The sequence below is a fragment of the Drosophila erecta genome, unplaced genomic scaffold (assembly GCF_003286155.1).
Source record: "Drosophila erecta strain 14021-0224.00,06,07 unplaced genomic scaffold, DereRS2 tig00000000-arrow-pilon, whole genome shotgun sequence".
In the NCBI taxonomy this organism is placed as follows: domain Eukaryota; kingdom Metazoa; phylum Arthropoda; class Insecta; order Diptera; family Drosophilidae; genus Drosophila; species Drosophila erecta.
Genome location: NW_020825194.1, coordinates 10,952,000 through 11,081,403, shown reverse-complemented (window position 1 = coordinate 11,081,403; position 129,404 = coordinate 10,952,000). Strand labels below are relative to the sequence as shown.

The following is a 129,404-nucleotide window of genomic DNA, read 5'->3' as shown; positions in this document are numbered from 1 at the left end:
AAGTGTGGAGGTGATGGTCGATGTGTGCGTGGACGTGGATGGTGGGCGATCTTGATCGGCAGCGCCGCGGGCAGCGTTAGTCGCAGCAGACACGGGTGACGAGCAGCAACGATCGTTTTTGGAGAGCGCGCTAGTGTTTCCCGATCCAAACCGTTCCCAACCGATACGCTACGACCCGATACGCTAGAGCAGAAAGGCCAGCGGAAGATTAAAAGGCGCGCGCACGGATCAGTGAATGCGGTTAAATCGGTTCAATTGCAAACCATCTATCGCACGGGAGGTCCGCCAGTCGAGTCCAAAGTAAACCGACACAATCCCCAAAATCAAAGCATAACAAACCCATTGTAGTGTCATTAAGTGTGTGTAGTTCCCGCTTCCCCAATAAGGTGTGATAAGTGCGTGATAATTTTCGAGCCCACCTAGCCGAGAGCGATCGTTTTGGCCCGAAAATGTGCTAATCAGATCTCAGTCTTGGTTCACGGCATAGGCATCGTAGTCATCGCAGCCCGATGCTGCCCCGCACAACTGGCGCCAATTTGTATACAAATTTCATGCCTTAATTGAAACTCACATTATAGCCAAGTGCGAAAAGTTAACGACTAGCTAACCACCGACAATCTCCAGCAAAGCAGAGCGCAGCTATCCCAGCGAATCCAATCGGAGAAAGTTCCACAGCGGAGTTGGCGAAAAGCAGACTTAGGTGGCGACAATTGCAATTCTGGAGTTCTTCAATCAACTGCCATCGGCCGAAATGGACCCAGGTAGGTGTCAGTCCATACCTCACAAAGTTATAGGCCGCGGAATTGCTTACCACACAACATGGATCGATCTATCGACATCTTTGAGGTGCCGGCGGCATTGGGGTTCTTAAAAAGTTCATTAGCTATTTATCAAAATATTTCGATTGACATAAACAGAAATACAAGGATATGTATTTTGGAGGAAATATTGATCAAATCCTTAAAATCTTATTTAATTTTAGCTTAAAACATAAGGAAACGAGGTGACAAATTCGAATGTAGCACTATATTTATCCTGCAGATTGAATCCCTGACAATTTTTTCCTGTTCACTTAGTCCACTTAAACCCGCCACTCAAGTGTTTTGCCAATAAAGCCCTCTTGTCCGATCCTCCAGCCAAGTCCTTATCCGGATTCCCTAACTGCGAGAGGTAAACACCATCGATCCATGGACAGACTTTTTTTTTTTTGGGCCAAGCCAAGAGGCAGGTGTTTGCTTTTGATTTTCGTTTCAAAAGACTGCCGTCGCTTTGCGCATGATCGACAGCCTCGCGGTAGCCGCGACACTTGTTTGGCTTTCGATGATGTCGCCGACATCCGCACACGTACCCGATCCCAAAACCCAAAATCCCAAATCCCAAACCCATAACCCCAATCCCATCCAAAGCCATGCCCAAACTCCGGAGCCAGGGCTCCTAATTTAACTAATGATCGTTGTAATGTTTGTGCCTTTGTCGTGCGGTCTTCACTTTTGGCTCCAAGTGTCCGTGTCTCTGTTTGTCCATGTGCTTTGGGCCAAAAACAAAGTGCGAGTGCAAGACATCGCCTTATGGCCGAAAACTACGCCATACAAGTGTGTAAAGATTTGACCAGTTGTCGGAGGTTGGATCTATTGACAAACATGTGCGCAATCGAATAATTTGGCATGCGTCGATTTACTTTTACAAATTTCCAATTGCTTAGCTCATCTTTCGAAATAATTCGCAAATGGTTTTTAGTTTCCTTGAGTGGCATACATGTATGACTGGTATGATTGGTATTCTCTTACCCTAACTGCAAGTATTCCCCTTAAGTTTTCAAGTATTTATTTGTTTGGCTAATCCTCTATATTGCAAAGTATCAAAAGGACACACGAATGTATATTTCCACTTGGCCGGGCAGAAAAGAAGTTATAAGTCGGCTAGGAGGTCCCGCACTTTGGTCCATTAATGACTTGCTTTCGATGTTTTGACATTCTGTTTGTACGCCAGCATTGTTTGCTCGGTCGGAGACGTCGAAAAAGATATAGACGCCGATGCAGACCCATGCCCATGCCCATGCCCAAACCGAAACCCATGCCCCAGCCCAGACTCTGGACCAGAGGTGCAGAAATGCGTGACTAACGGCCACCGGTAGCCATCTACTTCGGTAGCTAAACATGAAAAGCCCACCAGACGCGGGCCGCAAGTGCAAGATGTTAAAATCACAGGAGAAGGGGGCAGTAAAACAAAAGGCGCAGACGATGGCCACGAAAGGCAGGCAAACACTTGAGATCCGAGGAGGAAAACGTCGCGTCAATGTGTACACGCCTTAATGGAAGAGTCTATATGGTATGGGAGTAGCTGACCAGGAGCTGCGACTGCGGGAGGATGCGGCGGGTAATGATCAGAAAGCCCGACCAGCAGCTTCCTCCCGTGGATACCGACGATTGCGGTTCGGGTTTGGGAAAACGCTCCACTGCCTCGGCTTGATTGTGTGGCGTCGTTTCCCCTGAGTTCTTTAATTAAATCACATCCCCGTCCACTGATGCGGAACTTTCATTAAGCGCATTGGCAGTCATTTTGGGCATTGCTCGGTTGCTCGATAAGCATTAGTTGCACTCAATAAGTTTTGTTTCTTAATGAAAACCACAAAAACTTTGTGCAACACTTCAATTGGATTATTTAGGATACTCGTTTCATCGAAGAAATGCTATTCTCTTACAAGGATCTACTATTCGTAGTAATAAGTTAGGTTCCCCTTACAGATCATCTCCCCATGGATCCACAACCTCTGACATCTGACAAGTGTACTTCATGTTCTTGGGAGTAAACTCAGCTCATTACCATAAATTTAATGAGTTTCTAATCGTTAGGGGGCACGTGTTTGAGCCAGTTCATTCTGGGATAATGAATGCGATCGCATCAATAAGCGGGCGGCCAACATCTGGTTTTAACCCCTAGCCCCTAACCTCTAGCCCCTAACCCCTTGATGGCCTGTGTCGAGTCCCACGGGGGCGATGGCGACCCAAAACCGGAACTGTCGCAAGCATTCCAACTCCATTTCTCAGTTTCGAATTGGTCGAGTCCTGGGATCAGCGCTGTGAAACTAGCTATTTTCCAGCTAGCTCTGGAAGTACATTAAGGAGCCCTTTGCTATGAAATATTGTGATTTACCTAGGGAAAAAAATCCAAAGTTTGGTTTCGTCATAAGAGAACTCCTATTTCTTAATATTAACCTGGGAGACTCCCTAGCAGTAACTAAATGTTTCATAAAAAGCTAGTTTACTGCTGAAAGATAGAACCAATTTCTTTATAACCTTTAGCTATCTTACGCCAGTGCCAAAATCAGCTACTTTCAGAATGCAGGGCAGGATTGGGGAGTGGGTGAGCTGGCGCACATGTGGTTAGATTTATATGCATCTCGCTGCTGTCAGCGAAGGGCGTTGCACATTGCTCGAGTGCCGGCGAACCCGAACTGCAGCGGAGTTGTCGGTTCTAGTACATTGCCAATGATTGGTCGGATGCGTTGGATCTCTGGGCTATGTGGGGTTGTGGGCTTGTGGGCCTGTGGGACGGGATCGGAACTCTGGCCATGGGTTTTGCATCGACATCGAGCACATTTCGGCTACGCACTCGCATTGTGCGCATTCCTGGTACGCGTAATTGAAGTCGCCGCGGCATCTTTCCTTTGGTTTTTTTCGGCTGGGCCGCACCCCTTTCGAGTTCCTCGAGCTCGCAGCTAGAGCCGTCATATTTGCTAGCCTCCTCCAACTGGCCCCCATTTACCCGGTTTCCAAGGGGGGCGGCATGAATGAGCTAGTGCGTCGCTATGTTGGCGGTGGCTGCTGTGATTTATGGACTCATTAATTTCTGTTGACAGACAATGCTGTTGACGCCGCAGGAATCTATTTAGCTTTATGTACTTCTGATTCCCACTTGCTGGGGCGCCTATCTTATGGGCTTCATTTATAATTCGAGGCGCTTGCACTTGAACTGAAATCGGAAATACGATTGAAGATGGGAAATCTAGATTAAGACACTCCAAAACATCGTTTTAATACCAGTCACGAAGTAATAAGCTAAGCTGGGGAAAGTTTGTACTAAAGAGTTGCATTTCTCCGTCTGGTTGAAAGCAGTTTCGATCGATGTTAAGTAAACATAAGGCGATGCCAATCATGACTCTTTTCCATTGATAACACTTCGATTTGAACTCTGCAGCAGATTAAAAAGGAAAATGGCATTGGCAGCAGATCAAAGTGACAGGCGTAGAGTGGCTTCCTCTTTCTCTTGGCGCGACGATTCTGTGAAATTTACTGATAAATAAATGCGATTGTGCGGCAAATTGTGCAACGCTCCGAATGCAAAATTGTCGACAAGCTCTCTCGTAGTTAGTAAAATACCAAAAAAAAAAAAAAACAAAAATTAAATCTCAACTATTTATAAGTCGATGAGGATCGCAGCAATGTGGGCAACCAACAAAACAGTGAAAATGCGAGCAGTGGAAAAGGGGCGGGCCACATGGCGTATACGCAACGCGTCGGCTGAGCCTCAGCTCAAGTCAACTGAGTTGTTAAATTAATTTTTTCTGCATGCCGAATGCATATAAATTTGTATAGGCTGCAACCAGCGGCGGAATTAAGAAAATAAACATATGAAGGCATCTCCCCATCGCGACGGCGCTCCGTCAATCAACCTGCTGGGTCTTCCGAAGGAGAAGGAATTGCTTGCCAAGACCCAAGATTTATGGGAGCAACACGCAGTCGAAAATGCATTCGCACATATTGTATAGTTATGAGAGGGGAATCCAATTTGCCATGCATCTATACCATCTATACCCTCCCAAAATTACCAGGATACCTCACATCAATTTCAAGGTACTCTTAAAAGCTCGTAACATCCAAGATTCGACTTTTCAGGAAGTGTTCTAGACGGCTAAGCTAATTGTGATTTTCCTGGAACTATACAAAGGAATTTATTTGGTGTGCCAATAAATTGAATTTTTCGCATCAATATGCTAATTTGGGCTTAGAAAATGATAATTCGGTAACAGAAATGTATTTTTTTGTTTAATAGATGGACAAGTGAAGTACAGTAATCTTTACAATTTTACAAAATATATTATGCATACTACAGAGTATCTTAAAGTTGGTTTCAACATTCGACTGCTTATTTGGGGATGTCTCTTGATCAAATCAAACACCAGACCAGAAGGCCCCAAAAAATGTATTGCCCTGAATATCAAAAACATCATTTCATGCCAAATTTATATTCTATTCGGGCCCAACGAACTAAATATAAGTATCCAAATTGGCAGCCATTTTGGTATTTTATTATTTATATTATTTGTTTGCAGTTAATGTTGTGAATATTCAGACAATTACTCAACGTTTTCTGCGATTTAATACAATTTAGTGGACCATTTTCGCAGAACGCATCGCTTAGTGTGAAAACGTGTTAATTGACGGCCTGCTTATTAATTAAAATTAAATTTAAATGGCATTTTTATTTTCAACAAACAAAAGCCGCATAGGCGTGATAAGTATTATTGTCATCATCGAAGCCTGCTAAATTTTCGCCTATGCACTCGAATCCAAAGTTATAAATCATACAATGTATTTTTATGACCGTATAACGAAATGTCTCTTATCAGCTTGAAATGTTTGAATTTGTTAAATTCAATTAGGCAGAAAATAAGTTCATTGCCTCTCGACATTTGACATGTTCCCAGCGTTCAAGTTTCTGAAATAATCACCCAATCGATCGGATGCAGTTGAATCAAAGTATTTTTTATTGCAATATTAGTGGCAACTTATCAAGCAGACAAGGCAAATATATTGTATATATAATTTTCCTTACTGATAAGAACGAATAACGTACATATGTGTATGCTCATACGAGTATGACAGTCTTATAATAAATCCATAGACGCAGCTTGCAACAAAGTATAGAATTGATATTTACTATATATTACAAAATTTTGTTTTCTTTATATTTTTTCGCTTTAGGCTTCGGTTCATATGATTAAATAATTCAAATTTGCTCATTAAATTACCAACGCATTTACATACTTTTTAAATAGTTTTTGATTACCCAGCAGCTATACTGCAACTACATATGTACATACTCGCTATCATTTTTTTCCATCTTTTTCGTTCATTTTGTTTAGCAAAATATTATTTTTAATTAGTTCTAGTTAGTTTACATTCGTTAATTGCTCCTGTAATTGGATTTACGCGCATCAGTGGCTTTTGTGAATACTTTAATGATATTTTAATAAATTATAAAAAACTTAAGCTGCAGTATGTGCAACTTTAATTGCCGTCGGCGAAACTTTGACGAAAGGGCAAGTGTTAAAAAATTTCCAAGAACAAAAACCAGAAATACAAAAATAAGAAAAAAACAACTCCCACAAACATACGGACATTAAAGCCGACATTTCTTTCTGGATTGCGTTTGTAATTTGCTGATCGTTGGCAGAGTTCCAGTTGAAACAGTGATGGCCATTGTATTCGGCAATTTCCCAGAATTTATGAATTATAATTTTGCCGTATAGACAATTTTAATTGAGCCTTTTATGGCATGCTGAAAGCGGGGAGAGGGTCTCAAAAACGGGAGCCGCAACAGGAACAATAAAATCACCGATATCGATAAGTTCAGAAAAGATAGATTTAGTTAAAAATCAATATTCTTCTATGTGCCTTTAAATAGAGATCTTGGCATATTTTGTAAAGTATGTTTAATAACGGTTGTTTTAAATAATAAGCAAGATGGACAGATCCAACATGTATTACTATTGTATGTGTGGTTTTTGGGATCTCGAGGCAGGCGTGATGAACTCAGTAAAAGTGTAGGATTTCAAAGCAAACACAGCCATTTGTAAGCCATTTGTACCGAAACACACAGATACAGAAGCGTCGGCTACCGAATCCGTTTCCCATTTCCGTCGGGGATGCAAAAGGACTACGAGTCCAGAGACGAAAATCCATGGGCAAATATTTACCGATCAGACAAAAGCCGTCTCCGTCTCCATTTCGCTGCAGAGTTTATGATTTTTTAAGCTGTTTGCCCGACCTCTTCACAATTCCATAGCTGTTTGCCTTTCATTAACAGAAGCTGCTCAGATCGGATTGGATTGGCTTGGATCGGCTTGGATCTGCTTGGAGCGGCTTGGAACGGGCCCAGATTGCAGTGTGTTTGCCTTGATTAAGCGCTGACTAGCGGAAAGTCAAGGAGTCGGAGAGCCAGGCAGGATCCTTATTAGAGCTAAAGTAGCCCAGTCAGCTTGATCGACGCCAGCAGCAGGCGTAACTCAAAATTAAACAAACAGAATCTGGCTCTTAGCATTCGAAGGTTCTCCCGTTGGCAAACAAGCAATCCAAACAAACTCGAAACGCGACGGCGACCAGGGTAGCACCTAACACACACTGCTCCTCTGATCGTGACCGACACTGGGCACTCGAACATCCACATACCCTACCCACATACCCATCAACGCGAAGGGTGGACGCATACGTATACACACCTCTACTGCCACACCAGTGGCATGTTTGCACCTTTAATAAGACCAACAGTCAGTGCCGACGCATCGCCCAAGTGGCCACGTAGATGGGTCGACGAAATGTTGCACTTGTAATCCCTCGAAAGGGGGCTCGAAGTTCTGACCAAATTGAATCGGAACTAAAGACCCACGGGGAAATCGTAGGGCTAATTGGTGGAGAGGCTAATAGTTGGGTAGATAAACTTCGAGTCAAGTCGCTACCAATCCTAAAGATTATGCACAGACTTGGCAAACCGTGAGATGATTTTCGAAAATAAAACTGATGTTTGATGTTTTCCCTCGATATGGCTCATAACTGTCGTGTACAACATAGAAAATCAATCAAATTCGCTTTGGACACTGGGCACGTTGCATGTTTGCTCTTGACTCATCTCATCAATGGGATCGCGGGGGAAATCGATGTGCTGCTTTAATAGGAATTACGTGACTAATTTGCATGTGGCGGGAGCATTTTATTCTCGCCGGATGTCGATTGGCTGCCATAAGTCACAAGTGAGAGACTTACTCACATCTTTGAAGATGACTACTCGAGGGCGAACCAAGTCGCAGGACTATCACTGGGATAATTCCCAAATCAGGCAGCTTACCGATAGCAGATTCAATTAATTTTCCAATTTTTCGGTTAGGCGGAGGCTTGATTCTTATCGGTAGCATAGCCCACATATCATAATTGATCTCCAAGTGCTCAACTTTGGCTGCCATTAATCTTTGGTAATTGCCCAAAATTGATGTCATGCGTATTTGAAAAGCCATTAAAACGAAGCAGCTATCTTCAAAAGATCCGAGCAGGAAAATAAGTGGAGAAAACAAGAGCGTCGATCTTTGTCAGCGACAACTAGAAAGTATTTGTTCAGACAAATTTATGGACGCTTAGCGCAAAAGTCAAGCACTTGGAGATAATGTTCTTGAAGGGACCAACAAATTGCAGCCATCATTGGACATTTTTCGAATATTTCCAACGAAGAACGCACAGATTGAGAAAAACTGAACGGGAGAAAACGAACATCTGATCTTATAAGTGATCTTAACACTAAACTTAGTTTAAAGTATATAAGTATCTTTGTTTAATAAGAGGTTACGATTTAGATACCGATTTATTCAGCCCATTTGTATCAATAGTTAAAAAAAACTTTACGGAAGAAGCTCAGACGTGTGGTAGGAGATGCAACTATATTTGTCGCTTCCACGATCTTTGACTCCACTTCATGTCTTCCTGGCTGGCACTGGATATTGTGGCACCGCACACAGACCATCTCGTCGTGTAACTCAATTCGTAAATAATTAACGATCACGAGATTACAAATGTCAAACAGAATGTCAAGTTGGGGAGCTGCTCCTTTCGCCGCCACAAATCTTAAAAGACCGAATGCACAAAAACCACCGACTTGGCGACTTGGCGACTTGGCGACTTGGTGACTTGGCTCCCCAGCCCCCAGACTCGATTCCCAATGCGTGTGGGTCTGTGGCGAGTGCCAGCCGATCTGTTGTGACTTATGTCAAGACAATTGCGTTACAATATTTTGAGGATTCAAAGTGCCTGGGAATGAGAACCGCACAGATTTATGGCTCGCACGGAATGAACGCCTTTATTAGTACAGATGGGTTGCTAACCCAGGGGCAGAGCTATCGTATACCAAATCCCATTTAATAGCTAGTGTTAGAGAGGTGTTATAAGGTGTGCGTGTATGAGGGTTAGTTAATCTATGCCCCAGGGGCAGCTGTGGGTGTGGCAGCTGTGGGAGTGGCAGCAGTGGGTGGAACAGTTACTGCAGGTTGTGACGCCGTTGCAGGTGCCGACGGAGCAGGCATGTCGGGTGCAACTGGGACTTGAGCTCCTGGAGTCGAGCCAGCAGGAGTTGCGGGCGAACCTGGAGTATTTCCTGGATCCGCTGCACCTGGCTGGGGAGTTGCAGTGCTTCCATCCGATGTAGCATTCGGCGCGGCGTTAACTACCACCGTGCAGTTACGACAAATCACTGAAAACGCATCATCAGGTCACTGAGTTCAAGAAGGCATCTCAACTTACAAACATTCTCATTGTCGACATCATCACTTTCACTATCACTGTCATAGATTATATCCTCAAGGAGCGTCCACCAGTCGGTATCCCGTTTCTGAAGCATATAGCTGATGGTATTATCTGTTTAAGGAGTACAAGCTACCTACCGTCTTGACAGAGGTGTTCTCCAATGACCTAGCTTCAGTGCTCAGAAAACTTAACATAAGGCCTAAAAAGCCCACTGCGAATAATATAGCCCTGCTGGCCGACATCCCGACTTCAACTGACTGCAGTGGCTGAGAAAACCTACTTATATATAGAACTTAAAGCCAACATTTTGTAATATCTAGTGGCAATTAGTGTTGAAAAATAGACTTATGCTAATTTATGGTGGGTGTAAAGGGGCTTAGACGTGTACATACGTCATATTTTAAAAAGCTCAAAAAAGTTATTGTACTTCTATGTACCTGAAATATTATATTTTATATATTCATAGCATAACTTCGTACTCACGTCAAAAAATTAGTAGAAACTAAGAGTTCAGCGGAATGTTATTAGATTATCCATAATATAAGTTTGGAGTTCATTTGACTTGCTATAATCAGCACTCCTAACCTTTACTTTTTCAGTAACTAACAGTATTCCCTAGTCGATCTCCAGGCCTATCCCATCTATTACAACCACCTTTAATGAGGGGAGATTCCGTCTATTTCAAACAGTTTTCCGTATTTATGCAGCTGCACGTTCGCTTTGTCTGGGACTCCAAAACGAGACTGAGTGCGAGTACTAGCTATGATCGAACTGCAATTGACAAGTGCGCAAATCCATAACCATAAACTATGTACACGAAATTCGACACTGTTGGGGATCATTAGCCGCAGATCGTTGGGCTTGGGGAGTGGGAAAGTGGGGGGTTGGGTGATTGGGGGATTGGGGGATGATGGGGATGTCGGGCAACAAGTGGGATGGTAATGCGATATCCGAGCAGCGGGAAAACGAGCTTGTAAGTCGCGAAATGCCCTCCTGAATGTAGCACCATCGAGGTCGATATACTCCGTCTCCCGGTTCACTATCGCTCCTTTGTCCGGTTCCTTCCTGATTTCTTGCGATCGCCGGCACGAGTAACCCGGGAGCTCCATTGTGGTTTTTATGGCGCTGTGGTTTTTTGCTCTCTCCAGTACGTGTTGCACTTGGAGTTGCTGTTGTGGAACACGATTCGAAATTAGAAGACGGCGCAGATGTGCAGCAGTGCCTCCAACTGCCCATAACTGTAATGGACCGGACGGCAGTTCCAGACGGGCAGAGTGCTCCAGCGGCAGGTGCCAAGAGACGGAGCAGTCTCCAGATAAGAGGGCTTCCCATTTACCACCATATAATGGCAGGCTGTAATAGTAAAATTGGAGTTCTGCTTTGTTTGCCAGGTCAGTTATGTTTGTCAAGGTGCAATCAGTTTGCCAGACCTCTAAGAGATTACCATAATTTTTGCAAAATGTTTAAACTGATCTACAATCTACATTTGTTGCTTGTTTATTTGCTTTGCTTATTTGCACAATGGGAAACTTCCTCTCTAAAAGTGATTTGATCGAATTTCTGACACAAGCCGAATTACTCCCTTCTCAATTTCTCGGCCAAGTCCATCTCATTTACAATGGTCACCACTGAGAAAGCGAACTTGGCCATCTAAAAGATGGCATTAACAATAGTAATACTTTTTACATTTATTCTGTGGCGTAAAATCTTACCTTAATATTGGTGTTTAGACATATGGGGAAAATTCCGCCCGCAGTGAACAAAATCGACTGCTGCACATTGTGGATGAAGTACAACATCGTGCTTCTATAACGTCGCTCAGCGCCAATCCACTTGGAATGGAACAGTGTGTTGGTCAGGGACTCGCAATCACTGCTCAGCTGCTCACACACATAGCAAAAGGGAAAGGTCTGGGAAAGTATGGCTATGGTGTAGACCCCAGAAACAAAACGCTCCATGACGGTGTTGTAGAACTGCATGGACACCGCTGCCAGACCCAAAAGCAGTCCGACGGACAGCAGCTGGATGAACATCGTGGCTGATATCATGGGCCGTAGGATGTTTCCATATCTAACGAGAACAACAAGGTGTATTATGGCATCTACCTAGCCACGTTCTATGCTTCCTCACTCGACAATCAGCTTGTGATCCTTCACACAGTCCACCAGCTCCGCATAATGCTGATCGTCTCCCTTGTCCACCTCAGTGCGCAGTTTCTTGATCCTTTCGCTCAAGAGCTCCATGTGCATCCGCAATATGACCACATATATGATCGGATATACGTCCAAAATGAGGTTGGCCAGAATAATGCCAGCCATGGTGACCGACTCAATTGCAGTGGCCAGATAGAAATGTTCGTCGGGGTTGACCAGTGGATTATACAAACAGAATGGAGTCTTCCCGATTACCAGAGCTCCCATCAAGGCCATGGATAGGTAGCCGAAGTAGATGCAATGGTAAATCACAACAACGCGGTTGCATAAAGCCGCTGCTCGGTGCACCTGGACCTTCTCCTCCATCTTGGTGCACCGAGTGTCCATAGCGTCCATCATCTTTTGAGCCGTTGAGAATCGCCTCCGCATAAACAACACTATAATGCCCTTCATGATGGAGGCATTGGTGTTGACCGGCACCTGGACATAAGTAAACAGATCCGTGGTCGTGAAGTTCTTGAACTCCTTTATTCCAGTCATTATGAGTCCGTAGGGTATGAAGATGAAGACGAGTACTATGACCACCAGTGTCCAGATGTAGTAAAGCCACCAATATGGCTTCGTTCGTGGCGGCAGCCTCCATCCCATTTGATCTATGGATCTGTTTAGGTAGATCAGCGAGTCTCTGGACCGAAGCAGAGCGCCTTGGACTGGCTCTTGGATGTACTTGAAAATCATATTTTAATGTTTCTCTTGAGACTGGTATTTCACTTGAACTTTGTCACCTGCAGACTGAAGTCAGTACCCTAACAGTTTGCATTTATACGAGTTGTTAGCGAATTAGCCATTCACGAAACATACAATTAAGGTATTAGCGAATGAATTAAAAGTGTAAGAACCTCCTTTATTTGTCTGCAAAATGACACTGTGTTTTATGGGGTGTGTCTACAAATGGAAATGTTTTGCATATTTTAAATAATTTATGATTGTGGCCACCTTGTCTCTTTCACAAGAATGGTTAATTACTTTATTTATGGTATGTGAAAATAGCTTAGACAAACACAGTTCTTTCTGCCGAAACTAAATCATTGGCAGATCCAATCCTGGAAAGCTTAAGAATAGAATGGACCAATGTGCACCTATCCTTAAGTAGTGTTCTATGCGCCAAGGGGAAATCTTTGCGTCATCGCTCAAAGTGCATTTCCGCACGTTCCGGGCATTCAAATTGTGTTTTCCCAGTCACAATCGGGGCACCCACATCCGCAGTTCTGAGAAGCAAATGGTAGCGATTTTCAGCCGAACAAACGGCGGTACCCCGACCCACTCATCTTGGGCTTCCACTCGCCAATCCTCCTCCGCTCCTCCGTTCCTCCGCTCCTCCGCACTTCCAAGTCCCATTCCTAGCCACTCGGCTCACTCATTTGCCACCGAAACTAATTAGACGCAAATGTGCTTTTGTTCGGTTCCCATTCCCAGGCAACCAGGCAACCAGGCGAATGCTCTTTGTTTGCACTCTGTACTGGGAAACGGGAATCGCCTTCGGATGATACTGTTTGCGGCTTATGACAGGAGGAATATACTCTTTATGGGCTTTTTATAGAGTACCCCTTGCGTATGAACAATTTCCGAAAAATGTTTTAAATATTATGTTACTCAGAAAATGGCAAAAATGTATTGATACTTCCTTTGAGTTGGAAAACCTAAACTCGTTAAATAGTAGAGTACTTCAATGTCGATGTCCATTTGCCACTATTCCATGTTATTACCAACTTGACTAATCCGGAACCCGTTTCTCTTTGCAGAGTCGCAGTGTCCGCAGTATGGCGAGGTGAACCAGCTGGGCGGCGTCTTCGTCAACGGACGTCCGCTGCCCAATGCGACCAGGATGCGGATCGTGGAGCTGGCCCGCCTGGGCATCCGACCCTGCGATATATCGCGCCAGCTGCGTGTGAGTCACGGCTGTGTGTCGAAGATCCTGGCCAGGTATCACGAAACGGGCTCCATACTACCCGGAGCGATTGGGGGATCCAAGCCGCGGGTGACCACGCCCAAGGTGGTCAACTACATCAGGGAACTGAAGCAGCGGGATCCCGGCATCTTTGCGTGGGAAATCCGGGACCGTTTGCTCAGCGAGGGCATATGCGACAAAACGAATGTGCCCAGTGTGAGCTCCATCTCGAGGATCCTGCGCAACAAGTTGGGCAGCCTGGGGCACCAGCACACGCCGGGAACGGTGATGGGCAGCGGAAGCAGCAGTGGTGGCGGCAGTGTGTCCAGCAATGGTGGCCAAAACAATGGCACGACTGCCAGCAATAATATCAATCTGGGAAATCTGGGTAATCCCGGCGGTGGACCACACCATCCGCACCACCATCATCACCATCAGACGGCGGCGGCGGCGGCGGCAAATGCCCACCATGTGCACGCCCACGCCCATGCCCACGCCCACCTGTACAACTCCATCTACCAGCCGTACAGTGCTGCGGCGGCCTACAGCATGAAGGCGGTGTCCTGCGGAAGTCCCTCCCCGCCGCAGGGAGCGGGCGGCCAGGGATCAGCGCCCCATCCCCACCAGCTGAGGAGTGTGGCCGCCGCAGCCGCTGCCGCCCACTGGCCCTCCTCCCACTCGGTCAGCGATATCCTGGCCCACCATCAGGCGGTCGCCCTGCGGGCCAGTTGCCAGGTGGGCGTCGGAGTGGGTGGCATGGGCGGCATGGGCAGTACGGTGTCCCCGCTGCCGATGACTCCTTCTCCAGTGGCGGGCACGGCCGGTGGCCAGCCCCTGCTCGACTGCGAGGGCGGGGCAGGACAGCAGTCGCCGTACAACTACTACATGTACTTCCAGAACGGCGGGATGCACCACCACCATCATCACGGCGGAATGATGGCCGCCGGAGCCACGGGCTTATGAGTAGGTGGTGTATAATCAGCGGGTTGGTTGCGGGTTTAGCTACTTTTGATCGCGGTTGTTCAGTCTAGGTTACTCTAGTCTAAGCGCTACTTAAGGGATGGTCTCATCATGGCGCTCACTTACCACTCAAATTTAAAACAAATGCACTAAAAGGGTATGGAATCCCTATTTGCTTATTTGTATCATTTCCCTGGAAAGAAGCTCGCAAATATTAGTGTGTGGTTGGGCGAATCCAAATAGATAAAGTGGTGTAAAACAATGTGTATCATGGGACTTGCTTACTTACACTTCCTATTTATATTTAAAAATCACAGCCAAAATATTTGCTAAAAAGTCTCGAATACCATATTATAAAGGTCTGCCTTAAAGAAACTTTAGAAACCTTTTGTGTGGTAAGTGAGTGTCGTGGAAGTTACGCCCTCAAATGTGAGTTGTGGGCTGTCAGGACTCAGACCTGGTACTGTTCGCATTTCATTACGAATTTCATGTAATCCTGGAGATTTAACTTGGCGTTTTTTTTTTGGTTTCATATTGGATTGTTTGTGTTTTGAGTTTGGGGTGGTCGAAAATAAAGTGTATTGCTTATACAAATTTATTGTAAAATCAAAAGTATTGAGTGGTACTTCAATCGATTTAGATGCATACGCGTTGTATAGGTTCTTGTTCTCATGACTACTATTTGTACAATATGCTCATTAAGTAAACTAGTTGACTAATTTATGCTACGATTACATCAATTACAATTAAACCAAGTGTAACTATCGAATAAAATTGTAGTTTTAAAACAATTTATATAATTACTTGGGGACGGGACTGTTTGATGTGTGAACCAAGAACTGATAAGGGCTCAATTAATAACAATTGCACGCTATAAAAACCAATTAGAGCGGTATCCCGGATCTAAGGACAGCACTCGCTTTCGTCGGGATTCTTCTTGTTCCAGCCGAAGAAGAAGTAACCCAGACCCAATCCCAGAATCACAGCCAGGCAGAGCCAGTAGTTGAAGGTCATGAAGATCAGCATCAGCAGGTAGGAGATGACGATCTGCAGCAGGTTCAGCAGAGACTGGACCATATGCGACGAGGCAAACAGGCGCTGCCAGTAGGTCTGCTCCTTCGGCTCTGCCAGCGGAGTTTCCGAGCAGCATCCTCCGGCTGCCGGCACCTCGTTCTTCCTGCGTTGCTCCGACGCCAGTTGCTCGCTCTCCTTGCGGGCTTCCCGGCGAGCCAGTTGCTGTCGCAGAAACTTGAGGGCCTCGTACAGGAAGGACACCAGGAAGATGGCCAGGGCGGAGAGAACGAACTCCGTCACAGTGGACGCCACCCATCCGCGCCACAAGATCCGCTCGCAGTGTCCGGCGTGGAACTGAAAGGGTAAAAGCGCGGAAGGTTAAAAAAGAATCTCACCAGATTAGCAAGGTGTGCCTGAAATAGCAGACAAGTACCATTTACCTAATACCTTTTTAATACAAAGATGTCATCACCTATGTATAACATTATTTTTAGCCTTGGAAAAGGAAGCTTAAACTTTCTTGTTATACATATATCTTCGGATAAAAAACATTTGTTTATAATTCCCTCACAATGGTATAAAAAATACCCATGAATATTGTGCGACACCCTGTTTGAGCATATTTAATTTTATTTGCTGAGAGCGCATAAAGCGCTAGAGAGCGAATATTTCGAATAATTGGTGTCTGGCACATAGACATACCTATACATACTCGTACTAGGCAGTGACTAGCTAGAGAATTCAAATTCCGAGTAGGGCGAGTTATTTGCTCGCTCTCCGGGCAAATCTCATTCAGCTGAGCTGGATGAGTGACTTTTAAATTACGGCGTTTAGCGCTTTGGTAGGTGATTTCGTTTCAAAATTGTAGACGACAGAAGTTGTGTAACCGCGTACTTACCACCATGATCATTGGGCAGGACTTGGCCGTGCTGGTGCTGTCGTCCGAGCCGTGGTCATGATTGTGATCCATCTTGGGCTGCTTATGGAAACAGATATAGTCAAACAGAAGGCGTGGAAAATCCGACTGGCGATCGGGGAAGCACAGTGATAAGAGCTAGACCTGCTGAGGTGCTGAGAGCAGAGCGTTGACTGCTTGAAACCAGCAGCTCGCGAGTGGTTTTTTAAAGAAAATCGCCCCTAATCCCCCGACGGGGCGATAGGCATGTGCGCTTATCTATGGGCAATGGGAAAGAGCGTTATCACCCAGTAGCGGCGATACCTACGATAGTGGGCCCAGAATAAGAACGCCAGCCCCAGATACAGCTTTGTTAATAAACATAAATGCATACAGAGATCTCAGTGTTACAGGACAAATGAAATGTATCTTCTGGATATCAGTTGCAGATATTTATCTCGAGAGATAAGAGCCTTCATTGATCCTTGGGCTTCTCTTCGGTTTGCAATTTAATTTATGGACTGATGGCAAAGGCTAGACAATCGATTCGTGTGCAGAATTTATTGCAATTCAGATTATCAATCATGGACTAATACAACCCCCTGAAATTGTTGCTGCAATACATGATGTTGAAATTATTCCATTATTTCCTCGGTTCGATCACGGTTTTATGGCTCTAGACGGGTACGTTCATAAGTAAGTACGAGTATATGCCCATATACCGGCACGGGAGCGATAGCAACCGTCGGCCGCCGGATCGCCGGAGGTCTGCCTTAGTCCACTTGGCTTTCCTAGAGTGTTATTTCTTACTGTGCTATTTCTAACTGGGATCGAATGTCGCTGAAATTGATGGTCGTGCGCAAATCTTCTGCGGCCGTGTGCAAAAATTCTACGGACATTCCTGCGCCGTGTGCCAATTTCGAAAAATGGGTGACGTGTGCAAAACATTAACGATATTGCAGAGGGGTAAGTGGTTGGGTTATTAGTTTAGAGCGAAAGCTTTTTGCTAAATCGGTTATGTGGAGAAAACTGTAACTAACTGAAGTTCGTTTTGCTTAAGTTATTGAAAGTGGTAAATTGAAAGCATACATTTCGGGCATTTACTTTTGTGGGTAAATATATAAAAGTATTGCATCTGTAAAACACAACTTAAAAGTTAATAATTTACAAAACTTGAATTTCATGCCACATGCAACTTCATTGATAAAATCTTTGGAATTTCAATTTGAAATTTTAGCGCCAAATGGGGCGGTGCGACCAGATCAAAATCTTTTTTCATCCGTCCGGCAACTCTTTGCTACCTCCACCCGGATGGCATCCCTTTGACATTCCAAACCAAAGTTCCACTAAACATCTTGCCATTTTTTTATTGTGAGTTTACGAATAAATACCAATTAAATACCAATTAATATAGCGTGACTTAATGCTTAAATTATTGCAGCTGCTAGTGCAAGGCAAATCGCAATGTATGCGCTACGACACCTGCGACTCCAGAGCGCACGGCACTTCCGCAGCTCTTATGCAGCGACGGCAACAACAAAACACATGCTTCCCCGGCAACCAGCGCGTGTTCTGATTGGAGATTGGAGCAACTGGGATAAGTCGCAGCCACAGGATGTATACTCCAGGAGTGCGAGTACCTCCACAGAGCCCGAGAAGCTGAAAACGCCGCTGCAGGAACTCGTGTCAGCCGCCAAACCCTACGCTCAACTGATGCGGATCGACCGACCTATTGGCACCTACCTCCTCTTCTGGCCCTGCGCCTGGAGCATAGCGCTCAGCGCGGATGCAGGTTGCTGGCCGGACCTCACCATGCTGGGCCTCTTTGGCACCGGGGCACTGATAATGCGCGGCGCCGGATGCACCATCAACGATCTCTGGGACAAGGACATCGATGCCAAAGTGGAGCGCACGAAATTGCGGCCCTTGGCCTCAGGACAGATCAGCCAGTTCGATGCCATAGTATTCCTCTCGGCGCAGCTTAGTCTGGGTCTCTTGGTGCTGGTCCAGCTCAACTGGCAATCCATATTGTTGGGCGCCAGTTCGCTGGGCCTCGTGATAACCTATCCCCTCATGAAAAGAGTCACCTACTGGCCCCAGCTGGTCCTGGGCATGGCCTTCAACTGGGGCGCCCTGCTGGGATGGTGTGCCACCCAGGGCAGTGTTAATCTGGCCGCCTGCCTCCCGCTCTACCTCTCCGGCGTCTGCTGGACCATTGTCTACGACACGATATACGCCCACCAGGACAAGCTGGATGACCTGCAGATCGGTGTGAAGTCCACGGCTCTGAGATTTGGCGACAACACTAAGGCTTGGCTGTCTGGATTCACGGCAGCCATGCTAACGGGTCTGTCCGCCGCTGGCTGGGCTTGCGATCAAACGGTGCCCTACTACGCGGCCGTTGGAATAGTGGGTGCCCATCTAGTGCAGCAGGTATTCCTTGTTATATAATCATGCAGAAAAGTACTTATTTAAGTCGTTTTGTACTCCAGATCTACTCCCTCAACATTGACAACCCCAGCGACTGCGCCAAAAAATTCCTATCGAACCATCAAGTAGGACTCATTCTCTTCCTCGGTATTGTTCTGGGCACCCTCCTGAAATCAGACGAAACCAAGAAACAACGCCAATCCCCACTGACAACATCGACGACCAGCTCGTACGTTCCAGCGCTGCCGCAAAAGCCAGAAGTTATAAGCTGAGATAAGCCAGACGAGCGGAGATTGTAGTGTTAATTTATGTTTATAGCGCGCTTTTTGATTCGCCAAAACCAAAGTCTCTAGGTATCTGATTAGGTAAAACCTTGTAAATAGGCTTGTGACAATTTTTAGCTCATTTGCAATAGGTCTTAAGGAATATTGCTAAGTGCACACCTCACTTAAACATCAATTAATTTTTAATTGTAAGTGCCCGCCTTGACGTAATAACTTACGTAAATCACCCATCCCCAGAACCCCTAATCCATTCAAAAAACAAACTGGTTTCTGTATTAAATTCTTACGTGTTATTTATTATTATTATACAGATTTTGGTTGTCTATTGAAATTCAAATACTCTTCAAATGTATTTACTTCATTCGTTTGTTGTTACGGCTAGGAAAAGTGCGTTACATAAAAGTAATGATAGAATATTAGTTTAGATCAAGTCAGCCACGTTCATGGGCATCTCGTCGATTTGTGTGGAGTAGTACTGTTCAATGTCGCGCAAAATGCGAATATCGTCAGATTTGACAAAGTTAATGGCAACACCCTTGCGTCCGAAGCGACCAGACCGACCGATGCGATGGATGTACAGCTCACGATTGTTGGGCAAGTCGTAGTTGATGACCAGCGACACCTGCTGCACATCTATGCCTCGAGCCCACACATCGGTGGTGATGAGGACTCGCGACTGGCCGGCTCGGAACTCCTTCATGATCTCGTCACGCTCCTTTTGCGGCATATCGCCGTGCATGGAGCTCACTGTAAAGTTTGCCTCGCGCATCTTCTCCGTCAGCCAGTCCACCTTGCGCTTCGTGTTGCAGAAGATGACGGCCTGAGTAATGGTAAGGGTGTCGTACAGATCGCACAGAGTATCGAATTTCCATTCCTCGCGCTCCACGGCGACAAAGAACTGCTTGATGCCTTCCAGCGTCAATTCGTCACTGTAAGGGAGTGGAATTTATGAATCACAGTGCAGTATTGGGAGCAGCCTAATCCTTACCGCTTGACCAAGATGCGAATGGGATCTGTCATAAATTTGGAGGTCATCTCGAGTATCTCGTGGGGCAAGGTGGCCGAGATGAGCACCACCTGAGTGGCTGGTGGCAAGTAGCGATACACATCGTATATCTGTTCCTTGAACCCCTTGTTAAGCATCTCATCAGCTTCGTCCAGCACTAGCATCTTGATGGCTCTATAAGATACACATTTAATTACAATACTTTTCGATTGGCTATAATGAAACATACCTTGTTCGCAGCACCCGTCGCTTGATCATGTCGAACACTCGTCCGGGAGTGCCGCTCACAATGTGTTGCCCGTAGTCCAGCTTTCGGATGTCCTCGCCCAGGTTGGTGCCACCGATGCACACATGACATTGCACATTCATCATGTCGCCGAGGGCGAGAATGACCTTCTGGATCTGTACTGCCAGTTCGCGGGTGGGCGACAAGCACAGGACCTGCGTCTCCCGCAACGTGGTGTCCAGGCTCTGCAGGATGGAGATGGAGAAGGTGGCGGTCTTGCCCGTGCCTGATTGTGCCTGGGCAATCACATCTCGTCCTTTGACTATTGGCTTAATGCTCCTTTGCTGAATGGCCGAGGGTTTCTCGAAACCTTGAGAGTGCATATTAAGAATGGATTAATTCTAGGCCGGCAATAGGTATACACCCACTCACCGTACGCGTAGATGCCGCGTAGCAGCTCCTCCTTCAGATTCATGGCGTTGAAGGTGGGAATCACCTCCACATCCTCGCTCGTCTCGAACTCCACGTTCGAGAGGTCCTCCGCCTGGGCATTCTTGCGCGCCATGTTTGCTGCCTGTTTGTTTGCGGTTTCGGCTGATTTTAATAAATATTTACTATCTTTTTCGGCTAATTTTTCCAACTTTCACAGAAAAAAATGCGGTTCGCTTGCTAGAGGTGGCCTATCGCTTAAGACTAGTTACCGAGTGCTTAGCCACAATCGATAATTGAGTCGGCGTCGATAGGCTTTGTTATAATATCGGTATATATTTTGCCATATTTTGCAAAGGGGCAGCACTGTTATCGGGCGCGATAATTTAAAGCCTATAAAAGATCGAAAACATCTTCAACATTTATATTATTATTTTAAAAATTATTATTATTAACAAAATATAAACCCATTTATTGCCATAACAAAATAACCAAATCAACTACTTTTTGCCGTGTTGCTTCTCCTTCTTCTGCGCAGGAAGCTCTCCAGTGACTGAAGATCCTTTCGCTTCAGCATCTTAATCCTGGTGACTAGTTTCTGGACAGTTTCGATCCGTTGTTGTGCCTCTCTGGCGGCTTCGCTGGCCTTCTTAGCGCTCTCCCGATTTCGCTCCAGATCTATTTGAGCCTGGGACATGCAGTTATGGAGCTCTTCTACCCGCCTCTTAGCCGCTTCGAGAAGGCTGCGCTTTTCCGCCGCCTCTTTCTGAGCACTGAGGGCCACCCGCCGGATGTTATCGAGATTTCCGCTCATTTCCTGTAACAGACTTTGCATAAAGGCCAAGGATTTGCGCAGCTGGTTGCGGATCCCCTTTGTCGTATTTGACGAGCACGAGCTGGCAGCAATTGCACGTTGGATTTCCTCGATTACCCCCTTCGTTTCGGCCAGACTTTTGGTGAGTTCATCCAGAAGTTGCTTTTTTCCATTAAGTGCCGCCTCCGCAGCCTTAGCCGCCTGCAACGCTCTGTCCGCCAGCATGGCTCGAGCCCTCTGACCTGCCACCTCCGCGGCACCCGGCTGGGCATCCTTGGCGTCCTTCGCATCCTTGGCCGCCTTGCAGGCCACCTGGCTGGCTTTTATGTTCGTCTTACAGGGAATGGAGGCGGGCTTGAAGCGCGGATCGTTCCGCTGGGCCGGATTCGCGGTACTCGTCAGCAGGATGTTCAACAGCAGCAACATCGTAACCAGGGACTCGCAACGCATGGGGAATCTCGCATTTTACAGTAATCTCAAGGCCCATCAGGAAGTCGAAATGTGGAGATTTTTATTGGGATCTGGCAGTTCCACAGTTCAAAGCACTAATTATACCCGTTACTCGTAGACTAAAAGGGTATACTAGTTTCTTCGAAAACAGGCAGAAGGAAGCGTTTCCGACCATATAAAGTATATATATTATATTCTTGATCAGGATCAATAGCCGAGTCGAACTGGTCATGTCCGTCTGTCCGTATGAACGCCTCGATCTCAGGAACTAAAAAAGCTAGAATGTTGAGATTAAGCAGCATGCAGCATCCAGAGATATTGCGTCTATGTCGCACGTTTGCTTCCAAATCCACGCCCACTCTAACGCCCACAAACCGCACAAATCTCTCACGCCCACACCTTTAAAAATGTTTAGGTTTTTTTCATTTTATTACTTTTTTTCCCAATTTCTACCAATTTCCGATTTTCCAGAAATTTCTCGTTTGCATTTCCACTAGCTGAAAAACGGGTATCTGGTAGTCGGGGAACTCGACTATAGCATTCTATCTTGTATAAATGATTAACATTTCTTAAAATATTTGTATTGTAACTAGTGTCTGATTTCGAACCTATATTTTGAAAATATCTCTAAAGAACTCTTCACTGTTTCGAGTTAAGCATGGAGATAGCACCAATCGCATTTCTACTGTTCTTCTTGTTCTCATATCTTTCTGCGGGCCATAAGTTGCCGCAGTCCTCCATTGATACAGCTGGCTTGATTTCAGATCAACGTGGCGATAATAGTCCCTTGTCAAACTCTGGAGGTGGCTCGTGCGGCATTAAGATGGATGGAAAGTCTAGGATGAAGGCCTCCTGTATTGCCCAGAAGGCGGCCAAGGAAGCCAAGGAGGCCTCCGATGCTCAGTTGGAGGCTGGTGAGGCAGCAGCCCGCCAGGTGAAGCAGCAACTGGCCGACAAGGCGCAGGCAGCCGCCAAGGCGGCAGAAGCTGCTCTGGCCGGCAAGCAACAAATTGTAGAGCAACTGGAGTCCGAGGTGCGTGAGGGGGAGCTGGTGGTCCAGGAGGAGAGCGCCTTGTTGCAGACCACCCAAGCCACTTTTGCTGCGGCCGGGCAAGCAGCCAAACAGGCGGCAGATCAGCTGAACACCATCACGCAGGCAGTGAAAAACGCGCAGGAAAATGTTATCAACTCGGAGCAAGTGGCCAGTGGAGCTCAGCAGGAGTTGAGCGAGAAGCAGCAGCTCGTGGTTGCGGCCAAGAAGCGGGTGGAGCTGTTACTGCGCCAGCTGGAGGTGGCCCGTGCGGATTTCAAGAACACCAAAGGTGCCGCCGAGAGGGCAGCCTGTGCTGCCCAGGAGGCCAGACAAAGAGCCACCAGGGAGCGCAGGAAGGCGGAACTGAGGCACTTGCTGCGACTGAAGAGGGGACACACCCACTGAGCTCATAGCTTGTATGTCTTATATTTCATGTTTATGTTGTGCTTTGATAAAGGAGACGTGAAACCGTTTTAGCAGAAAGTATATGAGCTATTATATTTTAAAGGTCATATTGATGACATCAAGTTGATCATAAAGTACGTATGTATTATACGATGCAATTAGGGGTTACGGGGCGTATACTCAACGCAGCCCGGTAAACTTCCGAACACTCCTCCGTGTTCACGCGCGGATTTGCGAGGAAGCGAACAATCATCGGACACCGTGGGTCTTTCGTCACATGCAATCTCTGCCGGAGCGGGCATTTAAAGCGTCTCATGGCAATTAGACGCTCTGCCATAATTGCGGCTACAAATTATCCAATCGAGCAGCCTGGTAGCATTGACCCAGCACCATCATTGTTGGCTGATGGTACATGACCAGCTCACTCGAAGCAAGCCAACTGCCAACGGGTTTGCACTTTCTTTCGGCGACCCGACCAGTTTGTTTATAAATACATGGCGCCTCTGGTGGCCAACTGGCAATCGTCGTCGAGTCTCCACCGGATTTACTAAGCCCACTTGCCGCTCCCAGCCTACAGCTCCCAGCTTCTCCGAGTGCGAAAGTAAAAGCGTTTTTCACCGAACTCGTCCATCCACAATTGGCTCCGCTTGGCGGACGATCCTCCACTCGAGTCATAAGCATTTCATCTCTGGTCCGCACAGGACGTTCGTGTCGGTCAAGTCGAAGTGGAGATCGAGATCGAGAGGTGCGTTGGTGTCAAAACTGAGTGATTTGTGTGTGCCTTGTGTGCTGTCCAGTTTGGCTGGCCTTAAAACTAAACAGGTTCTTCGGTGGAACATATCATTCCGTGACACACTAACGACTTACCGGTCATCCTAGAGCAAAGAAAGTGCCGCGCCATATATTAGCTAATAGGAAAAGCGGCTGTGTAACCGGTTACCCAGTGATTATGCACTCGCAAAAGGTGTCCTTCAGATGTGGAGATATTTTTAAATGCAATCAATCAATCAATTTTGAAAAGTCACAATCAATAATAGGGATATTATTACAACACCTTGGAAGGCAATATGTTAAGTGGGACATTTCATAACAGCTCTAGTTAAGTGGGATGGAAATTTCTAGTGTTTCGAACTCTTTTATGTGTGATACCAACCAGTTAACTAGAGTGAAAAGCATACAATGGAATACAATGAATATCTGAACCTTATCAACAGAAATTTATCCCCATCCGAAACGAAAATTGTTTTCTTTCAGCACTCGAAAGCACCTGGAGCACCGAAACAGGAGTCCAAAAGCTTACGCCTGCGGTGATCGCGAGACTTCCGGTTGTGCGACTTCCTTTCGCCAGCTGCTCCATTGCATAAGCACCTGAGATGCCATCGCTGTTGCACCTTCTGCTCCTGGCGCTGTTTTTGGGTGAGTCGTCGCACATGACTTCCTCATGCAAATGTGGCTAAATTGGGACTTTCCCCTCTGTGATTTAGTGGCCATGCCGACGCAGGGTCGCAAGATTAAGCGGAAGGAGCCAAACTACCACCATCACGTCAATGTGCCGCCTCCACCACCGCCTCCAGCGCCCCATGCACCGGGTCCAGTGCCCCAGCAAACGGCGGTGATCGAGCACGAGGTGCCGCCGTACGCCTACGAGGCCATTAACCACGACGAATTCGAGCCGGCCAAGGTGAAGCTCCCCTACTTCGAAGGCTCCGCCGACTACGTAGTGCACTCTCACAGCGGAGGAGGTGGCTATCTCGCCGACAATGGACTGCGCAGCATAGCGAAGGGCTCAGCGGATCAGGCCCTGTCCGCAGTGGCCAGCCAAAATGCGGCAGGCAAACAGGCATCCTATGTGGCCAAGAGTACTCTGGCTCAGGCGGCAGCTCAGGCAGCCGGCACAGCTGTGGCCGTGCTGAAGGGCAAGGAGGTGCTGCTCCATCGACTGGAGGATCAGAGTGTGGAGGCCCACAAGTCCATGGAGAACGAGCTGACCCAGCTGCAGCAGGCCAAGCGATCCGCCAAGGCAGCCCAATATGCCGCCCAGCAGGCCATTAACCATGTCAGTGTCCTGACTGCCGCACTCAACAATGCGCAATCCGCATCGGAGTTGGCCCAAAAGGCGGCATCCGAGGCGGCTGCCGAGCTGGCCTCCCAAATTGATATGGTGGCCCAGGCCAAGACCAAGCTGGAGCACGCTGAATCGCAGGCCTATGCAGCTCGACTGGACTACGAGGAAACGCGAGATGCGGCGGAGAAGGCTACCTTGTCCGCCCAAGAGGCGCACTTGAATGCCAATGATGCCGCCTTGCATGCCAACGTGGAGCTCGCTGAGAATGTGCATATCCACGACAAGAGCGATCGGCATGTGCGGGAACCACCGCGAAACCACCGACATCAGTAGTGCACTGCCACACGCTAGGCTTTAAGTTCTTATTTATTCGTTTTTCTTAATTAATATTTGCTTGGCTGCAGAGGTACAATAAAGTTTTGTTGACACTAAGCTCTCTCTTCTTGCTTAAATGTTTCGAGAGCAAACAGTGGCGTAATTAGGAAAGCTTGAATGCTCGCCAAAACTCGTTTGAAAATGTTACTTAATGGTAAGATATGCAACATTTGAACAGTTGAATTAGCCGCCAAACTACCGAAAGCAATCATGGGTGTGAGTCCTAGCTAATGCTAGCTTGTGACTGGTTGTGGTAGTATTATTTGGTTACTGGGCCACGGTCACATTGTTGTTTAGGTTTTATAAGAAAAAGCCGGGTGAAATATAAATAAAACTTTTAGCAATGAGTCGCACGGAGCAGACCTTCGACGACCTGAAATCGTACTTCCGCAGTCACAGCAAAATCCGCGAGCAGCGGGCGCACATGTCCAAGGTGAGCACGATGGCCCCGACATCGAAATTCTAAATCCCCAATCCAAAATCCCGCCCACAGGTTCACTCAGTCTGCTGGAACGCCGATGGTCGCCACCTGGCCTCCGGCTCCTTTGACAAGACGGTGGCCGTCTACTCCCTGGAGCGGGATCGTTTCGTCAAGGGCAGCATCTACCGCGGGCACACGGCGTCCGTGGACCAGTTGTGTTGGCATCGCAGCAATCCCGACCAGTTTGCCACCGCCAGCGGAGACAAGACCGTGAGGATCTGGGACATACGGGCCGGGAAGTGCGTATCGGTGACCAACACCAAGGGGGAGAACATCAACATTGCCTGGTCGCCGGACGGCAAGACGATTGCCGTGGGCAACAAGGAGGACCTGATCACCTTCATAGACACGCGCACGAACAAGATCCGCGTGGAGGAGCCCTTCAGCTTCGAAGTCAACGAGATATCGTGGAACAACACCAACGATCTGTTCTTCCTAACCAACGGCCTCGGCTGCATGCACGTCCTCAACTACCCCAGCCTGGAGCACCAGATGACTCTGAAGGCCCATCCCGCCAACTGCATTTGCATTGAGTTCGGACCCACGGGTATGTACTCCCTTACGCTATCCCATCGAACGCATGGCTTGTAATCAGACACATCATTCATTGCCCAGGTAAATACTTTGCCACTGGCTCGGCGGATGCGCAGGTCTCCTTGTGGGATGCCAACGAGCTGGCCTGCCTGCGCATGATCAGCCGCCTGGAGTGGCCCGTCCGCACCATATCCTTCAGCCACGACGAGCGACTGATTGCCTCGGCCAGCGAGGACCTCATCATAGACATTGCCTTCACGGAGACGGGCGAGCGGGTCACCGACATTCAAGTGGACGCCTCCACGTTCACGGTGGCCTGGCATCCAAAGCAGTACCTGCTGGCCTACGCCTGCGATGAGAAGGACAGCGACCGGCGACGTGACGCTGGCAATGTAAAGATATACGGCTTTCCGGAATAAACGTAGTTTAAGGCGCACCTGATAGTAAAACCCCTATTTGCTTTCCAATTATCTTCGCGTGTGACTTTATCGACGAACCACCAATGATGCACTTTGAAGTTAACTGGGTCACGTTGCTGGCCAGCAGCTGGATTATCAATTGCAGTGCTTCGCTGCCGGACGTGCTCGTTGCTGCAATTTCGGTTTTATCATCTCTGGCTCGCTTTTATGGCTTCGCCGGAGCAGCTCAGCTTATGTGGCTTCCTGGCAAGCAGCTGCTCAAGGAGCTGCATCCATCAATCGGCAGCTGAAGGGCCACCTTTGCCGCGGCAAGCACTTGCTTTTATCATGCAAATAACGACAGTGGCGGATGCTAACCCAACGCCGCTTTACGGCAATGGCTTCCTGCTCGAGATGAGCCATTAATCAGCGCCACTGCCGCTTTAGAGGACTTAATTGGCTGCTGTTTCCTAGCTTGTTTGCCCACGATAATGTACACGAATGTGTGTATGAATGGCACCCATTAGCCGGCCGAGCTTGAGAGCCATGAGCTCGAGTTTTTGGCGCTGGCAAGTGCGAGTGGGTGGTGTCGTTGTGGTGGCTCTTACTTTCCAGCGCCGAACTATCGCAAGTGACAAACAAACCGGGCCATTTGTATGCCCTCCAAGTGCATTTGCCGCCAAGTGCACCGCCCTCCACCCCGCCGCCCCCGCAGTTACCCACTCGAAGCCACATCAATATTTGCTTTACTAAAAGTTTTCGATAAATTTCGGTTTTGAGCTGCCAGCTTCCGTTTAAAAAAGGAGGCAGAATCGAGCGGATGCTGCACTCAATAACAAATACAAATCAGAGTTAATTGTTGCTAATGGACTGGAGGCGCATTTTAGCAACGTGACGAGTAAATATCAATAGATAGCACATTCTGTTTTATGCTGAATCAGCAGAAATAGTAACTGAAAACAATGGAATTTCTTAGTAGCTACGGCTTGTAATTCTAATTTGGTTTACCATGATATTTCCAATAAGTTTTCTTATCAGAGCAAGAGCCGCCATTCTACATTCCTTCTACGCCCTTTTACATATACTCTACAGGGCAGTGTAGAACTCTAACAGCCAACTTCCCCTTTTTATTCAGCACAGCTGTAAAGCAAGTGTGCAGAATGTTGGTTACCACAGCGCAGCTTCTCGCATGCGATAAATATGCCATTTCCTTGGCAATGGAATGGAACACTGCTGTTTAGCTTTTCCCCTTCCGACGAACATGTTAATGAAATGTTGAAATAAATGTTATTCTCGACATTCTACATTTATGCAGAAATCGCAAATGGAAGCTGACTTAAAAGTAAAAAACTTCATGCTTCACAAAAAATGATTTATATTTTCATATATATTAACTATTTATATTAACTACAAAAGCTACAGCTATTTGAGATTAGTTGAGATTAAGCATGCAGATGCTAGTGACTGTACTATGTATACCATTATTACATGGCTTCAAAATTATATATTAAGAGAAAGGATTAAGTTGTGAATTCTTTGTTTGCCGCACTCAAATGCAAAAGTGCCGAGTTACAGCAGTTGTACTTCAAACCTCGAAAGATAATAGTCAATTGATCGGAAACGCAAACGAACACAAAAAGTCGAGTGCAAGTCATAAAACTTAGACGAGCAAATACTTTCTGCCCCTCGCACACTTTTCAATTCTGCTGTCACTGTGGACAAACTTTGATGGCGCATCGATGTAGATGCGGATTTTTTCGGGGGAGTGAGAGCCGTATGACTGGAATCTAGGAATTTATGTTGGCTGTCGTCGGGACTTATGCGCTCTCGACTGCTGTTTTCCCCAGAGCGATGTACCGAATTCGAGTGCACGTAAATTGGCCAAAACTTTGTTTTTAGTTGGCTGCAGTTGCAGTTGGTGTGAGCAGATTTCGAATAATTTTCCCCTGGATTTGTATCCATGAAAAAATAACTTATGACTTATTGTTTTTTTTTTCTTTAAAGTTTGTGTCTTAAAAGTTTTTGAGTTGTTGAGTTGAGTTGTTGTTCAAACAAAATATGCTCAACCGATTTGTTTGTAAAATTGGCGCCTTAATTTAAGTTTCTGCAGTGCTGGAAATTACATACAGGACCTTACGTTTCCAAATAGGTTCGAATCAGTGCTACACGTTATTCCAAGCTCGCAACCCTGATTTCTGAACCACGTTATCGATTGTTGTCGATAATATAATTTCAAGCCCCCAAATAGCGCTGCCACTTTTTTGAAGTGACCTGTCATCGATAGTCGATACTCATTTTATATCTGGTAGCTCTGCACTTTAGTCACAATCATAGCATTCTGGATAATTCCCTCAAAAATAAACATCATTTAGTGCGCAAGGAGTAAACAATTATAGGGGAATCCCACGCTCAATAATTTCCATTTTAGATTACCACTGAATCAAGATGTCCGTGCGCCACGACTGGTACCAATCGGAGACAAAGGTGGTTATCACCGTGCTCCTGAAGAACGCCGCCGATAAGAATTTCGCTGTGGAGATTACCCAGAACCGAGTCCACATGACGGCGGATGGCTATGAGTTGGACCTGAAGCTGCTTCATCCCATTGTGGTGGAGCGCTCCTCCTACAAGGCCTTTCCCTCCAAAGTGGAAATCACCCTGGCCAAGGAGACGGGAATTCGCTGGGAGAATCTAGAGGAAAAGGCCATCGTGGCTGCCCCCGTGATGCCCAAGGCTAAGAACTGGGATCAGCTGGTCAGCGAGGAGGAGAAGATCGACGAGAAGGAGGCTAAGGGCGAGACGGCCCTCAACAACCTGTTCAAGAAGATCTATAGCACATCCTCGCCCGAGGTCCAAAAGGCCATGAACAAGTCCTTCTCGGAATCCGGAGGCACCGTGCTCAGCACCAACTGGAGTGAGGTGGGTAAGGAGAAAGTCAGCGTCAAGCCCCCAGATGGAACCGAGTTCCGCGAGTGGGAGAAGTAGGTCAAATATCCGTAGTCCTTGTATTTATAGTCAGCGAGAGAGATTAACAGAGAATAATAACTATAATATATATATTTTGAGCATTGTTAACTTGAATTACCAAGTAAAGTGGATTATCATAAGAAAAACTGTGGCAATAAACGCATTAACATCATTAACAGGTGTATATTTTTAAAAACCGAACTAGGACTTAAAATAAATGAATAAAGAACATCTGAATCACCACATAAAACACTCACCACACAAACACTCTTACGAGCACGTCTCAAAATAAATGTATTTAACATAATATTCAGTTATCAAAAAACTTTGGTGGACATATTGCCGTAACATGTTTAGTTAGCACACTCAACAGAATACGATAATAAAATAAGTACATTATTTGTAACGAATAAATTTTCATCAACGATTTTCAAATCCTTTTTTTCCTCCATTAAAAAAAAAAACAGTAAAGGTTTTGATGATTTTTGTATAGTTCATTATTTTTATCCCACATCTATGAACTAACAACTCTTCAATCCACCCCCGCAAACAGCTGAAATAGTCTCAGCGAAAACAGCTGATCTGCAGACCGGGTAGCAGATACGTGTAAAAATAAACGCACAAATCGGAACGCTATTCCTGAAACTCAAAAATGTACAAGAATCTGGAGGAGCACAACCGGCTGGTTAACAAATACCTGAAGATATTCTTCGTCGTGTCACTTTACTGGTGAGTGCTACAAAGGATCCCCTTCTGTGCGCCGTCTGCAGTTCCATGTCATCCACAGGTGCACCTCGATATTGACGGTGTTCGTGAATAAACACCTGCTGAGCAGCGACACAGTGAACCTGGGAGCCCCGCTCTTTATGTCCTGGTTCCAATGTGTAGTTTCCACGATGATATGTTTCGTGGCCAGCCGTCTTAGCAGGAAGTACCCCTCGGTATTTACGTTTCCCGAGGGTAATCCCCTGGACATCGACACCTTCCGCAAAATCCTGCCTCTATCTGTGCTCTATACCCTGATGATTGGGGCGAACAACCTGTCGCTGTCTTACGTCACAGTGGCCTTTTACTACATCGGGCGCTCCCTGACCACCGTGTTTAGTGTGGTCCTCACCTACGTGATTCTTCGGCAACGAACCAGCTTGAAGTGTCTGCTGTGCTGTGGCGCTATTGTCATTGGATTCTGGCTGGGAGTGGATCAGGAAAGCCTTACGGAGGTCTTCTCCTGGCGGGGAACAATCTTTGGAGTGCTTAGCTCGCTTGCCTTGGCCATGTTTTCTATTCAGACGAAGAAATCATTGGCTTATGTGAACCAAGAAGTGTGGCTGCTTAGCTACTACAATAATCTCTACTCCACGCTGCTCTTCCTTCCCCTGATCATCATCAATGGCGAGTTGGAGAGCATTATCACGTATCCGCACCTTTGGGCTTCTTGGTTCTGGGCCGCGATGACGCTGAGTGGCATTTGTGGCTTTGCCATTGGATTTGTCACAGCGCTGGAAATCAAGGTAACCAAGCAATCCACGTATTTAATGCTTATCTAACCCAATCGATGTTTTAGGTCACATCCGCCTTGACGCACAATATCTCGGGAACAGCCAAGGCCTGCGCTCAAACGGTGATCGCCACCCAGTATTACCATGACGTTCGATCGGCTCTCTGGTGGACCTCCAATGTGGTGGTCCTGGTGGCCAGCGCCGCCTACACCCGCGTCAAGCAGCTGGAGATGATGCGCCAACACCAACAACGCAGCACCGCCACCCAGAAGGCCTGAATGCAATCAAAAGCTGCCAAATTAAAGTAGACTGTTTAGGACTCTAGAAGATGTAAGTTTAAAGTATGCACAAACAATCCATCAACAAAAATACATAGGCTTCTGTATTAACTAATTGGAGGCAACTGCTTCTTGGCGTTCCGTCGGCTCTGTCTGCTTTTTGGTCTCCTCCCGTTTCACCTTCGCCGTGCTCTTGTCCCACATCTCTGGAACGTAGACGAAGGGATCAATCTTCAGCTGCTCACTGCTGGGCGGGCTCTTCAACAGGACTCGTGTGATGAAACGTCCCTCGCGCTTAGGCCTCATAGTGTTGATATCCTGCAGTAGGAACTTGATGTTGTCCTCCAGTTTCTGGGCATCCATGTCCAAAGTACCCACACTGGCGGTGATTAGGCCAAAGTTTTGCTGGTACTCATCCTTGGCTGCACTGTAACTAATGCCGCTGGAGAACTTGACAATCATCTCGGCCAGGTTGGTGCCCAGCGTCTCGCTCTTGGGATTGGGAAACTTGCGTTTCATCAGGCCTCGCAAGGCCACCAGCTCGGCCAGTATATTCGGATGGGCAATGATGTACTGGTAGTCGGAGAGCAGCAGCTCGCCGTTGGTAATGTCCTTGATGAGCTCCACGCCGCCGACTAGCGAGGCGCCAGCTTCTCTAGCCTCCAGGACTTCATTCTGGAAATGAATTTTAAAATGATTTTTGATGATTCTGTAACTAAGGAGCTCCACTCACATTCCCCTTGGTGAAAACAATGATCTTCCGCTCCTCACCGTGGTCAAACTTGTGCGGAATCATGGCCATGCGCTGGAAGTTATCCACAAACCGAGTGATCTTCTCCGCCTGCATGTTGAGTTCAATATCCACATTGAGGGGAGCATTGGGTACATTGTACATGGTGGGATGATGCGTCTCCCGATGGCACTGGACGGCTTCCTGCACAGAGTACACTGGCCAGCGGTAGTACCGCCCCACATAGCAGTCGTCTTTGGGCACCTGTTTCCAAGAGTCATCCACATGTTTGTCCGCCCGTTTCATATTGATTCTAGAGAAGAACGAAGGTTAATCCGTAGTTATTCACTTTGAGTTGATAACCTACTTCTTGTTGCGCTGGTTGTGCGGGATGAATCCAACCTTCTTCACTTCCACCTTGACTTTCTTCTTGCGGGCCTTCTCCCGAGTTCCTTTACGGGCCGCCTCACTCACGGCGGAAAGGTGCAGCAGGCGGAGGGACTCCACCGTGTTCTGGCGTAGGGCCAGTGCCCGCATTGACGACAGAATGGACTGCATTTCTTTCAGAAATATTACTATTTACCGGAATCCAAACCTCTCGCTTTGCATAACCTCGCCGGCCAGAACTGCCAACCCTTCGTTAGTAAACTCCAGTTTACCACACTGTCGCTGATAAAAAGTCTGATCACGAACCGTGGTTGATAACTTGACTAATTGTAATGCTTCAGCAAGCATTTGAATTTAATGTTTCTAACGGGCTTTTCGAAAACTATTTTGAATTACGTTTGAATTACTGGTTTGTACCCGATTTCTACTTCGTAAATGCTACAGTAAAGCGCAATTACATATATTAAAACCCCTTAAACCCCTAGCCTTAGGCCCCTGATTAGGTATATTCTAAGAGACATTTAGAAAACAGCAAAGAGATCATAGCGCTGTCCGTGCTCTCTATAAATAAATCTCAAAATTTTCAACTTTTCCGATGTGTTTAAAAGCGCCGTGCCGCTCAGAATAGCTTCGACCGACGAGCGGAACGGACGTATACGGAATTTTCAAGTCGCGGAAAATCGCGAGTATCCGTGAGAGAGAGTGAGAGCGAGAGATCGATGAAAATTCCGCGGCGGTGCGGACGACCGAGTGTGCATAGGAAAAGTGCAAGTAATAATTTGTTATTGTTTTTCCTTTCAACAAAACACCAAAAATAGACCGACAACCTTGCGCATAAGCCCATTAAACAAAAGAAGCGCAGCCAGGAAGAAAAGTCGAGCGGAGAAAAGAAAAATGTGTGTATTCAATGTGTGGCAACAGTTTCGATATAACGTTCGGAAAGTGGCGAAAGTAATGGGGGCCGCCGACTTCAGATACACATGATCTGCTCGCAGCACCACCCATCCACCCGTTCCATCCTCCCATCCACCCATCCACCCACTGATCCACCGGTCCACGTCCATCCATACATCCATCTTTCCATCTATCCATCCATCCAGCACATTTCTCCGCGAGTGCGTGCACTTTCGCATAAATTGGAAATATTAATTGCGTGTAACCTAAAAGTGGAATAAAGGAAGTGTTGCGCACTTTGCGAGGGGCGATCGAGAAGAGGCCAGCGGAACACTGGGTGTGTGTGTTGTGCCGTAGTCCGATAGCCATGGGGAGGCAAACAAAAGAGTGTCAGCGTTTTAAAAATAGTTTGGTTTGCGGCGTGATTTTATTTGTTCTTCGGCGGCCACTCGACGCACGATGGCATCCAGTTGTTGAGCCAAAATCGTAATCAAGACCCAAAACACAATAACACAGTGCATTCCGCCGGATTGGTTCTCCGTTTCAGTTAAGTGACCACACGCGTGCATATTTTTGGGAAATATTCAAAACTTTCGCACATGTGGGGAAACGTGCTGAAATGGGATTTTCGAAAATATTGTTTACATTTCGCGGATTTAATCGTTACACTTTAGGACTCGTTCGTGTGTGTGTGTTCGGCGGCGGACGTTCCACATTGGTCTTCCTCTTCTATAAACAATCTCCCTCCCGATTTTGATAATTCTCGGATATTCTTGTCTTGTGTGCGTTTTTAGTGGCGTATCGGGCAGAGTAAACAAACAAGTGCCTATTGAGAGATCTCGATATGGAGTGGGACAAGCCACCTCCGCCTCCGCAGCCACCGCCGAAGCCCCGACGCACTCGATCCCGGCATAATGTCCTGCACTACGAGTCCTTGCCCACCGCTCCGCCGGCGATGTGCGGTCGCACGGAAGAGAATATCTTTCAGTTTCCGGCAGTGGCCACCCGTGCCCGCAATCTCTCTGCCTCTCCGAAATTCGAGAGGAGAGAGGCCAAGGATCTGCCCGTCTGCGAACTGGGAAAGCACTCCTGCTCCAAGTGCCAGCCTTATCGGGCGGATCGTGGCACCATTGAACCGCTGAAAACTCGTCTCAACTCCGCAATCGAAACCATGGACGAGCTGACCCGCACCTACGCTTTGCTGGAGGGATTTCTGGAGCACCGACTGGCCACCATCGACGACAACGAGGCGGGAGAACGGGAAGCTGAGCTGGCAGCTGTTGATGATGATGTTCCTTCCACTAGTCAAGCCGCCCATCAGCTCCCACCCACCAAGCCGCCTCGCTCCAACACTAATGACCACCAGTTCGATCTGGAGCGATCCCTCACCTGGCTAGAATCTCTGATGGGCACTGAGGTGGTGCCGCCCTTCAAGCAGGGGAAGTTTAAACGGTACTGATTATCAGCGTATAAATAAATAAAATAAATATGAACAAATGAAAATAAAATACAATTACATTTTGTCAAACAGTATTCGCGAGCGCAGCAAATCCATGATGGAGGAGGACATAAACGTGTTCATGAAGGGCGATCGTCCCAGTCTAAAGTTAAGCTCATCGCGACCATATATCCTGAGACGTCAGAGCACCTACAGCGACAACAAGGCCAAGGTGTCCAAGTGGACCAAGGTCAAGGCCGCCTTCAAGTGGGAGCGGGCCAATGTGCCGCCTTCGGGACCTGGTGCTCCGGAAAACCACGTTTTGATGCCACTCAACCACGAGGTGGAGAGGTTTGTATAGGGGATTGATACTCCCATAGGCGCCATTCTATTGTTTGTTTATTTTTCAGATATCTCAAGGTGCCTATTAGTGCGGCAGCCGGCAGCAGTTCCGCAGATAGCGTCATCAGCTCCTCTTCTGGTCATATTATGAGTGATACGGGTGGGACACCTGGTACCATCAGCTCGGCCAGCTCCATGGATGATCTTGAGGCCTCCACCCGACAGAATTTTCGTAATACTCTTATTATTACTTACTTTACAACTGGTTAGAGTAATGTTAAACCTTTCCAGGTCGTGATTCCTCTAAAAGTGATACCCGCTGCGAATCCCGCGACTCCAACTTTGAGGTGGAGTTACGAAAGTCCGCCACTGACGAACGCCTGGACAATATTAAATCATCAGCACCGCCACTACCAACCAAATCCTCATCCAGCAAGTCATTGCGTAGGTCGAAAGCCTTTTCCGACTTTGAGGTCCTTCCAGAAGATCATGTGGCGGAGATTAAGGCCACCAGCAGCCGTCGTCAAAAGGTGCCACCGAGTCCACTGAATCTCAACCAGGTGAACCAGATGTATAGTGATCTGCCACAACTGCACTCGCCGCTCAAGAGTCCCAAGGATTCGCGCATGCGTCGTGTCCATTCGCCGGGCACCTCCTCCGTGCCCAGCAGTCCTTCCAGGCAATCGGATTTCTTTGGTGAATTTGGTGGGTCAAAGAGGGGGATGGTTTTACTCCACGATCCCTTTATCATTTCAAAACCTCTCTAACCTTATTGTATGTTGCAGAGAGTGAGGAACTGTCCAGTGGTGATTTCTCGGAACCCACTACGCCAAACTGTAAGAATTTCCCACAGAACGCAGATGACGAGATATTTCAACATTATCAACTTCTCGTACTCAAACTAGATTCAGAGTTTAAGGGCAAGCAACTCGAGTTAGAGCGTTCCAGCGCCAGCAACCGCAGTAGGGATCCCCAAAGAAATTGAAAACATATCCAAGAAAGTTCTAACCGATGCCTTACCCTCTATTTTAGGTATCAAACTAGGAAGTGGAGCAGCCGGAGGAGGAGCTGGTAGTGGAAAGCGCAGCAGCGAGGAGCACTCACCCACACAACTGTTGCACAACGAACTCATGTCCACAGCCCAGCTGGAGCAGAATCTAACCCCGCAGTTCAAAAAGAAGCTAAGCAAATGGAGGGCCAAGCAGCAAAATTGCTCCGCAGGATCGATCGGCTCCTCAGAACCCGCAGCAAGTCCGACGGCGAAGAGCCAGAGTGGCGATGTTAAACCCAAGATCGACTGGAACCTGTGGAGCATGGGTCAAGTGAAATTGGAGGGCCAGGGATTGTGCGCTTTGCCCGATCAGAAGGATCTGCCCGAGAAGTTTCAGAAGAAGTTAGGTTGGTTTTTGGCTTGGGTTTTCCTTTCATAGTCATATTTAACAATATGCCTTATCCACAGAGCAATGGAATCGGCTGAAGTGCGCTCCTGGGGGAGGCACTACCTCGGACAATGACTCCCTGAAGCGAGGATCCAAGCACGGTCAGTCTACAAGAAGGGGATCCGATGACGATCGATGGTACAAGCACAAGCCGCACGAGAAAGAGAAGTTTGTAGAAAGCCCTAAATCCTTCTCTTTTGATGACTAATCCTTGAATAATTAAACAGATTGTCCCGCTTAAAGGCCATTGTGGTGCCAGATCATACCAAGAATATTGAGGTTAAGACTTCGGATGGAGAGGTGATGAAGTTCGAGGGCATCTCGAGGAAGTTCACTAGAAAGCTTTACGAGTGGGAAAAAGCTAGAGGAATTGGGCCGGAAGCATCCACATTTGCCCTCCTGCATCCTGGTTACTGCCCCATAGATGTGAGGCGCATCAACAAGGATTGCAATAAAGGTGGGTATGGTACTATCTAATAGATCTGAAGTTAATTCTTCACTTTCTCACAGTGGCCGCTGATCACTCGCCCACGCTCAGCCGCTCACTGTCCCTGGACAGTGTGTCACCCAACTGCAATCTGGCCCAGGCCATCTCCCAGCAGGCTTCATCCCTCTCCCTAAACGACGTCAGCGATCTGAAAGAGGTCGAGGACACCGACGCCCTCACCGATCACGAGTTCAAAAAGTACGACGAGCCGGAGGCTGTGATGGTGGAGGTGGAGGAGCACATCCACGACACCGCCTCTCCACTGGTCACCGCTCACACTCTTGTGGAGCAGCAGACGCCCATATACAAGTACGAGGAGGTGCAGTGTAACGACTATGTGTAGGTGCCATTTCGAATACCCGATCCTCCGTAAACTAATGGCTCCGCATTCCCTCCAGCAATTCGCGTCGCGTCCAGAGCTTCGAGTCGCACACAAATCTCGCCCCCTTGCTGGGAGCACTGAAACGTGCCGACGAGCTGTTTGGCCAACTGAAGAATGCCTCACCCGATCTGCTGGAACACCCGACCATGCGGGACTGCCAGGCCGCATTGCTGAGCATTCGTAGCATTTATCCGTACTACTCAAACAACCTGATGAAGGCGGGCGTGCTCAACGCCATATCCGATGTCCAGAGCGAACTGGGACGACTGACCGAGTTGGTGAGATGCACTGACTACTTGAAACATTACTTATTTATTTACTGTTGCTATAAACTTGTCATTTCAGAGCCAAAAATCGCCTTTGGATGAGGCCTGCTGTCAGGAAACCATGCAAGAGCGCACGCTGGAGTACCTGGAGGAGCTCCACGGACTGTATGAATGCCTGCAGTGCCTTAAGCTAAGCATACGTAAGGATTTCTCTCACTTATGCCACCTCCACCTAACTCTTATTCTAATGTCGTTGTAGAGGGTGGCACCAATCGCTATCCACGCGACATAGTGCCGGATATTAACATCACCAGCGAGGATGGACAGCAGTTGGACTCCAGTTCTGCCTATGCCACCTGCGACAACTCCAGCCGGGATCGATTGGCTCAGGATGACAACAGTGCCAGTGCAGCATCACCGATGGAGCATGAAACGGAAACTAGCACCACAACGGGCACTTTGTGCCGCTCCAGTTTGCCCACCGTGAATGCCAATCCCAGTGCCAATATCGTTAATAATGGTGTAACCAATGCAAATTCCTCCGCTAAGAAAAAACTGCTGCGACTGAGAAAAATGGGTTCCCGGCAGAACAGCAAGACGGAGAGCGACAGCAGTGATGCGGATACCCACTCGGTTTTGGAGACACCGCGGCGATTGCGTCGCAAGAATTTCCGGCTGAAGCAGCGCTCCTTGGATGATGACTTCCGGTTGAGCTCGACGACCAATGAACATGAGGTGACTATTGCCAGGGAAGACATAGTCTACGGTTCACTGAAGGTCAAGCCGGGAGAACTGATCGAGCAGAGTCAATGTGTGGCGCCTGCTCCAGCGCACCTCGTTTCACATGATCCATCTATATCTTCCTCTGTATCCACCACTCCTGCTACTTCAACCACTCCATCTTCAATAGTTACTCCACCCACAAAGCTGGGAGCCTTTATTCCTCCTCCTCTGCCAGAACACAATCGGACGTACAACACTAATGCCAATGTCTTTGTTAAGACCAAACGAAAAATCTTTACTACCATCCCACAACCAAATGCTGCGGAAGGCCTAGCAGTGATAGAGATGGAAGTGGACAGTCCCACGGAGGAGAAATCGGAAAAGGTGGATAAACCAGAGAAATCCAGATGCCCTCTCAAGCCCCTTAGTCTGTATAAGTCCATTAGCTTGGATCGTATAACCCATCAGCCCAGCAAGGAAGAACTCCGGAAATGCCAGAGTAGCGAACACTTCCGGCGGGGAATCCTCTTCATACGTCCACCACTGGCTAGTGATAGCATCGAGAGATTGTCCAAGAAACATCAGGAGCTAAGCAATCCTCCAGTTCCGCCTCGGAAAGCCCATCTTTACAAGAAAAACTCTTTGCACAAGTCACACAGTGCAAATGCCAGCAACAAGATTGAGCACAAGATAGCCAAGACTAGCTCAGGACCCAGTTTCTCCCGGGTGCATCCTCCACCACCGCCACCTATTCCACTAACTCTACCCAATAAACAGGATAACACCCTGCCACGAATCCAGCGAAAACATCCAAATACGCCAACCAAGGCCAAGCAGTTCGAGTTTCCGCCACCACAGATTCTTGCGCCGGAACGTCCAGTCACTCCTCTTTCGGAGAGAGCCATACGCCTGCAGTTGGCCAAGGCGCAGTTCCTTCAAAGTGCTCCAGTTACTCCCCGCCAGGATCCCCAAACTCCAACTAAGGCAACGGAATCTGTGGTGCTCCAAAAGAGCATCAGTGCGGGCAGCATGAGGGGTGGAGGAGGGGGACGTGCTGCTGTCCAGGAGGCGGCACAGCATTATCATGACACATCCACGGATCAGGAGAGCCTGGGCCACTCCAGTGCCTACGATAGTTTGCCCAGAGCTGTGAGCCGGAGTGCCAAGATTTCCAGTAAACTGGGATTCGCCACTCTGACCTCAAAGTTACGAAGGGGCAACAAGAAGCCCAAGAATCCACCTCCTAGTCCTGGAAGCGCTCTATCTGCCCTGTGTCGGCAAACCCTAATGGCCGATGTCATAGCCATACCACAGGCGTTCGGTCCGGAGAAGCCTCCACCAAGTCCCACAGGACGAAATGTTTCAAAGTCGCAGAGCACGCCACAGGCTGCTGGACCTGCGACCATCAATTTCGAAGGGATTCCCAAGTCGCTGAGCGAACAATATGTCCGCCAGCTCAAGGAGAGCGACGTCTAGTCAGACCCCCAGTCTCAAGTCCAGAATCTAGTCATAGGAGCAATCTATCAAGTCGTTGTCCGAGATAATCGCTTGCATTTTGGGGTCAACCCGAATTAATTATGTAGCCGTTGCCACTGAAAAGGGCAACACTTCACATTTTTCAGGTTCTCAGAACTCGTCAATATATGTTTTTTATATTTTAATAAATAGTAATCGTGTGCAGTAAAGGTAAGATACTCAACGAGCCATTTGCGAAACAGAATCAGATTAATCTGTGTAAAATCAAAAATCCAAAACTAATGTGTAGTGACTAAAATCTAAATTTTTTGATTGTCATAAAACGAAGTTTTCAAAAACTTATTTTTATATCTAACCAAATATATTTTAAATATATGTACATTTTAAAAATAGATAAAACGCTGTTCCTTCGGTGCAATAAATTAATTGAAACTACCGATCACCAATTTTAAGATAAGAACGAAAACAAAAGTGGGTGCAATATTGGCAGTGGAATTTAATGGTAGCTAGAAGTCACCTTCATAATAATATACTATGCTAGTTCCATAAATGAAGCTGTTGTTTAAAAGCTCACTCTTATAGATTATTATATTATAAATCACACACTTTTTTGTATATCCATGAGCACTTTTAATCACAAACTTTCAATAATTTCAACAATAATCGTTAATCACAACGATCAGTTTATTCTTATCTGTGCTTTATTGTGTCGATTATCAGAACGTAACTTATCTATCAATGGGTTGAAATTCCAAAAGCTTATCTGTGATCCTCATAGTCGTCCAACTCCAGGTAGTCCGTATCATCATCATCGTCGTCCACGACGTTCTCATGAGGTATTTCAGGAGGATCAGCGCCAGTGTTCCAGTAGCGATCCTCTTCGGGGTGTGTGAATTCAAAGTCGGGCTTATCCGGATTCACGTAGGTTATGCAAGTGGTCAGGTTCTGGACCGTTTCCAACATTTGGGGTATGCTGTTGACGAATACCACTCCACACTCCGCAGAGTGGACGGCCTCTTCCGGCAACTGGTCATTGATTTTTCCGTAGACATCGATTCCGACAGCGATAATGTCGTGTACCCGGCGGATAGCACTGAGGGCGTTTACTGTACCCGACAGAATTTTGCCCACGGTGGTCTGCTTGGCGGCGATCTTCTTGTAAATCTTCACAAGACTGCTGACATTGCGTTTAATCTCCTTCACAGCGGCCACTGTTTCATTCTGAATGCGCATTACCAAGGCCATGGTGCGGGAGTAGCAATCGACGCCATCGTTAATGGCCTGCAGACCTATCTGGAATTCTGGAACCAGCGAGTAACTGCAGTAGGCGGCTTGACTTCCACGTCCCCAGTAGTTCCACATGTATCCCAATCCGGCGATGGCTGCGGTCACAATCTTTGGTTTGTTCAGCTTCAGCAGATTCGTCTCCAATTGGATGGCCCTCTCCACCAAGTCGTCTATCCCGAACTGTGCCTCGTCAATCACATCCTGAATAATCTCCCTGAGGTCCTCAAATTCTGCCCTCTGATCCGGACTAAAGTCGGGACTGGGTTTTCCCATGATCTCGTCAACAGTGGGCAATTTTGTGTCATACACCACTCGAGGTTTGTCATCCAAGTAAATGGAGAACTTGTCGCGAAAGTCTTCAAATGCCCGTAGATAGTTGCTATCCAGTTCAGGTTCCTCCGTGGGATTCTGATCACTTCCATCGCCACTCTGGACCCTCAAGCTATACAGATAGTTGTACTGCGCCTGGAACTCTAGGTACAATGGACGCAGAGCAGCCACTTCCTCGCCAGACAACTGCAAGTCCACCTGCTGCTTCTGCAGCAGATTCTCCAGTTCCTGGTGGGCTTCACCAAAGGCGAAGAGCAGCACACAGGCCAGCAGAAGCAATGCTTTTCCAACCATTTTGCCCGGTCAACGATTTCAGTGCAACTGAGGAGGGATTTTGGCCAGCCTCATTATCGAAGAAGTATGGCTCGTAAAACACTATCGCAGATACCACACTTGGTTATTCTTAAGTGCCGCAGGTTGATTACGGTGCGATAATCCGTCTTATCGCCAATATTACGCTATATATAAACCACCACCACGGGGCAATGTTTTTGGATGGTAAATTTAAATTTTGTTATAGCTTTTTATGAATGATCAATCAAAAGGGAGCGGTGCAGATTAGCTTTGCTTTGACTGAAAGTGAGTGCTACCATCAGGTACAATTTTAACTTATGTGGACTACTTCTAGGTTGAAACACTGCAATACGAGTATAGACGACCACCACAGCTTATATTGCATTTCAATTTATTACATTCTGTCTAGTTCATCGCACACAACTCAATCTGCGCAAAGACCTCATCGAACTCCATCTTCAGATGATGGTAGAAAAGACAACTTGGTGTGTCCAGGTCTTCCAAGGACATCTCTAGCAGAATTGCATCGCACAGCTCCAGACTGCTGATCATCCGCTGATTAATCCTCCCGATTCCAGCGACAGTGCACAATAAAACTCCGGCGTGATTGAAAACAGTCTGCTTTAGCTGCCAGATTCTGCAGGTGCTCGACAACTCAGTGATCTCCTGCGAAGCCTTACTCAGGAAATTAGCTTCCAGCACGATCTCCTCCTGAAAATGATCCTTGATGTGGTCCAGGGAATTCCGGCAGACGCTGTACTTGTCCAGCAGCTCCCGATTGAAGTGTGCCACCTGGAGCTCATATTTCTTTGAGCATGCCCGCCACTCTTCGCTGTACTGAATTCCAAGGAACATCTCCAAGCGTCCACTGACCACCTGCAGATGGCCATCCAGTGTATCTATAGTTTCTTGAAGATACTCCAACTTCAGATCGATCGCCTGTTGGGTGCTGTTCCAGATGCTGGCAGCACTGGAGCTTTGGCTGGCAATAAGCTGTTTTGTAGACTCATAGAGTGGTCCATTTTGTCCCCAAATTCTTTGGAAGTGGCCATGCACCTGTAAGATCTTTGCTGTAATATTACTTTTTACACTTATATCACACATATTAATGATTTTGCTTACACAAAGAAGCGCCTGAAGTAAAAGCAATGACAACCGTATTGTTGCCATCTTGGAACTATATCAAATTGATCCCAGAAAAATTCATGATACCATAAATGAACATTACTTGTATTTATAGTTCGTCAAAGGCTACCTCAGCTATGAAGGCTAAGAACTAAAGAAAAAGAGGCTAAGAAAAGGAAAAAGGAAAAGGCTAAGGAAAAGAGTGTTAACATAAATAAAATACGTAATAAATTATATATACTCATTGTTTTTAAAAAATATTGGACTCCTGAAAAACTTTCTGCGTAAGTAACTCACTACACACAAGTCTTTTATGATATATATGAAACCTTAGGGTATTCAATTTCCGAACAAAGCTGAAAATAAGTTCTAAATTAGACAAATGGCCCCTTTGTGTCCAATGTCTTTATAGCGAAGACTCTTATCGCAAGATGGCTATGTAACGAGTATATATTGTAGGTTAGTCATCAACCTCAGGTTACTTCTGCAACCTTGCACTGTTAAAATGGCCCCTAATACTAAAAAAACAAAAGAATAAATGAGTGGAAAATATACCGTTATCATCCAAATAGAATATTTTTAATAGTTTCATAGTCTACCAAGTCACATTCATGTACGAAAACATCATCTCCATTCATCAACTTAATGCTAAAGTTGTGTTTTCTGTGCTGATTCTTATGAGACATTCCCTTATCGTGACACTCTGTGGATCTTTTGACTATATATATCAAGTCAAGTGGTGGGCCAGCCGCACTAGAGAAATTTAACAGAAACATGATGAGTCAAACCCTTGGAGTTCTTGCGCTGCTTTTGCTGACTTTGGCAGTGAGTACAGTGATAAGTAGTTCATAGTACCTATCAAACACATATCACCTCTTCTTTTCAGGACTGCCAAGAAATCCGTTATGAAAGCACGATGGAGACAGAAACTACAAACTATGGACCCGTTTCCATGGTGGTGGACAATCTGGCGGAGATTGCCGTAAATGTCAGCGACAGCACCACCATTCAGTTGGAGGAGAAAATAAATCGCACTCGTCAAAATATTGCCGGCAACATTGAGGTCCTAACCGCCAATGCTATGGCCCAACTGAGTGATGTGATCTATGAGACCAATCAGTTAGTGGTGTCCAATCCCGATTGCAACCCAGCCTGGAGCCTGGATGAGCTCAACGAAAATGTGACCCATCAGCTCGCTGGGTGTACGGACGACTTGGGAAGTCTTCTGGAAGACTTCCGTCTGGAGGGTCAACTGGCTTTGGCCAGAGTTCAGGAATTTGTCCAGCAGATTGCCCAGTTGCCGGCCAAGTGTCAGATGTTGGGGGCTTCCCCGCTAAATCCACTAGCTCCAGCGGGCGGAAGTGTCTGCTTCATCAACGCGATGGCGGAAATCAATCTGGGGATGGCCCAATCCATGCACAATGCATCCCTACTCCTGGTGCAGTCCCACCAGACTGCCGAGGATCAAGTGGAGCTGGCTCAGCAGTGCAGTGCCATGGTGGTGCAGCAGATCGGCGACTATCTGCGCGAGGAGCAGGATCAGTGCCGGCAAAGTTAGTGGACCCTTCCTGTGAGCAATAGTCCTAAGAGAGAGAGAGAGATAGCTCAGGCAAATACAGCCAATGGCAAATTTATGCACCCGCAAGATGACAGGGGCCGAGGACTCGCCACATCCTGTTCACTTATTGCTTATGCATGACATTTATTTGACAAGTTTTTGATTGATTTTACAGCTGCTGCAGCCGATCTGGTGCAGCTATCTGCATATTCGCAGGGACAGTGAAGCCTTTCTAAATCCAACGTCTTTTGAAAGTGTATAAATAAATTACTGCTATGCTTGGACTAAAAATAAAAACAATTTTAAATTCATATGTTTTCATAAAACTCTCAAAGGCGTTTTTCAAACAAAGCATATTACGAGTTTTAAACATAATTATTATAGTAAAATCCTGTATTACTTAAAATCGAGCTCTCACATCAGATTGATTCGCCTTAGAGAAGTTGCCCTGTAATTGCTTATATGTATGTATGTATGTATGTATATTGGGCAACTTTGTGGCTAATCGCAAGTTCACTTTTCAAAGTCGCATGCATACTAATTGGCCATTGTTTGGCTGAACTGACCAATTGCCCAATGGACTTGCCCACGACACGTGGCAGCCACACGATATAATATATAGTAGCATACGGATCCGATCCAAATGGGCGACAGCTGGCCCTAGAAAGAGATAGAGCGGAGATCGAGATCGAGATCGGCCAGTTACTTTCCTCTTCCTCTCGCTTCCGCAGTAAGCCAAATTATTTTGACCTGCCCTCTGCACACTGCACGAAAATTCGAAGCGAGTATCTGTGCATCCGTGAGATACAACAAGGCATAGCATCACAGATCTCCCTCCTTGTTCGCGGTGCGTCAACGAAATGTCTACTTTTGATTTCGGCTCTTGCCGCAATTTCACTGAGTCTGAATTTTATCTTATCTTATTTTTACTGCTTGTAACAGTTGTTGCCCTGTTGATGATCGCCTTGGTATTGTAGCTGCACAAATTCCGCCTACTCCAACATCTGTTCAGCTCCTCCAGACATCTGATGGATTTTGGTGACGTAGAGCGCGCGACTCTTGTAATAGACAAGAAACCGAAACCGAGTTAGAAATCTGGTGAGCAGCGGTACTCATTGTGGAAATGCACTACACAGATAAGTATGTGAAGTCTAACGATAAGGTCGCATAATATTTATGATAGCAGTCATATACGTGTATAACTATTATTAAATTATAAGCTGAAATGCGTTTTACTATACATGTTAATGTTAACACATGTCATGCATTATAAAATGAAATCATACGATGAGCTTAAAATGCTTCGGTTTTTAATTTAGTTTTCACATTTATTGGGAAATATAGTTATAATAAATATATCTAGTATTAGTCTATTATAGTCATTCCCAAACGAGCAGTGACAAAAGACCTTAGGGCGTTGAGGGCTACCTCTTGCATATGCCGGTTTTTTAATATTAGTTTTGCGACCTCCTGAGCCCGGACTTTTCTAACTTCGGATATAGCCCTGATCACGTGCTGATGCAGTTCTCGACGCTGCCTTTCCGTCAAATCATTCAAAATGACCTCGCTCAGAGGCTTAAAGTTTCCTGTAAAAAAAATACTGATTAGAATGGGGTTCAGCATGCTTTGCTGGAGACACCTGCCCTCCGTAACTCCGTAGGCGGCGAGACCACCGATGGCCCCGCCCAGTGCCAGTCCACGTGGACCCAGCAGTAATCCACCGATAAGCGCAGCCCCAGCGCAAATTGCAGCTCCCTTGCCGGTCTCTGTGAAGGTCAGCCGGATATTTTCATCGTCAGCCAGTATAGCCAGGGCACTGAGTATCTCTTGGATGGCTGAATCAATATTTCCAATATATATATATATTTCCTTTATACAGTTGTACTCCTTTCCAGCTGAGGATCTTTCTAGCAACTGAATGCGCGCATTTATAACATTTCACTGATTACATATCGTTCTCAGTTTTGCTTTGAGTGTAAATTCCCCACTGTGGAAGAGACTTACCCGATAGAAAACAATCCATCGAAATCATATTCAATCTATCGTTACTATCTATCGTTTCGCATATAAAGATTGAAAGCTTTTATAAAATTACCCCATATCAGAAAAATGCGGTGGTAGAGGTGGTCTATCGCTTAAGACTAGTTACCGAGTGCTTAGCCACAATCGCTAATTGAGTCGGCGTCGATAGGGCCTTTGTTATAATATCGGTATATATTTTGCCATATTTTGCAAAGGGGCAGCACTGTTATCGGGACCGATAATTAAAAGTCTATAAAAGATCGAAAACATCTTCAACATTTATATTATTATTTTAAAAATTATTATTATTAACAAAATATAAACCCATTTATTGCCATAACAAAATAACCAAATCAACTACTTTTTGCCGTGTTGCTTCTCCTTCTTCTGCGCAGGAAGCTCTCCAGTGACTGAAGATCCTTTCGCTTCAGCATCTTAATCCTGGTGACTAGTTTCTGCACAGTTTCGATCCGTTGTTGTGCCTGTCTGGCAGCTTCGCTGGCCAGACTTTTGGTGAGTTTATCCAGAAGTTGCTTTTTTCCATTAAGTGCCGCCTCCGCAGCCTTGATCTTGATCAGGATCAATAGCCGAGTCGATCTGGTCATGTCTGTCTTCTAAATATACTTCATACTTCTAAATGTTTTTTGCGCAATTCTCTAAAAATCAGCATTCAACTTTGGAAATCTATTTTTTTTTTAATTTTTTTGAAATTTTCTGATGTATGATGCTGTAAAAATTCAAAAAAATTAAAAAACGTCCTAAGGCCGAGTTTCTACACTCCATAACTCAACTTATCTAATCGGATTTTGAAGTGGCATACCTCTAAATGTTTCTGGAGCAATTCTCTAAAAATCTGCATTCAAATTTAAAAATTTATTTTTTTTAATTTTTTGTCAATTTTTCTGATGTATGATGTTGTAAAAATTAAAAAATGTCCCAAGGCTGAAGTTCTAAACTCCATAACTCAACTTATCTTAATCGGATTTTGAAGTGGCATACCTCTAAATGTTTCTGGCGCCATTCTCTAAACATCTGCATTCAAATTAAAAAATTTATTTTTTTTAATTATTTTTGTCATTTTTCTGATGTATGATGTTGAAGAAATTCAAAAAAATGAAGAAATGCCCCAAGGCTGAAGTTCTAAGCTCCATAACTCAACTTATCCTAATCGGATTGTGAAGTGGCATACCTCTAAATGTTTCTGGCGCAATTCTCTAAACATCTGCATTCAAATTAAAAAATTAATTTTTTTTAATTATTTTTGTCATTTTTCTGATGTATGATGTTGAAGAAATTCAAAAAAATGAAGAAATGCCCCAAGGCTGAAGTTCTAAGCTCCATAACTCAACTTATCCTAATCGGATTTTGAAGTGGCATACCTCTAAATGTTTCTGGTGCAATTCTCTAAACATCTGCATTCAAATTTAAAAATTTATTTTTTTTAATTATTTTTGTCATTTTTCTGATGTATGATGTTGAAGAAATTAAAAATAATGAAGAAATGCCCCAAGGCTGAAGTTCTAAACTCCATAACTTAACTTATCCTAATCGGATTTTGAAGTGGCATACCTCTAAATGTTTCTGGCGCAATTCTCTAAACATCTGCATTCAAATTAAAAAATTTATTTTTTTAAATTATTTTTGTCATTTTTCTGATGTATGATGTTGAAGAAATTCAAAAAAATGAAGAAAGGCCCCAAGGCTGAAGTTCTAAGCTCCATAACTCAACTTATCCTAAACGGATTTTGAAGTGGCATACCTCTAAATGTTTCTGGTGCAATTCTCTAAACATCTGCATTCAAATTAAAAAATTTATTTTTTTTAATTATTTTTGTCATTTTTCTGATGTATGATGTTGAAGAAATTCCAAAAAATGAAGAAAGGCCCCAAGGCTGAAGTTCTAAGCTCCATAACTCAACTTATCCTAATCGGATTTTGAAGTGGCATACCTCTAAATGTTTCTGGTGCAATTCTCTAAACATCTGCATTCAAATTTAAAAATTTATTTTTTTTAATTATTTTTGTCATTTTTCTGATGTATGATGTTGAAGAAATTAAAAATAATGAAGAAATGCCCCAAGGCTGAAGTTCTAAACTCCATAACTTAACTTATCCTAATCGGATTTTGAAGTGGCATACCTCTAAATGTTTCTGGCGCAATTCTCTAAACATCTGCATTCAAATTAAAAAATTTATTTTTTTAAATTATTTTTGTCATTTTTCTGATGTATGATGTTGAAGAAATTCAAAAAAATGAAGAAAGGCCCCAAGGCTGAAGTTCTAAGCTCCATAACTCAAATTATCCTAAACGGATTTTGAAGTGGCATACCTCTAAATGTTTCTGGTGCAATTCTCTAAACATCTGCATTCAAATTAAAAAATTTATTTTTTTTAATTATTTTTGTCATTTTTCTGATGTATGATGTTGAAGAAATTCAAAAAAATGAAGAAATGCCCCAAGGCTGAAGTTCTAAGCTCCATAACTTAACTTATCCTCATCGGATTTTGAAGTGGCATACCTCTAAATGTTTCTGGTGCAATTCTCTAAAAATCTGCATTCAAATTTAGAAATTTATTTTTTTTTAATTTTTTGTCAATTTTTCTGATGTATGATGTTGAAGAAATTCAAAAAAATGAAGAAAGGCCCCAAGGCTGAAGTTCTAAGCTCCATAACTCAACTTATCCTAATCGGATTTTGAAGTGGCATACCTCTAAATGTTTCTGGTGCAATTCTCTAAACATCTGCATTGAAATTTAAAAATTTATTTTTTTTAATTATTTTTGTCATTTTTCTGATGTATGATGTTGAAGAAATTAAAAATAATGAAGAAATGCCCCAAGGCTGAAGTTCTAAACTCCATAACTTAACTTATCCTAATCGGATTTTGAAGTGGCATACCTCTAAATGTTTCTGGCGCAATTCTCTAAACATCTGCATTCAAATTAAAAAATTTATTTTTTTAAATTATTTTTGTCATTTTTCTGATGTATGATGTTGAAGAAATTCAAAAAAATGAAGAAAGGCCCCAAGGCTGAAGTTCTAAGCTCCATAACTCAACTTATCCTAAACGGATTTTGAAGTGGCATACCTCTAAATGTTTCTGGTGCAATTCTCTAAACATCTGCATTCAAATTAAAAAATTTATTTTTTTAAATTATTTTTGTCATTTTTCTGATGTATGATGTTGAAGAAATTCAAAAAAATGAAGAAATGCCCCAAGGCTGAAGTTCTAAGCTCCATAACTTAACTTATCCTCATCGGATTTTGAAGTGGCATACCTCTAAATGTTTCTGGTGCAATTCTCTAAAAATCTGCATTCAAATTTAGAAATTTATTTTTTTTTAATTTTTTGTCAATTTTTCTGATGTATGATGTTGTAAAAATTAAAAAATGTCCCAAGGCTGAAGTTCTAAACTCCATAACTCAACTTATCTTAATCGGATTTTGAAGTGGCATACCTCTAAATGTTTCTGGTGCAATTATCTAAAAATCTACATTCAAATTAGGAAATTTATTTTTTTTTTAATTATTTTTGTCATTTTTCTGATGTATGATGTTGAAGAAATTAAAAATAATGAAGAAATGCCCCAAGGCTGAAGTTCTAAACTCCATAACTTAACTTATCCTAATCGGATTTTGAAGTGGCATACCTCTAAATGTTTCTGGTGCAATTCTCTAAAAATCTGCATTCAAATTTAGAAATTTATTTTTTTTTAATTTTTTGTCAATTTTTCTGATGTATGATGTAAAAATTAAAAAATGTCCCAAGGCTGAAGTTCTAAACTCCATAACTCAACTTATCTTAATCGGATTTTGAAGTGGCATACCTCTAAATGTTTCTGGTGCAATAATCTAAAAATCTACATTCAAATTAGGAAATTTATTTTTTTTTTAATTTTCTGTCAATTTTTCTGATGTTATGATGTTGTACAAATTCAAACAAATTAAGAAATGGCTCAAGGCTGAAGTTCTAAACTCCAAACCTCAACTTATCTGAATCGGATTTTGACGCGGCATACCTCTTAATGTTTCTGGCGCACTTTCCTACAAATCTGAATTTAAATATTCATTTTTTTTTAAATTTTTTCTTAATTTTTTTTGGTGTATGATGTTGTAGAAATTCTGAAAATTTTTTAAATTTAATTTTTTGTAATTATACCCGTTACTCGTCCGTATTCCATCTGTCCGTTTGAACGCCTCGATCTCAGGAACTACAAGGGCTAGAATGTTGAGATTGAGCATGCAGCTTCCAGAGACATAGGCGCATAGCGCCCACAAACCACCTAAAACTGTCACTTTTGAAAACTGTGCCATTTTTTCAATTTTTTATCTTGAATATTTCTATAGATTCGCAAACTTTTTGCCACGCCCACACTTTTAAAAAATTGTTAAGTTTTTCTCATTTTATTATTTTTTTCCCAATTTCTACTGATATTCCAGAAAATGTTGAAATTTCTTGTTTGCACTTCCACTAGCTGAGTAACGGGTATCTGATAGTCGGGGAACTCGACTATAGCATTCTATCGTGTTGTTCTTATTATTATTATTAAGTTTAGGCTTTAAATTAGTCTAAATGAGACTAAAATGAGAATTTAGGCACGTATTTGGTTTGAGATTAAGCACAATTCGAATGAGTTCGTTGATATTGTCAGGTATTAAGCATTAATTTGAATTTAATGGTCCTTACCTTGAGACATACATATTGGCACAAGCGATATTGTCGGAAGATTCGCATATCAAAGGGCCGTCTTCTTTTAGAATTCGGCTGACGTGCCTAGATGGCGGTTAAAAATCGCTGCCCGATTGTCTTTAATTTTGATTGATGCACCTTTAATTGCGTGGGCTCCAAAGTGCTACTGCCGAACTTTTGGATAACTGTAACTGAACCAAGAGCGGATCGCTCTTAGCCGCCGGGAGCTAGCTAGCTAGCAGTTGCCTACTATGTACATACATGAATATGGATGCTCGAGGCTGGAGGATCGAGGTTTCCGCCTGCGACCAACTGGCGCGTCTTGCGCACACAATGAGGAATAATCGTTATTGTTGTTGGCTGTCTGCAGGACGAGCCGCGTGGCGTGCGAGTGAAAGCCAGCGAAAAGGACCCACTCCGAAGGCACTGGCCAAAGCGAGATAGAGCCAAGGCGCAACATATGCCATCTTTGAACGATCTTTTCCTCCTCCTTCTCCAGCAGGACCTCTCTCCCCGTCCCTTTCTGGCCCGGTCCTTGGAACAGAACAAACGGACGGCGCACGCCGTCATCTGGTGCCACTTTTGACTTCGGAAATTGGGTTGCCCACACTCCTTCGCCCCAACACTCAGAAAAAATATTCCATGCGGTTTGAAAAAAGGGCCTTAATACGAGCCACTAGTCGACAATTTAATAGTATTTTATAACCCAGACTTAGAAATAATGCCAGAACTCTGATAAATAGATTTGAACTACAACTAATACTTCGATGCCATAGAAGTGCTACGTTTTAAAGAAATTCAGCGAATTCGTCGGATTCCACAACATTTTGTCATATCTATAGTTATAGTTATCTTATATCTAACTATATATCTTATAGTTATTTCGACAGTTATTTCAAAATGGGTTCCAATACAATAATCTACAATCAATTATAATCTCGTTTTCTTTTACTTTCTAAGAACAATATAATTTCTTTGAGTGCGAGGATCATATCCCCGCTCAGTGGAAATTATACTTTTTGTAGCTGTTTCGTTTACGGTTGGGTCTTTCTTGCCTCTGACCTGGCAGACAATTTCAAGGAAGCAGGAGCACTCGCCCAACAGTTACTGTTGACTTCCGATCGGAGCACGAGTGCAAGAAGAACGGGGAAGGCGGCCGAGCCCGAAGCCCGAGCAGCGACAGCAGGATAAGCGGTTTAAGGACTCAGAAAGCGGGCAAGTGGGTCCCCCAAAAAAAGGGAACTGGAAAAGGGTTGCTCCTGGGGGAATGGGACGGGAGTAACGGGCAATCCGTATTGGGCATTGGTATGGGGGAAGGTGTGAGGCCGACAAGGATGCACAGACATTCGGGGCTCGGCTTACAAATCCAAAATCCAAATTGAGCCCAGAAATCGCGCGTATGCCTGCCAAATGAACACGTGTGCCACAGGATCACTTAAGAACATCGGTGCGTCAGCTGGCCAACTCCGAAAGTTACCCGCCACAATAATTGGTTTGTCTATAAAGACGCTAGAAAATTCTTTCAATCTTAAGGGTTGAGTGTCGTTCAGAAACTATCTCAGTTGAATCATTATATCGAGAAACAAAAAATACTCATTGCATTTCTCGAATAGTTGTTTTAGAATACAATGATATTAGTTGGAACAACTACAGGTTTTATACTCTCGTACATTTTTTTTAATGATCAAAAATAAAACCAAATTGTCCAAATAAATCTTGAATAATAAATCGCTTCGATGCGCAAATTATCCACCAAGGCGAGCGTGTAAAATTTCCAAATCGTTTACAATATGACCATAAACAAAAGCAAATCAAGGGCAACGAAAACAAAAAAGTTAATTTACATTAAACCCTAATATCGAACAGTTTGGGAGATTCAGAAATAAATAATGAACTTTGCCAAGGAGACAAATGTATAATTTTACAGATCGCGCGATTCAATTAGATAAATCGCCGCAAAGCCACTGGCACACAAAAAAATTAAGCAATAAAATTAGTTGTGGTTCACGCAAATTCAAAGCATCAAAAGGAGTCGCAAGGACATGCCGCTGCTCGCCAGGAGCCCCAGAAATAGAGCAATAGCAATGAATCAGGTCGTTGAAGGGCCATTGAATGCCCATTGGCATTCCGAGTAGTTTCGTTTTCGATTCCGTGTCATAATGTGTTGTAAGTAGGGGCCTTTGTTTCACAAAGGACTCGCCATTGTTCCATTGTCCGCTCAAGGACCTGTCCTGGGAACACCCGCACGGTTCCCAGCATCCAAAGAGTTGGCCCTTCTTGGGCTGCTGTGTCAGTTGCGACCACAATTTGACTCTCTGACCACCAACATAAAATGTTGACAGGCGGAACACGCCTCTAAAATATTATGCGAGCGAGGTCCTGTGGGGTCCGCGGAGTATCCTTGCCGTTTCTGGCTTCTCTATCCTTTTTCGCTGGGCCGGTCCTTTGGGCAAATCAATTGATTTCCTCTTGACAGTTATGAGCTGATCACATTGCTATCTTGATCGCCAGTTTTGTCGGCGCTTAGCTGCCAGGAATTTATTGTTATTGACATTTTAGTTGGGTGGAATCACACGGATTATATCTGCTAATTGCACTCGTACGAGAAGCGATCCTTTGGATCTTTGGCGGCCAGATGCGGCGCTCCTTGATCAGACCGAGATATTTTATGAGCAATCACTCAAAGTTATGGTTATTCCGAGAAGATCCTAACTCGGTTAAGCCTCGTTTTGATTAATTGTAAGTTGATTTATTTCTTATTTATAAATTTAAGTAAGGAAAAGTTTCAAACAGAAGCTAATTCAATCAGCTTTTGGAGAATTTCATATAGTCTTCCTTAGAGAGATTAATTTTTTCTCAATGCTCAAATCATACCCGATATCGGGTTCAAGAAGCCCCACTTTCACAACCGTTTAAACACAAATCGGCTGGAAAATCACGGCTTGTCCAGCACAAAGCCGGCTCACCCCTTGCCGCTGGTGATAAAATTTCGCACATTAATACTTAATTACTTGAATAATTGGGGCCAGGGGATTAAGTTCACACTCACTCCGGGTCGCGACAGACCCCCGAAAAAAATCGCAGAGTCGGAGGCCAGTCAATGCAGGTGGCAGAACAGCCCCATCCCCTCAACCAAAGCTACTGCCAACAAATAAAAAAAAGGCCAACAAAGTTGGCCCAGAGATGAAGTGATGCCAACGCCACCGACGTCGTTGACATTAAATTGAAGGGTCCTGCCGAAAATGTTGTTCTTGTTGCTGTCTGCTGAGCCGAGCTCAAGCACCAAGTTTGAACGCACTCTGGACGCATTTTTCACACGAAATCCTGATTAATAAATATACAAAGCTCCACAATATTACTGATAATTTGAAAAGTCGTCAACCCGAGCACAGGCATTTGGGAGCGGGTAGGGGGGAAAGGGAGTCTCCGAAGATTCCATGCGGAGTCTGGGCGAGACTTCGGTGCCCAATTACAAGCAAATGAGCTGGAAAACTGTATCAAATGACCCAATGTCAATACAAAATTACAGGCCCCGCACCAGGAATCTTTTGTTCGGCCAGAAGACGCAGTCCAGACCAAATCTACAGACTCTCCTCTTAACGTGACAAAGCGATGGAGATGGCTTGCGTGTGGCAATTTCAGTTAAAAAATGCTGGTAAAAGGATTTCAGTGTCGCCAAATGGGGAATACTCTACCTCAAAGACTGCCAGAGAATAAAATGATAAACGAAATCTAAACAAATGGTTAATAAAGTATATACGCCTTCATTTCAGTACCTCCATGAGACCTAATCTTGTGACCTTATTGCATTAATTCATTTAAAATAGTAGTGTATAATTAGTTTGCACTTCTCTGCTGCCTTTGGTTTGTTGTGTGCCTTGTCTTGGTAGCATCTTAAAGTTTTTGCCCTTTGTGTTAATTTGATGCCTCGCCAAAAAGTTGTCAAAAAATCCAGAACGACTTTGATTTCTGATGCACTTTCACTGTCGATCTTCACCGTCGATCACCGTTGACTGCAGCGTGAGATACTGAGAACTTTGGTTCTTTGGGATGCCAGCCAACCTAACTGGGATGCCCACCAACTTGGTGGGTCCTGAATCTGGGCTCTTGGGCCTGGAAACCGAAAGTCAGTCAAGTGTGCCGTGCCGATCGTCTGTGTGGCTAATTGAGTTACCCAGAGATTTTTGGGCCGTTGGCCGTGCGAATTATTTGTCAAATGGGTAACGGTTAAGTTTGTTACTGCTCCCGATGAGGAGGACGAGGATAATGATGATCGGTATTGGTAACCGGAGCTCTGTGCCCTACGTTGATTGATGGTAGATGCGTTGCGAATCGTTTGACTAATTGCCGCTGCCCTTGTGGGCCAAGACTTCCCAAAACAAACGGTGACCTCCAGAGGACCCTGCCTCTTAGTATCCCAGGTATTCTTTCTGCTTTCCCCGCGGACCGCACACAATGCCCGATAATGGGCTGAGAAAGGATGTATTAAGAAAAGGGGGCGCGGCTGCCGTGATTTGGTGTCGCTAATTACAGACTTTGGCATTTTACGCTGTCCGTTTTATGACTTAATAATTGCATTCATTTGGCCCGGACTTTGAGTTTGGCTAAAACCGATCGGATGTCGATGCCCACACACACAATACGAAATCCCACTAATTTCGCTGCACACGCGACTTGGGAGAAAGGTCTGGCACTAATCACTTGGGCATGAATCCTTGGGACGTTCGGTTTCGGACCTGGGTTAATGCAATTTCGCCGGCAAAGGTTGCGCAACAATTAAAGGATCAGCGCAAAATGTTCACACAACAATGCCAAAACAAATCGGCGGAAACGGAAACTGCACTTGAGAGTAGGAAAAAAGATACAAAGTAATGCTTGTGGTTAGACCTTTCAAAAATGAGGGAAATTGTGCCCAAAAAGGCATGAGAAAATCTATTGAGCGAGATAAAAAAAAAAAAAAAAATCATTCAAAGATATAGCATATAAATTATTTCAAAACATACCAAAACCGCAATTAAAAAATGTGCAGGGGTAATTGAATCTTACGTGGCACAATGGATTGACAGAACTACCTGTTGCCTGAGTGTTTACGTGGCCTTATTTTTAGACCGACGGGGTACGAGTAATTTTAATATATAGAAATTTGCTCCATTGAACAATTGTTTCAATTTGTGCAGCAAAATCCATAAGTCCTTGAACTTCAACTGAGACCCATATAGTCTGCACTTAACGAGTCCTAACACCTTGCCACTTAACAAAATCCAAGTCGATCGGTACAATAACCCATTCAGATACTGCCCCATGGCGACACTAACAAGAAGTGACAAATTGATGGTGTTAAAGCTCATTAAGTTACTTAACGCAGATGTAGATACAGCTACAGACACAGATACAGATGCACTAACTACCAAAGCTTCGGATACAAAAAATAAGCAACCTCAAAAACCTCAAAATAAAGCTCGCCAATTATCGACATGACAAATTTCGGGGCATTCGTTCCCCTTGTCGGACGGCAGAAAAACCCACAAAATATGCAGCCCCACAACGGACACCGAATGCATACTCGCAATAATACGTGTTAATAATGCTCAGGCAAGCTGTCTATAAATTGACAAAGACATGCAAGTGGCTGCCGCTTCTGCCACTTTTGCCGCTGTTTTCGGATGTGATGTTGCTGCTGTGTCGGCGGCACTGCCAAAAGCCAAAGGCCGAAAGCTGAAAGCTGAAAGCCGAAAGCCAGTGAGCCAGTGAGCCAGTAAGCCAGAACTCGACTGGGGTGCAGTTGCCATTCATGAATTCTAACTAATTGTATTGGCAGGCAGTTGCAGTTGGGAAGCTGTATCTGAATTCGAGTCCGAATCTCTGCTGTTCTGTGCTGTGCAGCTGCATGCAGGTGGTAGCTGGAGAAGCTGGAGTAGCTGGAGTAGCTGAAGTAGCTGTTCGGGAATAACGACCGATATTGGCAGGAAGAGAGACCCCGCAGGACGACCGATCGCACCCTTTTGTTGTGCGTGGCTTTTGGGCTGGGGGGGAAAACCGAAACGGAGCCGAACAATTTGTGTAATTGACAAATTGACGGCAGCGCTTTGTGCGGAAGCGTTCAAAGCCGTAAATTGTCGCTAACAAGAGCGACACTCCAGGGATATCGGCAGGATATCGCCTTTATGCCTCGCATTCGCGCCTATTCCAATATAATTGCCTGGGCCGCAGGAAGAGAGAGAGGGACGCCCGCACCTCGCGATCACTAAATTAAGTCATTAACAATTTAACGAAGCCCTGTCGATGCCGCGCTGCCGCTTAACTAATTATGTGAATTTCCTTTTGATTATGTGCCCCGAAATCCCGAAATCGCAAAATCCGTGCAGCTTTTGCGGCGACGCCCGAAAATGATTTTGCAAAACAAACAGTAACAGCCCACGAAATCCGGTCGCTGCCACGCCCCCTCCCTCGCCAGCCGCCTTCGAGCGCTCCAATTCCCATGCGGGAGTCGATCGAATCGCCAGCGGTCAGGAGTCGCTGTCGCTATCAACAAATTGGCTTCGAATCTTCCGAATGATTGACTGACTGACTGACTGCTCCGCTTTAAGCTGAATGAAATGCTGCACTGCTAGAAATCTTCATCTTCATCAACATCAGATCAAAAATATCATCCTTCTGTTAGCACAAAATATATTGAATAATATTTTAAAGTCAATGAACTTGCTTTGATCTAATCTTGCACTATGTACATTTTATTATATTACCTGTTGGGGACTCATCCAGGTCTTTTAAATCATATTATTCTTTATTACCCATACATTAACTTATTAAAGTGAGCTTCTTGAACTCCTCTTTGTTTTGCTAAGTGCACAGTTTCGGCTTAAAGTCTTAAGCCGCTGAGGTTATCCGCCAACAACGATCGGGGATCGAACTTCGCATTAAGCGATTTGTGAGTGGCGCTTGGTTTTTGGGACTGGGCTGGGACTTCCACTGGGATATGAAGTTGAAGAGGTTCCAGGGACAGGGACGAACATACGGACACACGGACGAACGGACAAACGGACATGCGGACTTACGGACATTGCATGCGACCTGCGACTGCTGAAAGCAGATCAGCCCAACACTTAACTTAATTTGGCAGCTACACTCCGGCGCGCCGTGCCGTGTAATTATCGTCCGCTGCGTATTTGTTTTGGCCAGCCCGATTAAGAAGGGCCCTAATTTTGTCGAACTGTCTACAAATTGATCGCGAAGCGCCAAATCGATCACCTTCCCCCATATAATAAAGTCCAATTCACTGGGCGCGAGACGCAGAGCCCTCGAAAACTGTGTGAGAATTGATGCCCCGCCGATAAGTGTGTATGTCGAGGATTGGGGCACACAGAACCGTTCAGAGATAAAAGATTTGGATGGCTTACTTAACTGGCTTCTTCATCTCGAATTCTCGATTTTTTATATTTTCCATGTGGGATCTAGGAATAGTATTAATATACTGCTAAAACTGTAGGAGAGTCTCCGCTAACAAAAAACAAACATATGTATGTTGTATATTAATAGTGCTTTTATTTTGTCTTCCTTAGTCTTAATCATTGTCTTCCATTTAGGCTAATTAACTAAACAATAAACAGCATAATACTTAAGCGGTAATTCACTACTGGGCTCCTGGCAATATATACAGAGTAGGTACAACATTTGGCAAGCTCCAACAATAACTGAGAATAGTACTTGGGATCGGAATCGGGATCGGGGCATTCAACGCAGCAGATCCCCGAGAGCGGAGATGTAGGTCTGGGCCATTTGGAGGGTCTCGTGCTTGGACAGCTGGCGATCGTTACCCAGGCAGGGAAGGTACTGGCGGAGACGATCGAAGGCCTGGTTGAGGTTCTGCATCCGACGACGCTCACGGGCGTTGGCGGCCAGGCGACGCTTCCTCTTCACCACGGGCGTGATCTGCTTGCCACGCCTCTTCTTTCCCGAGCCTCCGGCAGCGGCATCTTGGTTCTCACCATCGGCCAAGTCAAAGGATCCGTCATTGCCATCGAACTCCTCGCCGCCACTGAAGAGCATTAGGTCCTCGTCATCCTCGACGCTGTCATCGAACAAGGCGGAGTTGTCAAAGTCAAAGTTCTGGAAATCCTCGGTGTACAAATTCACTGGGCCAGATGACTCCTCTGCAGCTGCAGCTGCAGTCGGTGTGGAGGTGGCAGTGGTGCTTGGCTGGATCTTCTTCGTATAGCTGCGCTTGGGCTTCGGAGCTGCTGGAGCTGGAATCGTTTTGCAAGTGCCCACATTGGGGGAGCCCATGTCCTCCACAGCGGGAGGAGAGGCCACTGGAATTGCGGGTGCTGTGGAAACCACAGGCTGTTCCATAATCATTCCGTATTGCTGGTTCTGGGCCATGTTGTTGCAGCCTCCATTGTACATGGTATTGAGATCCACATACTCGGGACTCTCGGATCGGTGGCTAGCCGGCGAGGAGGAGATCCAGCCATCGGAACTGGCCTGCTCGAAGCTGATGAACCCATTGGCCGACAAATAGTTGCTACTGCTGGCCAGGGTGTTCCCATTGAACTGGTAGTGAGTCACGCCGGGATTGTAGGCGGCCATGGGATTGAAGTACGGCTCGGTGGCGGCTGTCTTGAAGCCCTGCAAGTCCTCGGATGTCTTGTAGTAGTAGCGATAGATCTCACTGGACGACATGTTGCTGCTGTATGGTGGTGCTATGTTGCTGGATGAAACGATACGAACGCTGCGAGTGCTGGCGGGTTTCTGACTGGTCTCTCGTCCTTTCGGCCCTATTTATACCCGCAAACCCACCACGACGGACAGAAGGGCCAGAAAGGCAGGTAGGGGGACAGGTAAACGAGTTGCCCCAGAAGGCAGCACGTGCCGCCCGAGTGGCACGACCAATGGCAGTTGGTGGTGAGTTGCAACGGCCTCAGAGAGCCCTGTTCGACCCCGGTTCGTTCAGAGCTTAAAATGGCGCTAGAAAACCGACTATCTGGGCATCTAAAGCCGCTAACAAGATGATTATAGGGTGGCCAGCACAACCGGAACAGGATTATGGGCGGAAATGCAAACAGAACTTGGACAAACAATCGATTTGAATCCCTGAACGGGATTAAAGTCGACCGCAAAGTGAGGCGAAATTTGCAAAAATCCCTCGGTGATTTGTCAGCACCAAATGGCAGAGCGGTTCTTATGAGTTTATCTAATCTGAATCGGTTGCAAGTGGGTTCGATCTACCTGATCCTGGCCAAGGATGCCCTTACAAATCTACCGCCGCCGGGTCATTCGACATGCTGACCCAAAGTCGGGGGCGGAATATCGCAATGAAAAATCTTGTTTATTACAACTTGGCAAATTCTCCAATTGATACGCTTGTTGCCGGTACCTTGATAGGTATCAACTACCCTCAAGTTGATAGCGCCGGCCCTCCAAGGACACGCTTAACTGACTGCCACGGCTGACCTTCACCTTAGCCTTCGTCGTGCCTAATAAGCGTGGCAGGCGCTAACTAAGAGTTGGGTTTACATTTTAGCGCCTTGCAATTAATACGGCTGTGGGTTCGTTCGTGAGCAGGGAATTTAGTTGTAGATCCCAGGATGACACGGCAAAACGATGCGGACACGGTGGTCCTTAGATCCCTCCGCTACGCCCCTTGCGTCCTTAATGATTCGCTGGAAATCATAATGCAATGAATTCACCTTCAACCACTTGCGGGGGAGTGTCCTGGCATCTTTGAAGTTCCGCGGCCACCCAGTCGCACAACTAGTAGCACGCCCCAAAGGATCTGATCTTTTTTGCCGGGCAATAAAAACGCTGTCAATTAGATAAAAATGTCACACAACAAACCGCACCAAGAGCGGCACCACCAATTTATTGGACGCACACAGGCATGTTTGACCTTTTGTCCACCCCTGAGAGTCCTCGAATGTCCTGAACGTCCCTTCTGAATGTCCTGTGCAATTTACGAGCCACTTGCCCGAACCGACAGTTGTTACACCTGCAATGTGTACCTGTGCAGATCGTATCCCTCGGATTGCATCTCCGCTGTAAAGTTTACGCTTATCGGCATTAGCCGATGTCAAGGCATCCGCTGCATATCGATTGGGAAATTTACATTTTCATTGCCGCATTGCAATATGCACGTGCTGCCAGTCGGGGGAGCAAAAAGGGTCATTCCACGTCGAACATTCAAGTCGAGCTCTTTTTTACCCAATGGTCAGCATCGGGCGCCTTGCGTGCCTGTCAGTTATCGAGTGGCTGATCCCTCACATATTAAAGGACCCACATACCTCCTGAGCCAGTACCTCCAATACCTCAGCTCCAACTCATTGGCATCATTACGCTGGTAACGGGCCACTTCTTTCATGTCAATATGCATAAATGCAACTTGGCCATCGCTGGGAATGCAACTGATGTGGAGCAGCTTCCAGAAAGCGCATGACAAAAGCAATTGGATGGGATTGAATCTGTTTGGATGAAACATGAAACACCCTTGCAAAAATAACCGAATCAGATTAGTATATTGTCTCACTATTCTTCACTCATCATTCAATATTAGTATTACTCAATCAGTTATGGGTTACTTTTTAAGACCATTAAGGAATTTGGAAACATGACTACTATTGTCATGTTACCTACATAGGTATTTTATTATTTTTTAGAAGTTATCAAGTTACTAACTAGTCGGCCTACTTATTCTGTATACCCTTTCCAAAGGACTCTCTTCGACTTGCGGAACGTGTAGGCGCAAAAGATGCCAACAAGAGGAAAGTAGGCGCACGTCAACGACTCCCATTAGCAAGTCGCTCTGGGCCGTGAAAGTGTTGTCCAGATCCATATTCAGATACAGATACAGATACACATCCAGATACAATCCCAATCCACCAGCTTCTGCTCGACGTAAACGTCTTCGGCCCAGTTATTTTTTTGGCTGAAATTGAAAAATTTGTATGTTACTTATTTTATTAGCATTTAACACTCTGTCCCATTTTACAGACGAGAGCGAAAAGCGAAAGGAGCAGGAGTCTGGACATGGACATGGACATGCAATCGCCCTGGCATGCCATCTCCGCAACTGGAGTAGTTCCCATTTCTCCTCATTCCCCCTCCACGTGGGTGGCCTGGCCCCAAATCGAATCCTCCTGGCCTCTTGTGTGGCATTTTGGCAATTGTCAAATTGAAAATTCATTAAAGGCAAATTAAATATGCAAATGCAGAAGGACCAAGTCGATGAGGAAGCGGAAAGCGCTCGTATTGTTGGCCGTTGTTTGACTTGGCTCTGCAAATATTGACCACCGATTGGGGAGGCGGAAAAAATGGAATATATCATATGTACATATGCTCCTCGACGGGGATAAAAAGTCAAGTGGAAATCAAAGCAAATACGACGGCTTCGCGTGGCGGCAAACACTGCACGGGATTCAGTTCAGATCTCATCACTGTGAGTCCTGGGAGCTGTTCAAAATTGCTTAAACAAATATCGCATAAATTGCACATTGTCCGGAATGGCCGGGAAATTGGGACGGGCATGGGTTAATTCCCATGAAAATTAAAACTAGATTATACACACGTCCACAGGGTCCTCGGAGTCGAGTCCTTGCAGCGCCCACTGTGTCATTGTTTGGGCACGCCCTCACCTCCTGTTGTGCCGGCGCTTTGTCATAGATTGCCTACTGATGGTTATCATCCGGCTGAGGGATGGCACATCAGCTCCGTGCTCCTTATGAGCGTATCTGCCCAGATTGGATCGGGGCATGTCAGAGCGATATTTGTCGCCGACTTTGATGCGGCAATTCGAACTCGGTGGTGTTGTTTTGCCAACATTGCTGCCGATCAGTATCTGAGGTGATCTTCGCAACTGACTGGCGCCAGCAGTGATCCCTTTATCCCTCATCGAAACAAGACAAATTCGCTACACATATTTTATAGTAAGTCAAATGCAGGCCGATTAACCATGTCCATGTAGGTGCTATGTATTTGTACATTCCATGCATACTTTGTTAAAAATGTGAACTATTTTGAAAACGAATTTCTTGGAACTCGTAGAGTCAAAGAAATCAAGGCATATCGGTTAAATGAAGCACTGACAAATTGGTCTCTAATTTGACAAACTCCTGCCATGTTTTGAAAGCAGATTTCCTAGCCCAGAAACCAGATTGGATTGGAAAGCGCATAAAATGGAAGCCCTTGTGTTATTTGGCATATTAATGTGGCTATCAAACATTAATTTCATGGTGCATATTGGATCCCTATTTGGTGGCTCTACCCTCGTTTCCGATTCGGAAGTGCATCATAACCGATACCGACAAATTGTGATTGGTATTGTTATGAGCGAGGATCTGGTCCCACGAAACCCTATCCCAGATCCCTGGCAAGTGATCAATTCAAATTTGAAACACTGCTCGCTGGAACAAAGAAAACAGATGAAAACTACGCAATCACTTGAGAAAAATCAAAAAGGCTCTGAAGGACCTCGGCTGCGCTCCTCTGGGCTCCTTGGCTCCATGGTAGTAACCATAACAGGTGGCACGGAAGCCGCACAAAATAAAAATGATTAAAGCAATAAAAAAGAAACGAAAACGAAACCCACACACAAAAGACGAAGAAAAGGTCGCGGCAGAAATAACAACAGTTTTTAATAAGATTTTCAAAAAATTATTGAAACAACATTGGCGATGCCTAGAAGAGATGCTGTCCCCTCCTGTTGCTCAACCACTTCCGATCTCGACCCGTATTCCGATCCTTTGGGCGTCTCCCAGCAGCAGGTCAAGTGTGAGAACATTTTGCGGAAGGAAGTGGCTAGGATGAAAAATGATTGAGAAAGGGCTAGAGACGACTAGACCAGGAACACCACGTGGTCAAGATTCACTTTCAAGTGAGCGAGTGACTCACTACCATGATTGCATGGCGAATTACTGCATACACTTTGAAAAATGTGTATAAAATCGGTTCCTGGAACTAAAAATGATCGTGACATCACCAAGAATTAAATGCTTCTTAGTAAAAACAATTATAACATTATAAATATCTGCTTAGTTTTTAATATGGCCTTATCTTACATTGTTCATACCAAACACCGCGTATTTCATCTTACTTAACATGCTTATAATATTTTTTGGATGAATAACAATTTCTGACACCTCAAGGTAGGTTTTTCTGCAAGTAATACATAGAAGCTCTGAATGGTTCATGAATTACCCAGGAATTTTCGTAGCGTAATTGAGCGTCTAATTTGCGGCGGCGGGCGGCAAAGCAGCAATTGCAGGAACCCCTCGACATTCGGGTCACGATCCCGCTCTAGTTGCACTCCATGAATGAATGGAGCTGGCCACAATGGGCCGTCCTGGAAAGTGTTTCGCTGAAAACCCAAGGAGCACCAAGAAGCACCGCGGAATGGAGACAGCCGCGGCCCATTCAGAGCTCTTGGCCACTCGAGCGCGAAACAATTAACAAGTTCTCGTAGCAATACACAACAATTGCCATATTGTTGCACTCAAGATTTGAAGATTTGTTAGCCGCGAAAAAGGTGAGAGTGCCGGAGGACCCAGCGAATTCCTTTGAATTCAACCCCCGGAAAGGGACGCTACTGACCTCCGGGAGGAAGAGGAGGAGGAGGAGGAGGACTGAGGATCTGGATCAGGACGGAGTCGGTCGGGCGGAGGCCACTCGCCGATCGCTGAAAGAAAACGAAAATTTATAATAATGAGAGCCGGTGGCGGGTGGGGGAATATAAAATGTAAACTAAAGATACTATTTATATGCATTATTTCGGCTGAAAAGGAAGTACCAAATTACATTTAATTAGGCGAAACAGCGAAATTCGCGTACCGTACGCGAATCGCAGATATAAATGGAGTGGGATCAGGAGCAGAAGTGGATGGTCAGTCAGAAGTCAGACCGATTACCACCGAAATCGGAGTCCCTGGAGCCCTCGAAACTGGCGACTGCCTTTGGGTGAAATTCGCACGTTTAACCTTTAGGCAAACAAAATTAACAGAACAGCAAAGAACAGCAAGAGTGCACTGAGAAAAAAAACAGGTGTTCGAGTGCAGGATTATGGAGTGAACACATTATAAAATATAGAAGCATTACCTGTTTTTTGAACAAACAACTATCGCTAATGCTATGCATTTTGTTTTAATATTTATTGTAGCCAGGTGTTCATATTTTTTTACCGTGCACTAGCCTCAGCGATCAGCAATCGAAAACTGCGAACCTGTTGAACCCAAATGCAATTTTCATATCACTTTGATTGCTGCCCAGGATGACACGCGTGCGCCGGCTAGAGAGATGAGATAAGCTGCCGATGATCAGGGCCCGAGAGTCTGGATGGCTGGATGAAGATGAGCCGAAATTAGGGTAACAACCGAGCGATGGGGCTGCGAGCCCGAAAAAAAGCGAAACTTTCAAACGGTTTCAAGGATTTCGGTCCTCCTTCTCGTCTGATTCCCTTTATTTTTTGTTGTTGTTTTTGTTTTAGTCCATTCTGCGGAGGTCAGTTTGTGATAATTCCCAATTCCCATAGGTGCCATTGGCACTTTGGGCACCTCCACCTCACCGCTGCCACCGTCGCCCGTCGCCCGTCGCCCGTCGCCCGTCTGGTGTACAACTGAAGGCACTTGGCCCGCAGTCAAGTAGCCGGACAAAAGAAATCGAAATTAAACACAAACAAGTCCCAGGACGGCCAGTGTGAGAAATGACTTTCTAGGAAGGATCCTCCAGCAGCCATACGAGCCCAAACCCAATCCCAATTTCAATTTCAATTTCTATCCCAATGCACTAGTGCGACTGTCAACGAACACCGATCGTTGGTAATTGATACGTCTTACCTTGTTTTCGGGTAGTGTTAAGAGTGAAATGTAAATCGTAACTGATATCGATGGACGGGGGGTAATTTCTCAACATCAGCCAGTGAAATTGAAAAATTGACCATCAGATAAGTGACTACTGTCTGCCGGGATCTGCACAGGTATTTGGTTAGTGTTTTCTAATTTAAAAATCAAATTCTAAGATAGAGTTGGCCCGCTGACAGTTTCTTGATCATTGGGGGAGGTCTCGGCGCTAAGGTGACAATTGCATTTTATGAAAATTGATATTTTCAACCGCAAATGTCACTTATAGTTAGCTGAAGTGACCACACAGCGGCTGGAAGGGAATCTGGTCAGGTAGCAAAGAACATTGCCTAAGAGGGGGAAAATTCCCAGCAATTTAGCAGAATGATCAATGATGCTGGCAGAAAGTCATTCGGCATTTGCCATTTGCAGCAGGAAGAGGAGTTTCGGTTAATTGGAACTAGAGCAAAATGTGTGAAAACCTAGGAGCAGTGCAATTAGCTCAATGTTTTTCGGAAAGAACAAAAGGCCCAACAGGAGACGAGAAATTCGTTAAATGAACCCCGGACAGTTGAAGTCACAAATCAAACTCATAATTAGCATAATTACAAGCGATCGAACCGACGCCAGGACAAATTCCCAGGCGGCTTTCGATTTCTAAATATCTGAATCTCAGCGCGAAGATCGCTCTATTTCGAATTCCAGGAATTCGTGGAATTATTTGATAAATCGACCCGAAACTCGTGTCTGACTTAACGCCCTCGCAGGAGTGGAAGATGAGGGCCAGAAGGGGTTAATTGCCTAGGCTTCGTCTCCAGGGGAAAGCAGGATAATTTCCCTGACCCTGTTCTATCACGTGTCCGTATACATAGCTATTCAGCGGAGTGAGTCGAGCGAACAACTTTAATTGCCCCAATTCAAAAGGGGATGCGTTGGCGTTGACCACAATCCTTCGCCTGTTTGCACTGCATTCACATGCCCATACATTTGATACAGATACAGATATGTACACATCGATGCAGGGGCACAAATATAAACAATAATCAATCTCTTCAAGGGTTGGACAAACAAAAAAACAAAAAACACACAATGAACCCAGCAAGGACATGCTTATGAGCTAGGATTTGAAGGCGGGCTTGAATTGATTATTCCTTTGCGTACAAAAGAAATTAAATATGAATTCCTTTCCCCTAATTTAATACATATTTATGAGGAAAATAGATCAATGCCAATGCGATCTCCGTCCTTTAAGTGACTCCTTCACTCCGTTCACTTCAGAGTTATTGTTAGTTTTTCAGTAATTGAATTGTTTTGGTTGCTTTATGGTGAAGCATTATTCAAATACATTTGTTTTTAAATATGAAACCTAATAATGTACTCGCCACACTGAAATTTCTAGAACGTGCTAGCATTTTGTTTTATGAAACTCTTGACCACTGGCCATCCTTTTTTTATACAACATATTTTGACGCCAATAAGCACCCATAGTCCCTTTTCTGGAGCCTCATTCTCGCCCTAACTGTTCAGGTTTTTTTGCTCCTCCGTTTGGCCACAAGTTAATTTTAAAACGCTTCATTAACTTTGGCCACACGCGTCCAAAAACGTTGTGTTCTCCTCTTTCAGCCACGGCGGTCGGTCGTTTAGCCTGTTGGTCCGGTCTAAACACCTCGTCCTGCAATCCTCTTCACAATTCCCTCCGCTGTCGCTATCCCATTTTGTTGACGAACCGAATCGAAAAAGGCGAACTCTTTTTACTTCCGATTTTTTTTTATTCGCAGGCATCGATATTTTGGAAATGCAGCGCCAGGCGACAGATGGCACACGCTTTTTTCGGACGATTTGGAATCCATACAAGCAGCAGAACAACAAACAGCGTGTGTGGCTCCTTCTTTTTTTTTTGGATGCGCTCGTGGGTGGGTGCAATAGAATTGCGAGAGAAAGCGGTGTCAGCTGCTGTTGTAGATGCAGGCGCAAGTGTCAAGGCTGTGCCAAGAATTTTTTATGGGTCTGAAACTCTTTGAAACTCTGCAATTTCGCGCCAAGGACAATCGAGTATAAATCGATAAGTGGCTACTCTGGTAAACAAAATTTGTGCTGGCAATGCTTTAAATCCGGCGCCCCTTTCAAAGTAAGCTGCCGGCGCTGCCACTCTTTCTGCTCTATTCGAAATGGTCACACTATCGCGCACATGTTTTTGTTGATAAACCAAATCGCAAAATGTCTCGAAAAAAGTGGTCTTCGCTGGACAAACCACCGCTCTCGGACGCAGTGCTTCAAGTGGTGCAGAGTTTTGGCTTCCAGCAGATGACGCCCGTTCAGACGGCGGCCATTCCGCTGCTCCTGGCCCGAAAGGATGTCTCCGCGGAGGCGGTTACTGGTAGTGGTAAAACACTGGCTTTCCTTGTGCCCATGCTAGAAATCCTGCAGAGACGCCACAAGGAGACCCCCTGGGGCCCCAAGGAAATAGGTGCCCTGATCATCTCACCAACCCGGGAACTGGCGCGCCAAATCTCCGAGGTTCTAGCCCAGTTTCTGGAGCACGAAGACCTCGAGCACCTAAATCAACAGTTGATTGTAGGTGGCAACAGCATAGAAGAGGACATAGCCACGCTGCGTAAAGAAACGCCCTGTATACTGGTGTGCACCCCCGGTCGGCTGGAGGATCTATTTCAGCGTAAAGGAGATGATCTTAATCTGGCGGCTCGGGTGAAGAGTTTGGAGTTTCTTGTCCTAGACGAAGCTGACCGCCTGCTGGACTTGGGCTTCAAAACGAGTGTAAATAACATATTGGGCTATTTGCCCCGCCAGCGTCGAACTGGGCTCTTCTCCGCCACACAGACTACCGAGGTTACGGACTTAATCCGTGCGGGCTTGAGAAATCCCGTACTCGTTTCAGTTAAGGAGAAGGCCTCCGTGAACACGCCAGCCCGCCTGCAGAATTTCTACAGGATTGTCGAGCCAGAACTGAAGTTTGTAGCCCTGCTGGAGTTCCTGAGTTCACCCGAAACCGATATTGGTAAGGTGATGGTCTTTTTCCCCACCTGCGCCTGTGTGGAGTATTGGGCTGAAGCCCTGCCGCCTCTTCTGCCCAAACGCACAGTGCTAGGAATCCACGGAAAGATGAAAAACAAGAGGGCCAATGTGGTAGAGAGGTTTCGCAACACTCCACAGGCCGTTCTTCTCTGCACGGATGTTCTCGCACGTGGCTTGGATGTACCTGAAATTGAGTGGGTAGTGCAATGGGATCCACCATCAACTGCCTCCAGCTTTGTGCACCGTGTGGGACGCACTGCTCGACAGGGAAACGAGGGCAACGCTCTGGTGTTTCTCCTGCCCAGCGAAGATGCTTATGTGCACTTCCTGAAGATCAATCAGAAGGTGGAGCTAACTAAACTGCTCAGCGAGGAGGAGGAGGATGCAGATCGAGAAAGGCAGAAACTACCTGCCGTCTTAAATGAACTCCATCGGCTGCAGGCGGCCGACAAGGGTGTCTATGATAAAGGCATGCGCGCTTTTGTTTCACATGTAAGAGCATACACCAAACACGAATGCAGCGCTATTCTCCGACTAAAAGATCTGGATCTGGGAAAGATGGCCACTGCTTACGGTCTCCTTCAACTGCCCCGCATGCCGGAGCTGAAGAACTACCAGGGTGGCGGCTATGTGGCGCCAACTTTTGAAGTGGACCTAACCAAGCTTTCGTACAAGAACGCACAGAAAGAGCAAGTTCGGCAGAAGAAAATGGAAACTTACGAGCAAACCGGAAGCTGGCCGGGCCAAAAGCAGCACAAAAAGCGTGTAGAGTCCTGGGATCAGACTAAGAAGGCAAAACTGGATGCCAAGTCCAAAAAGGAGCTGCGCAAGGCGAAGAAACAGCGAAAGAAAGCGGCAGAGGCAGAGGCAGGCGGCTCTGGGAAAGGGAAGAAGAGGCAGCAGTTTAGCCAGGAGGACCTCGATGAACTAGCCAGCGATATTCGACTCTTCAAACGGCTGAAAAAGAACAAGATCAGTGAGGAAGATTTCGACAAGGCCATGGGCATCGAAGGGGATAATGAATGACATGCTTTGGGACTGATGTTTACGAAAAATTATATTTGTATTCAAAAGAAATGCCTATTTAAGTATAAATACATACATAAGTATATCAAACATTATTAGACCAAAAATGGGGGTAACAAAGCATAGACGTGAATGCTATAACTATAAATGAGATGATGTAAACGGCTGAAACTTAAGCTGTGTTTCCGTCGACCACAATTTGAAGGATGATGCGGCGCTTGGGATCGTAAGAGAAGCCATTTGTGCGGAACAGATCCGATTCGTAGAAGGGTTTCAGGTTAACAATGTCTAGCTGCTTAGCCCGTTCGATCAAATCCCGCTCCATAATCTCAACGTGCGTGGCGCCGGGCCCGTCCTTGCAGCGGATGTAGGCGAGCTGGTCGAGCGTCAGCTGTCGCAGAATAAAGAACAGCAGCTCGGAATGGTCCTTTTGGAAGGACAGGTACTTCTGGAATGTGCTGCGCATCTTCTTCATAACGCTGAACTTCTGCGCTTCTATAAAGCTCTCCAACATCATGCGGATAGCCATGCTGACATCTGCCTCCATCACGTTTTCGCGCAGATGCATGCGAGCATGCGCTTCCGACATTCGGATGACGCTCTCAATATGACGCACCGTAATGGGCAGTGAGCCCGTGGCAAAAGATTCCTGTCGCAGCTGGGCGTACATCTTGGCGATCTTGTCCTCGTCGATGTTCTATATAAAACGATAAAGTTAATATATTTTTGCTGTGATTTCAATAAGTTAGCTTACAGTTAACTTCGGCCGTATGTTCTCTTTAGCGTACACAATATATTGTCGCAACAAGTCCTGCGGGATCTCATCAACGGTCTTCAGCTGTGGTTCCTCCAACTCAGGCTGCTCCTCCTCACTCGGGTGGTGCTTCATATGCGAGTGTACCACGAATTTGGCCAGCTGTTGATCCTGCATGGGATCAAATTCGTCCTTAACCACGCACAGGACATCAAAACGGGACAGGATGGGCTCCGAGAGATTCACGTTCTCCGAGAAGGTCATCGAGGGATCATAGCGACCGCCAATGGGATTGGCAGCAGCAATCACGGTGCAACGAGCTTGAAGAGAGGTGACAATACCAGCCTTGGAAATCGATATGGACTGCTGTTCCATGGCCTCGTGAATAGAGGTACGATCCTGGTCGTTCATTTTGTCGAACTCGTCGATGAGACAGACTCCCTGATCAGCCAGCACCAGAGCACCCGCCTCCAATGTCCACTCACGGGATACTGGATTTCGGCGCACATAAGCCGTAAGACCCACTGCACTGGCTCCCTGTCCGGTAGTGAAAACTGCACGAGGCGCAACCTTTTCGGTGTACTTGAGGAACTGCGACTTTGCCGTTCCGGGATCTCCGCAGATGAGTAGGTTTATATCACCTCTGACCTTGTGTTTCTCCCCGGGATTTTTGGACTCTCCACCGAAGAGAGCTAAGGCCAGCGCCCTCTTGATATAATCATGTCCGTATATAGAAGGCGCCATTGATGCTACTACACGCTCTACTATACGCGGATCCTTGCTCAACTTCTGAATGGTTGCTATGTCCTCGTCCGTAAGCGACTGCACTACCTGCTTGGAGTCTTTTACAACCACATGATTGGCAATTATCACGGTGGCAAAAACGGGGAATCCTTGGTCTGTGTTCAAGGAACCGTCATAGTTGTTGGTATATATACCTGTGACCTCAAGTTCATCTCCAGGTTTGCATTGATCGCACAAATCAGCGAGCAAAATAACATCTTTGCTGCGAGGAATGCGTCCAGCTGGAATCCTACCTGGCGACTCCTGCAACGTGATCTTCTGATAATTTCGATACAACGTCTGCTCCATGTTGATTGAGAAGGGTCCAGTGCTCTGGCACTCTGGGCAAGAACCGGGTTTTATCTCCGTATTTTGCGACTGAACAAAGGGACCCAGCACATAGCCGCACTTAACGCAGTCGTACTTAATCACGGATAGCTGTGGAAGAACACCTGTAGTGGCAGTTACCACGCCCAAAGTGCGAACTAACTGGTTAAGATGCAGTTTTCTGAATGTGCGCAGCTCCTCGATTAGCGGGAGCTCCGAGATCCGCACGTGAATCTCGGTGGTGACCCGCTCGTAGGTGGGAAAAATAGAGAGCACCATGTCCTTGGCTACTTTATCGAAAATCTCGAGCATTTGAAAGGGAGCCTCGGGCAGGAAGTACGCCAGCACGTGTTCCTTGTTGGCCAGATCCGTGTAGGAGACGACGAACGAAGACATGTTCTGCTCGCACATCCGCCGTATCCGATCACGATAGGTGTATGCGCCCCTTTCATCCACAAATGTTCTCAAGAAGGATTGAAAGCGATTGGCGATTTCCGTGCGTGGTCCTAGCATACTGACCCACTCTTTGGTAGAGTGTCCCTTGGTATCCTCCAGGTTTTCGATAGACTCCACCATCTCGGTGTCCTCTACCTCGCCAACAGCTGCTTTCTCGCCAGCTCGTCTTTTGGCCCGGGGTCCCACGTCGTCCTCATCATCGGACTGACCGAAACCCAGATCACGATCGTCGCGATGGATGCCGGCGGCCCGGTCGCGTCGACGCATTTCCGACTCGGCTGCAAAGCGATCTCCCTGAGACATCTCCGAGAAGTCATCCTCGTCATCCAGCAGCGCCGGATCGTAGTGATCCAGCTCAGGCATGGGTCGGTAGTCGTTCTCCATGTTGTCCCCGAAGAGCTCCTCGCCATCCTCCTCCTCGGCCTCATCGCGAACGGTCTGATCTCCCAAGATCTCGTCCTCGTTCTCGAACGGCTCAAAGTCGCCCACCGGCGACGTCATCGCTGCCCGCAGTTCGCGACGTTCGGCGGCATCGCTGGGCGTATTTGGCGGTGGTGAACTGGGATTGTCCATAACGTGCGTCTGTTGTGCTTAGCGTTTATCTGTACTATGTTTTGTTTTGCACTGGTGATCTTGTTGTGACGACGCGTGCGAAAATGCGCGGGAAAATGTCTGCTAATCGAACAAATTCAGGGCTGCATTTAAGTTTCGATACACAATGCTGTAAAGGGCTGGTACATACCGTGTACATACGCTTCAGCCAAAGACATTAGAATAACATGATGCGTAACGGCCGTACATTGTATTTGCACTATGCAGCCACTTATTTGAAGACGGCACTAATTTAGAGCATAAAAATCGTATGGCGTTACACATCCTGTTATTCTAATGTCTTCTGCTTACTTTATAAAAGAGCGGAAAAAAACTTATTTGTCTATTAAGAAAGTAAGTAATACCGATTTTCTTTCTGTTATTTAAATATCACAGAGTGATAAGTATTTTTAACAAAAATATAAGATTATTTTGTATAATACCGTTTTAATAGAAAAGTTGTAAGCTTAACTAGATGTAGGCATTATTACAAAGAACGTTATTCAAGCTAAAAGCTATATTTCAATTGATGCTCAATATACTTGACTTTTATGCTCCATATATTGTTAACAAACATAAAAATAATATAATTTTCTATTGCGTTTTCTATTAAGCAATAAAATCGTTACTGCCCTGAAATGCAGCTCTGAATGGGACCCAACTTGAACTAGTTCCGTTACCACTGATTCAAAATTACGGTGCAGCCCTTCCCGCCTCTTCTAGCTTCACTTTGTTCCCAGCCCTCGACGCATAAATTATATTTGTTTGTGAAATTTCAGAATTTATTGTTAATAATCAAAATGGTACTGGCATCTTTGTCTACAGGAGTGATTGCTGTAAGTATGCCAGCTTAAAATTAATGGATTGGTGTAGTAATATATCGAACTACCGGCCACAGCGCATCATGCATGGCGAGGTTGTTGATGGCCCGGTTCTCCAGATCCTGGCAATCAAGAAGATTAACAGCGCCGCGGACTCAGAGCGCTATCGCATTCTGATCTCCGACGGCAAGTACTTTAACAGCTATGCGATGCTGGCCAGTCAGCTGAACGTGATGCAGCACAATGGAGAACTAGAAGAGTTCACCATTGTCCAGCTGGATAAATATGTGACCTCATTGGTGGGCAAGGATGGAGCCGGCAAGTAAGTATGCAGTAAAACAAGCTTCCGACATGATAATACCATAATCTTCCTTTTTAGACGCGTTCTCATCATTTCCGAATTGACTGTCGTGAATCCAGGCGCCGAGGTTAAGTCCAAAATTGGCGAACCCGTCACGTATGAAAATGCAGCCAAGCAGGATCTGGCGCCTAAGGCGGCAGCACCTTCAAATTCCAAGCCCGTTGCCAAAAAGGAGCCGGGCCATAACAACAATAATAACGTAGTAATGAATTCCTCTATTAATAGTGGAATGACGCATCCTATTTCCAGCCTGAGTCCCTACCAAAACAAGTGGGTGATTAAGGCTCGCGTGACCTCAAAATCCGGTATTCGCACCTGGAGCAATGCCCGCGGCGAAGGCAAGTTGTTCAGCATGGATTTAATGGACGAATCTGGCGAAATTCGGGCCACTGCCTTTAAGGAACAGTGCGATAAGTTCTTCGACCTTATTCAGGTGGACAGCGTGTACTACATATCAAAGTGCCAATTGAAACCGGCCAACAAACAGTACTCTTCGCTGAACAACGCTTACGAGATGACCTTTTCGGGTGAAACGGTTGTCCAGCTTTGCGATGATACCGACGATGATCCTATTCCAGAAATTAAGTACAACCTTATTCCTATTTCCGATGTGTCGGGGATGGAGAACAAGGCAGCGGTGGACACAATTGGAATTTGCAAGGAGGTGGGCGAGCTGCAATCCTTTGTAGCTCGAACCACAAACAAGGAATTCAAGAAGCGCGAAATAACCCTGGTGGATATGAGTAACTCGGCCATCAGCTTAACCCTCTGGGGTGATGAGGCCGTTAACTTTGACGGTCATGTGCAACCTGTGATCCTGGTCAAGGGATCTCGCATTAATGAGTTCAATGGCGGTAAGTCCTTGAGCCTAGGTGGTGGGTCAATCATGAAGATTAACCCCGATATCCCCGAGGCACATAAGCTGCGCGGCTGGTTTGACAATGGAGGTGGTGACAATGTCGCCAATATGGTTTCGGCGCGAACGGGCGGAGGAAACTTCTCTACTGAATGGATGACGCTTAAGGATGCGCGAGCTCGCAACCTTGGCAGCGGCGACAAGCCTGATTACTTCCAGTGCAAGGCAGTGGTGCACATCGTCAAACAAGAGAATGCCTTCTACCGAGCCTGCCCTCAGAGCGACTGCAACAAGAAGGTCGTCGATGAAGGCAACGACCAGTTCCGCTGCGAGAAATGCAACGCACTGTTTCCCAACTTCAAGTACCGCCTGCTTATTAACGTAAGTATTTCGCCTTCTTACTTTAAATATCAACTCTCAACTAACATTACAATTTTTTTAGATGAGCATCGGCGACTGGACTTCCAACCGTTGGGTCAGTAGCTTTAACGAGGTCGGGGAACAGCTTCTCGGGCACACTTCGCAGGAAGTAGGAGAGGCCCTTGAAAACGACCCAGCCAAGGCCGAGCAGATTTTCTCCGCCCTCAACTTCACTTCGCACATCTTTAAGCTGCGCTGCAAGAACGAGGTTTTCGGGGACATGACTCGTAACAAGCTTACTGTGCAGTCTGTAGCCCCTATCAATCACAAGGAGTACAATAAGCACTTGCTCAAGGAGCTGAAGGAGCTAACCGGTATTGGCCCATCAAACTGAGTGCCATGAGCAACGCGACATAAACACTTCTCCCATAAACTAGGAATAGGTTATACATTTATGCATTACAGTAAATACGTTATTTCCAAATATTGTGAATGTGTTGTTATTCAGCTACGCTTCAAATACATATTATATCCCTATTTAAAATCGTAGATTGGTATTAACGACTTCCTCTTAATTGTAATAAACGTAAAACGTGAAGGAAATGTACGTTTATTTGTATTATTATGTCTAAGTCTTTCACTGAGAGCAAACAAAAAGCAAAAAGAGCAAATTCGAAAACATATAATATTAGTTGAGTCAAAGACACTAGAATAATTAGATGCATAACGCCATACGATTTTTTTTTCTAGTATCTTTGGTTGAGTATATGTAAATAATATAAAATAACCGTCTTGTCTTGATAATATTGTTTCTTTTATTTTCAATTTTGCATATGCTATCTGCTCACTTGAAGCGCATTTTTCAGAGCGATCTTTAAAATATACGTATGTATAAAGTTTTTCGATCTTGGAGCTTTAAATCAAGAGAGAATGCTAGTCGACAATAAGATACCCAATACCAGATAACCGCCAGTGGGAGTGCGAATAGAAAATTTGTTTCGCTTATCGATAGAAATTGTAAATAACTCAAATTTAAGAAAATAAATATAAAAAATTGTGGGCCCAACAGCTTTTGGCGCGGCCAAAATATTTAGATTGTGCGTGCCTAACTAATATTCTAGCTTTATAGTTCCCGAGATCTCGACGTTCATACGAATTGATAGACGTTCGAACATGGATAGATCGACTAGGCTAGTGATCTTGCTCAAGAATGTATAGGGTCGGAAACGCATCCTTCTACCTATTGCATACTTTACAACGAATCTGGAATACCCTTTTACTCTAAGAGGTATCAATGCGATTGCTCAAAAAGCTTTTGTGAAGCTCTGCAATAGTCATTCACATCAACGCATAGAGTACAGTCTATAAAGATTAAAATACCAACATTACACGACGTAAAATGAACTCTAACGCAATTATTGTAAGTATTTATTGCATTGAAATCAATTAAATTAATTTTTTGGCGGTATCAAGCCCATTTGCAGTTTGCTCCCAACGCTATGCAATATGACATCCATTAAAGCTCGTGTTACGTGGAAATCAGAGATAACGCAATGGAATAACGCTGGAAAAGATGGAATAATTTTTATTATGAATTTGTTGGATGAGTCTGGTGAAATAACAGGAGTTGTGTTTAATAACTTGATCAATGCATTTTACGGCCAGATCCAAACAGGCCTGGTATACATTTTCTCCAGGTTTCAGGTGCAACAGGCGGAAAATTGCTTTAAAGTTTCAAAGAATCCTTTTGCAGTATTTCTTCTTTGGAATACTGTCGTAGAACTCAGTGCTAGTGAGCGGATTCCCCGAGAAACGTATAATTTTCTGCCGTTATCAGAGGTTTCTACAAAACCGGACAAAGAGCCCGTCGACGCAATTGGAATCTGCACGGAGGTTCGCGATCTGGATCACAGAGGAGGTCACTCTATTCGGGAAATATTACTTGTGGATCCTGATTACCAGCCTGTCATGTTAAATCTGTGGGAAAAGGAAGCTGAGAACTTTGAAGGTCGACCAGATGACGTTATCGTGGTCAAAGGGGCGCGTGCTCAGCCTCACAATAATGCAATTAAACTGAACGCCAGCTGGTACACGAATGTGCAGATCAATCCAGATATTCCAGATGCTACTTCAATGTTGGAATGGTACAGGAACCAATAACGAACTCTGCAATAGTATTTGGACCTACGATAAACTAATACTTGTGCAATATTAGTAATATTAAAATTTGTATATTCTTAAAATGTTTAATTCCGTTATATGTAAATATGTATTGATATTCAAAAGAATCAAATAACTCTTAATGTATCGTTAATCATATAAAACAAAGTTTTTGAACATGTTTAAACAAACGTCGTTTAATTATTGGGAAATACTTGTACAATAAATAAATAGTAAAACGTACTAAAAATAAGTGCCCAAATCGAAATGTAGTCACTGATGGGACTTAACTAGAGATTATCCACCTAAGGGCTAGGAAGAGACTATGCGTAGGTGGCGCTCTGCTGTATAAGAGCTGCCGCAGGAAGTGATGATACTTAACAGAGAAAAAGTCATAATAATATCAGTTCCCTATGTCCTCTATTTTGTGATCAAAATAATCTTGGTCATATCTATTTTCCATTTCCTCGAATAGATATGGAGAAAACTATTATGACTGTGGTAATAAAATGTTGAAGCGCCACAAATAGGCGTCCTTGAATCTGAACATAATCCGAATGGTTAGCCAATTTCGGGAATAGTTATTTTCTCTGTGATGAGTTTGAAAACCATTGACTTCAGCAAAGGACTTGACTACGTACGGCTAATCGACCAGAGACGCTCGATCGTGAACACTTAACCTAGATCTCAGATAGCGTTGGGATGGGCCTAGTGAAGCCTAGTTGGATAGCTGCTGCTCTGCCTCTGCTGGCACCACGTGCTCATGGTCCTCCTTGGGCAGGCTGCGCTGCTCCTCCTCCCTCAGCTCCGCCTTCTTTGCCTGTTCCTGGCGCCGGGCCACGCCCTCCATTGACTCCCGCAGCGAATCGATGTCCAGCGCATTCTCATCCTTGTCACCATCCTGCTCGTGCCTCTGGCCGCCAGCGAACTTGGAGAAATACGTGAGCGACTTCATCAGCTGATAGCTCTTTGAGATGGGAATGTTAGAGTCGTAGACGCTGGTGCTAGAGCTGCAGTCCACGTAGAACCACCAGTTGCACTTCAGGATCGTCTGGTCGAAGAGTGTGTTCTCCGGGCAGAGGAACGACTTCCGCACCATGCCGTCGTCGGTCAGTGCGCATACGTGGAATACCTGACACAGAATGTGATTAACAAGTGGATACGATTTATGGCATTAAAACGCATCGATTGCGTGTAGGTTACCATGCAGCCAAGATCGGTGTCAGCGTAGAGACCCGGAAAGTGCTTTTGCTTAGCACAAGAGAAGCTCGTAGGTGGCAGGTCCACCTTGGATTTGAAGTTGTCGTCAAAGTTCTTGTCGTAGCCCACGGGATAGTACTCCTTAGGGGCGTTCATTACCTAATAGAAAGTAGTAAAACATGATTAATATTATATCCTTTAGAAAATTATTACGTATACGCCGCTAGGTCACCAGCTCTCAACGCAATACCCACCTTGGACACCTTGTGCTCCGCCAGCGACTTTGATGGACGCGGTGTAGTGGTTGTCGTTGTGGTCGTCGTGGTCGTAGTCCTCACAGTGGAGGTGCGCATAAACTCCTCCCTTAGTTTGGCCGCCAGTTGCGCCCGGTGTTCGGCCTTCAGCTGCTGCTCCCGCACGTAAATGGCGTGCTTGATGGTGTCCACTGTTACGTTGGCAGCGGCGGCCAGCTCCTCGACTGTAACATCTTTCAGGTCGAACTTTGGCTCCTCGAACTGAAGGTAATTCGGGTGACTGGACACCGTTCGGTGCTCCTTGCCCACATTGGCGATCCTGGCTATGGATTGGGGCATCGCCTGGAACACCGGCACGCTTACTGGTTGGGAAACCACCGGATTGGCCACGTGAAAAGTACGATTCGAGTGCTATCCGAATGGGTGTGAACAATTGTTATCAGAATATTTAATTGCGATTCTAGGGGTAACGTCAGGGAATAAACTAAAGTTTTCCTTGTAGTAACTTACCGGTTGATCGATGGAGGTTATTAGCTTGTTGTTGACACTGACCCGGGGCTCCGGGGTGTCCACGGCTACCCGTCTCTCCGCAGGGGTCGAAACCGGAGCAGAGGGCTGAGTGGCGGCCAGTTGCTTCTGGGGAATGGGTCGGAAGGCAGGAACACCCAATGGCAATGGACGAGCCTCGGTCATGAGCTGTTGCTGTTGTTGCTGCAGATGCAGCAGTTGCTTCAGCTTTAATTGCTGCTGCAACTGCTGTTGCTGCAGTTTCTGCTGCTGGAGTTGCAGTTGCTGCTGCTGTTGCACCTGCTGCAGGTTATACGGCGCTGTTCCGGTGGACCGTGAACTTATACGCTTCTCTGGCAATGGGTGTTGCACGGGTGGATTGACCTTTGGTAGAGATGTAAGCTAATGAGATAACTTTAAATGCAAGAAGGCCGTCTAAGCTCACCTGTTGCTGGGTGGATGGAAGAACGCCCACCAAGTCGGGAGGTGCTCCGTTTTTGTAGCTAATAGCCCGCCGGCGGTCACTCTCCGTGTTGCCCAGCGATTCCGGAAAGCCCAGCTCGTCGCCCAGACTGAAACCTACAAGAAGCAAAGGTTTGGGTTAGGTCGGGCCCACGACGGCCCCATCTATCACTTCAATCGTGGCCGAGGGTTGGGCAATGATGTGTTAATTAATGGCTTTTGTTTTACCCTTCACGTGGCTCTTGTATGGGTCTTACCAAAGTCTTACATCTATGTGGCTTTTATGTACACAGAGCCTAGTAGGATTCACCTAAAGAATAATAAACATCTGACCAAAATAGAGTAACAAAGTCGTGTGGCGTACTTGTTTTTAATACTAAATGGTCAAACAATCCTAAATATAATATATTATATCATTTACTTTATTAACTATAATAAAGTTGAAGGCCGTAGCTGCTAATGCTCGTTAAACTATCATTAAGATCTGAACTTAATTGGTTTCAATACAAGATATATAAATTAATATTTTTTCGTTTAATAATTACTCAAAATATATTTTACAAGTCCCATTAAACTTTAATCCTAGCTTCCCCCTTTCCACGCCTCTGCCAATTGACCTGCTACAGGTCAATCCTCAAGCCGATTTCTTGTTGTGAAACGCTCTACTTTAACAGAATTGAGTTCATATACATATGTGGTGCTACCACTGACATTGGCATTAATGCATAATGACTTACTTAATCGCTATTCGCGGTGCGTTTGAGTTCAGATCGAGTTCGATTACTTGACCAATTAGCTGCACTTGAAGATTGGAGGATTGAAAGCCTTGGAAACACTACGTACTCTACGTCTACACCTTGAACTATTTCAGGGCCGTATGTACACTGAGAAAATGAGGGTGGAGAATGGTGGGGATGGTGGGGATGGTGCGAACGGGTTGACAGAACAGTTGAGAGATTTACCTAAACCGAAGTGGGCCTTAAGGCCACCCAAATTTCGTACACGAAACAGTCCAGACTTTTTGAAGTTACAATCGAGAATGAAACCGAAATCGGACGATAAAACACACGTCCCGCAAGCCAATCCTATAAATAAAGAATAGAAAAAGCAAACACAGAATAGGATAGTTCTTTGGTATAATACAATAGTAATGTTACTAATTAGTACAGTACAACAAGGGATTAATATTGTGTTGAGATCGTTTGGTAAGGTATTCTGGGGATTGAGGGGATACGGTAGAGGGCGGAAAAGCTTCTGTGTTGTTTTCTCTATGCAACATTAAACCACAACCAAAAACATAACAAATTTTGGATTAATAACTAAAAGTAGTATTGCTGTGTTAGGGTGTGGCTTTAAATCTGGCATGAATTATATCACTTTTCGAAGTTGGCATAAATTACTAAAAGTTTTATCACTTTGAAGCATGAAGTCTTCAAATAAAAATCGGCGCAAAGTTTTAACGTTATTCCGCATCAAATCGCATTGAGTGGTGGATGTCTTGATTGATGTGCGGATCGACTGATTATATCTCACATAGACATCCGATTCGGCGCGTGGAATCCGAGGTATGTGTGTTTTTATTATCTTCCATCTGCCAACTTAAGGTGTGACCGCAGAATGACCCAGATTGAAGCAGAGAAGATGGCCCAATCCAACCGCAGACATACAAGTAATAAAACCAGGCCGCCAGCATTCTCACAACGATCTCAACGTGGCCATAATCGATTAACTATGCCGTGAGCAGACCCATTTTGGACCGACAAATGGCACTTCCTTATGATTGGAGCCCACAAAACAATTGAGCACCTTAAGTGCCATAGGTTACGCATTAGCTGGGGTTACCCAAGTTATAAAGAGATCATCACCATTGACCTGAACCAAGTTGGAGACTTCAATTCGAGCTGGTGAGCCAAATTGCACGTCTTGGGTTCAAATTAAATTGTTAGCATGTCAAGTGGGACATGTAATACGTGTTTCGAATGAATTCTTTCAAAATTCCCCCGCCACTCGCCGCCACTCGGCATGTCGACCATCCATATTCATGGAGCAGCATTTGAAACCGATTCTAAGGCGGCTAATGGCAAGCCATTATCTGCGAGTGGCACATGTTGCCAATTCTGGTAATCGTTTTAGATGATACACTTGGACAAAAATTATGAACTATGGCCCAGTAAAAGCATATTAAAATACCTCCTATATAAGTTAATTTGAATGAATAAAACATTCTAAAGGGTAAAGAATGTAAATATATATAAGCTCAATCTTATCCATCCAATAAAATTAATGTAGATTCTTAACAACGGAGTATAATGCTACAAAGTACATTTAAATTTTAAGGCCTAAGACTGTTAATAAAGTGCAAAAGCCTACATTTATACATTTTCCTCAGTGTAGAGCCGCTACGGGTCGGATCAGAGTCCGGTCCAACACTTTGGCTTGTGGGTTCAAGGAAAATGGAGCTGGTTTTATAACCGCCCGCCTAATATAGTGTCAGCATGGCAAGGCAATGTTTGGCCATCTCCTTGGGATCAAAGTGCACACCCGATGTGCTCACTTCCTCGTCTCCGTCAGCGTTATCATCATTATCATCATAATCAGGTATACCACTCTACCACTCAAAAGCCACAATCGATTGTCACTGCTGCCCCGATAATGGAACTTTCTTGATAATGGAACTTCAAAGACTTTTACACGCGAATTTGCATTACGCATTCGCCGTGTGGGCGAGCAGTTATTTTAATTGCGCCTGCAAATGGCCTGCACGACGACAAATTTGAGAAGGGAAACCAGCAATTAGCTAGGGAAAACTAGGCAAATAGCGCGGCATGCCGGAGAGCAATATGAAATATGAAATTTATTTGGAATTGTCAGTGGGGGACATCCAGCGACACTTGCAGTTAGTCACAGGCGATCGACAAGCGCTTTCTCTCATCTCGGGTATGAAATGCGAGTTGCGGCGGCTTTACGACTTGTCGTGGCTGCCCGGCATCAAGTGGCCAAATAGAAATCCAAACTAAACAAATAATGAGGCATAAATATGCACGTGGGGCAGTGTTGGCATAGACCGTCCATTGATCATCGGCAGCAAATGTTTAGTTACTTTCCTCGACGTCCACATCTCGCATCCCACATCCCCTGATCAGTAAAGCCCATCTAGTTAGCACCTCTGCCCGCGAAAGTGGGTCATCTGGTCTCAAAAACATTGATATTAATTGCTCACTCGGATGCTAAGACAGAAACCGAAACTGAAACAAAAAAACACAAGCTTGCTGGCCGAGCTCTGCGTTAATTCAATTTGATGATCTCTCTTGGCAGACGCAAATGCAAATATCTTGTATAAATTATCAAACATCTCCGCCTAGGCCGTCCATTCATTATGGCCGAACCTTAACCCAAACCTTAAAGGTTTCAGACAACGCCTCTCTAAGTGGTTTCCCTTTTAATATTCTGCACTCATATTTAAAGGCTTTAACATTCCATTGTTGGCAAAACGTTTTACGGTCAATCTTTTTATCTCATCGTCAATGATTTTTTCGCGAAGGCTCTTTTGGGCGACCACCTTTCGCTTTTTTGCGCTGACATACTGGGCGAAACTTTCCATTTCTCCTTAATTTACTTAGTTTACTGGCTCGTACTTTTTGTTCTCATTTTCAGTGACAGGAAATCGCTATTTTAAGTGCTATTAATGACCTTGCCGTGGTGCTACAAGTAACCGATTAAAATTGCGGAGATTGTCTTGAATAGATCGACACTTACAGCTTGTTCTATGCCATGAAGGGAAAATGAAAATGTGATTTCGGGATCTTTACGATCTGCCCCTGACCTTGCCCCTGTGACTCGAATAAGCCGTCCGAATGAAACCATTATCGCACGGCTTCGGGGGAGATTGTTTCGTATTGGCTTGAATTGTCCAAATGGTCGTCGACAAAGTGTCAGTCCCAAAACACAGCTTGCTAATCCCCTTTGCCGGTTAATTATGTTAATTGAATGATGGTCTTGACAGTGAGCGATAGGCCGAGGAAAAAAGAGACCCGACAGACAAAACTTATGACAAAGACACTTTAAGCCATCGAATTAAATTGCAATTTGAGCGTGTGTGCGTGTGGGCCAAACAATCGACTAGTCACAAAGGTGTGGAATGGAATGCAAGACTTTGGATGCCCAGAGATCGGTGCAGCATCTCAGAGGCGAAGGTCTTACGTGAGCGGGTTGCGTGCTCGGAAATAATGCCACAACACACTTGACGGGCCAAGAAACACACTCTTTATATTATGTGAAGATGAGCCCAGACAATAGAGGCGATAATCATGCCTTAATTTATTCCTAATTGCAAACAAAACGTACAAAATCTGCAGAGGGGAACTCGAAAAAGGGAAAGGACACGTCCCTTGTGTGGGAATAGCCCCAAACGGAAGTCTTGTTGTGCACTGCCCAAAAGAAGTCCGTTAAATATATTTTTGTTCTCATTTATGCATCAAGAAAATATTAAAATACTATTTAATAATCATAAATCATGTTGCTAGGTGTTTCTTAAAATTTTGTTGCACAATTTTATTCCCACGTGGTATTTGTGGTAATATTTGACTTGCACTTAAAATGATTACTTTTTTCAACTTATATATAGCGAACAGTGTAAGCGAGCAAAATGTTAGTCATTTAGGCACTGCCTAGCTATTCGCTTGAAGCTAATATGACGACATGTAAAAAACTTGAAACTTTAAATTGGTATTTTTTATCACTAAAAAATTTAATATAAAAATTGTGCTTTAGAATTTATGTTTTGGTAAGTGCACAGATTCCAGTCTGCCTTTCACTTTGCAAAATACCAGCTCGAAGAGCCTTTTACTTATTGACCAATTGTATGACAATGCAGAAATTTCTTTTACTTATTATTTTTTAGTACTTTTAGCCACTTTTGCAGTTGCAACAATGCATCTTTCCGAGGCCCAAAGGTTTGGCTAAGAAAAACATTCAACGGCAAAGGCTAATTGCCGTTGAAAGTATGTACATTTTGCCAGAAAACATTTATAATATTTTATGTTTACTTGTCACACGGGGCGTATACTCACTAACGAATTGGCTATTAGCTGTCAGTTTTGACCAGGAAGGGTCTTCACACCGTAGCAAAGTGTTTCGGGCCAGAAGTATTGCATAAAGCTCTCAAACATCGGTCCGAATGTGGGTTATATAAAAACACAGAAAAAGCAACAGCATTAGAAACAACTGAAGATGCCTCCAAAGCGCTGCGTCATTGACCACAAAACAGATATTCGGTTTGAACCAAACACGAGCGAAAAGAAAAGAAAACAATAAAGAGAAACATCTGCGGCCAACGCATCTCAATAAGTTCGGGTACAAATCGGCGATATATTGATGATTCATGGTCCACGATTGCTCAGTGAATTTTATGAAGCCATCAATGGAATATCAAAAGATTTGGGCAGGGCAATGTCGGTACATATTTAAGCGATGTGTGTATGCATTAGTTCCTCCTACCCATGGATAGTTTCCTTTTCGCCAAGTAAAGGTCAGGAAGCACACTATAAACTTTATGCAAATTGAGCAGCGAAAATTGTCTGAACCAACAGCCAGTTTGTAAACCACTATTGCTCTGATCTTGACCGATATTCTGGCCTAAGACGGTCTTAACCATATTGAGGTGAGATTGGAACATCGTTACACTCAATCAAATAAAACAGGTTGAATTGTAGTGCGAAGGTTAATCGAGGTTAGTTTATGTTTGCAATTTGGAAATTGATTAATTGGCGAATGGTCGATAAATGGGTGCCCTAAATGGAGACACCTTCAACCTAAATATATGTACATACATACATATATACATGTTTATATGTTCTTAATGAGCTGCACCGTACTTCAGGTCAAGAATGCTCCACGGTACCATGACTAACCTAAAACCAATCCGGTTTCCTCGGCAAGGTTTTTGCATTAAGCGAACTGATTGAAGCGCAGACAATGAACCGAAACTGAATTCACATAAAAAAGCGATGCCAATAAACTGCAGCAGCGGGTCGGTGGCTAAATATGCATAAACAAATGTATAGATAAGATTGTTACGATGGCTCTTTGCCTATTATGGCGCACTTTTTGCATTTACTTATGTTGATTGAAGTTTACATGGATGTCCAAATCTTGACGCCAAATTGTCTACCATACAGTGAAATATTTATTGATATGTTTATATGTTAGTTTGACCAATTGGCTAATTATCGGCAACTAAATTTGAAGAGCTTACAAAAGAACCACTGGTAACCTGTTTTGTATCTGCAGCCTAGTATTACAGCATATCCATAAAATATAACTGCTGTCTTGAGTCTTACGACTTAAGACACGAACTCGAATTCGAGAAAAGTTCGTCGCCTCGTTTGAATTTCAGCCTGGTGCCAACCCGAATTAAATAATTGTTATCCGACACCCGTGAAAAGCAATTAAGTCCCGACAATAGCAACAACAAAAACAGCAATTATTTAGTAAAATGGAAACGGGAAAAATGAAAACTGCATTTTACTCACTTGCCGCCTGCATGATCAGAAAGCCAATCACAAAAAAGTTCATTTTTGCCACTTTTTTCTCTGTCGAATTTTGCTTGAAAATTTCTTTCTTCGGAAATTGCGATGATTAGTTATTTTCGTCGGATGCGAGTAATTTTTCTTTGCTATTTTCCACGTACACTCATACACTCACTGTTGGAGGGAAAAGCAAAATGAGTAAAACACAATAAACTTTTATTATCGCTGTGTTCACGACTCGTGCCGCAGATCGGAAGCGGATAGTTGATTTAATTAAATTTAATGAACTTATTATATTATTTTTATCAATTATACCAGCATTGCGACTGGAGGAAAGCAATGAAATGCGCGTAAATTGAACGAAAATACAGAAAACATATAAAACCAAAATAAAACCGGTAGACACAAGAAACGCAAATGAGCGGGGCAAACACTCTCACTCTCTCTTTCGGCGGTAAAAGTGAAGATGGGCGGACGGAGGCGATGACGCGACTGAGATGCGCCGATAATCGCGCTATGCGTGCGTAGGCGCCGGCAGAGGCGGTAACGGTGGCAGCAGCGGCGTCAGAGGTAGCGGCGTACTGGAATATTTCATTTTCACGACTAGCTGTAAAACCTATCCTACTTGCGAACCGCTTCTCAAAAACATATATATCTGTTTTTTAACTGCTAGATAAGTAAAATATATTACATGCGAAGTGCATACTAATGTCTGCATACTAGTCTGGTCAATTGTAAACCGATTAATTTGTTCTTTTGTTTTTCAATTACGTCTCACGATCAATGTGGGGGCACTCTGCATAACTATATAATTTTTCTTAAATTGAAGGCATTATAGGATATTGGAAACCATTTTATAAATTGAAGCTTAATCCCATACATTTCTAGCTATAACACTATTCGTAAAAAGCAATTGCTATTTCTGCAAGCTTTCAATTTAATTCTGAATCGATATGTACGAATTTGATTGATGTTAAATTATAATGTAAGATAATGCAATACCCAAAGTTGTAGTTAAATTATTTTGGGTATAAACTATTTTATTTATCTGAGTGATTAGTATTATTCAATATGCAACTAACTTTTCAGGCTAACTATATCACAATTTGTCACAACATTTGATTACACTTGGCTGAAAAGCTAATTACAAAAGGGGCATTATAAACGTCTTGTAGCGCTATGATTTCTTGACTGAAACGCTGGTGATTTATTTAGCGACACATGCAGCGATATTCCAGTCCGGCACTTGGCTCCTTCGCTGCTCTCTTGAGCATAACAACAACTTTCCAATTGCCAGCGCTTTGGTTTTGGTTTGTTGGTCAGCGCTCCATAATTTCCTCGGCTGTCTGTCTTTTTGTCTATTGTCACTGCCAACTTAAGGCGGCTGCGCACATGCCAACTACCAGCCACGCCCCCAAAAGCAAACACATCGCGATAACAACAACACTGCGGCCGCACGTTCAACGGCAACAACTAAAACAACAACAGTTCTGCCTCGTTTTGAAACTGGCAGCATAGGTAAAAGTTGTTTTCGATACGCTTTAATTTCGTTAGCTCTTTTGGCCGCGTTAATATTTCGCCCGAAATTAGCGCAAAACCAATTTACACGCACACACACAATCACTTAGCACTGGCCAAATCAATGTTAACGCGAATTAGCCTCTTGATTTAATTTTGTAATTTTTAACACAGCCCAATAGATTGAGACGGGTCTGATTATATTGCCTTGGCTACACAAAATATTTCGACTGAGTTGCCAAAGCGAAACGTTAGCGACTTACAATCTGCGAGTATCGCGATCAACTGGCCAGGTGCGAAAATAACTTGTTGCTCTGGCGCACGGCCAACGACTGAAAGCCGAATCGGAAACTGAAACATAAGCGCAATCCGAATCCGAATCGAAGTTGCAATCGCGGTAAGCCGAAGATACGCCAAACAATCTTTGTGCCCTCTCTTTTGCTCTCTCCATATACTCAGTTACTTGGCAGCACTGGACGGGCGGATAACTGTAAAGATATACCCGATGTCATGCGGAGGGATAACTCATTTAATCTTAAAGATTTCAGTGCAGATTACAGAATTATTGTTTTTTGGGTGGGTGTAAGTTCGAGTCCTTCATGCATGGTGTGGAGAACATTTGAGGCAGCTCGTTTATCCACTTCGTGAGTACTATAAAGAAAGAACCGGAGGGTACTTTATGCAAAACCATAACACCATAAAGCTTACCGTATTTGGAACCGCTTATCACTGGACACGCTGAGTGCAGGGTTTCCGAATGCATGGCTCCGGAGTTGTGCAGATTGTACCAGAAGACCGCTGATCCTTTCTTGGGCGTAACGGTAATATTAATCCTCGGGAAGATTGTGGCGCCACCCGAGTGAACTTCTCCCAGCTGAAAAGGCTTCAAGGTAATACCAAGGAGTCTGTGACAAAGTTGAGTGGCAGTGACTTACGTAAAACAAAACAGTGGCTATACGATCCCCATACTTTTCCCTGGTCTGAAAATATATGATAATAATACTTCCCCAACATAATTGTAAAAGTTTGCAAAAATCATACCATATTCGAATATTCATGATAGTCATAGTGCAACATGTAGTGCCCACCTATGCCGTAATTAATCATCGAAAATGGATCGCTCATCTCCATACTCAGTCCGGTCATATCGGTTACCCGATCATTGAGCGTTTTAGAATCCACTATATATGAGTCCTTCGAAGCTCTCACCTCTGACTTCTGACCCGAATTAGTCAGGGATAATGAGAAATTACTTGCGTTTAGCATCAAATCAATTTCGCTGTCGTAAATCACATCGTGGTAGACCACCATGTACGGATCCGAACTTAGCTCCTCCATTTTTAGAGGGGCAATCCGCGTGAAGGGCGTCGTGGAGCTGTTGTAGCGACAGTGGAGTCGGCTTGGTTTTTGGACCACAGCAGTGCAGTTCTGCACGGTCGCCAACTCCTCCTCGAAGTGTATGACTTCATGGCTGGGAAATATTTCCTCTGGCTTGTTTTCTAAGTGGTGAAAGGCTGCAGTTAGCTGGTTTGTCTTCATTAACAAAAGTGCCCACGATTTGTGCACTCGGTATTTGTCGATTATATTTTCAAAACGAGTCAAAGAGAGGTTAAACCAAGCCTCGGCAAGATCATCCTTTCGATTTTGGACGCTGAACTCCCCGAGGGCTAAGCAATCGTAAGCTGTCAGTCCTGTACTGGAAGTCAGTAATCATGATGTTATTTATATATTTCAATATACTTATCCCAACTTACTCTGGCTGCGAGTATCCTGCTAAGTTACCAGCTGCTAGTTCTTCTGGCTTAAGGTCGTAAAAGGACATCAAGTCATCGATTCCGCGACACGCGTTTTCCAGGTCCAACGAGGTGGGTAGCATCTTTCTCATAAGACGGGCATTCTCGATACGCACTACGAACCATAATTTAAAGCAAACTCTTTAACTTGGAAAGATATTGGCAGTACCTAATGCATTATTTTCGGTCCTAAAAGCATAGTGATACCATTTCCTCCAACTCTTGTGTAGGCGATGTATTAGTCGAAAGCTGTTCAATGGATTTCCCAAGTACGATTCGTAGTCACTCTTCATTTCGTTGTGCTCTATACTCATATCAATTAGGGATCTGTAAGAAATACGTGGATATGTAATTCTTCAAGGAGAAACTGGGCTTATTTCCACCTTTCCATTAAATTTAATTTTATTTTCAGTGTTTCCACATAGCCTTTTAAATTGTCCACCAGTTCATCCTCAACCTCCAACAGGTTCATCAAGTCTATCGATGAGGCAGCATAGGATTTCTTTGGAATCGATTTGGTAAAACCATGGCAGCAAATTATACAAACGCTTAACACGCCAATAAACGTTAAGTTTTTAAAGCTGTACATTTCACTTTTGGGACGTATTAGCAAATGGTGAATTTAGAACATGGTACAATTGACAATAGGTAATTTGTTGCGGTCTAATATCATTAGCAATGCTCTTTCTCTCTACGCACTCAGAAATACCTATTAGCAAAAGGACACCATAAGAAAAAGGTAGCTTTATTTTAAATTTTATTAAACTTGGGTTATTAAACTAAACTTAACAGATTCGCATAGTAAGTGGGTTTAGTTCCTGGTTTCTTTCTGTGCTCCAAATGAAGCTTGACTAAATGAGTTACACCATAAGCAACCATATTAACTATTTGACCAGTCCTAGTTATGTGTCTATATGTTTTCAAACAGCAATGCTAAGTTGCAGGTTTATTCGATTTGTGTTGTTATTAGGCGCTTGTTTCATTTACTGGTTGAGGATGAGCTTGTTAAAAACATTCCTTTCTTTTAGTTCACATTAATAAGGCTCATGAGTTGAGAAAGTGCGATATTGTTGGACTAGGAATACGCTTGTCCTATTATTGATAGCCTTATATATTTTTATAACCTAAAACCAGATGAAAAAGCTAAGAATCGGCGGTCTGCTGGCATATTTTTCACAGTCCTGGAGTCATGAGTATTATGATAGCTGAGTCTAAATATGTTAAGAGTAACTTAAAATTGTATGTGAAAAACATACATTGCTCATCAAGATGTTAAACGAGCTGCCGCAAATGTTTTCTACTCCCTGTCGCAGTGATGCAAATGTTTAAAGTTAAAAACTTTTAAATAGTTCGTGTTTTAAAGAAAAGAACGACAATCCGTATTTGACGTATTCATTTTTTTAAATAAAAATATATATAGAAATAAAGCGGATTCATTAATTATCACGCAGACTGTTCGCTTAAAGCCATGTATCTATTAACTAGACCCCGCCGCCGTCGCACGGGTAAGGCGGTATTTTTGCACCGCATAATGAGCTCCCTCCTCGGAGGTCAACTGATCCATATACTGCTCCTTCACAAATCGATTGCTCGCCGCATTGAGCGAGTCCTTGAGAAACCCAAAATGCACGATGGCATTCGGGACAAAATTCAGCTCCAGGAGCGTCTCATCGGAGGGCAACACCTTCTTCGGTGGAATGGTGAAGAGATGGAATTGGTCGCCTGGCTGGACCAAAAACTCCCGAACAAACTCCTCTACCTTGGAAAGGGGCTCGTGTGGCTTAAAGATGCCCTGCAGCACAAAGCGATCGGGAAACTGAATGCGCAGCACACAGTCCTTGTACTGGTTAAGCTTAGCCAGCATGGTCTTTTGGCGCTCCAGCTCCCTCAGCTTTGCTGTCAGCAAGGGAGCGTCGTCATCTCCGCTCGAAGTTCGCTTTAAGTCGCGGAGCACCATCTTTAAATCGTTGACGGTCAAGTCGAAAAATGAGTCGGGCAGGTCATCCGCATTTTTCTTAGATTCATCCAAGGAGAACAGTACAGCCTGGCGTGGTCCAATTACTCTCACAACTGGGGGAGCCCTGCCTGGAATCTCTTCGACTTCGTTTTTATCCTGATTTCGCTCCGGGGGGCTGTGCATGGAGTATCCAGAACCACTACCCCAGTCGTATTTAGGTGCTTCTGGCTGAGGCTGCTGCTCCTGTTTGGATTCACCTGAGGGCTTGGCTGGTTCACTCCCGCTTGCATTTTCTTCGGGAGCCGTGCGTTTCAAATTCTTAATCATGTTGCTGGTAAGGGCAAATCCACCGCCGCCTCCGCTGCCACCAGCTGCCATTGCAGAGCGGGAGGTGCTGGGCTGGTCGTCATTGTCCACCCGAGGCTTGGCAGTGGGAGCTTTGTACACATTTGCCTGGTTCTTAAGGTCCTCCGGTTTTTTGTCGATAAGACGCATCATGGCGCGACCCTCGAGGATCCCTAGGGACTTCAGAGTGGTCTGGCGCATCTGCTCTTGTCCTATAACCTCGCTGCGCATGTAGACGATGACGGGGCTTTCGTAACCATTGACATGCGACCCGCTGAGCTTCTGGACCACCAGCCAAATGGTGTCGTTGGGCGAGAAGTCTGCTTGTTGGCGAGATCCGTCGTTCAGCTGGACGCAGACAAGAACGTTACTCAGTGTGCGTCGCTTTTCTGTTTGCTCCATCTCAAGGACACAGTTGTTAGGCAAGCCACTGAAACGGAACTGCTGCGTTAATCCGACCACCTTGTTGTGGAACTTAAGGCAGTGCTCCTCCGCATCGTAGCCGTGCTTGGAGCAGGCCGTCTCCATTATCTCCAGCAGCGTCATGTTCGCCGTCACATTTACATTCTGCCGCCGACCATTGGGCAGCAGGACTGTGACGCGCTTGTCCATCGGGTTGGCAACTTTTCTGCAAAGATACGGATCGGTATGGAAGCTGCGAATTAGAGGTAAAAAAAAACTCACCTCTATAGACGTTTTGATCAGAGACTACGTTCCGGAATTTGCCGGCTGGAATTGGGGTTGTGGGTGTACGTCTATCGATAGGCCTTTGTTTTCTGCGTTGCGTGACTTTCGTTTTTAATTTTCTCATTAGAGATGCCCCCTTTAAAAGACATCGGTTAGCAGGAATTCTACTAATTATGCATTTCTAAATATTTAAAGGGTATACGTGAATAGCCGCCAAGTATAAGCAGTTGTAATATATTGTAGTATAATTATTACCGCATTAAAGAAAACTCAACTATTTTGAATGCCACATATCGATATACTTCTGTTACTTCTATCTCAATCGATAGGAGCTGCATGTGTATCGGAGTATTATTGATTGCAGCAGGAAGAAGCAAAAGAAAGGCGCAGCTCGCAGAATCAAATCTGTTCAAAACGAAATTTGCATTACAACTAAATTGAAATTCTTTAAACAGACTCTCAGAAGACATGCTGTAAGATCTGGGGTAGTCTCCATCGAGTGAGTTTCAGCATTTTAAATAACGAGCTGTGAGAGAGAGCTGTTTGAAAACCGAAGATCCAGCAAGAGAAACTTCGAGAAGTCCGTTTAAACTATATAGCCATTATGACCAATCTGGAGAAGCAGCATGAGATGGTGAAGCGCAGCATGGTGCAGTTTATCAGCGGTCACATTCCAGGGGCCGACTTCAGTGTTGTAGACGAAATCGTGCTTTCGTACATTATTTCGATTTTGGAGGAGGCCTCCCAGGACCCGTGCTTCGATGTTGAGGGCTTTGTGGAGATGATGGGAGCTTACTTCGAGGAGTTTTCCACCATTGACCAGGGCATCATCTGTGACTGGATCTACAAGCTAGCCAATGAGCTTACTGATATGGAAAAGAACCAGGAAAACCCAGATGCCGTAAACTTATCGCTAAAGTACGTTTTCAGCCGCATTCTTTCGCCAGAAGTTTTTACATTTATTATTTACTATATCTGCAGCTCCCTGAGCCTCTCCAGCATTATTCCGGAGTCCAAGCTGCGTGCTCGCAACTCGTCCACTTCCGAAAAGGACGAGCTCTCCTCGAACAGCAGCAGCAGTGGCGGCTGTGGCGGCAACAAGCGTTCCCAACATCTTTCGGAGACTAGCGATGGAGGCTCTACCGACAGCTCAAGCTCCACTTGCGACTACTTTCTGGACGAGACCGAAGTGCTCCAGGAAATGTTTCCTGATTCGGCAATTGCCGAGGTAAGTATTAGCTTAAAGTCAAATGTAAGGTTTTTATTAATACTGTATAATGAATTTAAATCCTTTCTCAGATCAAGCACTGCATCGCAATTTCGAAGGGCGACATCGATAGCGCCACCCAGATACTCTTGCATCGTCAAGAGACCAACCAATGTATTACTGACAAGTCGCATACTACTTACATTAAAAAGAATGTAGTCGTCGACGATAATGAACTCAAGAACCGTATTATCGCTAGGTAAGTGTACATTTTAAAAAGCAAATCAGCGCAGCAATATATAAAAGCATGTAATTTAACCTCAAATATGCAATTTTTCAGAATTTTTATATCTTTAGTTTACAAATATTTAATAGTTTTTTTATTTGCCCCATCTAGGTACTCCTATGTTGACAAGAATGCCACCCAGCGCGAGTACAAGCCGGTGGTACCGAAGATGGAGCCTCGCAAGCTGGTTCGCTACCGGGATAATAAAATCGTTTCGCTTAAGGGCGAGCGGTACACCGAGATTAAGCGTGACGAAGATGCTGAGTTAAAAAAACCCAAGAAGCAGATTCAACCGTAACTAAAGAGGAACAAACCCCTCTTCAAGTATTTTATCAAGAAGCAAATTAATCCACACCCCAGTAACTTATCCGCACCCACGAGAACGATCTTCGCCAGTAGCGGTAGCTGCAGATCCAACGACACCAACAACAACAGGCATCCTCAAATCGAGCACAGTGTATGCAATCAGATGCATATTGTTGGGCTGAGCCATGTCAGCACTTATTCCAGCTTCACCATACCAGTGATCCCCGCCAAGCTTAGCCAATCTTTAGATGCTTCCCAAGACGATGACGATGAGCAGCGAGAGTTTAGAGACAAAGACGAGACACCGAGCTCAGCGAATCGGTTCCCATATCCGAGTGAGTATGGTGCAGAGTTTGTGGCATCGGCCGGCATGCTGGTCATACTGTTGCTAGTTGGCCATTGCCACTGGACCTCGAGCCCTCATCGCGCTAATGCCCAAGAAAAAGACACAAAGACTTTACATACCAAATTAGTTGATAGTTATGCTTTAGGACTACTCGCTTATGCAAATTTCAAGAGCCCATTCTCCGCGGGCGCCTGCTTATGAGTCTTATTGCCGGGAGCAGGCGGTTCAGACGGATCTGGACATGGATCTGTTTCCGTTGCCAGTCGTGAATTATGACGACAGGGGTCGCGCCTGCGCTGTGACTTTTCCTTAGTTCCTTACGCAAGCGAATTCAAATCGAACCGTATCTGTGAAAATCGTGAATCTCAAACTCTTGAATGTCCTCGAACAGTATTGTTAAACCTACTTTAATCCCTAGGATCAGACGCAGGTGCGACACCAAAACCGAATTTGGCGCTCAAATAGGCTTATTTAGTCGTTTTTAAGTACTCGAATTGATGAATTTTGTTGGCCGTGTGCGTGTATTGGAAACGCAGCTGCACAAGAAACTTGCCATATCTGTTTAGGATTTGTTAACCCATTTTGTATCGTGTAACTCGTTTTGTTTTTCTCTGGTCCAAGCTAACTAGCAAGAGTAAACTAGCAACAATGCCACCAAAGTCACATGCAACACAAACTAGTCCTCACCGCCCACTGAGATATCTGGAACCCATAACAATTCGGCTACTGCTCGGTGTAAGACAGCAATACTAACAATATTCAGCATATACAAATGTATGAACTAATCGAATAATCAACTATTTATACAGCGTAGCCTACCCCAAATCCTTCCCAATAATTGTAATGATTGTAACCTACAATATCACGGCAGTCCCACACCCTATTCATGTTAGATGTAAGCACACGAAATATTTTCCGGCAATTTTAATTTTAATTTACCCTTTTTGTTTGATACAAAAGATATAACAACATTTAATAATTTCTTGTAAGTCTAGTATTTATTATTTTAATTTAACAATCAAATATTTGTATTTATGTTAACCTGGTTTTGGTTTGATATTCACATCTTATATTTTAGTTTTATATATTATTTTTGTGATATTAACGTAAAAATCAACTTTAAAAAAGGCAAAACACTCGAATTAAACTTTTGAAATTATTAAATAAACTACTATCAATATTTAATGCATAATCAATGGAGTTTTAAATATGTATGATGCTCAAAGTTGCGTGTGTTTAATGATGTATATTTTAATGATTCGATTTCTAACTACAATTAAGTAGGTTGGATTTTCCTTTTTTGTTTTGCGTTTTATCTGAAAATAACAGGATTACACACTATTTTGAAAAATAGCTAGAAATTGCTTAAAAACGCTATATAGGCGGCACTGTTCTGAAGAACTGGTTCGTTGGCAGTTGTTGTATATACGAATTCCAAGTCGAGCAATATGGCGTTGTCTTCGCGTCTGGTCACATTGCTGGCATAAGTTTTTTTCGCACAGCTCATAATTGTGAAAATCCACGTTTTGGCCTAAAATGACCACGATTGCGGATTTATTCACAAAGTATAATTGCACAAATTGCCAGGATGATATTCAGGGCATTCGAGTGCACTGCGCGGAGTGCGAAAGCTTCGATTTATGTCTGCAAGTAAGTAACTCACACATACACGCCGTCGAGCGACTCACGTATAAATGTGTGTAGTAGGGTGGGTCGTTTTTATTTGAGGTTCTAGAAACTTGTATGTGGATTTTTAAAAATCAAAACAAATGTTTGAATCTACGTGGTTTTAAAATATGTTGCGTCATTATAATAAATGCAATATGAAATATGTTAAAGATTCCAAATGAACTTTAAAGTAGTAAGAAAATAAACAAAATTGCAAAAAATGAATATACAAAATATAGAAACTGGTCTTGCTCTTCTGAATATATAGTATATTTCAAGGTATTTTACGAGGGTTGATGAAAATGTGTACTACAGTTTGATCACCAAATTGGCAAATGTTTGAGGTTCTATTTTCACCTCGATTTTTCTTTTTCAATATAATCGACCCACCCTGTTGCACCCAACTCGCACAATCTAGAGATGCGTTGCATATTTGGAACCAAAAAACTGACTCATCTAGGCATACAAATACAAATACACACACACAACCGGCAATTTCACCATGTTGATTAAAAAACAGCTGACTCTGTATTTATGTTGTACTATTGTTTACCTTTTTGCGCAGTGCTTTGCCGCAGGTGCGGAGATCGGAGCCCATCTAAATAACCATGCGTACCAGTTCATGGACACTGGCACCTCCATATTGAGTGTATTTCGGGGGAAGGGGGCGTGGACGGCACGAGAGGAGATCCGCCTGTTGGATGCCATTGAACAGTACGGCTTCGGAAACTGGGAGGACATCAGCAAGCACATCGAAACAAAGTCGGCGGAGGACGCCAAGGAGGAGTATGTGAATAAGTTCGTAAATGGCACTATTGGGAGGGCCACTTGGACGCCGGCCCAGAGCCAGAGACCCCGCCTTATAGATCACACAGGAGACGACGACGCTGGTCCTCTGGGCACCAATGCATTGTCCACCTTGCCTCCCTTGGATATCAACTCCGATGAGGCCATGCAGCTGGGCTACATGCCCAACAGGGACAGCTTTGAACGGGAGTACGATCCCACGGCAGAGCAACTGATCTCTAACATCTCGTTAAGCTCCGAGGATACGGAGGTGGATGTGATGCTTAAGCTAGCCCACGTGGACATCTACACCCGCCGACTCAGGGAGCGAGCTCGCAGGAAACGGATGGTCAGGGACTATCAGTTGGTATCAAATTTCTTCCGCAACAGAAATTATGCTCTGCAACAAGGTCTCACCAAGGAGCAGCGCGAGTTCCGGGATAGATTTCGTGTCTACGCCCAGTTCTACACTTGTAACGAGTATGAGCGGCTGTTGGGATCACTGGAGCGTGAAAAGGAACTGCGAATTCGACAGTCAGAGCTGTACCGATACCGGTATAATGGCCTGACCAAAATTGCGGAATGCACCCACTTTGAGCAGCATGCCGCAACAGCGACGCACCGAACTGCTGGACCTTATGGCCACGGGAAGACCGTAAGTGTAAGGCTCCACAACAGGGGTGCCGAAATCGAACTATCCAAACATAAATATTTGATTGGTACTCGAAAAACAGAACTACCACTCTGTTTTTTAATTAAAATTCAAAATATATTTAATTTTTGATCTATCGTTTCAAAAAATTTAAAACCCATGCTGGGGTTTTAGCTTTATAATTTTATAAGCAACAAAAGATATGTAAATGAATGTGAGCTACTAAAAACAGAGTTTAGACTGGTTAGATTCGATTTCAATTCCCTTGGAGTAAGCTTTTCCCACTGAGAATGCATGACGAGTTGAATATCGTGTGTTCTGCCTTGCTTTAACCGTCCCAATCTGACCTGACCCAACTCTTACAATCGCTTTTCCGTCTTGTCTCACGATATTCAGCTCCACTGCATAATAAACGCGCCAAACAACGAGCGTTCGAATGGTTCTATAAGACAATGTTTAACCACAGGACCACACGCAACCATCCAATGGAAGTCATCGGCCGCCAAGCTCTTCCTTGCACTCCCCACAACCGAATCTCAGAAAGGTGTAAGTATTCTGTCAAAAAGCTTCATTTAGAACTTAAATAATAATTTGTTTCGTTTGTTTAGCGAAATGTCAAGCGGCGCCGAGGTAAGTTCAAATTCAATCGCACCAAGAAACACGCTCCACATCGTCGACCCGACCTGCTCCGGCGCATTATTGCCCAGCAAAAACTACTTGGATAGCTGTCGGGGATCGTCGGCAGCTACGATGCTGCAGACGACGGGAATGGGAACGGGAATGGGGATAACAGTGGACTCGGGAGCGACGACGGGAGTGACTTCCACGGCTACGACGATGGCGAATCTGCCCACGAACTCGGCGAAGGGAAGCCAACAACATCTGCAGCCGCTGCAGCAGCATCATCAGCTTCTGCAAAGCGGCAACCAGCACAAAATGCCAAACGAGGCCGTCGGCGGAGGCAGTGAGCAGGTGCCCAGCATGAGCCTAAGATTGCGCACCCAGCTGAAGGAACTGAAGCATCTGCCCCAGCCGCTGGGCAGTGAACTGCTCAGTCACAACGAGCTTGATCTGTGCAAGAAGCATAATATTACGCCCACCACCTACCTCTCGGTTAAGACTGTCTGCTTGAGCGGAGCACCATCGCTGGGCAGTCCTATGGAGACTTCGCTGCGCAAGTTCTTTATCAAGTGCGGCTGGCTGAGCCACTGAACACATCTTTCAACTTCCCGCGCCCCTTCGAATAAGATCTACACGCATTTATAAGGACTTCACTTTATTTTATTAGTTAGAATAGGTTAAAGACATTTTTATACTGTTCAACTATCGTTGCCATTTTCATCGAGGTTAAAACTAAAAAAACTGAAAATCAATTTACTTGTATCAAGTCAAGCTCAATTACATAAAGTTTTGTTCCTTTGAGTGAGAAGTCGGGATTCAGATATTCTGTATTTACTAAGCTTAAGTAGGTGACCCAACCAATTGAATATGTATGATATGAATTGTAAATGAAGTAATAAATGTAATAGTGAATGTGCAACGAGGACGTGAATTGTTTCTCGAATCTCACAGCTGCCAGGAAAACCGCTTTGGACTGAACGCCGCTAGGATGTGTATGAAGTAAGGTTTTGTGCAAATAGCTATTGTGTAAGCCTCTGAAAGCGGTACTACCGCGCTGAGTATTCATATTTAGATAGTTTTCTAGGCAAGAAACTGAACGTAAGAACTCTTTTAATATTCACTGTATTAGACTTGCCAGCGAATAATTAATATTACTGAGGAATGGAAAACAATGCTGGAATAATAAATATTAATATTTAAAATGTTACCACATTTGGAATGTTTTATACATTTGTGAAGATTAAAACAATTTTTAAGGAGTAAACGGTTTTCTAATGATTATCCTTGATAAACAATTTACTTATTCAGTTCTAGAAATCTACCACTTTAGTTATGCATCCTAACTTAAATTTGTCCAAAGCAGCGCCCTAAAGCTTTGCAATCTGTAACCGTATACCTACAAAAATATATCATATATTTAAACAAATTTATTCTCTTTACACTTATAACGATTAACGACGTGATGCTGGGCTGCACTGCATCACTTATTCCGAAGAAAGTAGCGATACAAAGTGTTCTTCTGGCCGCTAGCGGTAGTAGCAGTTGCTGGGGCTCCACTGGCAATCGCTGCGCTTGTAGTGGCACCGGTCCCATTCGTTTGCTCCACAGCCGCCACCAGGGAGCTGCGCCACGATGCGATTAACTCGGTCTGCAGCTCCACGGGTAGCTCTTTGAACACTTCGGTATCCACACCCGCTGGACAAGCTATATGCGTAAGGGCATCACACGTGGCCGTACTACTAGTATTGGTAACCACCGCTGTCGTGGTGGGCGAGGGAAACGACATGGTTGGTGTGCTGGGTGCGCTCATTGCCATGGAATCGTCCATGGGAGATGGAAGCGGCGAGGAGGTCGTAGAACTTGCATTCGAACTCAAGCGACTGGCAGTGCGTGTTGTAACAAAGCGTAGACTGCCGTCGATCCTTTGCAGCAACGTGTTTGGTGGTTGGACGGTGCGGAAGCGAGGCGCAGGCGCGGACGTAGAGGTAGACGGCGTGGTGCTCATGGGGAAGTCCTTCTCGCTATCCCGCGAGTTTAAACGCAGATCACAGACGCGCAGTTTGCTGGGCGAAGCTACTTCGGCGGCGGAATCTCCCACATCTGCTGCCAACCGACTGCGCTTAGATACTAGCAATCGGCCAATGCGACTCTTTTTCGGCGAGGGTTCCACCTCAGTCTCAGAGAAGTCGCTGAAATCCGAATTGGTGGCCGCTGATTCGGAACCGTTATCAAGGAGCATGGGCACTGGCGATGCAGTAGTGGCTCTTCTCCTATAAAACTGATCGCTTGGTTTGAATGTTGTTGGCGAGGAGCGGAAGGCGCATTCATCTGATGTGGGACTCTCCGCTGTGGGACTTGTGAGACTCGTATTTGTCAGTGAGGTGATAGACTGTACCTCAAGATCCGCCTTCTTAATCAGAAAATTAGCAATTGATGACGAGCCAACCTTGCGCTCCTGGAACTTGGAGAATGCCAGACCCAGTAGAGTTATGTTGAAGGGCTTGCTCATATCAACTATTCGCTCAAAAAGTCGCATCACAATCTTGAGGAGTTTCTCCTGGGCTCCATCGGCCAGTTGTACCTTGCTTACTCCAGTTTCTCCTGGACACATGGAGGTTTTAAAAAGGGAGGGTAGAATGTTGGCTTGTTTGGTTTCACGGTGGCTGCTCTTCTTCTGGGAATCGAATTTGCGCAGCACCACCTTGATGGCAATAGGTACTCTTCCATCCTCTGCAACCTTGGTAATTAAAATATTTTCGTTAGTTTGGTGTTACCGAACTTACTTATAAATGACGTTTAACTTACTTGCTCCACGAGCCGCTTGAGCAGCATGCGAAACCTTTCCTCAACATCGGTTCGTACGGATATTGGCTTACAGGCATCTTCCATTCCAATGGTCTTGGGTTTTCCGGTGGGACGGACTGAGCTCGTATCACGACCAAAGGCCAGATCCCGCAGTCGGGTGGCAGTTTCAAATCCGAATTTCTTCCGCATTATGTCCATGTCGCACTGCTGCAGCTGCTCAACGGATGACATACCCGCTTCCAGGAGAAGGCACTGCGTCTTCTGACCAATCCCAGTGATTCGCTTTAGGTCGCCAAGTTCCCGCATAAACTGCTCTGCATAGGTGGAAACAAGAACGGTCTGCTGATTAGGTTTATGACTACTGCCGACTAGCTTGGCCAGCAGCTTGTTATAGGCGATTCCAGCGCAGCAGGTAATCCCCAGCCGGAGCTTGAGTTCCTCCCTGATTTCCTGGGCGACCCGAGTACCGATGGCCAACCGCTGGGCACAGCCGCAATCGCAATTTGATAAGGGAGTGCCATCCGCCGGATACGTGTGACCCACCGGCGGTTTCAACTGGGCCTCAGCTACGTGAGCCTGTCGCAGTTCTACCAGCGCAGTCACATCCATATAGTTCTCATCGAAACCGAGCTTCTCCACCAGGGGAGTGTAGTTAAGCAGAAGGTCAAATATTCTTTGCGACATCTGCCGATAGGGGGTGAGGTCCTCTCCATTGACCAGAACCAAATCGGGACAAATGCGCTGTGCCTCTGCAATGAGCATCAATTTCGCCACTCCTTTGGCCCGCGCCACATAGTTGCAGGTGACCACGATGTTCTTCTGCTGAATCCCCAGAGCCTTCGACCGCAGCGTTGGATCCCGAATCTCCTCCACCTGAGCGTAGAAGTAGTCCATGTCCAGGTGGATAATGGTGCGCTGATGCGCCTCGCTTTTACCGAGTACGCTAGCGAAGTCCATGACGGTTTTAATCGCCTGAAATTGCAAAAGGTCATGAAATAGGATTCATAGAGCTGGTCATAGGACTGTAATTGCTATGGGATGCCCTGTATGTGCGTTAGAAGTACACTTGTCTAAAATAAGTATCCTTTGGATCCTTAAAAATATCCGGGACCGTAAGCAGTAAAGTGTACTAAATTGTAAAATCTTCTATATGAAAACGTATAAATTCGCATTTTTGTTACAACTCCGCCATTGTTTCGAAGTTTACAAATATAGATGAATAAATCAATTATTTCTGTGACGGAATGTCACAAAAAGTCATCTAGAAATTGGTAAGGTTCAAAATGGAAGACAAAACCTTGAATTCTTCCAGCAAACCCTCAATTTTACAGGGTATTCTGATGCATGTTGGGTGGCTGGTGGTGAAACAAAAGAGAGAGAGGGAGAGAGAGAATGTGAAATCGGTTTCTTTGCTGCTGCCACTGTTGCTCTCCTTTTCTTCTTCTTCCACTGCCGCCGCCGACTTTCTAATCAAACATTGCGAAAAACATTCGATCCAAACGCCAACGCGCACACACACAACCCAGAATTAAGTGCCGGCTAAACAATTACAACGAACCACAACAAAATATTGCACATAGTTGTCTGTTTGGCGATGACGCATTAGTTTGTGGACGAAAAAACAACGGATTTCGCACACGACAGGGAGCCTAACCCTTTTTGGGTTTATCATTCCCCTGAACTTACCGGTGTATCTTAATAACACGATTTACCACCCAAATGCAGAAAACTGCAGTAAAATATTACTTTTAATTGGGGTTTATATTTACCTTGAAATCTAGAGCTGGAAGTACAGCGATGGCACTAACGATAAGTCAGGCAATCGATATAAAATTGGTAGAATTCAGGGTGGCAACTCGTGTAGAAATAGGGTGCATAGCTCCCGACTTGTTTAAGAGTTAAACTGGCAACATCCAAAATGTTTTAGAAATCGATATGGCAACTCGACAAAAGAGGCGATTCGCGCGAAAGTACGTTATTTTCAAATTGTAATGTATGAACTGAAAAGTTTTAGATAATATGTTTGATTACGTATATTTTTTGTATTCTTTTGACGAAAAGGTGAAAGTATATGAAAGTGAAAGTGATGAAAGTATATCACTGTATTGAAATACAAAGCACATATGGTTACATAATTAATATGACATGGATATACATATATTAATATGTGGAATATGCAAATCAAAACAAAAACAAGATAGAATGCTATAGTCTATTTCCCCGACTATCACATACCACTTGTAGTGAAAGTGCAAAAAAAAAAAATAAAAAAAAAATTTTTTAATTTGAATGCAGATGTTTAGAGAATTGCGCCAGAAACATTTAGAGGTATGCCACTTCAAAATCCGATTAGAATAAGTTGAGTTATGGAGTTTAGAACTTCAGCCTTGGGGCATTTCTTCATTTTTTTGAATTTCTTCAACATCATACATCAGAAAAATGACAAAAATAATTAAAAAAAATAAATTTTTAAATTTGAATGCAGATGTTTAGAGAATTGCGCCAGAAACATTTAGAGGTATGCCACTTCAAAATCCGATTAGGATAAGTTGAGTTATGGAGCTTAGAACTTCAGCCTTGGGGCATTTCTTCATTATTTTTAATTTCTTCAACATCATACATCAGAAAAATGACAAAAATAATTAAAAAAAATAAATTTTTAAATTTGAATGCAGATGTTTAGAGAATTGCGCCAGAAACATTTAGAGGTATGCCACTTCAAAATCCGATTAGGATAAGTTGAGTTATGGAGCTTAGAACTTCAGCCTTGGGGCATTTCTTCATTATTTTTAATTTCTTCAACATCATACATCAGAAAAATGACAAAAATAATTAAAAAAAATAAATTTTTAAATTTGAATGCAGATGTTTAGAGAATTGCGCCAGAAACATTTAGAGGTATGCCACTTCAAAATCCGATTAGAATAAGTTGAGTTATGGAGCTTAGAACTTCAGCCTTGGGGCATTTCTTCATTATTTTTAATTTCTTCAACATCATACATCAGAAAAATGACAAAAATAATTAAAAAAAATAAATTTTTAAATTTGAATGCAGATGTTTAGAGAATTGCGCCAGAAACATTTAGAGGTATGCCACTTCAAAATCCGATTAGGATAAGTTGAGTTATGGAGTTTAGAACTTCAGCCTTGGGGCATTTCTTCATTTTTTTGAATTTCTTCAACATCATACATCAGAAAAATGACAAAAATAATTAAAAAAAATAAATTTTTAAATTTGAATGCAGATGTTTAGAGAATTGCGCCAGAAACATTTAGAGGTATGCCACTTCAAAATCCGATTAGGATAAGTTGAGTTATGGAGCTTAGAACTTCAGCCTTGGGGCATTTCTTCATTATTTTTAATTTCTTCAACATCATACATCAGAAAAATGACAAAAATAATTAAAAAAAATAAATTTTTAAATTTGAATGCAGATGTTTAGAGAATTGCGCCAGAAACATTTAGAGGTATGCCACTTCAAAATCCGATTAGGATAAGTTGAGTTATGGAGCTTAGAACTTCAGCCTTGGGGCATTTCTTCATTTTTTTGAATTTCTTCAACATCATACATCAGAAAAATGACAAAAATAATTTAAAAAAATAAATTTTTAAATTTGAATGCAGATGTTTAGAGAATTGCGCCAGAAACATTTAGAGGTATGCCACTTCAAAATCCGATTAGGATAAGTTGAGTTATGGAGCTTAGAACTTCAGCCTTGGGGCATTTCTTCATTTTTTTGAATTTCTTCAACATCATACATCAGAAAAATGACAAAAATAATTAAAAAAAATAAATTTTTAAATTTGAATGCAGATGTTTAGAGAATTGCACCAGAAACATTTAGAGGTATGCCACTTCAAAATCCGATTAGGATAAGTTGAGTTATGGAGCTTAGAACTTCAGCCTTGGGGCATTTCTTCATTTTTTTGAATTTCTTCAACATCATACATCAGAAAAATGACAAAAATAATTAAAAAAAATAAATTTTTAAATTTGAATGCAGATGTTTAGAGAATTGCACCAGAAACATTTAGAGGTATGCCACTTCAAAATCCGATTAGGATAAGTTGAGTTATGGAGCTTAGAACTTCAGCCTTGGGGCATTTCTTCATTTTTTTGAATTTCTTCAACATCATACATCAGAAAAATGACAAAAATAATTAAAAAAAATAAATTTTTAAATTTGAATGCAGATGTTTAGAGAATTGCACCAGAAACATTTAGAGGTATGCCACTTCAAAATCCGATTAGGATAAGTTGAGTTATGGAGCTTAGAACTTCAGCCTTGGGGCATTTCTTCATTTTTTTGAATTTCTTCAACATCATACATCAGAAAAATGACAAAAATAATTAAAAAAAATAAATTTTTAAATTTGAATGCAGATGTTTAGAGAATTGCGCCAGAAACATTTAGATGTATGCCACTTCAAAATCCGATTAATATAAGTTGAGTTATGGAGTTTAGAACTTCAGCCTTGGGGCATTTCTTCATTTTTTTGAATTTCTTCAACATCATACATCAGAAAAATGACAAAAATAATTAAAAAAAATAAATTTTTAAATTTGAATGCAGATGTTTAGAGAATTGCACCAGAAACATTTAGAGGTATGCCACTTCAAAATCCGATTAGGATAAGTTGAGTTATGGAGCTTAGAACTTCAGCCTTGGGGCATTTCTTCATTTTTTTGAATTTCTTCAACATCATACATCAGAAAAATGACAAAAATAATTTAAAAAAATAAATTTTTAAATTTGAATGCAGATGTTTAGAGAATTGCGCCAGAAACATTTAGAGGTATGCCACTTCAAAATCCGATTAGGATAAGTTGAGTTATGGAGATTAGAACTTCAGCCTTGGGGCATTTCTTCATTTTTTTGAATTTCTTCAACATCATACATCAGAAAAATGACAAAAATAATTAAAAAAAATAAATTTTTAAATTTGAATGCAGGTGTTTAGAGAATTGCGCCAGAAACATTTAGAGGTATGCCACTTCAAAATCCGATTAATATAAGTTGAGTTATGGAGTTTAGAACTTCAGCCTTGGGGCATTTCTTCATTTTTTTGAATTTCTTCAACATCATACATCAGAAAAATGACAAAAATAATTAAAAAAAATAAATTTTTAAATTTGAATGCAGATGTTTAGAGAATTGCGCCAGAAACATTTAGAGGTATGCCACTTCAAAATCCGATTAATATAAGTTGAGTTATGGAGTTTAGAACTTCAGCCTTGGGGCATTTCTTCATTTTTTTGAATTTCTTCAACATACATCATACATCAGAAAAATGACAAAAATAATTAAAAAAAATAAATTTTTTAATTTGAATGCAGATGTTTAGAGAATTGCGCCAGAAACATTTAGAGGTATGCCACTTCAAAATCCGATTAATATAAGTTGAGTTATGGAGTTTAGAACTTCAGCCTTGGGACATTTCTTCATTTTTTTGAATTTCTTCAACATCATACATCAGAAAAATGACAAAAATAATTAAAAAAAATAAATTTTTAAATTTGAATGCAGATGTTTAGAGAATTGCGCCAGAAACATTTAGAGGTATGCCACTTCAAAATCCGATTAATATAAGTTGAGTTATGGAGTTTAGAACTTCAGCCTTGGGGCATTTCTTCATTTTTTTGAATTTCTTCAACATACATCATACATCAGAAAAATGACAAAAATAATTAAAAAAAATAAATTTTTTAATTTGAATGCAGATGTTTAGAGAATTGCGCCAGAAACATTTAGAGGTATGCCACTTCAAAATCCGATTAATATAAGTTGAGTTATGGAGTTTAGAACTTCAGCCTTGGGACATTTCTTCATTTTTTTGAATTTCTTCAACATCATACATCAGAAAAATGACAAAAATAATTTAAAAAAATAAATTTTTAAATTTGAATGCAGATGTTTAGAGAATTGCGCCAGAAACATTTAGAGGTATGCCACTTCAAAATCCGATTAGGATAAGTTGAGTTATGGAGATTAGAACTTCAGCCTTGGGGCATTTCTTCATTTTTTTGAATTTCTTCAACATCATACATCAGAAAAATGACAAAAATAATTAAAAAAAATAAATTTTTAAATTTGAATGCAGGTGTTTAGAGAATTGCGCCAGAAACATTTAGAGGTATGCCACTTCAAAATCCGATTAATATAAGTTGAGTTATGGAGTTTAGAACTTCAGCCTTGGGGCATTTCTTCATTTTTTTGAATTTCTTCAACATCATACATCAGAAAAATGACAAAAATAATTAAAAAAAATAAATTTTTAAATTTGAATGCAGATGTTTAGAGAATTGCGCCAGAAACATTTAGAGGTATGCCACTTCAAAATCCGATTAATATAAGTTGAGTTATGGAGTTTAGAACTTCAGCCTTGGGGCATTTCTTCATTTTTTTGAATTTCTTCAACATACATCATACATCAGAAAAATGACAAAAATAATTAAAAAAAATAAATTTTTTAATTTGAATGCAGATGTTTAGAGAATTGCGCCAGAAACATTTAGAGGTATGCCACTTCAAAATCCGATTAATATAAGTTGAGTTATGGAGTTTAGAACTTCAGCCTTGGGACATTTCTTCATTTTTTTGAATTTCTTCAACATCATACATCAGAAAAATGACAAAAATAATTAAAAAAAATAAATTTTTAAATTTGAATGCAGATGTTTAGAGAATTGCGCCAGAAACATTTAGAGGTATGCCACTTCAAAATCCGATTAATATAAGTTGAGTTATGGAGTTTAGAACTTCAGCCTTGGGGCATTTCTTCATTTTTTTTAATTTCTTCAACATCATACATCAGAAAAATGACAAAAATAATTAAAAAAAATAAATTTTTAAATTTGAATGCAGATGTTTAGAGAATTGCACCAGAAACATTTAGAGGTATGCCACTTCAAAATCCGATTAATATAAGTTGAGTTATGGAGTTTAGAACTTCAGCCTTGGGGCATTTCTTCATTTTTTTGAATTTCTTCAACATCATACATCAGAAAAATGACAAAAATAATTTTAAAAAATAAATTTTTAAATTTGAATGTAGATGTTTAGAGAATTGCGCCAGAAACATTTAGAGGTATGCCACTTCAAAATCCGATTAGGATAAGTTGAGTTATGGAGCTTAGAACTTCAGCCTTGGGGCATTTCTTAATTATTTTTAATTTCTTCAACATCATACATCAGAAAAATGACAAAAATAATTAAAAAAAATAAATTTTTAAATTTGAATGCAGATGTTTAGAGAATTGCGCCAGAAACATTTAGAGGTATGCCACTTCAAAATCCGATTAATATAAGTTGAGTTATGGAGTTTAGAACTTCAGCCTTGGGACGTTTTTAATTTAGTGGAATTTCTACATCATCACATCAAAAAAATTACAAAAATGTGGAGAAAATTAATTTATAAATTTAAATGCAGATTTTTAGAGAATTGCGCCAGAACCATTTAGAGGTATGCCACTTCAAAATACGACAGAGAAATAATTAAAAAAGTGTATTAAATTTGAATGCTACGAGTAAATTAAGTAAATAGGGAGTACTACTGTTTATTGGTTCGATCATTAACATTTCTAAGCATGCGCAATTTTCGAACGACAGCAACAAAAAACTTCTCAAATTAAATAGTAATTTATGAGTTTAGAAACCAGTCAGATTCAATTTTAATTAAAACATATCTGTTACATTCATATATGAATAACGTCGTAGGGTAAAAGGGTATGCTACATAAATTGAAAAGTTTGCCACAGGAGGCGTTTCCGACCAGATCAAATGTAGGAATATATATTCTCTGAATCAAAATCGGGACCTATGAAAGCTAGAAAGCTTACATTAAGCATCTTGATTCTATTTGCTGATAAGGCACACTTTTGAAAAATGTTGATTTTTTTTAGATTTAAGTATTTTTTTGCCATCAATATGAGCAAACTTTTACTCTTCCTCTTCCGTTCTTTATTGTTCCCTTAATGAATATTCATCATCAGGAAAAACGTCAATTAGCATTTTAAAAATCTAAATCTAACTAAATCTAACTAAAACACCATGAGAAATTCTTAAATTTCGAGAGTATTCAATTAAAATACTACACATATAGTCATATAATTAACTAAATCACGTTTTCGTCGCAGATTCATGTGACACTCCAAAAAAGTTATTATTAAACAATGAACATTTTTGTGGCTACGCAAATATATCTGGAATATCTTGTTTATTAGATAAGTGTGTTAATTAAAACACAAATTAAGCAAATTGCGAGTACTGTACTGGATTGATTATAAACATTCTAAACATTCGTAATCATCGGTCGATGGCATCAATAAAAGCAAGCCAGCTTAAAAATTGTTTAAATTAGAAACAGGAATGAATAAGCTTAGAAGCCAGTCGGTTTCTATCTTAGGGGTATAAATAGGTGGATCATATTCCAGAGTGCATCACAGTCTACTACGATGAAGTTCTTCGCTATCTGCGCTCTTTTGATTCTCGCCTTGGCATCCGTCCAGGGTGATCCCAAGCCTATTTCAAAAGGAATAATTAAAAGTACTCAAGGAAAATAAGAACAAGTTTCACTGGAAGCAAGCTATGTTCTTCGTAATATAAAAACAATTAAAATAAAATAATAAGCACATTCATTAATTTGTTGCTTTGATTGTTTTTTTCTGATTTTTCAGCTGAACGCTGAGCTATAGACTTAAACCTAAAGTTTCAAATTGTACCCACGAGTATTGTTCAAGAACGCAAAAAAAGTAATGTATTATATTTTAAGTAATCCGGTTTATTGAGTACGCTTTTGGTATAAAAGGCGGTGCATTATTCAGATTCAGTCAAAAGCGAACAAAATGAGGTTCTTTGCTGTGTGCTGCTTTTTACTCCTCGCGGTGGTCGCCGTAATGGCAAATCCAAAGCCTCTAAGCCCGAAGACGATCAAAGTTGTCCACTAACCAGGCTATTTGGATGCAACTATAACTTGTATTTAATGAAATAAAAAGGAAGTCTTGAAAGAACTGTTAACCTGTTTTAATTAATATGCTCTGTCTTGGCAAAGAGATGCAAACGGCTTTATGAAACAGTCTACGTAATAAAATGAATAAACCAGTTTTGGAAACTGGCCTTAGTGTGAAGTTTAGGTCTTGAGGATAAGGTTGTAGGTGGCAATCATAAAAGATAACCAAAAGTATATCAGATTATGAATATTTCCATTTCATTTCAGGTGAAAGTTTTCTCTACTTAATGTTGCATAATTAGAGCAATTAGCAAGTTTGAAATCTCAACATCGCATGTCAGCGCAGTTGTGGTTATTACGATAATTTAACGAGTGCCCAGCCATGATTTTTAATAATATTCATGAGTTTTATATTGGCGTAGTCTTCAACAAGATAAAGGCGCGTACCGAAAAAAAGGAGGAAAATAATATAATAAAATAAAGGCACCACCCCAGGTGGGTGGGTCTCCAGTGGAGTCTCCAGGGGGATGGGGCGTGGACTTGGTGGTGTGGTCACGCGCTTTCATGCCCGCCAAGAATGTGGGGCAGCACAGCTTTATGGTATTGCCTGTGGTGTCGTATGAAATGCGCTCGGAATTCGCCAGCAGCAGGAGTAAGAAAAAAGCAGGAAAATATATATCGGGCAGACCTTGTTGTCCACTCCTCCTAACTCCTTCCACCGTCCTCCTGGCAGATCCCTCGTCCGCGTCCTCGTCCTCGTCCTGCGCCTGTGATAATCGCCCCGCTGGCTGCCTGACAGGCAAACAATGCTGTGAATTTGATTAAAATCAGCCAGCGTGTGCGTCTCCACTTGGCTGCTCCTCGAGCTCCTTTCGGCCGCCTCGGACCTGTGTCGTTGTTATTGGAGCACTCCCAGCCACATGTACTAGGACCGACTCATGACCATCTCGTTTGTTGCCCCACTTGGCTGCAGGCGGTGCTGTGGTGCTGTGGTGCTGCGATACTGCGGTGGTTCCACTAATTGCGAATCGCCAAATTTGGCCTGGGAAAGTCTTCCCTTTCCCTCGACATATGGACGCTTTAGAATAGCTCATGCTGAATTTGGATTGCAATGCATAACCATCATTAGTGGGCTGGGAAGCTGGGAGTCTGGAGGCAGGTAAATGCATTTCTTTATGCTGCTAATGAGCTCCAGCTGCCTGGGACTCCTCTTCTGCACTTTCATTGAGAAAAACTGCAGGCTAGAAGGAAGTTGAATGTATAACATTAATTGGAAAATCATTTAAATCGTAAATGAAATACGGCGGAATCTAGAACGAGCAATGAAACCCTTAACTACTTTGGGTTTTGGTTATTAAGTAGTTCAAGGGATTTTATATTTTATGTTAGCTTTGTGCAGTGCCGGTTTTTAGCTGGCATCTTGTGCATTTCAAATGAGGCCAAACGCTAATTAGATGCCAGCAATGCTGCCCATTCCCCGCAGCGAAATCCATCGTCCTTTCCTGCAGTTTCGCTGGAGCGTTAATTTTTCCCCTGGTTTGCACACAGGAGGCTCTTCAGATGAATGGGCGGCTGGTGGGGTTTCTTTTTGGAAAGAGGCAGAAGTCTCCCCAGGATCATCCACACGGCGAAGCGAAGCGGATGTTCTCGCGCAGCGTTGGCTCCGGTCCTGATTTCCCACCCACCCAGTTCATCCGCTTTCCCACACCCACCGCCAGGTCATTGTGAATCTCGCTTTTTCCTGCCAGGCTGGGTGTGTGTGTGTGTGTGTGCAAGCGAGATGGCGAGATGGCGAGGGGGCAGCAAAATGTTAATAAATCTTATTTTTATCATTTGGCTATAAATACTGAATTTTTAGCTCCGGCCATGCTCAATTTATGGCCATTATTTATGTCGGAAAAGCGAAAACCTCAAACATGTTGCCACACTTTTTGCCCCATGCCTCCCTACGCCGCTTCAGGATCCTTTTTGGCCTGCATTGTGCATCCATTTTATTTGCCATTTCGGCCAAGAGAAAGAAAGATACACAAGCCATATTATTGCAATTTTCCAGTTGCTCCGCCCACGCCGCAGTTTCAAGGAAGGAAGCAGAGCGAAAGGCAAGAAACCGAACCAAGCCGAATGAAATATGAAAAATTGCATTACACCTTAATAAACACCTCACCTGGCGAGCAACTGCAGAGTGGGAGTGGGCCCGGAGCTGCTCGAGCTGCATCTGAAGGTATGGGTATGGTATGGGTATGGTATGGGGCTATATATCTCCCCAATCGCAGCTGTGTGCGCCCCAAAGTTTGGCCATAATGAAGATTGTCTGCGGCTTAAGTGGACGCACGTTGCTCAGCCGCTGGATGGCTGGATGGGTGGATGCAACACAGATGGATGGCACAGACAGCCGCAGTTGATGGACACTAAGAAAAATTTCCGACCCGCAATCTAAAGAGTTACGTAACCGGTGCTTTATGTTACAAGTAAAAATACAATTTTTGCTAATATTTCGAACAGTTGTAGCTCAGAATTCTAGCTGCCCAATTGTTGTGTGTCAGAAAAAGCACTATAGAAATTGGATTTTTATTTTTCTGCAAGTGCCATGAATCTGTACTGCGATGGCCATGGGAAGCAGGTCCTTTCCTTTTCCCGATCGACGAAGGGGGCCCCGAGGGGCAAGGTTGCGATCGCGATCACTTAGGCGCTCATCTGGCATAAAATTGTTAGAAACGCCCCGTGTGTGTGCGCCCCTGGGTAAATTGCCTCCTTCTCCCTGCTGCTCCGCGATTTGTGGCCATAACGTTTTTGCCATTAAATTAATAAATTAATGCGATCGTGCAACAGTCGATCATGTGGCCAGTTGCCAGTTGCCAGTTGCCAGTTCACCTTTCCCCGCTGCCAGTCCATTTCCATCTCCTTCCTTCTCTACTTGGCTTCTCAGAATTTCCAAAATCTCAATACTACAGCTCATTCGTTCCTGCTGCCATCAGCGAATAAGTTCGCTGGTAATCACAAATTTCAGAGCTCTTCTCTTGAGCCAACAGTGTTTCATATAGCCTTAAAACATATACAATTATAATAGACTTGTCATTTAAATATTCCAGCCATTTAAGTTTTAATACAGTTCCAAAAAGATGCAGACATAGCTTTGTAATTAAATTTCTTATTTCCTAGACTGGTAAAAGTGTTTTTTCAAAAGTAGCATGCCACTGTGCTGGCAAATGTTCCTGTGCCTTCAGATTCCAGCTCCAAACTGGCGTTGCACACTGCACCCTCGGATTCCGTGGTCATGATCCAAAAAGTGGGTGTTGCTAAGTGTTTTTTGGGGGCCTGAATGCTGGATGGTGGATACTGGATACTGGATGGTGGATGCAGCAGACGCAATGGCTGGAGAACCAGTCTGCCATTTTACAGCGCGGCATCATTAACAACTGCAACTGCAGCGGGGTGTGGTGGGGAGGCAAGGGGAAATAATTGCATGGACGGAACTCGAGGCCGTTCCCTGGTTGCAAGTTGCAAGTTGCTGGATGCAAGTTGCTTCTTGCTGGTTGCCAGTTGCACCATGGCGGACCGCTGTGTTGCTCTGTTAATTTTACAGCCATGTCTGATATTGCTAAATGGCTGTGAGTGGATTCGTTTAAGCACCAATTTTATTACCAACAAGCATCACGCTGCATCTCTCTCTCCGTTTTGGCGGAGCTTCGGCCCAATGGGGCATGCCTCTTGCCGCTTGTCTCTCGGTTGGGGCTCTTTCGCTGGCTTAAAGCGACTCCTGCCGTGGCCGCTGCAAGTGAAGAGATCCAATCAGGTTGCGCCTTTTTGCTTCAGTTCCAGCCAGCAAAAACCGAAAGCAACCAAAATAAGTAAGAAACAACCTCCACTTGTGGCAGTTGTTATTGCAGTTGTTATGGTTTTGGTTCGCTGTTTCGCTGTTTCGCTGCATATTTTGCATTTGCTTGGAGACTGGGCGAAACTCCAACCGAAATGGGCTCCAACCAGAGAGGAAGAAACAAATACGCCCCTGCAGCTGCCATTAATCGTTAATCACTCTGGCACTGCACTCAAATTATATATTTATTATAAGCGAAACTAATTTCTCCTTTTGATGGCTACTTAAGGGACTTCAGGGATTGCATGTGATAAGAAGCACATTGTTTCTTCAACCTATAGCTACTACCAGAAAGTGTTACTACTAGTACTAATGTCACAAAGAATTAAATCTGTATGAGTGTATAATTTTCACTCATTGTTTCATTTGTTTTATCCAGCGACTTAGGCTGGCTAAACTGAGTGAGCGAGTAACGAGTTCTGATGTGAAGTACCTTTAATTTGTTCAGAATTAATATGTCACCTGATAAGCGACACTTACAATCGTTATGGGTCAAGTGTGGTGTAAGCTACAGCTGATGCTACAACTGAGATACGTCAGCAGCTGGACTAAGTATGGTAGATAGATCTTGAGTGTTAGTTCGGCAGGTATTTATCGCGTCTTGTCAATCGTCAGCTCACATTACACTTGATTGCCGATTGGCTTTCGTTTGCGGGTTCAGCTGAATTCCGCGTTTGATCCCCTTTATGGGCTAACTAACTCACTCGTTGGAGAAACAAATTACGGCTCATTGTGCGCCAGGGATCAGGTTACGATGGGAAACGGGGATTCCCCGGCCAGGACAATGGACCACCCGGCTGGGCATTGTTTCTGCTGCCTGGGCTTCGCATATTTTTTAAAGCCAGTCACGTGCCATCGACGACGACACTTTTGACATATCCGGCGGACCACACGCGCCGCTGGCAACCCTGTTCCATATACATTGTGTATACTCTGTCTAAGTGGCGACCCCATCCTCTCCAGATCCTGCGGGCAAGTGTCAGGCTAAAAATTAGCGCATCACGTGCGTCTTCGGGGCCGCAAATGTCCTTTGAGCTGCCAGCGCTATCCTTATCGGCAGCGCTATCGATTTCGCTTAATATGTTAATCTGTGCCAAGGCGAGTGGTGTCCCCGCCCCACCCACGCCATAACCTTGGACCCCTTGCTCCTGCCCTGCAGCCCACTGCATTGTTATCTGCTCGCCTGTTCATTAGGGCATCATAAAAAATGGGGAATACTCGGCATTTTCGGAGTATTTCTCCAACGCAGGCTATCGCTGACTGTGGCTGGCTTCTTTACGTTTTTATTGAGCAACCATAAAAATTATTTGTCCTGATCCGATTGGAGTGCGTCCACTTAATGGCCAACGAAACGAGCAGCCGGAGAGCATCGAATAAAAATCAACGGGAAAGGCTTTAAACGGCCATAAGAACTGCGTCCACTTATCGCTGGACGAGATGGAGACGGTTTATCTGTGGAGCAGGAGCTAATTACTCTGGATCCCCTGGCTTGGCCTTTCTCCGCCCCATTTCTCCGCATCTCTATCGGTTTTATGCCCGCGTTAATTACCTGGCGCGGAGACTTCTCACTGCTTACACTTTATTTTTATGGCATTTCCCGGTAAGAGCCGCGTGAAAAGTCCTCCGCACTCGATCGAAATGACTGTGTAACCTTTGACCTTTTTTTAATGCTCTCCATTCTCACAGTAGGTGATGCACGGCGCCCAAATCCTCGCCAAAGGCTTGGGAACCCAACCAAGGATTAGGGGTGGGAATTATGAAAGTTCATCCGGCGACGGGGAATTATGATGCCAGTTGAAATCTGATAGAGATTTATGATCTTTTAATGCTTGCGGTGAGTACATAGTTGTTGGACAAATCCCTGAATTTCATTAAAGGCTTAAACCAATTGATCGGCGAAATGTTAGCTGCGTTTTTCTAGAAAGAAACCTATACTATCGATTTAAATTTCTTATTAAAATCGTAATACCCATTTCTTCTGCCCCGATTTTTCACACTGTCCCAGCCATCCAGCCATGAATTGATTGCTCATTTATAAAGCGTCTCCCTTTCGGGCGATGGGCTGTCAAGGGAAATGCAGGAAAACTGCTCGGATGGGCATATTGTGGCAGTCAGTTAGGCAATTTCCCATACGCACACGCCCGTCACAACGGCCACACCCACCACCACCACCACTAGCACCAAGTGGTGTCCTTCGGGCTGCAGTTGCCACCACCCGAATCCAGTTACAATTGCAGCATCCAAGGAGCAGCCAAGGCCGAGGCTAACTGCGGGCTAAGCGGATATTCATTACACGAACCGCACGCCGGCACGCGTTACCGCTTTGGACGCTTTAGCACCCTCTCGTCCTTGCTCCTTGCTCGCTGGTCCTTGGACGAGCTTACACTTTACATATGTCACGGATATCCCCGTGGGAGGGTTTTGCGCCGTTTTGCGCCGTTTTGACTTTTGAGCGGAGTCAGGCCGCTGATCCTGTTTGCTGTAAATAATGCGATTAACGGCATCACGCAGCCAGCTCCTGATCCTGATTTCGTTGTTTTGGCGGAGGTGGTGGGTGGGTTGGGCCTGCTCCTTGTTAATGAGCCACCGAAGGAACTGCGCTCCAGCGAGTGTTTCCCGGATTAGTGCTACAAATTCGCGCCTAAGCATGGTGTGAAATAGGAAAACGTACACTGCGAGAAATTATGTCTCAAGTACATTGAACTATTGAGTTACGTTGATGGTTGATGTTCATATTTCCATATACTAGTATAGTGCACATTCGAATAAGATACTTTAGTTAAATAGGATTTCGGCATTTCATAATTTATTTCCGTACTGCAAAAAACCTTTTTTGTAAATTGAAATTGTCTTATGTACAGTGTTTTTTCCGAGTGCAGCTAATGCTGGGGGAAAATGAAAAATTATTGCTTTGGTTTCATTTTCGACTGGTCTTGGGTTTGGGTTCGTCATTGTCTATCGCCATTAAAGTGTCTTTAGTGCTCCACGACGTATGCCATTCACTGGCTTGGAAGTAATTTTTATTAACTCTGCCAAAAGTGCAAAGCACAAAATAATCGCATTAACGCCGATCCAGCCCCACACCCCCTAGTTAGCCACGTGTGAGAGCTGGCTAACCGGCTGAATGACTAACTGAGTGACTGACTGGATGACTGGATGACTGAATGGCCGGATGACTGGTTGACTGGTTGACTAGGTGACAGACTGACTGCCAGGTCGTAGCGTCATTGTCGTGCTGTGGCTCAAAAGGTTGGGAGACGCCGGAGGGGGTGGCATCTGGTGATTTTCCTTGCACTTTTGTCTTTGGGCGTGTCGCCGCCAAAAGGCGTTTTGCCATTTTTGGAAAATCTCATTTTCCAGCCAGGCGCAGTCGAGAGCCAAGTGTGCGAAAATTTGATAAACGCCGACCCCCAAAAGGCGCATGATTTATGGATCGGCATCGACAACGGCAACGGCAACGGCAAAGGCAAAGGCAACGGCATTGGCATCGGCGAGGAGGAAGAACCAGCCGAATCCGACCCAATCCAATCCAATTCACAGACCATAGCCCATAGCCCATAGCCCGTAACCCGTAACCCGTAACCCGTAACCCATAACCTGGCTCTAAGCCGAAATCGGAAGGGGCGGCGGTGGTGGTGGGGGTGTGGCCGCGGTTTGGCAGCATAAAGTGCTAAAAAACGCTCAATAAAACCACACATAAAAATTGACTAAATACAAAACATGACAGACGGCGTGCGAGTATTAATAATAATGCGTTCGGCCGACGGCCCAGTCCGCTTTTTGGCCTTCTCTTTTTTATCCTTTAGTTGCTGCTGCTGCTGCCTCCGTTGTTTATAAAGTGCAAAAAACGTTGTACTCTTTTTCACATTCACATTCGATAAAAATCGCATGATCATAAATTTACACTTTGCACAGCCTCCGCGGCAACGCCCACCCCAAAAAAAAAAAAAATAAAGGGGGAGACCTTCGAATGCACATCGAAAGGGGGTGGCGGGGTGGTGCATGCTCGCCGAGGGGGCGGGGGCGTGCGGAGGGGCGGAGATATACACGCAATGGCAGGGAGAATCTGGCGGCCCATGGGACGCATGAACGATTGGTAAATTGTTGTGGTCAGGATTGGCCTGGCTCGCTTTGGAATCGGAATCGGAATCGGCTCGCATTGCCTTCTCAGGGGTGCCTCACGTTATGGTTTGTGGCAATTGCAATCAGTAGGTTCCTAGGTTCAGCGCGTGATCGAACAGTTGCTACCGTAGCGGGTACCAATTAATAGTTGCTTATTAGTTCCTTATGGAGTACCTACAGTAAATATAAATATCAAAGTCAGATTTCAATGGGAATTAAAATGGGATGAGCATCACTGCCATTTAGCTATTAGCAATTTCCATCGTAACTCGTAACAACATAAACAATTTTCACATCTGTGAGCATTTGTGATTGTATTCGGGCGAGTCTCGATCCCACAATTCGAGCATACCCCGGCTCACACCCCTGCGCGAGAATTGAGGGATAAAAATGCATTTATTGCCTTTCGATTTTTTACAAATCGTTGAAATATTTTTCACAGAAAAGCCGCGTGCACTTTACATTTCAAATGCGAAATTTCTGGGCGTGTGTGGGCGTCGGCGGCCACGCCCACTTAGCGCGCGGTGTGAAGTTATTTAATTGCCAAGCGATTTGCGCGCGTTTTGCGGGCGATTTGTGACGCGTTTTCGCTCGCATTCAATCGATGATGCTCCGTCGCCCCCTCTCTTTCTTCCCCCAACTCGCTGCATCTCTCTCCTGCAGCATCTGCCTGTCTCGCTCCATCTCTTGGCCTGTCTTATCGCCTGGGCCAAATCTTCTGCTGGCGCATAATTAATGAGCTGCACATAATTTGCATATTTCTAATTTAATCAAAATGATTTGATTCGCATGCCCTGTAATAACAAGAACAACAATACCAAGTACCGCTTATGCAACAATAACAGTGGCAACACCAACAACAGCAACAGCAACAGCAACAACAACGTGGTGCCTTTGTGTGATGCATGTGCATGTCGCTGCAACATTATAAATAAATCAAAATACAATTTCTGAGAAATTGCGATGCCCTATCAAAATCCAGCGAGCAGAGGACCCCCAAACATAAACACGGGCAAAATTTCCACCCGAAACATGTTGATACGTATGCATGTAGATAGCCGCCCCGATCCTTGGGGGGGCGGGGCAAGTCGGGGCTACAATGCCTGCATATATACGAATGTATGTATGTCGGTTGGTGGCAAGGTCTACGCAAATGCAAACGCCACAAATCCACGGCCTCGCAGCAAACATGCAAGAAGTGGCAGCAACGAAGGCGGAAAAGTCGATGTTCAACCAGGTCTAGCCACTCTCCACTCCCCTTTCCCCGCTTCTCTGCCCCCTTCTTGGCCAACTTGCTGGCGGAGTACTAACTAGTCTTGGCCCAACAGCAGCCCCACAGCCAAAGAGCACTCCACATGTCCTCCTGTGCATGCTGTGCAATTATTTTGAATTAAATTCGTATTTTGTCCGAATCTTGTAAGTGCATCTTTTTCGCCTGGACCGGTGAGCTCTTCTCTGCACTGAGAGAAATGGTTGCTTAAATGGTACGTGGATGCGCTCAGAATGTGATTTGTATGTGCTTATATTTTTCAAGAAATATCCAGTTTTAAAACTTCTTTGAGTGTATTACTTTTCACTTTCCACCTTTTCAGTGCTCTGGTCTGTAAATTGTTGCTATCTATTCGCAGCTAAGAAGTCATATGCAAAATATATAGCTATATTATGAAACGACAATGCACATACCCTATATAAAATATTGCTCACAGATAGCAAAAGGCAATGAGGAATGGCAGTATGTATAAAATTAAATTACATACATATATGGTTAATGATTAGACTGATAAGCCCCTTAAAGATTTCCATTTAGAAATGTTATAATATTAACATTTTCTTATCGGTAGGTATATAAGCGAGAGGGTTAGTTTAACGTACTGTGTGGTTTGTTGATTTAAATTGTAATTTATTGCTATCACATTCTATGCATTTGTGTATATTGTCTAACTTCGGCACGCTCCCACTGAATGAGAAGTGCAGGGTAGCAGACGATAGCTGCAAGCAAGTAGGTAAGCTACAGATATACCCACAGCACGCTGGGAAAGAGCAGAGACTAGCGCTAAATTGACATCAAATTGGCGCTTATTTGGCTTACGGAGCAGCTTGGCTACATCTCACGTCTATTCACTGGAGCTGTGCTGTTTTGAGAAACGGAGAAAGGATAAGCGAGTGCGCCAAAGTGTTGACCAGGCTCATACTTCGGAGTCCTGCTCGTCGAGGCGTCGACCACTGTTCCTGGACGTTGAAGTGTTTTGCCCATGGATGCGGGACCTCCTCCAATGACGGAACCTTCGCAGACAGCCCTCTTCCTCCAGGATGTGGTACAGATTCATCAGCAGAATGAGCATCACCACCAGCAGTGTAACAAAAGCGAGGATATCCCTAAGAGTCCAGTAAGGGTGTATGCCAGTCACTCCCGGTGGGTCCAGTTTCTGAGCCTCCGCTTGGCTTTCATTCGGTGGCCAATCGATATTCACGCGGCCACTGTTGTTCAGGTCACGGTTTTGGGGCCTCGCCTGCAGATGAACTCCTCGATCGCTGAGGTAGAGAAACATCCTGCGGTATAAGCCGGGTGACCAGGGATTGTCATGAAGCCCCAGCTCTGCGAGATCTTGGTGCTCCTCGTGGAGCTTCTGGTAGTCGAAGGTATTCAGGCGGTTGCCCTCCACGAACAGAGCCTCCAGAACCGACAGACTTCTCAGGACCTCTACATCGAGGGTAAGCATTAGATTGTGGGACAAATCCAAGAAGCTGAGATGCGATGAGAGGATTGGCGACTCCGGAGGCAAGCGAACCAACCGATTGTTCGCCAAATTCAGGTACTTCAAACTGGGCAAAATGAACAGCTCCTGTGAGCCGGAGGCATCCAATCCGCTTCCATGTAGTGGCAAGGCTTCGATTATGTTTTTGGACAGATCCAGTCTTTGCAGATTCCACATTCCTCTGAGAAGGGCGGCCGTATCATTTCCACTTAGCAAATTACCATGCAAATCCATCTCAATCACAGCGCTCTTGTTTCCCACTTGCAGATGATTCAGCTCATTGTTCCCCGCCTGCAGTTTGATAAAGCCTCCGTTGATGACTAAACTGCTAAGACTACTCCCCTCCAGAACCAAGTTCTGCACATTGGATAGGTCCAGCGTCATGACCTCCAATTCACCAGCATGTCCCAAGTCGAGTACTCGAAGATTGGGCAATGAGCTGAGCACATCTGGTTGAAAAATTCTCAATGGGTTGCCATTGAGCAGCAGGGTTTCTAGCTTTTTATTTTTAGCAAAGACGTTTTCTGGCAAAGTTGTCAGCTGATTTCTGCTTAAGTCCAGATGCACTAGCTCCAGCAGAGGATCGAATGTGCTGGCCAGGATCTCAGGTATCCCATTCCCTTGCAGGCCCAGTAATCTCAGTCTGGACAAACCCCTGAAGGCGCCTACGTGCACCGTGTGCAAGAAGTTCTGACTTAGTTGCAGGATCTCCAAACGAGGCACTGCGGTGAAGATCTGATCCCGGAGGACACCAAGACTCGTACCCTGCATCTGCAGCGAGGTGAGATTTGCCACTGGCCTCAGACTCTCCTTGCTGATGTGGTAGGTGGCACAGTTGCGGATAACCAAGGTCCGGAGACCTGGCGTAAGGTTCAGAACCGGCCAGGTCATCGATTGGCGGCTGCAGTTCTTCAAGTGCAACTCCCGGAGCTGCAGAGCCGGAGTCGCGGAGTAGGCCACCGCCCGCTCACCTAAGCTGCAGAAGGAATCCGGGCAACTGGCACTGAGGTTCAAGCGTCCGGTGGCATCGTAAACGGAAAGTACATTGCCCACCGCGTAGCCGCAAGTACCGAGCAAAAGATATACAATGTAAAAATGCATCTTATTCCGCTTCACTTTGCTCGCGTTTTGTCAGACTGCTCATAATGCACTAGCTTCGATCGAAGCGGCAACAGCATCATATTCGTATCATCTGGATTTGTGGATCAGCGAGTTGAGCTTTGCAGTCAAATACCCATGAGAGCTTTGCTGATAGCAACAAAGTAAAGCTTTCGCCTCGTGTGTATAGTGATAAAGAGCTAACATTCTGAACTCAACATTCTGTCGTTTTTCAGATACATTTATATAGATAAGACCTTAACTTACACAAAATATTAAGGAAATGCGGGTAATTTTCATTTTCGAACCAATTTGTAGGTTTAAAACCAAAAGAGTGGCGGGCTATTTAAATGCAAATCCAGAGATTCTTTATTTATTTGAGCAACAGTTTATATATATATACATATGTATATATATTGTATATATATACATCTTAAGAACAATGACTGATTAAATGCATATTACAGCATCATTTGATCATCAGAGTCGTTTGAAATCATCTCCCTTATGGGAGATAGTGGTGTTGATTGCGTAAACAGGTGTCTTCTTCTCCAACGAATGATTAGAAATGAGTTGAGGGACAGAGAAATAATCAGGGAAACCAGCATTAGTACATTCCATACGTTCCATTCTCGATAAGTGTCGTTGCTTAAAGGATTGACTTTGGTATCTGTGTCCCATTTTTGGCTGGTGTCGTTCCCTGAAGGAACATCTTTGACATCTGGCATACAAGGCTTACAAGTTGGAGACGCGCTGTTTGAGTGATTGTATTGCGTTTTCTCTAAGACGTTTACTCCAATTTCTTTGAAGAAGTTTGTAATATTTTTATAGCCCACAGACTGGAAATTGTTGTCGTACAGAGCCACCTCTTTCAGGGGTGGATGAGGTTTCCAGGGTGATAGCATTAAATAATTAATAAAATTACCCTCTAAATGCAAACTATGAAGATTGAAAGCTTCGTCAATGCCGTGTCCTGCCGGCGCAATTATTCTATTGTACGAAACGTCCAAATGAGTAAGCCTTTCCCATGGAATCGGCGAATCGAAGTGCAGACGCGTCAGACGATTTCCCGAGATGTTAAAATACATAAGATTGGGCAGCATGAAGAGCTCGCTCGAATTGTCGCTTCCGGCCGCGGCGTACATCCCTATGAGATTCTTGGATAGATCCAGTCGTTGTAGTCTCCACATGCCCATTAGAAGTTTGGGAATATCGTATGTTTTCAGTAAATTGTTATGTAAATCAAGTTCGATAACAGAGCTTTTGTTGGGTAATTTGATCTCCGTTAAATGGTTGTTCCTCGCTTGGAGTTTATGGACACTGCCCAAAATGGCGAGGCGCTGCACGCCGCTGTTGTCGAGGATTAGGGTATGTGCACCGGGCAATGAAAGATCCGGCAGCGGTCCACAGTAGCTGAGGTCCAAAAGGCGTAGGTTTCGTAGAGGTATTAGAGATGTAGACGATATTACAGTCAAGGGATTCCCATTGAGTAGCAGCATCTCTAGCTTGGGAACGCCAGAAAAAATGTTTTCCGGAAGATTTTCGATTCTATTGCCACTTAGATCGAGATGCAGAAGTTCTGGTAGGGTTTCAAATACACCCCATGGCAACCCTCGAATACCATTGCCCGGCAGAGACAGCAGCCACAGCTCAGGGAGTCCTTTAAAGCATTCATCGGATAGTCGCGTTATGTTGTTCCCTCCCAGCACAAGGATCTTCATCTTTGGCCACTTGGAAAAGTGTTCCCGGTGCAGCTCCATGAGGTTGCTACGTCGCAATTGAAGGCTTGTTAGGTACGGAAGTGGATACAGGTCCTTCATGGTGAAGTCCGGACTGTCGCAGTACTCCAGCTCCAGGGTGCGCAGATTGGGCATAAGTTGGAGTACCTCCTTGTCGCAAAAGTCTATATGGAACTCGGTTAGTTTGGTAGCCTTCTTATCGGAATACTTCCGGCTCCTGCCAAGTATATGGCAATATGAATCATTGCAGTAGTCCTCCAAGTCGGGGAACAGAACAGCGGAGGCACTTGAAAACAGGACGATGATTATTAAGTGCATAGTTGCTTTTCATTACAACTAAAACTGCTAATATCACTTTCGAAACTTTGCCGCGTTTAACTGATGAAATTCATATATCATCTATGCGCGTGTCTACTAGAGATGGCACGAGTCAGCTGTTCCGCACGCAAGTAAACATATCGATCACGCAGAGACGCATTAGAAGAGCGGAGATTAGATTATCGATTGATAAGCGGGCGGTTTAGTTTGAAATTAGAAATTAGAAACACCTAACTTGTTAGATCATAGAAATGCTGCCAAAAGTTAATGAACATTAAAAGAAAATTATTTGATGCAAATCTAGAGCCCCTATGTCTGCAGCATTATCGCTCAATACCCAGTAAATACGCCAAATGCCCGGAACATCTTTGCTTATCGCGGACAACCGTCCAACATGTTCCACATATAAAGAAGTTTCTTCGCTTGGCAAATAAGAGGCAGCCCGGGAATGAGATCCTTTAATTCCCTGCATAATTCCAAGTCAGACAAGCGCTAAAAACATTTCATTATAACGCTACACAATCGGAATATTTAATGATTTAATCGGCCGACCGAATCGGGGACAACACCCAAGGAAAGGACGAGGAGGCTGCAGTCGGAGTCGCGTCGCGTCTCGATAAACTGCTTCAAATTCACAGATTTTAAATTTCAAATCGCTGCCACACGGCGCAAAGCAGGCGAACATGTAAAACGCAGCCAGGTTCTGGCCGAGATCTGAGCCCCCATACCCATAGCCATACCTCAACCATACCATTCCATTCTCAGCGTTGGCTCGCTATAATGGCGCGAGTTTCATGTTTACAGAAAAGATTATGCAGCCCCAAACAAGCGAGGTAAAAGCAGCCAGAACCACAAGATACAAACGTGCAGAGGTTGCAGGCGACTTTGGATTCGCAGACCTTTGGATGCAACCTGAACACCGAGCACCGAACACCGAACACCGAGAACTGAGAACTGAAACTGGAGTTCTAATTAAACAATTCGTAGAATTTCGCGTTAATTGCGAGAAAACGACTTGAACGTGCTCGGCGGATTGGCCGAGACTCTGGGACCCTGCTCCTCCCCCAACCTCCTTTTGGGTTCCACCATGACTCCGCTCCACTCCACTCCACTCACTCCTCCTTTCCCGTTCCCCATTTCAGGTGACACGTTCTGGGGAAGTAATACTGGTACAGGTACACCCAGAAAAGAGTTTCTTGCTAATTTAGGATCTGGCTAAAGGGTGTAATATTTGAGTACACAAAACAGAGTCGGAATCTATTTTAAGGTAATACTGTAACTTATTAAGAAATATAGAAAGGGTATTGTTACTTCATTTTGAAAACCCATAAAGATGGAACGGCAATTGAAAACTGTAGAGTGTTTTTTCTGAGTGCTGTGGGAAAGCTTTGCACTTCGCCTAGATCTGGTGTCATTTCACATGTGTGCCTTCATTTGACGAGGATGAGCTCTGTTATTAACACGCCTACCGGCATTACCCCTTGCGGGCCCTCGATGCTCTGGACTTTTTACACATGTGAAGGCTGGCCAACTTGGAGAGAAAACTCAATTCAAATTATCGCCAAACAAGATCGACAGATGTTCAGCGGGCACAACAACAGAAATGCCGAGCTGACGGGGATTGGGATGCGGAAGGGTCGAAAGGGGCTCAGGGCTAAGGGAGCTGGCAGATGAAGAGAGGTCAATGAGGTGCACCGACCGATCGGCCAGATCGATCTTCCTGCAGTCAAACAAAAACACAAAAACGCAGAGCATAAAGCCCGAAGCCAGAGTCAAAAGCAGTCGCACGTCTCGCTGAGCAAATAACGCCCCAAAATGAAATAACACAAGGCAGAGAACTAAACCCTTTAATCTAAACCACTTTGGGCCATGGCAGTGCAGATCCCGATCCCTCCAGCCGATCCGATTGACAACGCCACGCATATTTCGCATAACCCAGGCACACCTTTGCACCAAGTCCAGCCGAAAATGCCAAGCAGGAGGGAGTAGGGAATAGCCCCGAAAAATGAGAATATAAAACCGAAATCGAACAACAAAGAGCACACAGACATACGGAGTGGTACAGCTGCGGCTAAAAAAATAGCACGACTGCAGGTGGAAAGTTTATTTCCTAAAAAAAATGATTGAATGTTTATTTTTTTTAAAGTCAGTTTGCATTAATAATAAGTACCATATGTTGTCTCTCTGAGCAAGAAATTTTTACTCTCTCAATGTAACGGTTCTTTTTGTTTTTGGGCACTTTCTGTAAAAGCGCCCGAAATGAGGCGGTAACAAAACTAGCACTGACCACGTATTTGCTGAATAAAATTAATAGGAGTGATTGCTTTGGGTTTTTTTTTGACAAATTTTGAAAAAAGGAGTTGCATTAAAGGTTTTAATTGAATTTTTTCCAAACGAAGACCAAAAATTCTCTAGTCATGGGTCGCGGAAGGCATTGTACCGTCGAATAAAGAAATTTGATTAAAAACATGGTCTCTGAAGGTAAAACCTACGCTAAAATTGATCGAATTTTCGGTTGTTCAAACAAAATGATCCGCAAAGCACTGCTGTTTGTCGAAAAGAACGAAACACGTGGAAGAAAGCCCTCAATGTCCAACGTGGAGATCAAGCGCTTGGTTCGGCAAAGCAAGAAGGAGCCTTTTAAGCCGGCAACGGAATTGAAGAAGGAGCTTCAGATAGCTGAAAGCGTGAAAACAGTATGCAAACGCTTAAGACAAAACAACTTTAATGCGTGGAGTCCCAGAAAAGTCCCGCTTTTGACTGTGAAGCATGTGGCAAAGCGAATGGAATATGCTAAGATACACAAGGATTGGCCTGTGGAGAAGTGGCGCAACATTTTGTGGTCAGATGAGAGCAAAATTGTGTTGTTTGGTGGAAAAGGCTCTCGGTCTTATGTTCGGCGTCCACCACGACCTGAATATAATCCTCGCTTCACCTCTAAGACGGTAAAGAACGGAGGATCAAACATAATGGTATGGGCGTGCTTTTCATACTATGGAGTAGGTTCGATCCATTGGATTCAAAGCATCATGGATCAGCATATTTACACAGATATCCTGGAAAATGTGATGCTGCCATATGCCGAGGATGAAATGCCGTTAGTTTGGACATTTCAATAAGGTAACGACCCAAAACACACGAGCAAGAAAGCTCGAAAGTGGTTTGAGCAGAAATCGATCAGAGTAATGAAATGGTCTGCTCAGTCACCCGACTTGAATCCAATCGAAAACCTTTGGGCGACGTGAAAAAAAAGGTTTCTGAAGCCAAACCCAATAATATCGAGGAACTTTGGGGTGTGCTCAAGGATGCATGGAGCAAAATTCCTCAAAAACGGTGCCAGGACTTGGTGGACTCCATGCCAGGACGATGCGCAGCTGTCATCGCCAACAAAGGTCACGCAACCAAATATTAAGATTCTTTAAACATAGTTCTTAAGATATAATCCATTTGTTGAATTATTTTTTTATTTTTTTGCTTAGTTTTAGCAAACTACGAAAAAAAGTGCTATTTTTGTTATCGCCTAAATTTGAAGGTTTTCTTTTTGTTTTGCCAATTATTTTCAAAATATCCATTAGATCTGTTACTAATTTTGTTATTTCGATTGAAAATCATTGTAGAATTTAAGTTTAGTGAGTAAAATGATGAAAAAGTGTCAGAAAATACAGAAACGCTGGGACAAACACGAAATGTGCTTATGGTGCTATTAATGTCTCCGCAACTGTATATGGTGCCATCCATAGGAAAAGGCACATCGATCCGCGAGGCGGAGTGGTGAGGAGCCACGCTACCGTCATCATCATCGCCAGCACTCCATTCTTCTGGTCGATCATCCGCACTCGTCATCATGCCCGTCATCGTGTCCACATCCCAGGGTTCGGGCTCTTATCGCGGCCGATTAATCTGCCATCGCTGTCGCTGATAAGGCCGCCAAATGGACGACCCTCCAGACCAGGCCAGGCCATACCGCAGTTCCTCGCAGCCTGAATCCTCTTCAGAACCGCTGAGCCCAGCCACGATGTAGCGCACCATAAGCCGCATCATTGTTAGCCCAGTGCGCAGTGGCAGCCAACACTCATGTTTAAATTATGATGGCTTCTAGCTTGCGCCCCATCCCCCGAGCATCCGTCAAATCGAATGTGGGCATATGGGTAACCCTGCCTTCCCTGCTCCTCCGATCGTGTCAGAAGTCATG

The 129,404-nt window shown here is 44.3% G+C and overlaps 31 protein-coding genes and 1 long non-coding RNA gene across 40 annotated transcripts in view; 14 read left to right on the top strand and 18 right to left on the bottom strand.

The window, feature by feature from the left end:
* Positions 1 to 15,415, top strand: part of LOC6552915 (paired box pox-meso protein) — a 15,427-nt gene extending 12 nt beyond the window's left edge. The window contains exons 1-2 of the mRNA XM_001980942.3: positions 1 to 761; positions 13,522 to 15,415. The exon at positions 1 to 761 is cut by the window's left edge and continues 12 nt beyond it. Of these exons, the coding sequence (XP_001980978.2) occupies positions 752 to 761; positions 13,522 to 14,630 (1,119 nt within the window). The 5' untranslated portion in view covers positions 1 to 751 and the 3' untranslated portion in view covers positions 14,631 to 15,415. The remainder of the gene's footprint in view (positions 762 to 13,521) is intronic.
* On the bottom strand, positions 9,108 to 10,457 carry LOC6552912 (vitelline membrane protein Vm26Ab). The gene is made up of 3 exons (XM_001980939.3): positions 9,704 to 10,457; positions 9,564 to 9,651; positions 9,108 to 9,513 (listed from the first exon to the last, which is right to left on the bottom strand). The coding sequence occupies exons 1-3, from the start codon at positions 9,806 to 9,808 to the stop codon at positions 9,239 to 9,241; spliced, it is 468 nt and encodes a 155-aa protein (XP_001980975.1). The 5' UTR covers positions 9,809 to 10,457; the 3' UTR covers positions 9,108 to 9,238.
* Positions 10,718 to 12,496, bottom strand: LOC6552914 (odorant receptor 85a). Of its 2 annotated transcripts, none has more exons than XM_001980941.2 (3): positions 11,697 to 12,496; positions 11,279 to 11,636; positions 10,718 to 11,216 (listed from the first exon to the last, which is right to left on the bottom strand). In XM_001980941.2, the coding sequence occupies exons 1-3, from the start codon at positions 12,455 to 12,457 to the stop codon at positions 11,142 to 11,144; spliced, it is 1,194 nt and encodes a 397-aa protein (XP_001980977.1). In that variant the 5' UTR covers positions 12,458 to 12,496; the 3' UTR covers positions 10,718 to 11,141. The 2 variants fall into 2 exon arrangements, with proteins under 2 accessions (XP_001980977.1, XP_026839708.1); XM_026983907.1 differs by having other exon boundaries at positions 10,718 to 10,919.
* On the bottom strand, positions 14,657 to 16,734 carry LOC6552916 (high affinity copper uptake protein 1). The gene is made up of 2 exons (XM_001980943.3): positions 16,540 to 16,734; positions 14,657 to 15,995 (listed from the first exon to the last, which is right to left on the bottom strand). Exons 1-2 carry the CDS (start codon positions 16,609 to 16,611, stop codon positions 15,531 to 15,533), a joined length of 537 nt encoding a protein of 178 aa, XP_001980979.1. The 5' UTR covers positions 16,612 to 16,734; the 3' UTR covers positions 14,657 to 15,530.
* Positions 16,735 to 17,802: 1,068 nt separating this feature from the next.
* Positions 17,803 to 19,611, top strand: LOC6552917 (4-hydroxybenzoate polyprenyltransferase, mitochondrial). The gene is made up of 3 exons (XM_001980944.3): positions 17,803 to 17,907; positions 17,978 to 18,969; positions 19,029 to 19,611. Exons 2-3 carry the CDS (start codon positions 18,001 to 18,003, stop codon positions 19,236 to 19,238), a joined length of 1,179 nt encoding a protein of 392 aa, XP_001980980.1. The 5' UTR covers positions 17,803 to 17,907; positions 17,978 to 18,000; the 3' UTR covers positions 19,239 to 19,611.
* On the bottom strand, positions 19,569 to 21,208 carry LOC6552898 (eukaryotic initiation factor 4A-III). The gene is made up of 4 exons (XM_001980945.3): positions 20,915 to 21,208; positions 20,486 to 20,852; positions 20,239 to 20,430; positions 19,569 to 20,179 (listed from the first exon to the last, which is right to left on the bottom strand). The coding sequence occupies exons 1-4, from the start codon at positions 21,045 to 21,047 to the stop codon at positions 19,672 to 19,674; spliced, it is 1,200 nt and encodes a 399-aa protein (XP_001980981.1). The 5' UTR covers positions 21,048 to 21,208; the 3' UTR covers positions 19,569 to 19,671.
* A 175-nt stretch (positions 21,209 to 21,383) lies between these two features.
* On the bottom strand, positions 21,384 to 22,190 carry LOC6552899 (plectin; the record flags this gene model as incomplete). The annotated part of the gene is made up of 1 exon (XM_001980946.3): positions 21,384 to 22,190. A coding segment is annotated over one exon (783 nt), but the record flags the coding sequence as incomplete, so codon positions are not given.
* A 591-nt stretch (positions 22,191 to 22,781) lies between these two features.
* On the top strand, positions 22,782 to 23,684 carry LOC6552900. The gene has a single exon (XM_001980947.3). The coding sequence runs from the start codon at positions 22,834 to 22,836 to the stop codon at positions 23,611 to 23,613; it is 780 nt and encodes a 259-aa protein (XP_001980983.1). The 5' UTR covers positions 22,782 to 22,833; the 3' UTR covers positions 23,614 to 23,684.
* A 430-nt stretch (positions 23,685 to 24,114) lies between these two features.
* LOC6552901 (auxilin-related protein 1) lies at positions 24,115 to 26,110 on the top strand. Its single transcript, XM_026980395.1, has 3 exons — positions 24,115 to 24,358; positions 24,868 to 25,029; positions 25,098 to 26,110. Exons 2-3 carry the CDS (start codon positions 24,987 to 24,989, stop codon positions 26,009 to 26,011), a joined length of 957 nt encoding a protein of 318 aa, XP_026836196.1. The 5' UTR covers positions 24,115 to 24,358; positions 24,868 to 24,986; the 3' UTR covers positions 26,012 to 26,110.
* A 194-nt stretch (positions 26,111 to 26,304) lies between these two features.
* LOC6552902 (THO complex subunit 3) lies at positions 26,305 to 27,521 on the top strand. Its single transcript, XM_001980949.3, has 3 exons — positions 26,305 to 26,486; positions 26,547 to 27,081; positions 27,150 to 27,521. The coding sequence occupies exons 1-3, from the start codon at positions 26,397 to 26,399 to the stop codon at positions 27,485 to 27,487; spliced, it is 963 nt and encodes a 320-aa protein (XP_001980985.1). The 5' UTR covers positions 26,305 to 26,396; the 3' UTR covers positions 27,488 to 27,521.
* A 2,203-nt stretch (positions 27,522 to 29,724) lies between these two features.
* On the top strand, positions 29,725 to 30,631 carry LOC6552903 (protein SGT1 homolog). Its single transcript, XM_001980950.3, has 2 exons — positions 29,725 to 29,837; positions 29,895 to 30,631. Exon 2 carries the CDS (start codon positions 29,912 to 29,914, stop codon positions 30,449 to 30,451), a length of 540 nt encoding a protein of 179 aa, XP_001980986.1. The 5' UTR covers positions 29,725 to 29,837; positions 29,895 to 29,911; the 3' UTR covers positions 30,452 to 30,631.
* Positions 30,632 to 30,984: 353 nt separating this feature from the next.
* On the top strand, positions 30,985 to 32,330 carry LOC6552904 (GDP-fucose transporter 1). Its single transcript, XM_001980951.3, has 3 exons — positions 30,985 to 31,162; positions 31,221 to 31,944; positions 31,998 to 32,330. The coding sequence occupies exons 1-3, from the start codon at positions 31,086 to 31,088 to the stop codon at positions 32,208 to 32,210; spliced, it is 1,014 nt and encodes a 337-aa protein (XP_001980987.1). The 5' UTR covers positions 30,985 to 31,085; the 3' UTR covers positions 32,211 to 32,330.
* On the bottom strand, positions 32,253 to 33,602 carry LOC6552905 (50S ribosomal protein L1). Its single transcript, XM_001980952.3, has 3 exons — positions 33,308 to 33,602; positions 32,944 to 33,253; positions 32,253 to 32,885 (listed from the first exon to the last, which is right to left on the bottom strand). Exons 1-3 carry the CDS (start codon positions 33,496 to 33,498, stop codon positions 32,322 to 32,324), a joined length of 1,065 nt encoding a protein of 354 aa, XP_001980988.1. The 5' UTR covers positions 33,499 to 33,602; the 3' UTR covers positions 32,253 to 32,321.
* Positions 33,603 to 33,930: 328 nt separating this feature from the next.
* LOC6552906 lies at positions 33,931 to 41,056 on the top strand. Its single transcript, XM_026975666.1, has 14 exons — positions 33,931 to 34,223; positions 35,016 to 35,673; positions 35,753 to 36,010; positions 36,070 to 36,233; positions 36,293 to 36,706; positions 36,787 to 36,837; positions 36,907 to 36,963; positions 37,034 to 37,399; positions 37,461 to 37,608; positions 37,668 to 37,897; positions 37,951 to 38,266; positions 38,326 to 38,587; positions 38,655 to 38,775; positions 38,835 to 41,056. The coding sequence occupies exons 2-14, from the start codon at positions 35,066 to 35,068 to the stop codon at positions 40,772 to 40,774; spliced, it is 4,935 nt and encodes a 1,644-aa protein (XP_026831467.1). The 5' UTR covers positions 33,931 to 34,223; positions 35,016 to 35,065; the 3' UTR covers positions 40,775 to 41,056.
* A 391-nt stretch (positions 41,057 to 41,447) lies between these two features.
* LOC6552907 lies at positions 41,448 to 42,711 on the bottom strand. The gene has a single exon (XM_001980954.3). The coding sequence runs from the start codon at positions 42,683 to 42,685 to the stop codon at positions 41,534 to 41,536; it is 1,152 nt and encodes a 383-aa protein (XP_001980990.1). The 5' UTR covers positions 42,686 to 42,711; the 3' UTR covers positions 41,448 to 41,533.
* Positions 42,712 to 43,061: 350 nt separating this feature from the next.
* On the bottom strand, positions 43,062 to 43,874 carry LOC6552918. 2 transcript variants are annotated; one of them, XM_001980955.2, is made up of 2 exons: positions 43,808 to 43,859; positions 43,062 to 43,741 (listed from the first exon to the last, which is right to left on the bottom strand). In XM_001980955.2, the coding sequence occupies exons 1-2, from the start codon at positions 43,853 to 43,855 to the stop codon at positions 43,091 to 43,093; spliced, it is 699 nt and encodes a 232-aa protein (XP_001980991.2). In that variant the 5' UTR covers positions 43,856 to 43,859; the 3' UTR covers positions 43,062 to 43,090. The 2 variants fall into 2 exon arrangements, 1 of the variants encoding a protein (XP_001980991.2); XR_003408364.1 differs by having other exon boundaries at positions 43,716 to 43,750; positions 43,808 to 43,874.
* A 681-nt stretch (positions 43,875 to 44,555) lies between these two features.
* On the top strand, positions 44,556 to 45,647 carry LOC6552919. The gene is made up of 2 exons (XM_001980956.3): positions 44,556 to 44,635; positions 44,697 to 45,647. Exons 1-2 carry the CDS (start codon positions 44,585 to 44,587, stop codon positions 45,366 to 45,368), a joined length of 723 nt encoding a protein of 240 aa, XP_001980992.1. The 5' UTR covers positions 44,556 to 44,584; the 3' UTR covers positions 45,369 to 45,647.
* A 1,023-nt stretch (positions 45,648 to 46,670) lies between these two features.
* Positions 46,671 to 47,995, bottom strand: LOC6552920 (protein C19orf12 homolog). The gene is made up of 3 exons (XM_026975894.1): positions 47,752 to 47,995; positions 47,012 to 47,296; positions 46,671 to 46,954 (listed from the first exon to the last, which is right to left on the bottom strand). The coding sequence occupies exons 1-3, from the start codon at positions 47,993 to 47,995 to the stop codon at positions 46,734 to 46,736; spliced, it is 750 nt and encodes a 249-aa protein (XP_026831695.1). The 3' UTR covers positions 46,671 to 46,733.
* An 11,604-nt stretch (positions 47,996 to 59,599) lies between these two features.
* Positions 59,600 to 60,829, bottom strand: LOC6552921 (protein atonal). The gene has a single exon (XM_001980958.3). It carries the CDS (start codon positions 60,758 to 60,760, stop codon positions 59,813 to 59,815), a length of 948 nt encoding a protein of 315 aa, XP_001980994.1. The 5' UTR covers positions 60,761 to 60,829; the 3' UTR covers positions 59,600 to 59,812.
* Positions 60,830 to 69,050: 8,221 nt separating this feature from the next.
* On the top strand, positions 69,051 to 71,049 carry LOC6552922 (probable ATP-dependent RNA helicase DDX55 homolog). The gene has a single exon (XM_001980959.3). It carries the CDS (start codon positions 69,118 to 69,120, stop codon positions 70,957 to 70,959), a length of 1,842 nt encoding a protein of 613 aa, XP_001980995.1. The 5' UTR covers positions 69,051 to 69,117; the 3' UTR covers positions 70,960 to 71,049.
* On the bottom strand, positions 70,973 to 74,131 carry LOC6552923 (DNA replication licensing factor Mcm2). The gene is made up of 2 exons (XM_001980960.3): positions 71,714 to 74,131; positions 70,973 to 71,656 (listed from the first exon to the last, which is right to left on the bottom strand). Exons 1-2 carry the CDS (start codon positions 73,850 to 73,852, stop codon positions 71,132 to 71,134), a joined length of 2,664 nt encoding a protein of 887 aa, XP_001980996.1. The 5' UTR covers positions 73,853 to 74,131; the 3' UTR covers positions 70,973 to 71,131.
* A 340-nt stretch (positions 74,132 to 74,471) lies between these two features.
* LOC6552924 (replication protein A 70 kDa DNA-binding subunit) lies at positions 74,472 to 76,761 on the top strand. The gene is made up of 4 exons (XM_001980961.3): positions 74,472 to 74,706; positions 74,769 to 75,013; positions 75,071 to 76,289; positions 76,351 to 76,761. Exons 1-4 carry the CDS (start codon positions 74,671 to 74,673, stop codon positions 76,660 to 76,662), a joined length of 1,812 nt encoding a protein of 603 aa, XP_001980997.1. The 5' UTR covers positions 74,472 to 74,670; the 3' UTR covers positions 76,663 to 76,761.
* An 832-nt stretch (positions 76,762 to 77,593) lies between these two features.
* LOC6552925 (replication protein A 70 kDa DNA-binding subunit) lies at positions 77,594 to 78,510 on the top strand. Of its 2 annotated transcripts, none has more exons than XM_026983557.1 (2): positions 77,594 to 77,688; positions 77,742 to 78,510. In XM_026983557.1, exons 1-2 carry the CDS (start codon positions 77,668 to 77,670, stop codon positions 78,426 to 78,428), a joined length of 708 nt encoding a protein of 235 aa, XP_026839358.1. In that variant the 5' UTR covers positions 77,594 to 77,667; the 3' UTR covers positions 78,429 to 78,510. The 2 variants fall into 2 exon arrangements, with proteins under 2 accessions (XP_026839358.1, XP_001980998.3); XM_001980962.3 differs by having other exon boundaries at positions 77,626 to 77,688; positions 77,753 to 78,510.
* An 11-nt stretch (positions 78,511 to 78,521) lies between these two features.
* Positions 78,522 to 89,232, bottom strand: LOC6552926. 3 transcript variants are annotated; one of them, XM_015154852.2, is made up of 8 exons: positions 89,160 to 89,232; positions 87,382 to 87,552; positions 81,814 to 81,936; positions 80,835 to 80,968; positions 80,393 to 80,773; positions 79,883 to 80,293; positions 79,632 to 79,787; positions 78,522 to 79,560 (listed from the first exon to the last, which is right to left on the bottom strand). In XM_015154852.2, the coding sequence occupies exons 2-8, from the start codon at positions 87,422 to 87,424 to the stop codon at positions 79,147 to 79,149; spliced, it is 1,662 nt and encodes a 553-aa protein (XP_015010338.1). In that variant the 5' UTR covers positions 87,425 to 87,552; positions 89,160 to 89,232; the 3' UTR covers positions 78,522 to 79,146. The 3 variants fall into 3 exon arrangements, with proteins under 3 accessions (XP_015010338.1, XP_026839347.1, XP_026839357.1); XM_026983546.1 differs by lacking the exon at positions 89,160 to 89,232 and adding an exon at positions 88,461 to 88,665; XM_026983556.1 differs by lacking the exon at positions 81,814 to 81,936.
* On the bottom strand, positions 84,274 to 85,013 carry LOC113564704. Its single transcript, XR_003408251.1, has 2 exons — positions 84,608 to 85,013; positions 84,274 to 84,553 (listed from the first exon to the last, which is right to left on the bottom strand). It is a non-coding gene; the product is annotated as an uncharacterized LOC113564704 (long non-coding RNA).
* A 172-nt stretch (positions 89,233 to 89,404) lies between the features above and the next one.
* LOC6552789 (prolyl 4-hydroxylase subunit alpha-1) lies at positions 89,405 to 91,283 on the bottom strand. Its single transcript, XM_001980964.2, has 7 exons — positions 91,073 to 91,283; positions 90,859 to 91,016; positions 90,651 to 90,804; positions 89,938 to 90,592; positions 89,832 to 89,876; positions 89,605 to 89,770; positions 89,405 to 89,547 (listed from the first exon to the last, which is right to left on the bottom strand). Exons 1-7 carry the CDS (start codon positions 91,276 to 91,278, stop codon positions 89,459 to 89,461), a joined length of 1,473 nt encoding a protein of 490 aa, XP_001981000.1. The 5' UTR covers positions 91,279 to 91,283; the 3' UTR covers positions 89,405 to 89,458.
* Positions 91,284 to 91,429: 146 nt separating this feature from the next.
* Positions 91,430 to 93,979, bottom strand: LOC6552790 (tether containing UBX domain for GLUT4). Of its 2 annotated transcripts, none has more exons than XM_001980965.3 (2): positions 93,676 to 93,979; positions 91,430 to 93,619 (listed from the first exon to the last, which is right to left on the bottom strand). In XM_001980965.3, the coding sequence occupies exon 2, from the start codon at positions 93,601 to 93,603 to the stop codon at positions 92,167 to 92,169; it is 1,437 nt and encodes a 478-aa protein (XP_001981001.1). In that variant the 5' UTR covers positions 93,604 to 93,619; positions 93,676 to 93,979; the 3' UTR covers positions 91,430 to 92,166. The 2 variants fall into 2 exon arrangements, with proteins under 2 accessions (XP_001981001.1, XP_026837547.1); XM_026981746.1 differs by having other exon boundaries at positions 91,430 to 93,614.
* Positions 93,980 to 93,995: 16 nt separating this feature from the next.
* On the top strand, positions 93,996 to 96,814 carry LOC6552791 (CUE domain-containing protein 2). The gene is made up of 4 exons (XM_001980966.3): positions 93,996 to 94,596; positions 94,660 to 94,906; positions 94,978 to 95,144; positions 95,283 to 96,814. The coding sequence occupies exons 1-4, from the start codon at positions 94,283 to 94,285 to the stop codon at positions 95,467 to 95,469; spliced, it is 915 nt and encodes a 304-aa protein (XP_001981002.2). The 5' UTR covers positions 93,996 to 94,282; the 3' UTR covers positions 95,470 to 96,814.
* A 406-nt stretch (positions 96,815 to 97,220) lies between these two features.
* Positions 97,221 to 100,473, top strand: LOC6552792 (transcriptional adapter 2B). 2 transcript variants are annotated; one of them, XM_015154561.2, is made up of 4 exons: positions 97,221 to 97,473; positions 98,057 to 98,932; positions 99,396 to 99,475; positions 99,538 to 100,473. In XM_015154561.2, exons 1-4 carry the CDS (start codon positions 97,360 to 97,362, stop codon positions 100,139 to 100,141), a joined length of 1,674 nt encoding a protein of 557 aa, XP_015010047.1. In that variant the 5' UTR covers positions 97,221 to 97,359; the 3' UTR covers positions 100,142 to 100,473. The 2 variants fall into 2 exon arrangements, with proteins under 2 accessions (XP_015010047.1, XP_001981003.1); XM_001980967.3 differs by having other exon boundaries at positions 97,223 to 97,473; positions 99,326 to 99,475.
* Positions 100,474 to 100,477: 4 nt separating this feature from the next.
* LOC6552794 (DNA polymerase iota) lies at positions 100,478 to 104,178 on the bottom strand. 2 transcript variants are annotated; one of them, XM_015154837.2, is made up of 3 exons: positions 104,042 to 104,178; positions 102,356 to 103,327; positions 100,478 to 102,287 (listed from the first exon to the last, which is right to left on the bottom strand). In XM_015154837.2, the coding sequence occupies exons 2-3, from the start codon at positions 103,310 to 103,312 to the stop codon at positions 101,031 to 101,033; spliced, it is 2,214 nt and encodes a 737-aa protein (XP_015010323.1). In that variant the 5' UTR covers positions 103,313 to 103,327; positions 104,042 to 104,178; the 3' UTR covers positions 100,478 to 101,030. The 2 variants fall into 2 exon arrangements, with proteins under 2 accessions (XP_015010323.1, XP_015010324.1); XM_015154838.2 differs by having other exon boundaries at positions 104,125 to 104,153.
* Positions 104,179 to 121,212: 17,034 nt separating this feature from the next.
* Positions 121,213 to 123,214, bottom strand: LOC6552795 (insulin-like growth factor-binding protein complex acid labile subunit). Its single transcript, XM_015154835.2, has 2 exons — positions 121,494 to 123,214; positions 121,213 to 121,433 (listed from the first exon to the last, which is right to left on the bottom strand). Exons 1-2 carry the CDS (start codon positions 123,156 to 123,158, stop codon positions 121,416 to 121,418), a joined length of 1,683 nt encoding a protein of 560 aa, XP_015010321.1. The 5' UTR covers positions 123,159 to 123,214; the 3' UTR covers positions 121,213 to 121,415.
* A 287-nt stretch (positions 123,215 to 123,501) lies between these two features.
* On the bottom strand, positions 123,502 to 125,339 carry LOC6552796 (chondroadherin). The gene has a single exon (XM_001980971.3). The coding sequence runs from the start codon at positions 125,210 to 125,212 to the stop codon at positions 123,617 to 123,619; it is 1,596 nt and encodes a 531-aa protein (XP_001981007.1). The 5' UTR covers positions 125,213 to 125,339; the 3' UTR covers positions 123,502 to 123,616.
* Between the last annotated feature and the right edge of the window lie 4,065 nt (positions 125,340 to 129,404).

What these genes read in the sequence shown, in the direction of transcription:
- LOC6552924 (XM_001980961.3), top strand. Translation starts at nt 74,671, where the DNA reads ATGGTACTGGCATCTTTGTCTACAGGAGTGATTGCT. An exon ending in TGTCTACAGGAGTGATTGCT is followed by an intron (nt 74,707 to 74,768) that starts GTAAGTATGCCA and finishes TACCGGCCACAG; the next exon opens with CGCATCATGCATGGCGAGGT. An exon ending in AGTACCGCCTGCTTATTAAC is followed by an intron (nt 76,290 to 76,350) that starts GTAAGTATTTCG and finishes CAATTTTTTTAG; the next exon opens with ATGAGCATCGGCGACTGGAC.
- LOC6552796 (XM_001980971.3), bottom strand. Translation starts at nt 125,212, where the DNA reads ATGCACTTAATAATCATCGTCCTGTTTTCAAGTGCCTCCGCTGTTCTG.
- LOC6552901 (XM_026980395.1), top strand. Translation starts at nt 24,987, where the DNA reads ATGCCATCGCTGTTGCACCTTCTGCTCCTGGCGCTGTTTTTGG. An exon ending in GCTCCTGGCGCTGTTTTTGG is followed by an intron (nt 25,030 to 25,097) that starts GTGAGTCGTCGC and finishes TCTGTGATTTAG; the next exon opens with TGGCCATGCCGACGCAGGGT.
- LOC6552898 (XM_001980945.3), bottom strand. Translation starts at nt 21,047, where the DNA reads ATGGCGCGCAAGAATGCCCAGGCGGAGGACCTCTCGAACGTGGAGTTC. An exon ending in ACGCGGCATCTACGCGTACG is followed by an intron (nt 20,853 to 20,914) that starts GTGAGTGGGTGT and finishes TGCACTCTCAAG; the next exon opens with GTTTCGAGAAACCCTCGGCC. An exon ending in CGACGGGTGCTGCGAACAAG is followed by an intron (nt 20,431 to 20,485) that starts GTATGTTTCATT and finishes TGTATCTTATAG; the next exon opens with AGCCATCAAGATGCTAGTGC.
- LOC6552921 (XM_001980958.3), bottom strand. Translation starts at nt 60,760, where the DNA reads ATGTCGTCCAGTGAGATCTATCGCTACTACTACAAGACATCCGAGGAC.
- LOC6552792 (XM_015154561.2), top strand. Translation starts at nt 97,360, where the DNA reads ATGACCACGATTGCGGATTTATTCACAAAGTATAATTGCACAAATTGC. An exon ending in CTTATGGCCACGGGAAGACC is followed by an intron (nt 98,933 to 99,395) that starts GTAAGTGTAAGG and finishes GTTTAACCACAG; the next exon opens with GACCACACGCAACCATCCAA. An exon ending in CAACCGAATCTCAGAAAGGT is followed by an intron (nt 99,476 to 99,537) that starts GTAAGTATTCTG and finishes TCGTTTGTTTAG; the next exon opens with CGAAATGTCAAGCGGCGCCG.
- LOC6552917 (XM_001980944.3), top strand. Translation starts at nt 18,001, where the DNA reads ATGTATGCGCTACGACACCTGCGACTCCAGAGCGCACGGCACTTCCGC. An exon ending in GTGCCCATCTAGTGCAGCAG is followed by an intron (nt 18,970 to 19,028) that starts GTATTCCTTGTT and finishes TTTGTACTCCAG; the next exon opens with ATCTACTCCCTCAACATTGA.
- LOC6552919 (XM_001980956.3), top strand. Translation starts at nt 44,585, where the DNA reads ATGATGAGTCAAACCCTTGGAGTTCTTGCGCTGCTTTTGCTGACTTTG. An exon ending in TGCTTTTGCTGACTTTGGCA is followed by an intron (nt 44,636 to 44,696) that starts GTGAGTACAGTG and finishes TCTTCTTTTCAG; the next exon opens with GACTGCCAAGAAATCCGTTA.
- LOC6552925 (XM_026983557.1), top strand. Translation starts at nt 77,668, where the DNA reads ATGAACTCTAACGCAATTATT. An exon ending in TGAACTCTAACGCAATTATT is followed by an intron (nt 77,689 to 77,741) that starts GTAAGTATTTAT and finishes GGCGGTATCAAG; the next exon opens with CCCATTTGCAGTTTGCTCCC.
- LOC6552902 (XM_001980949.3), top strand. Translation starts at nt 26,397, where the DNA reads ATGAGTCGCACGGAGCAGACCTTCGACGACCTGAAATCGTACTTCCGC. An exon ending in AGCGGGCGCACATGTCCAAG is followed by an intron (nt 26,487 to 26,546) that starts GTGAGCACGATG and finishes TCCCGCCCACAG; the next exon opens with GTTCACTCAGTCTGCTGGAA. An exon ending in CATTGAGTTCGGACCCACGG is followed by an intron (nt 27,082 to 27,149) that starts GTATGTACTCCC and finishes TTCATTGCCCAG; the next exon opens with GTAAATACTTTGCCACTGGC.
- LOC6552923 (XM_001980960.3), bottom strand. Translation starts at nt 73,852, where the DNA reads ATGGACAATCCCAGTTCACCACCGCCAAATACGCCCAGCGATGCCGCC. An exon ending in ACATACGGCCGAAGTTAACT is followed by an intron (nt 71,657 to 71,713) that starts GTAAGCTAACTT and finishes CGTTTTATATAG; the next exon opens with AACATCGACGAGGACAAGAT.
- LOC6552914 (XM_001980941.2), bottom strand. Translation starts at nt 12,457, where the DNA reads ATGATTTTCAAGTACATCCAAGAGCCAGTCCAAGGCGCTCTGCTTCGG. An exon ending in GATCACAAGCTGATTGTCGA is followed by an intron (nt 11,637 to 11,696) that starts GTGAGGAAGCAT and finishes TGTTCTCGTTAG; the next exon opens with ATATGGAAACATCCTACGGC. An exon ending in GTCTAAACACCAATATTAAG is followed by an intron (nt 11,217 to 11,278) that starts GTAAGATTTTAC and finishes GCCATCTTTTAG; the next exon opens with ATGGCCAAGTTCGCTTTCTC.
- LOC6552903 (XM_001980950.3), top strand. Translation starts at nt 29,912, where the DNA reads ATGTCCGTGCGCCACGACTGGTACCAATCGGAGACAAAGGTGGTTATC.
- LOC6552789 (XM_001980964.2), bottom strand. Translation starts at nt 91,278, where the DNA reads ATGTACAGCTTTAAAAACTTAACGTTTATTGGCGTGTTAAGCGTTTGT. An exon ending in GACCGAAAATAATGCATTAG is followed by an intron (nt 90,805 to 90,858) that starts GTACTGCCAATA and finishes TATGGTTCGTAG; the next exon opens with TGCGTATCGAGAATGCCCGT. An exon ending in TAGCCACTGTTTTGTTTTAC is followed by an intron (nt 89,771 to 89,831) that starts GTAAGTCACTGC and finishes AAGCCTTTTCAG; the next exon opens with CTGGGAGAAGTTCACTCGGG.
- LOC6552791 (XM_001980966.3), top strand. Translation starts at nt 94,283, where the DNA reads ATGACCAATCTGGAGAAGCAGCATGAGATGGTGAAGCGCAGCATGGTG. An exon ending in CTGATTCGGCAATTGCCGAG is followed by an intron (nt 94,907 to 94,977) that starts GTAAGTATTAGC and finishes ATCCTTTCTCAG; the next exon opens with ATCAAGCACTGCATCGCAAT. An exon ending in AAGAACCGTATTATCGCTAG is followed by an intron (nt 95,145 to 95,282) that starts GTAAGTGTACAT and finishes TGCCCCATCTAG; the next exon opens with GTACTCCTATGTTGACAAGA.
- LOC6552790 (XM_026981746.1), bottom strand. Translation starts at nt 93,802, where the DNA reads ATGAGAAAATTAAAAACGAAAGTCACGCAACGCAGAAAACAAAGGCCT. An exon ending in TGATCAAAACGTCTATAGAG is followed by an intron (nt 93,615 to 93,675) that starts GTGAGTTTTTTT and finishes TTTGCAGAAAAG; the next exon opens with TTGCCAACCCGATGGACAAG.
- LOC6552904 (XM_001980951.3), top strand. Translation starts at nt 31,086, where the DNA reads ATGTACAAGAATCTGGAGGAGCACAACCGGCTGGTTAACAAATACCTG. An exon ending in TTCGTCGTGTCACTTTACTG is followed by an intron (nt 31,163 to 31,220) that starts GTGAGTGCTACA and finishes TGTCATCCACAG; the next exon opens with GTGCACCTCGATATTGACGG. An exon ending in TCACAGCGCTGGAAATCAAG is followed by an intron (nt 31,945 to 31,997) that starts GTAACCAAGCAA and finishes TCGATGTTTTAG; the next exon opens with GTCACATCCGCCTTGACGCA.
- LOC6552907 (XM_001980954.3), bottom strand. Translation starts at nt 42,685, where the DNA reads ATGGTTGGAAAAGCATTGCTTCTGCTGGCCTGTGTGCTGCTCTTCGCC.
- LOC6552918 (XM_001980955.2), bottom strand. Translation starts at nt 43,855, where the DNA reads ATGGCAACAATACGGTTGTCATTGCTTTTACTTCAGGCGCTTCTTTGT. An exon ending in TACTTCAGGCGCTTCTTTGT is followed by an intron (nt 43,742 to 43,807) that starts GTAAGCAAAATC and finishes AAGATCTTACAG; the next exon opens with GTGCATGGCCACTTCCAAAG.
- LOC6552900 (XM_001980947.3), top strand. Translation starts at nt 22,834, where the DNA reads ATGGAGATAGCACCAATCGCATTTCTACTGTTCTTCTTGTTCTCATAT.
- LOC6552922 (XM_001980959.3), top strand. Translation starts at nt 69,118, where the DNA reads ATGTCTCGAAAAAAGTGGTCTTCGCTGGACAAACCACCGCTCTCGGAC.
- LOC6552906 (XM_026975666.1), top strand. Translation starts at nt 35,066, where the DNA reads ATGGAGTGGGACAAGCCACCTCCGCCTCCGCAGCCACCGCCGAAGCCC. An exon ending in CTCAACCACGAGGTGGAGAG is followed by an intron (nt 36,011 to 36,069) that starts GTTTGTATAGGG and finishes TTTATTTTTCAG; the next exon opens with ATATCTCAAGGTGCCTATTA. An exon ending in CTCCACCCGACAGAATTTTC is followed by an intron (nt 36,234 to 36,292) that starts GTAATACTCTTA and finishes AAACCTTTCCAG; the next exon opens with GTCGTGATTCCTCTAAAAGT.
- LOC6552926 (XM_015154852.2), bottom strand. Translation starts at nt 87,424, where the DNA reads ATGAACTTTTTTGTGATTGGCTTTCTGATCATGCAGGCGGCAA. An exon ending in TCTGATCATGCAGGCGGCAA is followed by an intron (nt 81,937 to 87,381) that starts GTGAGTAAAATG and finishes CTTTATTTATAG; the next exon opens with GATTGGCTTGCGGGACGTGT. An exon ending in ACACCGATCTTGGCTGCATG is followed by an intron (nt 79,561 to 79,631) that starts GTAACCTACACG and finishes ATTCTGTGTCAG; the next exon opens with GTATTCCACGTATGCGCACT.
- LOC6552916 (XM_001980943.3), bottom strand. Translation starts at nt 16,611, where the DNA reads ATGGATCACAATCATGACCACGGCTCGGACGACAGCACCAGCACGGCC. An exon ending in CCTGCCCAATGATCATGGTG is followed by an intron (nt 15,996 to 16,539) that starts GTAAGTACGCGG and finishes TTACCCTTTCAG; the next exon opens with TTCCACGCCGGACACTGCGA.
- LOC6552794 (XM_015154837.2), bottom strand. Translation starts at nt 103,312, where the DNA reads ATGGACTTCGCTAGCGTACTCGGTAAAAGCGAGGCGCATCAGCGCACC. An exon ending in TCAAGCGGCTCGTGGAGCAA is followed by an intron (nt 102,288 to 102,355) that starts GTAAGTTAAACG and finishes TTAATTACCAAG; the next exon opens with GTTGCAGAGGATGGAAGAGT.
- LOC6552905 (XM_001980952.3), bottom strand. Translation starts at nt 33,498, where the DNA reads ATGCAGTCCATTCTGTCGTCAATGCGGGCACTGGCCCTACGCCAGAAC. An exon ending in CACAACCAGCGCAACAAGAA is followed by an intron (nt 33,254 to 33,307) that starts GTAGGTTATCAA and finishes GTTCTTCTCTAG; the next exon opens with AATCAATATGAAACGGGCGG. An exon ending in TTGTTTTCACCAAGGGGAAT is followed by an intron (nt 32,886 to 32,943) that starts GTGAGTGGAGCT and finishes ATTCATTTCCAG; the next exon opens with AATGAAGTCCTGGAGGCTAG.
- LOC6552795 (XM_015154835.2), bottom strand. Translation starts at nt 123,158, where the DNA reads ATGCATTTTTACATTGTATATCTTTTGCTCGGTACTTGCGGCTACGCG.
- LOC6552920 (XM_026975894.1), bottom strand. Translation starts at nt 47,995, where the DNA reads ATGACCAGATCGACTCGGCTATTGATCCTGATCAAGATCAAGGCTGCG. An exon ending in GAGAAGCAACACGGCAAAAA is followed by an intron (nt 47,297 to 47,751) that starts GTAGTTGATTTG and finishes GAAATGTTATAA; the next exon opens with ATGCGCGCATTCAGTTGCTA. An exon ending in CGCCTACGGAGTTACGGAGG is followed by an intron (nt 46,955 to 47,011) that starts GCAGGTGTCTCC and finishes TTTTTTTTACAG; the next exon opens with GAAACTTTAAGCCTCTGAGC.
- LOC6552912 (XM_001980939.3), bottom strand. Translation starts at nt 9,808, where the DNA reads ATGTCGGCCAGCAGGGCTATATTATTCGCAGTGGGCTTTTTAGGCCTT. An exon ending in AGAACACCTCTGTCAAGACG is followed by an intron (nt 9,652 to 9,703) that starts GTAGGTAGCTTG and finishes TATATGCTTCAG; the next exon opens with AAACGGGATACCGACTGGTG. An exon ending in TGTCGACAATGAGAATGTTT is followed by an intron (nt 9,514 to 9,563) that starts GTAAGTTGAGAT and finishes ATGCGTTTTCAG; the next exon opens with TGATTTGTCGTAACTGCACG.